Below are 104,599 nucleotides of genomic sequence, written 5' to 3'. Positions count from 1 at the left end.
TTAGCCAGCACCAGGGATGCCTGGCAGATTTCTGGATTATCTGACATGGACAGTGTCCCACCTCTATCCACTCCTTTTTCAAACAACACCTAGGCTAAGCTTTGCAATACATGGCTTTGAAACTGCCCCCCTTGGAACCTGCAATGCAGGAAGCTAAGTGCTCTCCTTGCTGAAGTTATGAGGTCTGATGTAAAAAGCAGAGCTATTTATCATCCAGCTTGAAAGAAACTGGAGAAAACAATTCCCTCCCCCATTCCCTTCAGATGGAAAATGTATTGCATGATTCAGCCTCCCTGTTTAGAGCAGTCTGGATCTGAAGGTAGCGAGGCTGAAGAAAAGAAAAATGGGTGTTGAGCGACCTCACAGGTGTCACTCAAACCCTTCTTGTAGCAGCGAGCTCTGAGTCTTCAGGACAAAGGCAAATGTCTGGCATTTGTTGGACCTGCAAAGTTGTTTAAAAAGCATTGTTTGAATGTTCATCAACGTTAAGGGAAGGGAAGGGAAGGGAAGGGAAGGGAAGGGAAGGGAAGGGAAGGGAAGGGAAGGGAAGGGAAGGGAAGGGAAGGGAAGGGAAGGGAAGGGAAGGGAAGGGAAGGGAAGGGAAGGGAAGGGAAGGGAAGGGAAGGGAAGGGAAGGGAAGGGAAGGGAAGGGAAGGGAAGGGAAGGGAAGGGAAGGGAAGGGAAGGGAAGGGAAGGGAAGGGAAGGGAAGGGAAGGGAAGGGAAGGGAAGGGAAGGGAAGGGAAGGGAAGGGAAGGGAAGGGAAGGGAAGGGAAGGGAAGGGAAGGGAAGGGAAGGGAAGGGAAGGGAAGGGAAGACAGGATGAGAGCTTTCCACCCTGAGGGGGAGATATACTTGGCAGCAGGAGCCTCTCTTTTACTGAACTCCTTGCAATCCTCATCCATACTAGTTATCTGGCTTTGAAACCTCCAGTCATCATTATTCACTCTATTTCTAGCATGACATTTTCTTCAGCAGAATTTCTTATGCCTTCTGTGGCATGTTATTGTTTATTTTATGAATGTTAATAAGTTTTCCTGGAGGAAATGGGGGAAAATTTAAAAAAAAAATTAAAATAAATTGACCAATTGAACTCCTGAGAAAAACAGAAAGGAATAAAACAAACAAAAAAAATCAATAGAAACAGCTCTAAATTTTAAATTTAAAAAAATATTCATCTACTTTACTAAAACATTATTCTAGCATTTTGAAATGTTACTATGGAGGAGTGGGGCATTGGTATCATGTTGACAAGGGAACACATGGGTAACTGAGAGAGAGGTTGTTAAGATGCTTAATATGAAATTTGTCTTTCTTCATTCATACTACTTTCAAGATGGAATTTACATGTAAAAAATAATCCCATTGCTAAACACTTACTGTTACCATTGCTTCAGTAAAAATGTGAATGTTCAGGGGACATATATGGAATATTTCAATCCAGGGAGGAAAGAAAAAAAACCCCATAATGCTCCTGGTGTTTCTGAGGAAAAAGAAAGAGCACTCTTGCCATGACTTTAAACTGCAGTGAAAATATGTGCTGTCACTATTAATCACTGCAATAGTGTCTATTAATCACTGCAAAGTTCCAAGACATTTGAAAAAGAGATCTAGAACCTTCTGCATAAATCAGCATTATTCATTGTTCTACAGAAAAGCAAAAATGCATCTACACAACACTGACTGGTAATTTTGCATGAGGTGATGCAGCATTAACTCTGTTTAGTAAGGATTCTGCCAGAATCACTTTCCTGGGGAAGATGTACCTCTCAAGCCTTCTGCTCTTTCCAATGCAGCACCTCTGACAGGGGATGGGGCATTTCTTTCTCGAGTGATGTGCTGCCAGTGTTTGGTCCTGCAAAGTGACACTGACTTCATGCTGTGATGGAAATATACTCTTGGGGGTTTGTGTACTGACATAATGAACTGCTCCTAATATATATTGTCTGACTATTACCCAAAGCTTTGATCATTCTTGAGCACAGAAGAACCTTTTACATAGCAAATGATGAGGCAGAGTACCCAGTTGTTTATTTTTGACTGTCGTACATTAAATATGATCTCTTAACTTTGTTTTATTCAAGCCTCAGTTTCTCCCAATAGAAAATATATATATTACAATCTATCAGCCTCATAAATGTGGCAGGAGGACTAATCAATCTGCTTTTACAGGAATCCTGAGAGACTAGGAATTTTTGTAACCATTTACTTCCAGAAATTTTTTCTTCTTTTCATTTTCAAACACGTTGCTCTAGCTTTCCAGAAACATTTTTTTTTTAAGTTACAGAACATTTAAAGCAGAGGAAAGTTCTAAAAATACTCTCAATGTGTGAATATAGTCACTCAAAGTTTGTTTTCTTAGCTCTATTCACTAAAGCCATAGCACTTCAGGAATTACGTAAAAATAAATATGAAGACTTGCAGACATTTTTCTGACATGCACTTTTCCTGACATATAAAAACTGTGAGCCTTTACCACTGTATTAGCTAAAACTGTACACCTGGGTACAGTTTAAAATATGAGGATGTAAAGGTCTGTTGGATCAAAGTCCACATTCTTTTTGAAAACACATGTTGCTATAAATAAGACTCCTTCCATCTTGTATAAAGTAAGTCTGTGCATATATCCAAGCAAGCAGGTTTTCAGCTTTTTGCAAAAAGTGTGAAATATCATTCTTTCTGAAATTCCAAAGAATTTTCCCAGGAGACGGTATGTCTTTGTGGACATGCACATCCCAGCAATGAGGAATCCCTGAGGAAAGATAGGTGAAAATTGTCTTGTGATTTCAGTGGAAATATTAACAAAAGCTGAATCTTGAACATGACTTTTAGAACTAGGACTTTGAAATCTCTGCCTAGTGGTAGGTTTGGCAGCTTGAAAAAGGAGAAAGCTTATAAAAACTGCTTCAAACTCATTACTAAATGTAACGAGGAAAAACACATACATCAATTAAATAAATTTATAAAAATAGGCTTGAAAAACCATCATGGGGCACAAGATGCCCAAATATCTTGATAACAGGCCCCAAATAAAGAAGCTTTTGAAATCTTGCTGTGAGTTCAAGGGAACAGTTAGCAGAGCAAATCAAACACACCACTTGAGGGATGATGTTTAGCCATACATTTTGGCAACTTCCAGCTACCACAAACTGCATCACATTCTCAGAGCCTAATTTAATATTTTGGACTGGGGCATCTTCTGCCCTTGGAGCCCATTATTCTGGATTCTGTAAGGTCACTTTCCTTCTCTAGATTAATATTTTAATGTTTTTTTTCCTAATTGTTCTGCTTGTTGCTATGAGTTAGATTGCCTGGAAGCAAAATTTGTGTGACTCAATAATTTGTATATTCTAAACAGAGATGGAGAGAGAGGAAGGAAGAAGCATGAATAAAATATAAAAATAAAATGCATTGCTTTGTCTGACCTGCTTTAAATGCCAGATTAATGTCTGCTTGATTTAGTTTTGTTTTTGGTTTTTTTCCTTGTTCATCTAACAAATGGTTTCATAGCACTGTGTTGAACACACTTTAATTTTACCACTAAAGCCCTGGATCCCAATAGAGGTTATTAGTACTACGACATGAGCTCTAAAAGCTCAATAGCTTGAACACAAATCTTTCTAAAGAGAAAAGATTTCATGTGCATTGCTCCTGAATTAATTTAACTCTAAAGCACCTTCTCTAAATTGGAATATGTTTCCTATTCATTTCTTGAGCTATTGTGTTTAAATAAAAGCCTCCTCATGGTCCATTTAGTTTTACTACCTGTACTTTAACCACTGGACCAAGAAACACTTGGCAGTCATGATGCCTGCTCTCTGTACCCAGCTCTGTCATTCTCCTAGTGCTCCCAGCTGTTTTGATTTCCTCAGCAGCGAGGAAAGAGGTGATAAAATTTTCAGATATTTAAAGCAATTTACACCAACTCTGTAGCTGTTATTAAATTCTAAAAGGTTGGCTTGTACTCTATCTCTTACCATAATAAATTCCAGCACAGGAACATTTTCCAAATGATAAAGTTATTGCAGCCCTCCTTTTAGAAAAAGCCAGAAAGGATCACATCCTGTCAGCTTCTTTTGCCCAGAGAAGCTGTGGTTGCCCCATCCCTGGAAATGTCCAAGGCCAGGTTGGATGGGGTTTGGAGCAACCTGGGATAGTGGAAGGTGTCCCTGCCCATGGCAGGGGTGGAACAAGATGAGCTTTAAGGTCCCTTTCAAAAGAATATGGCTCTCTTATATAATCTAGCTATAAAATAAAATAGAGCATTCTGCAGAGATTCATTAGTAGAACTGGTTGAAATCTGCATTTCTATTTTTTGTTAAGTTTTGAAATTTGTCTTTGTTTAAATGACGAATGAAAATCAGTTTGTGGAACCAGTTTTCCTTTGGTTTTGTTTTGCAGAGCTCAGAAAATGTCACTGAAGAAAATTGCTTTGGGGAATTTACCATTTTTAAATTGCACTTTGAAATATGAAGTGTCAACCAGAACATGACATTAAAAAAAAAAGTATTATGTAGTGATTTTTCACTATTAACAATAACAACATTACAGTAATAGTGCTGCCAGTAGTCTACTTTAGAATGAAATAAAACATTTGAAGGTTTTTTAAGTATTATGGACACTTGTCTGTTAATGAGAACTGAGATTTCTTAAGTAAATTTGACTGGGTGTGACTAGTATTACTACAGCATAAATGTTCAGGTATTCGAGGGGAGGATATTTCACCTAATACAAATTAGATATTGTACTTAATAATCTTGTGAAGAAAAGTTATATTTTAGTATTGTAAGAAGACACTGAAATCATGCAATACATAATGAAGTTACAAATTGTGCAAAAAATAGAACCCCATGCATAATCACCAAAGGTATTTGTAGACAACTTTTGAATAAACACTTTTCCTCTTTATCTGATTTTCCCAATCCTCTTGAACCCCTCTGATCATTCATCCCTTTCACTCCTTGTTTAGAGAGTTCCTTTAGCTGGGATGTGTGGCATTGCCACCCAGATTAACACATGAGATTGTCAGATGTGCCAAATAGGAAAGCAGTAACACAAGCTGGAGTCCTGGCCTTCATCTGCAGCTACCTCATCTCATCTCCAAATTTCCCTTCAGCCACTCCTGATGCCTCTTAACACACACTGACTTTTTAAGGAAATAAATTTGTCACTTACAGAACACTGAAGAAACAGCGAGGTCACCTTAACTACACATATTTCAGAAAGAGTTCAGAAGTGCTTAAAATGTGTTGTAAAAAAATGATGAGTCACGGGAACAGCTCATGCAAGTGTTTGTGATGTCCTGTGTCTGATCTGAGTAAGGCCAGATGAAAGAGAACAAACAAATGAGAAAAACATTTCTCATTCAGAGTATGATAACCCTCATCTCTGCCAGTATTAATTAGATGAATAAGAATTTGCACTGAGATAATCTGTGAGCATGTTGTTCATTCTCAGGAAACAGAGAAGGATGGGGGTCATATGGGGGTTGTGTGTGTGTGTGTGTGTGTGTGTGTGTATTAAATTTCTGTGAAGTGCACATCATGATTAGAGTGAATGATTAGGACAGTAGTTAATACAGCTAGGCTTCCTCCTCCTCCTCCTCCAATGGGCAGCTTCAGCCAGAGCAAACCTGTCTTCACAGAGCCCTTCTGCAGTCCCTGAAAAGAGGGAGGCTTATCCAGGGTCTGACACAGAACATCCCTTCAGTCCTAAAAGGCATACTGGGACAACTTCTCAATTTTTTCCTCAACCATAAGCAATAATCTTATCCTGTATTCCACGGGTACCTCGAAGGGTGCTGCAAGCTGTACCTCAGAGCAGCAAACCTTTTCAGAGTGTATTTGAATTCAGTTTACTGGATTTTTCACCTGCAGTAACAGGTTGTTAAGGACTGCAACGAAAAGAAATTGAAAATCACTGCTCTGGGTGCAGCCTAATAAGATTCTCCTTGAGGATCTAAAGTTAGATGCTGTGAAAAAGCCTTATATGCTGTTTTCCATTTTCAAAGCAGTGCAAGTGTGAGATTTAATCCACTGAATGAGCTCTGTGAAGACTCAGATCTTCCTGCAGTGTTGCACTGCGTGGTCTGACACACTTACATAGCAGTTCTGGGATGCACCCATTTACCGATGCCTTGCTCTCTACTCTGATTTCAGCTTTTTGCCTACACTGCTTTGGCACATTTTCTCTCTCATTTTATTTTTCTTCTCAAAAGGATTCTTTGCTGCCCTCTACTTGTCACAGTCAATTACAGCAGCACATCCAACATCCAACCCTCACTTGAGTAAGGTACAAAGCAACTGTACGAGTATTCCCCTGTGTTCTTTTTCTTTTCTTGAACACCTTTTAATGACAGTCACATTCTTTCAGCAGAACACTGAGGTGACAATACTGCTGCTGCATAGTTCATTGAAAATAGTTTTGGGAAGTGCTGGAGCAGAACACGGCTCCTTTGAAATATATGAAAATGTATAGTGGCATTGTGCAGTTGGGTTTGGGGAGATTTATTTTCCATTTTGCTTTGTTGTATATCCAAATTTATTTTGTTGATAATGCAGGAGGACATCCATGCATGTCCAGATATCTATTTCTTCCTGAAGCTAAGGAAAATATATCAGAGGGGTTAATTCACCTTGTTCACCAGCAGGGAGGAGTGAGGATGCAGTGTAGACAAGAGATTCACCAGTGAACTGCTTTTTCTGTCCCAAGGCCCTGAAGGTGCACCCAGGAAATGCTAATGGGAGATGAGGAGGGTGTAACAACTCCCTGACTCTGGTTAATGCAGTCCCAGTCCAGGCAGACCAGTAACCTGGCTCTGCCAGTTTTGGCAGTGAGCTCTGATTAGGCTGGAGGTAGCAAGATACATCAGGTGAGGAAAGAACTGCACCCTTCCCCTTGCTGGGTCTGTGTTTGCAGAACACCAAGCATGTCAGAACAGCCCTGCGTGGTGGCTGTGGCTTGTTCTGTGGAAGCAAGAGGATGAATGGAAAGCAGTGTTTCAGGCATTATGTCTGCTTTGGAAACCATCCAACCACCCAAAAAACAGCCCCAAACAGGAACAGAAGGTGTTCACACTACATGGCTTAGCAGCCAGATCATGTTAAATGACAGTGATCAGGCAAACCCCTGTATTATCAGAAGTTAAAAGCTTGATAAAAAAAAAAAAAGCTGTCACAATTAATTTGATATCATTGATGGGCGGTGAGAGAAGAAGTTGTGCCTCATATCTGAAATTATATTCAGAAGATTGTAGTTTTTTTTCAACAATAACTCTCAGCCTAAAGAACGGGAATAACAAGAAAGCAGTATCACGTGAGCTGGCTGTATTGCCTGTTGTATGATTACCAGGAATGGATTTCATGCATGCTATCACTAAACAGCACTAAGCAATGACAAGTAACTGGTTTTGGAATGTTTTGGCTGACAAGGAAGAGTTGAAGAGTTAAAAAATTATTTTAAAAGGGGATGTAAAGGGTACTCTCTTCTTTTTTTTTTTATTATTTAAATCAGTAGTTTCAGTTTATCTGGTCTGTTCCTTTCTTAGCAGGGACATTCTATGCAAAGATGTTTGTCATTATCTATATCTGTTATATCACCCTGGTTGGTGATATCCCACAATCAGCTCCAGGCGGTGTTCCAGAAAGAAAGCTCTCAGACATCTCAGTAGGCTGCTGAACTTTTTTTACTTTCCTGATTTGAGCTTCATACCTGAAGCATGAAAGAAGACAGACATGACCAGCTTCTTCACAGGATTTGTGTGTGAGGGGGGTAAGAGGAGAAAAGAGGGAATGACAAAACACCCACAAAATGATAATAACAGAAAAGCCCCACAAAGCATGTAGAAAAGCCCTCAGAAAAACAGGAAAAGTGAAGATGGTTAAGAAGCATAAATTGCTCAGGGACTGGCAAGAAGGAGACTGCTGGACAGCACACAGGCTCCATGCAACCTGTGAAGGAAAAGCTGACATACAAGAAAAGGTGTTCTATGAGGGATGTGCTGTTCTCTCTCTTCTCCTGCACCAGGTTAAATCACAGGTGGCTGACTAACACACCAGTGCTGGTGTCAGATCTCATTAGCCTTTTATCCCTCACTGTAGGACCTCTTCTTTGCTCCTGGGGCTCTCCAGAGCCACAGGGGCTCTACAGCCTTTCTCCAGAGCTGCCTTTCAAGTCTGGGGCTGAGGAAGGACATGGCATGTGCCAGGTGTAGGACTTCTGGCAGCTCAACAGATGCTCAGAAGATGGATCAGATGAGTAACTTCAATGCTGAGCACAGAGCCAGATGTTGGCAAGATGTCTCCATATGTTCCTCAGTGGTCTTGTCCTGGAGGAAAGTGGCTTCCTGATGTCTCTGTAGGCCTATAAAGTGTTGACCTGAAACCACTGGAAAGCTGAGAGAATGTTTTCATGTGGCCACAGTTTCTGAGCTGTAGAGGAGCTAGAAAAATACAAGAGGATCCTGATGCAGTTTTGGGGCAGGAGCAATAGAGTATGCTGCTGACCAAAAAATTCTCACCCAGTGAGGCACTGCCAGAAGGATGAGCACCATGGCTGTCACGATCTGCTCGTACAAGCGGGGGTCGTGATGGTTCGTTAACTGATCTCAGAGGGCAAAAACAACACAGAGGGGATTTCAGTATTAATCAAAACAAATGCACCTTTTATTGAGTGCCCACAGCAAATGTGACAGAATGATTAGAAAGGAGATAAAGGAGAGAGAGAGAGAGAGATAGAGAGAAAGGAGCGGGGGAATATAGCTACCAACGGAAAGACAAAATCCTCATGGTCCGGCCAATAGATCCATCTGGTCACATCGGGGAGAATCTCAAGGAACCTGGTTAACTCAAATTTCTATTATAGTCCATTACTAAGGGGGGAACAAGTCTTGAAATCATTGAGGGGGAACAGATACAATAAAGAATAAGTCAATTGAAATTGCTGAGGGGAAAAGAAGGTACAGACAGTCCATGTTCTCAGCAGTAGGCGAGAACCATTGTCTTCTTGGTCCAATGGCCACTCCTGCAGGCAAACATCTCACTTTTGGTCAAGTCAGCTCCCCCACACACCTCCCCCGTGTTAGGGGTTTCAGTCTCAGTCCTTGGCAGGGGGGAGCTTCTCCATATAGGGGTTTAATGTCTCAGTCCTTGAGGGAGAGGCTTCTCCCATCTCAGTCTGTCCATCACAGTGGTTAAAAATCAGATGAGGGATTCCCTGTGGGGGACCATCAAAAGTTGCCCCAGAAAGACCATTTGGCCAAGAGGTGGGGGAAATTCACGAGCTATTGGAGCAGGAACCATGAAGTGGATGCAAGCATTCAGATCAAGTCACCTCCCTTAACCAGGCTCAGTGTTCCATGCAGCAAACACACCTGCAAACAACAGCTTGGCAAAGCAGCTGGGTTCTCAGGATCTTGGTGAGCAACCACCTCAAGCAAGACCAGAATTCTGACCAGAGTCTTTTTGGTGGTCCCAATGTCTGTCCTTGAGATGGTCGTGAGGCAAATGAGGGGAACTCCAGATCGTCTCTCACAATGGCACTTCTAGTTCAGGAACAACCTAGAGTTGGAAAGAAGACCTGGAAGGAGAACTGCACAGAAGGTGGGGGCAGGAGAAAAACCAGGATTCCTGCTGAGTGAACCTTGACATTCAGGACTTTTCTGACCTTCAAACTAGGTGAAATACCACTGAGAAGTAAGTCTCAAAAAAAGGCATCTTGTACTCCAGAATAACTCACACTTCCTCTGCACAGCCTCAGTGCAGTGATTGAAATAAAACCATGCTTGCAGCAGTCAGATAATGTTTTCAGCTGCAAGGCTGGAGAATGCCAGGGCTGCTCACTTGGCACAAGTATCTAGTACATGACTTCAAGATCTGTGGAGACACCACACCACATAAGTGATGAACAAGATGAGTGACAAACACCACATCTTAACAATAATCGCTTGTAAAAGCTCTGGAAGTGAAACCAACACAATTACATCAGTGGTGATTTGCACGTCCCTGGTGGATGCTAACAGGCAAGGCCTGACACAGCCCAAAGTTTAAATGTGCCAGCTGCTCCCAGAACAACTTCAGCATGAGTTTCCTTGGAAAGGTACCCAGGAACAACCTTCTCCTTGCAAGGGACAAGTAGCTCTGAAATGCAAATGCCAGGGCAAGCACAACAGAGTCATGATGAAGATTGGATTAACTCCTTTGTCATCAAAAAGTCGGGGAAAAAAAACAAGGAGGTGTGAGAAGCAAAAAACTGCTAAATGATGAAGATGTGAGATAAAGACTTTTCTCCTTCAAGTATCCTTGTTTTTTCAAAACTATCTCAGTGTCCCTGCCACTGACAATCAGAGTCAACTTATTCAAATACTAATCTTATAAATGGAAATGGAAAATTAAAACCATGATGATTGTAAATAGCTATGGTGCTGCCAGCTGAAACATATGAAACACCAACACACTCTCATTTTCTGAAAAAAAAAACCATAGAAATTCTAATTTGAGCATGAAATGATTCCTTTTAGAATTGCTTACAATGCAACTATTGAGCAAGATACTAGTTCTTAAACTCATTTTTAAGTGAAAGGACATTCCTGACCCTGATATGTTGAGGAGCTATAAAAAATGCTAAATAATAGTCAGAATCTGCAAAAACAAGTACATTTGTCATTAATTCATAGCCCAGCAATGGTACTTGGAAAGAAAAGGAAAAGAAAAGGAAAAGAAAAGGAAAAGAAAAGAAAAGAAAAGAAAAGAAAAGAAAAGAAAAGAAAAGAAAAGAAAAGAAAAGAAAAGAAAAGAAAAGAAAAGAAAAGAAAAGAAAAGAAAAGAAAAGAAAAGAAAAGAAAAGAAAAGAAAAGAAAAGAAAAGAAAAGAAAAGAAAAGAAAAGAAAAGAGGAAGAAAAGAAAAGAAAAGAAAAGAAAAGAAAAGAAAAGAAAAGAAAAGAAAAAAGAAAGCAAGAAAGCAAGAAAGCAAGAAAGAAAGAAAGAAAGAAAGAAAGAAAGAAAGAAAGAAAGAGAAAGAAAAAGAAAGAAAAGGACTAAGACATGAAATGAGAAGCCACATAACCAGATGAAATCCATATGTTTGGCCAGAGATCTTTACATGTCACTCAACCTGGCATTGTCAGATAAGCCAACACAACAGCAGTGCTGTCAGCTACCAAAAACAACATAGGTCTCAGCATCTGTATTTATTTAGAGTGTTTAAGTGTCTCTTTTTCAGAGACCTCGTTCTTCTGCAGTTGTCTTCCATTTCCAGAGCTATCAGGGGTGCATCAGGGGTGCAGAGGTGTGCGTCCAGCTCAGAGGGGACACACTCTTTAGACAACATGAGCAGAGACTCAACTCACTGATAGCACTCACCCAGGGCACCCAATTTGCCAAAGAAAACTGGTGCTTTTATGATGGATTGCACTGGGTTTGTGTGGCCAGGTTGTGGTAGCAGTGAGACTGCTTCTGTGGGAGCTGATGAAGCTTCTCCCATATCCATCACAGTCAATTTCAGCCAGCTTCGGGTTGGACCCATCGCTGACCAAGGCTGAGCCTATCAGGGATGGCAGGATGATGCATTTAGAAGGGGAAAAACGTTGCTGTGCAACATCAATTGCAGCTGGAGAGAGGGGTGAGAACACATGAGAGGAACACCCTGCAGACACCCAGGTCAGGGCAGAAGGAGGGGCAGGAGGTGCTCCTGCAGCTGAGGCTCCCTGCAGCCCATGGAGGGCATGGGGGATGCAGAGATCCACCTGCAGCCCATGGAGGAGCCCACACTGGAGCAGGGGCATTCCCAAAGGATGCTTGACCTTTGGCAAGCCCACACTGGGGCAGGCTTGTTCAAGACCCTGTGAAGGACCAACTCTGGAGCAACCTGTTCCTGAAGGACTGACCCTGTGAAGGGACCCTCTCTGGAATAGTTTGTGTAGAACTGCAGCCATTGGGAAGGACTTATGCTGGAGAAGTTCCCAGAGGACAGTCAGCCTTGGCAGGGACCCTGCACTGAAGTAGGGGAAGGGTGTGAGGAGTCCCTCCCCTGAGGAGAGAGGAATGGCAGAGACAATGTATGACTGACCACAACCCTCTCTCTTCACCTCCCTGTAGTGCTGCAGCCAAGGAGCTAGAGAAGATCAGGAGTGAAGCTGAGCCAGGGAAGAAGGGAGCGGTGGGAATAAGATGTTTATAAAATTTGGTTTTGTCATTATCACAATCTGATTTGATTGGTAATAAATTCAGGAGAAATAAATTTCACAGAGAACTGTCTCCCATGGGAGGGACCCCACAGCATAGCAGGAGAAGGACTCCTCTCCCTGAGTAGTGAAAGATCTCATGTGATGAACTGACCAAACCCCCAGACCCTGAGCTTTCAGTGGGAATGAGGGAGGGGTTGGAGAAAAAAGGTGGTTTTATGGGCTTATTTTACTTCTCATTATCCTCCTCTGATTTTTTCAGTGATACACTCACTTTGTGCTTTTAAGCTGAGTCTGTTTTGCCCTTGGAGTGTGTTTCTCACAGTCCTTATCTCAGCTAAGGAAGCCTTCATTCAATTTTTCTCTCCTCTGCCCAGCCATGCTAGTGGAGGGTGATGGAATGGAATGACTTTCATGGGTGCCTGGCGTTGGGCCAGCGTCAAACCATGACAGCCTGAGATTAGGTTTAAGGCTAAAAGTGGAATTTTCCTTAGGCCTGGACTTGGGATTGCCCACATAGCTTTGCCACCCAAAAATCAGAGAGGGACTTTAATAGGGCATACCCTGCTCAGAGAGGTACATTGTTTTACTATTTTTGCCACATAATTCTGGTTTTATCTCCTTGCTTCCAAGGATTTTTTTTAAGTTTTTTGTTTCAAAGTGAAGACAGATGAGCCACTGAGTTTCAGCTAATTTATTAAAATCTTGAGTGGAGCTGAGAAGCTGTTTGGTGATGATTTCTGCAATGAGCTCTTGATGGTACCACATCAGAATGGCTATAAATGAACTTCACACTTGTTTATCTCTTACATAAACTTTGCCTACCAGCAAGTAAACCCAAATAACATATTGAGAAAACTACTAAGGCTGAGATGTATCTAGGAGACTGCCTAGTCCAAAGCACTGCTCAAAGCAGGGTCAACCAGGCCAGGTTGCCACGAAGATGTTGAATCCTGTTTCAAATATCCCCAAGGAAGGACACTCCATGACCTCTCTGGAAAGTCAGTGCCTGTGCTCAATCATTCCTGGAGTAAAAGCACTTTTCTGTTGAAATGCTTTTTTTTTTTTATTTTTCTTGCAATTTGTGTTGATTGTCTCCTGCCCATCACTGGACAGTCCTGAGAAGAGCCTGGTTCTCAGCTGCCTCACCCTGCTGGCAAAACTCCTCTTAACGCAGCCCAGGGAATCTTTGCCCTGCATGGCTGCAAGGGCCCTTTGCTGTCTTAGGTTGATCTTGTCAAGCATGACCCCCAGTGGTTTTCTGCAGAGCTGCTGTTCCTCTTCACAGCCTGAAGTGGTGTCTGGGAGAAGGCAGGGGGTGAGCACAGGAGCTTCTCTGTCCTCCTCTCCCCTTTGGGGTGGCCAGGGAGTTTCCATGCTTCTCCTTTTTGGGGGTGTTCACCCTCCTCTCCCCTATGGGGGAGGCCTGAGTGGTCCCCATCCCCATCTGCCCTGTGGGGGACCTGTAAGATTGAATCTGCCCGGGCTGTTCGGGTCCAATCCAGCTAGCTATGGACCTTAGCCCTTACAGTCTTACATAGGACAGAAGCAAAAGGCGAAAGGCAGTCTTTTTCCTCTTGGCAACAAAGACCTATTTTATTCCTTAATAGGAGTCACTAGCTGGTCCAGGTGACTTCCCAGGTGAAAAAGAGGCAGTGGCCTCCTCCCAGGAGGGAATTTTAACTGGAGGGGAAGGGGGGCAGAGGAAGGGGGCCACAGCCAATGGGGATACAAGTGAGGAGGGGCAAGGAGAGGGTCAAACCAGGAAGAGACCACCAACACTTAGGGGGGAAATAGGAACGCCATGTGATATGGTAGGATACAAATCATGTGAACGGTGCAAATTACCAAAACACCCAGTGCAAAACAACTAAATAACTATTTAGAAAACAACTAAATAACTATTTAGTGCAATACAACACCTCCCCCTTTTCTGTTAAAAATAAATTAAAGGTAAAGCATCGGCCTATTTCTGATACAGATTAGAAATTCATCTACCACTCATGATTTGTGGGCCTGTCAGTTTGCTTTAGGCCCACAAACTCAATGCAGTTGACTTCTGAGGTAGTGGAGATTAAACCATTGATAGCTTTTAAAAGTATGCAGTGTAGAATTCCGAATACTAACATGATTAGAAAAAGAACAACAAAAAACAATAGAATTGTCTTAATTACCGAAGTTCACCACCCTGAGAGTCCTTGAACATTCTGCTGAACCAGTCCTCAGATTCTTGCTTGACTTGTCCGATCAGGCTTTTTCACTTCTTGGAGAGCCATGTGGATGTTGGGTGCGTTTGATGTTAAGTTCAAGCAGCAAAGTCCTTCAAATTCCTGGCATTCATGTCCATGCAGCAGCAGGAGGAGATCTATGGCCGCACAGCTTTGGAGTGTGGCCTGCCTGGTAATCTCCTCATCCTCTAGGAGGGAGCTGATGGCCGTGGATGTCAAGTTTGTCTGTTTGACTACGCAGCACTCTAGGTGGCCCAATTCACCTAGAACTTTGGCTGCTGCAACCCATGGAAAGAACAGGGATACAGCGATTTGCTTTGACTTGGCCCAATGGAAAATTTCTGAATCACAATTTGGGTCCAAATCGTCAATGCTTCTGTTTTGTATTTTGCTGATCAAATGGTTTTTTTGGGTCCATTTGCCGATCATGGTTTGGTTAGGTGTCAACAGGGACAACCACCAATGGTAGTTGGCCCTCCTAAAAGCCAAGAAGGGATTCCTGCCCATGCCAAATCCCCACACATTAAAACCAAACCTTTAGGGAGCTTTTTGGGATGTGAATGGTATGGGTTATCTGCTGTGACAGGGCTTAAAACCTTACCACCTTCTTGCAGTGAACTCTTCTCAGTTGTCTAGTATGTTGTTAAAAGGTTTGGTGTTGGAAAGTGGGGTAAAGACGAATTGTATGCAGTATGGTACAGGAGAGGAACCCAACAGCTCTAACTCTTGGGGCTCCTGAGCAGCTCTGGGTAAATTTGGCAGCCACTCTTCTATGGGGTCCCTAATCATTACAGCCCACCACTGATGGGTATTGTGTGGTTGTGTGTGATGTGATCTGGGACCTGGGTTAGGCATAGGTGTATCAAACTTGGCTGGAAACTCACCAACTTGCAATAGAATCCCTACCAGGCAGGTAGGAATCTCTCATTGTTGCTGTGGACAGGCATATCTATTCCTGCTGGAGTATCCATGCCAGGGTCACCCAGGTGTTTTGGCATGGCTGAGGGATGATCCATGCAGCTGTCAGACTGCTCAGTGCTGCGGGAGACCCCTGGGCAGATGCTGTCGGGGTGCCCGCTTTCCCAAGAGCGTCTCCGCTTCAGGCTGCACAGACAGTTCCCTCAGCCCACCAGACGCCCGAGCCCAAATGTTGTAATCAATGCCTCACCAGTAAGTGAGAGGACTCTTCATGTGGAGAATCCAACAGGGTTTATTAAAGGATTAAACGAGGGCCCAGGATAGGGCAAGGGCCAACCACAGTTGAACAGATCCAGGGATGAAGAGCAAGGACAGGGGAGGGTCCAGGATATGTAACTGGGACAGGGCAGGAGTGGTCAGGACACAAAACACACCAATGGGGATAGGGACGGGAGGAGGAGTTAGAGTGGGGTGATGCAACTTAGGCCAGTAAGGGAGCAGGAAGGGTGTGGAATTTGGGGGGAAGACCAATAGGGGACCTAGGGATACAGAACCTTCCAGAACGGGGGAGTGAACTCTGAATGACAGACAGCAGTTCATTTACATAAATGAGCAAGGAACCATGGGACAATGCTTCAGCTTCTCACCCTAACCTAACTAGGGAGCTACCCCAAGGCATAGTCCTTGCCACTACTACCACCGTCTCCCACAGAGTGCAAACAGGATGACAACTTGGACAGGGCTAGGTTAGGTGGGAGATAGCTTTTCTTCTCTAAAAGGAAAACCAAACATTTTTAAAACACATTAAAGTTCAGGGTTCTTCTGGAATGTAATTAAATCTCTTAGGAAGGTTCTTTCCTCTCTTTCCAGTAGCATCTTCTCTTTGAGGCGACAGCTGCTTGCTTCTCATCCCCATCTGCTGGAGCTGGATTTTTGGAGACAAAAGGTTTTACCCCCTTTGGGGTATCCATCGTGGGCCTGTGGGGGTGGATACACACACGTAGCCACGCCTCCAGCTGGCTAGCTCATAAGGAACCTTGGTTTCCCAAGCTTCTGGGTCCTTAATGAGAACTGGTGGATGCTGTGACAACTTAAACCAATTGTTACTGTGGAAATGCCGTACTACTGGAGGACTCATATTTTCAAATGAACAATTCAAAAAATGGATGGTAAACAGGGCTTTGAAGAGCTCTTGTTGTGGTGTCATCCACGCTGCAGAACTGCTCTGCCTAGGCAGGACTTGTTTGAATGTATGGTGGGCACGCCTAATCACAGCTTGACCTGTGGGGGCGTGGGGAATGCCTGTCTTATGCTCCACTCCACACTGCTGGACAAACTCTAGGAAGTCCTTGGAGGCATACACTGGGTCATTGTCAGTCTTAATCTCCCTAGGAATCTCCAACACTGAAAAGGCTTGCCCCAGGTGTTGTTTGGCATGCACAGCCCTTTCCCCTGCGTGGGCAGAGGCATAAACCGCACCTGAATATCTGTTTATGCTGATATGCACATATTTCAGACTATCAAAACTGGGAATGTGTGTGATATCCATCTGCCACACTTTGCAGCTCCCAAGGCTATGGGGGTTAACCCCAACACCCACTGATGGCATGGCCTGGAGCTGGCAATTGGGACAGGTGGCCACAATGGCTCGAGCCTGACTCCGTGTTAGTTGGAACTGGCAGATCAGACCTGGCACATTTTGATGGTATTACTGGTGACTTAGCTTTGCTTGTTGGAAGATGTCCGGAAGGCGTGCCATTTCTGCTGGGGCAGCAAGGGAATCTGCTTTGGTATTACCTTCTGCGATCTTGCTTGGCAAATCAGTGTGTGACCTCATGTGCATCACATAGAATGGATGCTCCCACTGCTTAAATAAATAAATTAGTTTTAAGAGCAACCTGAAGAGATGCTCGTTCTCGATGTCTTTGAGAACTGCCTGCTCCACCCTGGACACTACTCCCACCATGTAGGCTGAGTCAGTAACCAAGTTAATTGGCTCCGAGAACTTCTCAAAGGCTCTCACAACTGCAGCCAGTTCAGCGACCTGGGGCAACCCCTCCACAAACTCAACATCAGCTTCCCAGTGCTGAGTCTGGGGATTTCTCCAAGTCATCACCGACTTGTGGGTTGCCCTGCATGCACCAGTGAACACCGTAAGCACCTTCAGTGGCCTCCAGCTCCTTTTCTCAGGAGCAATGAGGTGGAATTACTGGTTAAACTGCTTGTGTGATGGGGCGTGGACTGATACCTGTCCATTCTAGCTGTCCAGAGATAGCTGGATGTCGTGGAGCACGACATGGCACAAAGCACCCAGACTCCATCGGAAGGGTGTATGAGAGAGATTTATTACAGCAACATGTTGCTTTTATAGTTTTTCAAGATATTTACATTTACCTAACAGAAACATACATTGCCCATTGGTAATAAAAAAGAAACAAAGTTCCCAATAGGTAACCAGGGAGCCATGTCATTCTGTGAGCCAGCTAACATCTGTATCCTTTAAGTTTCCCTCTTCCATCACGTGGCCATAGTGATAGCCTTGAGTGTTCCTTGAGAGAGATATGGGGCTTTCCTTATCTCCAGGAAGCCTTCACTGGCTCACAAGAACAGCACAAAGTATCTTTCCCACAATTCCCCCTTTTTGTATTTGACCTGCAAATATAACTGCTACGGACTTCTGCAGGGCCCTTGCAAAAATTCAAGCAGATGGAGGATCCATTCTTCATTCAAATAGCCAACTTCTACCAACTCCATAACAAACACCCTCACAATCTTAACATTCATATACAAACAAGCCACATAAAGACAGATCTTCAAATACCAGTACAGACCTCACAATTTCCAGATGACACATTGTCGTGGTTTGACCAGGAAGTGAGTTTCTGGGAAAGTTGTGGTCAAACCAGTCAGTGGCCAGATTTGAAACTGGCACCTGGTGTGGCCACTGGGGACCTGGATATGCCTCTGAGAACACACAGAGGTTAAAAGCAGAAGATTCCCAGAGGGACTTTCTCTTTTGAGTCCGGTTGGTGAGTCGATCTGACCTCTCCCCTGCCCAGCTGCGTCTGGGTGGGGAGGGGGAGGCCATGCAGCCTGTGGGAAGGGAGGCCGGAGCCCTGCAAGGTGCTGGGGTGGAGGAGACCTGGGATGTTTCAGGCAGTCCCCTCAGGGAGAGAATGATAGAGACTGTGTGCTGGCTTGAAATTTGATATCTCGTGCTGGCACCATGGCCAGGAGAAGAGGTGGGGGGGCAAGGTGCCCAGCCGCTGGCAGACCGCGGCTGAGGTTTTAATCCCTTTGGTGCTGAGACAATGGAAGATGTAAAACACACTGATCCTCCCTAGCTGAGAATTGAGTGGGGACAGAGGATGGGCAAATGAGAAGAAGGCTTGAGTGGGTGAAGAAATGCCAGCAGATGAGAAGCGCCCTGGATGGAGGAGATGATTTGGAGTGGCCTTTTGGCCACAGGACGGAACCAAATCTTCCTGTAATGTAGAGACTGCACCTTGGGGGAGGCAGTTGGCCAGAAGCCAGGAGTGACAAAGCTGTTGTGAGAAGAAGTAGAGGGAACAGAGACTGATGGGGAGGGTGTGGTGGAGCCCTCTGCCTTCAGCGGAGAAGGATCTCTGTTCCTGAGACCCCCAGGCCCCAGGGGAGTGAATACAGAAGGGACAGGTGTCCCAATAGTGAGAAGCTGTCACTTAGAACTGAGCAATGCATTCTCAAAAAGTCCTGAGAAACAGTTTAGATCCATAAACAGTAGTGAAAGCACTAGACATGGAAGGAAGATGGTCACCATGGCAGATTCTCTTCAGGCGAGTGCCACGTGTAACATAAAGGCACAAGAAGTTCCAACTGTGTTTCCTGGGGAGGCCCATGGTGCAAGAGGGAGACTCCTCTCTCCTGATGAACTAAGCAGAGGTTGTATGAAAGATAGTACTGGACTGAAGATTGAGCGTTAGAGGGGTGGGGAGAGGAAGTGTTTTAGAGGCATTCCATTGCAGATTGTTGTGTGTGGTCTTTTTCTTTTTGTTTTCCTGCTGTCTTTATATTGTAGATTAATAAAGTGTTGTTTTTTTCCCTCCAGTCCCAAGTTAAAGCCTGCTTTTTTCTGTTTCCAAGTCACATCTCACAGTAACCATTTTAGAAATATACCTTTCAAAGAGCACTGGCACTGTGCCAGAGTCAATCCATAACACACATTTGTAGCAGAATGCCACCTTCACGTCTAGTCAAATAACTTTCTCCCACAAAGAATCAGAGATCAAGTTATCTGCCTAGTCACCACTTAGAACCAAGTAGCATTCACTTACCTTTACAACTGGTTGCTGCTATCATAATGGGCAACCAACCTAGTCACTCAAAGTGTGGACTTCAGCTACTGACTCAACCCCTCTGCAAAGACAACACTTCTCCCTTAGGTACATCAAATTCCTCTATTTTGGGACTGTCAGTGGCCTGCAACAGGAAATGGTACAAGACACATTTCTCAGTACTACCAACTTCTTTGTAAGTGAATTCAAGGAAAAGAAGCAAAAGTAACATCCACTAACTTAAATTTTGAATTTTCAGTGTAAGCCTATAACTCCCTTTACTCCGTCTCAAATTACCATCTTTACCACACATTCTTTGAGGGTCCAACCTTCCATCCACCTAATAACCAATGCAATTACCTACTCATTTTTAGAACCACGCATCCTGTTCTTTGCTGTGTGTTCCAAATAAGGTTTAACACAATGGGCAGAGACCCAACGAGGGCCATTTTCAGTTAAAACACATGCATATCATCTTCCCCATGTTACTAATTCCACTGGGCCAGTCCACTTCCCCATGATTAAATCTTTTACCCATACCTTAATACCTTTCTGAAACTTTGGTTGTTTTGAATTCAATGATGAAAAATGACAGAATATAGGAGACAATTGCAAGTCAGGTAAAGGACACAAAAAGTTTAAGACATAGATGGCTTTGTCTAATCTCACTTGAGGAGACTCCCTCTGCATTGCCCCTTTTTGTTTTTGTACCTGCCGCTTCATACCATGGGCACGTTCAATAATTGCTTGGCCTGTCAAAGCATGAGGGATACCAGTAGAATGACCAACACCCCAGGCATGAAAAAACACTTGCAATTTCTTTAAAACATACACCGGGCCATTATCTGTCTTTACATATTATGGAACACCTAAGATGGAAAAGGAGTGGCAAAAATGATGAATAACATCCCAAGCTGTTTCATCTGCCAATGCCGAGGCAACCATGGCATGAGAAAAGGTGTCAATTGTAATATGGACATACTTTAAACGGCCAAATTCAGGCATCTTTGTTTGCCATTCTTGCAAAGGGAGTAAGCTTCTAGGATTAGTACCATAATATTGTGAAATGTGAGACATATGACAATCAGGGCAAGAAGGAATAATTTACTTTGCTTTGCTATGTGATAATTTAAATTGCTGCCGTAGTGCCTGAGCACCCTGATGAAAAAATTGGTGAGATAGAACATTAGGCACTGTTTTTACTGCTGAGGCAACCACAAGGGAATCCACATAGGTGTTACCTTCAACAAAGAATCCAGGCAGAGATGTATGGCTACAAATGTGCATAATAAAATAAGAATGCTTTTGATTACAAATAACAGTCCACAATTTCAACAACATAACAAATAATGGTTTCTCCTTTACATTGTACAACACAGCTTGATCCAACTGTTTCACTAAATTAGCAACATAAACAGAATCAGTAACTATATTTACAGAACTAGGAAATAAAGTAAAAGTACGGCACAAAGTTCAATTAACTGAGGAGACCCTTGTTGAACCATTACTTCATATTCCCAGTGGTCATCTTCTTCCAGGCTACAGCAGCTTTTCCAGTTCTTCCGGATCCATCTGTAAAAATTGTTGCACCTTCCACTGGCACAGAAGAGCAAAGTTGTTTCCCCTGAAAGGGAATCCTCTTAGTGAAATTCAAAATAGGATGAGAAGGTAAATGATATGCTATTTGATCTGTAAAGGAAGATAAAGCAGATTACAGCTCATGATTGTTTTGGAAACACCACTCAAAATTCCATTGTTGTACTGGTATGACAATAGTTACAGGATCATGGCCTAAGATTTCATGGCAGCATCTGCAAGCTTTGATAATGAAGTCTCCAAAAAGCTCATACAGACCTGGAGCTGTTTTTCGGGACCTGAAAGACAAAAATATCCACCCCAAAATATGCAATTTATCTTTCCATTTATCATTTCATTGACACAACAATCCACATGGTATTTCATCATCTCTCAAAATAAATAACTGCACACCAACAGAAACATCTATCCTGGTAACAAATTTAGATGCCAAAGCCAATTCAACTTCTTCTACAGCCTTTTTTGCTGCAGCAGTCAAGTGTCTCTCATCAGTAGCAGAAGTAATCCCTGATAATAAGTCATACAAAGGTTGCAGTTGATGATTAGTTATCCCCAAGTATGGCCTAAGCCAACCTATTGCACCAACCAATTTCTGTATGTCAACAGTGGTTTTAATTTCAATGTCCAATTTTACAGGCTGAGGCACAATTTGTGTATTGGTGATTATCAACCCCAAATATTTCCAAGGCATCTGTTGTTGCAGTGTGGTTTTTGTTTTATTAGTAGGTTTATTATTTGAGTTGTAATTTGGTAGTTTTCTTTATGCTGTTTTCTTTTGTTCCTGCCTTTTCTCAGATTTTTCGTCAGTTAGTTGCAAGTTTCTATTTCCCCAAACTTTATCAGTTTACTGAAACTGTTCTCCTCCCTTGGAATTTTTATTGGTTTATACATTGTGGTCGCCGCCTGGTTTTTTATTCCCAATTCTCCTGATTTCTTAAAGATTGTACCCTCCCCTGAGACCTGCCCCCACATATAAGTTCCCGTCTGCCCCTTGTTCCTGGTCCCCAGGATGAAGAGGGGAAGTTTCACCATCAAATAAAGTTACCCTGGGACCCGTGTGCTGTCCTGTGTTTTATGATGTGCCGACACTGGCACCTGGGATTCAACAGAGCTCGAGGGGGGACCTGCCGCTCCTCTCCTCCTGTCATCAGCTAGATGGGAGGAAGAGGAGCAGCAATCTGTCATTGAACTTCCCCGGGGCAATAACCAAACCAAAGGCTTCTAAATTTTTCACAGCACATTCAAGAGCTAGTAATTGTTGTTTATTTTCGGATGCCAACAAGATCATCCATATAATGGTAACAATAACAATTGCTAAATTGCTCTTGGACCTTAGATAAAGCCTGTGTCATAAACTATTGACAAATACTTGGAGAATTTCTCATTCCTTGAGGCAAAACGGTCCACTGATATTTTTGGCATGATTCCTCATGATTTAAAGAAGGCACAGTAAAGGCGAATTTTTGCCTTATCCTGATCAGCCAATGGAATTGTAAAAAAGCAGTCTTTCAAATCAAGGATAATTATTTCCCATACTTGTGGAATCACTGTAGGTGTTGGGAGACCTGATTGTAAAGCACCCATTGCGGCCATCACAGCGTTTATCCGCCGCAAGTCATGCAAAGGTCTCCATTTATCCGATTTCTTTTTCATTACAAACACAGGTGTACTCCATGGACTAAATGATTTTTCAACATGTCCAGCTCATAACTGTTCTGTCACTAAGCCTCGCAGGGCAAGAAGCTTTTCAGTAGGCAGGGGCCACTGATCAGTCCAGACAGGCTCATCTGTCAGCCATGTCAAGGACACAACCGGACATTTAAGGCCCTGCATCCCAGTGGCCCCCACTAAAAATCCGTTGTAATTTTAACACCCCATTGGGTTAAGCAATCATGTCCCCATAAGTTAGGTTGAGCATTAGTAACATAAGGTCTGATGTTAGCTTGTTGGCCTTCTGGATGTGTTACAGTTATCGCAATAGCAGATAAAGCACCAGCAGTTGACCCACTTAACCCAAGAACTCCAAAGGTTGATTGAGTGAGAGGCCATGATGGAGGCCAAACAAACTGTGAAATTATAGTTAAATCTGCTCCTGTGTCAAGTAAACCTGATATTGTTGTGGTTTCTTTGTGATATCCCTTAGCAGTGACCAAACATTGTATTACCAGACGCTCATCTGTCACCTTTTGAGTCAAAAGAATCTGAGGTGGTCCTGTAGATCCAAAACCTCCAGTACCACGACTCCGGTCCACCACAACTCAAAAAAAGAAGCAATAAAGTTGAGCAATACAAGTACGCTTTTGAATAACAACAGGAGGTTCACTAACAGACACCATAGCCTGAATTTGTCCCACATAATCAGAATCAGTAAGACCTAAATGGACACTAATACCTTGAATAGTGTTACTAGCTCTTCCCATCAGAAAAGCACTCAAATCTTGGCCTATAGGACCATAGGCATCAAGAGGCACTTTACATATACCTCTTGTCAAAGTAGTCACTGTGTCAGCTACAGGTATATCAGTCCCTGCCGAGCCTCTTGTGGCCCCTGTGTATCAGTCACAAATGGAGAGCTTTGCAGTGCTGGCAGGGCTCGTGATTGTCACCGGGGTATTTGTGTCTCCACGCGCCCCTTTGTGTTTCTCTTCCAGTTTCCTTGCACTTGTTGACCACCTGAAAAAGATCTTAACTTACAAAATTTAGCAATATGGCCAAAGTTACCACAACGATAACAAGGCCAAATTACCCTAGAGTGTACACATCGTCCAGCAAGATGTGTACACTCTAGGGTACACATCGTCCAGCAAGACACATTGAGGGCATTGTGTCTTCCCATGCCCTGATTCTTCACAAGCAGAACATCTGCTTGAGGACTTCATGACTTTTGCCAAAGCAGCCATTTTATGCTCAACAGAGCCAACCTTTGAGCAAACAACTACAAGATTAGACAGCAAGGAATCTCCTGGTAATGAATTAATAATTCTCCTGCAATCTTCGTTTGCATTGTCCCAAGCTAGCTGCCTGCATAAAATTTGCCTCAATTTATCATCTTCTACTTGCTTCTCAAGGGCTGCAGCAACCCTCTCCACAAACTGCAGAAAAGGTTCCGTCACCCCTTGCTGGATGGTAACATACCTTGGTTTAGGAGTTGCCATCTCTTCCTTGTTTTAAGGAAGGCACTCATACCCAGCTGCTGGGCCTGTGCCAGAACCACGGGGTCCCATCTTGCCTGCAAATCCGGGTTAGAGAACGGTCCATTGCCCAGCAAGGCATCAACTCCCACAGCATGACGTGGATCAGGCTGAGGTAACTGCATATTGTCCAATGTTACTCTTTCAACTATTTCTTTCCAAGAAGCTTGAAATGCACCATACTGCACTGGCTGAAACAGAATCGTAGCAAGATGAACAATATCATAAGGCACAAGTACATCAGCATTTAGAACACGAATCACTTGCATCACCTGTGAAGAGTTAACACCATACTGATCTGCTTTTGACTGGAGATCCTGCACAACCCTCCACGCAAAAACCTGATGGCTATCTTGTCCCAAATTAGGAAGAGCTTTGAAAACAGGAAAAGCCACAGGCCCACCAGAAGCAGCAGCAGTGATTTCCATCCTTTTAGGTGGACCTCTTGGCCAAAGCCTTTTTGCACTTTTTGGATGGAAGATTTTGCCTCTAGGGTCAGTTCCCTGGGAGAAGCTAGCTCTCTCTCTCCTTTCAATAAGTTGAGGAGGGGAGCTAGGTCCTTGTTGAAGAGGCTTAGCCAAGGCCTGACCCAGTTCAAAGACCCACACAGGGAATGGAGATCTGCTAGGGTTTTGAGATCACTCTTCATTTCCAATTTCTGCCCAACAACAGTCAGTGCAGTGATCTCCAAGCCCAGGTACTTCCGAGGTGGCATCCTCTGAACCTTGTCTTCCTGCAGTTGGAATCCCGCAGAGGTTAAAACTTTAACCACTAGGTCAAGTGTGTCTTGGAGTATTATGTCATTGGGGGCGCACACAAGCACATCATCCATGTAGTGTAGGGTGATTGCCTCCCTTTTCTGGGCACGCACCGGGGACAGCAATGAAGCCACGTACCTTGGCAGACGGATGGATTGCATTTCATTCCTTGAGGCGATACTCTCCAGGGCTAGTGCTTCACTGGGGCTTCTCAATTGATCCAAGAAGGCAAACCGTGGTGCATCTTCTGTGTGTAGGGGAATATGGAAAAAAGAGTCCTTGATGTCCAGGACAGCCAATTGCCAGTTTTGGGGGCGCATCATTGGGGAGGGCATCCCTGGTTGGAATGACCCCATGTGCTCAATTACCTTGTTTATTTCCCGTAAATCATGGAGGAACCACCACTTATCCTTCCCTGTCTTTTTTATTACAAAGACCAGGGAATTCCAAGGGCTAGTTTTCTCTTCAATGTGTCCTTTAGCCATTTGGTCCTCTATGAGCTCCTCCAGCACCTTCAGCTTTTCCTTGCTGACAGGCCACTGATTTACCCAGACGAGATTATCATCCAGCCATGCAAACTTGTGGGCCGGGTGCTCCACAGTGGCTGCTTCTAAAAATCCTGGAGTGCCTTAGGGATGACCAATTTGACCCCCCACTGGGACATAGTGTGACATCCCCACAAAGGAGCTTTGTAACCAGTGACAAACAGACGGACACTGGCAAGTTTTTCACCTGGCCCCTCAATTTGCACAATGCTTTTTGATATCTTTGCCAGTGTGACTCCTACCCCTTGGATTTTGCCAGCCATGGGTTGCAAATCCCAATGTGACAGCCACAACCTTTCAGCTATGATTGTCACATCTGCCCCCGTGTCAAGCAACCCTTCCACGTGGAGATGGTCTGCTCCATGCATTAGGCTGCATCCCATAATGGGCTAGTCCTTGCCAACCACTTCTGCCCAGTATACACCTTGTCATCTACTGAGATTTCTGCTGGAACAGGAATGGCCTGGACAATGATTTGCCCCTTGGCCAAACAGAAGGGTGGCTGTGGACAGCGCACCAGGAGAATGAGGTTAGGTATGTCCCCCTTGATGGTCACAGGAGCCACCTCCATCTCCATGGGTGTGTGTGCAGTGTTCCCAATAACAAAGTACTCACTGTCCAATCCTGTACAATCTACTGACAAGTCCCGGCAGGTCCACTCCAATGACTGTCCACTGAGTAGGCCTGAAAACAAAAGCTTTGGTGGTCACAAGCATGAAACGCTTGTGAGGCTGTCAGATTTTGCCCTGTAAACATTTCTTTTGTTGTCCCTCCCTTCCTTCCCCTTCTGTTTTGAGAGAGGTTTTCCCCTTAGGGAAGCCTGCTGCATTTATGTTGTGGCACCGGTGCAGGCTCACGTCCATGTCCTAGTTTTTTGGTTTGATGGTTTTCTTCCTGAGTTCCTGGCTTTGGGGGCAGTCTCAGGCATAGTGTCCTGGCTTTTTGCATTGGAAGCAGGTGACATGTTGAAGCTGCTCCAGTGACATCTGTTGCCTCCTCACTCCTGGAGATACAGCTGCCACAGTATTGTATTTGCAGGGCCCCCAGACGAAGGAAAGAATGATGAATCTGATACCCATGTTCTCAGAAGGCTACTTTATTATTTTATGGTACTATTTTATATTAAAGAGTACTAAACTATACTATACTAAAGAATACAGAAAGGATACTTACAGAATGCTAAAAAGATAATAATGAACTCATGACTCTCTCCAGAGTCCCAACACAGCTTGGCACTGATTAGCCATTGAGTCAAAATAATTCACACCAGAAACCCAATGAAACAATCACCTGTTGGTAAATAATCTCCACTCACATTCCAAAGGAGCAAAACACAGGAGAAGGGAGAAGCAAATGAGATAATTATTGTTTTCCTTTTTCTCTGAGGCTTCTCAGCTTCCCAGGAGAAAAATCCTGGGCGAAGGGATTTTTCAGAAAATATGAATGTGACACCACAGTCCCTGAGTTTGTCAGCCTTGCCCACGCCTCCCGTGCAGCAAACAGTTCTGCCTTCCTAGCACACGCTTCGCTCATCTCTGCAGTGTAGGTGGAGGGTCGAGAGGCAGACCCAGGAGCACCCCGCTGCAGACCTCATTGGCATTTCTCTGTGCCATCTCTTTAACTATCTCCACTTGTGTCCTGCAGTCTCATACTTGTCTCTCAATTTGTGCATGGAGCCCGTTGACAAACTGCAAGAAACGCTCTGAAGGGAACTGTTTAATGTTAAGGTATCTACCCCTAGCTTCCACAGCTGGCAACTGGTTAAAACCCTTGTCCGCAGCTTTGAGATCTTATCTAGAATGAATTTTGATAACACCCAAGCTCGGTCCTCGGGCTTAGCCCACTCCCCCTCACTGCATAGATGTTCATAAGTGACACGTTATCTTCTAAATCTTTGGCACCCTGTGTGCTTTGCTTAAGTTCCACCAGGAGTCCCCTCAGGGATCTCTTCCAGGAGCCTTCCCATAGATCAAACTGACTGAGTAAGCAAGCACTGGAAAAGATCTAGGAGGTCAGAACAAATTCAAGGGATGTTAAAGTGACTCTCACTGTATTTCTAAACACTTCGCTATTTCTTCCAAATTCTAACTAACTTTTACACTACAATTCTCTGTTGGGTAGGAGAAGGGCTGTTAGTTTCTAGGCCTGCTCCTACCACCAGTGTATTGGACAGGGGCTATTGAGGGAATTACTTCCTCCCCCCAGTTTTGAATCCAGGGTCTCCCTTTCGGCCCCATCCCCATGGGACCCAGCAGGGGGGCCACTCCCTCCTTGGGAACTGGCAGGAGCACCCCCTGACCCCCCAGCCCCACTCCCATGAGAGCCAGGAAGGGAACCACCACCTACCCCATCCCCACGCCCTTGGGGACTGGACAAGGGACCACCGTCCACCCCAGCCCCATCCCTTTGGGAAGCAAGCAGGGATTCACCACCCCCCACCCCCATCCCCTTGGTAACTGGGAGCGGGGACAGCCCCTGCCCCACCCCGTGGGAATCAGGCAGGGGCCATGGGAAACAGGAACAGGCAAGGGAGCAGGGCTTTGTGGGGGAGGCAGGGTTGAAGGATGACATCATGGAGGGCAGGGACATGGGGGGAGCAGGAGGAGTGTCTGAGGGGAGGAAGGGGTTCTGGGACCAGAAAGGGTTGGGGACAGGGACAGGTGGGCAAAAAGGATTGTGGGAAGAAGAAGAGTAGGTTGAGGGCTCAGCCATGTGGCCGCTGCCATTTTGGCCCCTGACCAGGCCATCGGCGCCATCTTGAATGCCAACCATGCGGTCATTGCCATTTTGGGGATGGGGGATCAGAACGCGAAATTGAGGAAACAGCAGCTGGGTTAGAGGGGTGCAGGGAAGGTGCTCTGTCACTCTGCACACAGCTGCCAGAGCTTGGGTACTGAGCGGGAGGTGGGAGGCCAGGGAAACAGTGGCTGTGCCAGATACCCCGTGATAGCCAGGGAACCTCGCTCATCTCTCAGTTCGGGGGCAGAGGGTTTGGGAGGAGGGGTACGGGGAGCCACAGGAGGGGATGTTTACTGTGGTTGTCCCTTCAAATCCCTCTTAAGCACTGCCTTCCGAATCACAAGGAACACAGGGAAAAAATGAGACACTGCCTCGTCTCTCTGTTCCGCTTTTGCTGTTAACAATGCTCAAATTTTGTCCCAGGCACAGACAGAATTAACATTTTGCTGGGTAAACTGAGGGAAATTAAAAGATACCCAGCAAACAAACCATTTCAAAACTGCTTTGGAAATCTTAGCATTTCCACTACTTAGGATATCTAGAACTAGGATATAAATGCTTCTCTGTGTTGCAGAAATGTTTGCACCCATTCTGATGTTATTTGCTCTCTGCAACACTTAGAATCTACCTTCCCGCACAAACAGAAAACTGAAGGCACCGAGTCCACAGCCAATCCAGGAAAGAGTCTGGGCAGCCTCCCCACCTCCTCTCTGAGGAAGAGATGTGACTCCTTGTGTGCAGAACCGCGTGGCTTTTTAAATGGCAGGAAGCTGCTGCCACGCTGCTCCGAGCCACGTGGCCACTGTGCCGAGGTCGGTGTTGTGCGTGCTGGTCCCCCCGCCGCTTGCCAGGATTCACCGCCACCTGCGCTCCTGCCGCACTGCGCCAAAACCCACCCGTGCCACCGAAACCCGCCAATTGTGCTGACTCCACTGCTGCCGCTGCCTGGGAGCAGCTGCACCCCGTGCTGCGCTGCCCAGACCCACTCTGCTACTAACCGTGGAGCTCGGAGACGCTCTGCCTGAGTTTGGTCTACGCGTTCAAGCGCCACACGGACCCACAAAACCACAGGACACACAAACCCATGCTCTCGGGGCCAAAGCTTTCCCCTGCACCGGGAACTAACCCCCACCCCCCGGGAATTACTCCGGGGTCCCCCTAGCACTGGCAGGGTATACTCATCCCTCCTGGGGACTACAATTGGCTGGAACCGCTGTAAGGGAAGTCCTCATCCTGAATCGGTCCGCCTTGGGCTGGGCAGGCTGCCGATCCCACCTTCCTGCCTTCTTGCTGACCAAAAAATGACAAAGAAGTCAGAGGAAGCTGGAAGTCCCAAAAGCTAACATAATCCACACGTGAATTACCAGTTGCTGCATGCTGTCTCTGACTGTTGTGGGAGACAACCATGTTGGGGACCAGCTGTGTTGTGCTGTGATGTCATGGCTTGTCTCAGTTACCCAGGTCCTTCCCCAGTGTCACTCACCTCTCCTTTCCCCCACCCTGACTCCTGCTGAGCACTGTCTATCAACCCAGAAATTCCAGGGGAGCATCGAGTGATTGGCAGGTTCAAAGGATGCTCTCCACCCCCTGGGGGGCCATTGGCCCACCCAGGTGTCCCTCTCACCTGAGACCCCCTCCCCCCACACCTGGATTGGTGCTCCCTGTGTTCCCTCCCCTGCCTCTCTCCCCTGGGTAAAAGGCACACCATGCGCTGGGAGGGTCCTTGTGGAGCTGTTGCTACATTCAGGGACTGTGTGGCCCAGAATAAACACTCTGGATTAAACCCTCCATCAGGACCCACACCTTCCTTCACCATCGCCTTTAAGGTTTCTCCAGCTCAGGGAGGCCTGAGGAGTGACCCTCTTCAACAGCAAAGCTCCAGCCATAAGCACTGGAGCTCGGGACATGCCCGGACGTGTCCCCAGGTGCCCAGCTGGTTGCCAAACAGCGTCTCTGGGGAGAAAACACCACAGGTGTCACTGTTTGGTTCAGCAGCAGGGACCAGACAAGCCAAGGCACATCCCACTCAGTAATACTGGTAAAATCCAATACAGCTGTATGAATCTGTGTCTGGATGGGCTGTTTGGGTCCAACCCAGCTATGGACCCCAGCCCACACGATCTTACATGGACAAAGGCGAAAGACGAGAAGCGCTCTTCTCCACGTAGGGACAAATGTTCTCAGTTTATTTCCAGGAAACCATCAGATGGAAAGAGGCTGGGCCAGCTGCCTCTAGGGCATTTTAAGAACTTGGAAAGGGGGCTGGAGGAGAGGGACTACAGCCAATGGATACAGTGATGGGAGGGGCGAGGGGATGAACTGACCAGGGGAGAGACCACCACAAGGAGATACTGGGGAGAGGTGTGTGAGCAAAACACCATGAGATAAAAGAGGGGATTCCCGTGACGGGGGGAAGAACAAACCATGTGGTGATAGGCTACAAATCATGTGAACAGTGCAATATAAAGACTACTCAGTGCAAATTTCCAATCACACAGTGCACAACAACAACTAAATAAACTATTTAGTACAATACAACAGTATTGTTTTCTGAGTTTCTTCATCCACCAGTCAATTGCCTATTGCCTCCTCTGAGTACCTTGCCTGATGTCCCCTAATGTACAACATTGCTCCCCTTTTTGGTAAATTCACCACTGCCAAGAGAGGAGTAATTAAGCTCTCATGCGCTAATGTTTTTTCCCCTGAAGGTTAATAAACCTCTTTCCTCCCACAGATTTCTAAACATGTGTACCACTCCACATGCATGCTTAGAATCAATACAAATGTTAATTCACAGGCTCTTACAAGCACATACAGCTCCGCAATCTGAGCTGACCATGTGGGCAGCAACATCCTCCCTTCTAATTCCCTTCCATTAATAACAGCGTCTCCTGTAACTTGCTTTCTTTCTGCTACCCATGAAAGCTCATTAATGAACACATTCTCTCCCTTAGGCCAGGGGGTGTCTCCTAAATTTTCCCTAGCTCAGGTCTGGAGATCTATCACTTGAATGCAGTCATGGGTTTCTTCCCAGCCCCCTTCTCCAGGACTGTTCAAAGTCCTTGTTTAACAGGAGGCTGGGTTAAACCTTTCCCCACTTCTCAATCCTAATTCCTTCTGTTCCATTCAAGAAGTTTTAGATGTATTAACCAAGCCCTGAACATCCATTTAGAGGCATTTTCACCTCACAAAATTTAAATTTGATGTGAGACTTTCATAAGTCTCATAAAACATTCTCCATGTCAAACATGTCATCAGTTTTTCGGCTTTGGTTACTACTAAAGCCATACCTGCACAATTCTGCACACAATGAGGCCAGCCTTCTGGCTTCTGGGTTTAATATCTTAGAAAAGTAGGCAACAGGCTGCTTTTCTGTGTAAACACTGTGTAATGCAGTGTTCCCATAGTAAAATTATTTTAGTATGGTTCTGTTTAACATACACATAGAATTCAAATTTATCTAAAACATTTTCTGTCTGGCCTGTTGAGATCTGTTCTGCAGGTCAGTCTGAGGCACACTCCCCACCCATGGGGCTGGTGTTGTCTTTTATACTACAAACTATGTATTCGATATTTACAGTCATGTTCCAATACCTATCACCTATGTTAGACAGTGACTTTCTACTCTACACCAATCCCAAAGTGCCACCATCACCAAAAAGATGGAGGCTAGGAAGAAGAAGGGAGAAGAACAGGACAATACCCAAATCCCTCCATCTTGTCTCCTAGACCCCCATAGTAAAATTCTTCAAAATTCCACCTTTCACCCTGTGACAACTACTGCTATGCTACTTAAACTTTTGTGACTTGTAATTCTTCATATAATGTTGGTAATTTGCTCCATAGGTTGAGATCGAATTCCCAGGTGTCTTTGGCTTCCTGACAGGGTCTCCGAGCCCCAGCCAGGATTTTGAGCCATCCAGGGCATCCAGAGGGAAAACAAAGCAGTTGGAAGGAAAAGAACACTAATCATTATTCTATTCTTCTAATATATCCTTCTTCAAATCATCCTTTTCATGCAGTTTCATGGTTTGAGTTGGTATCCCTGAAAAGGAATCTGAGGCAGAGTAAGCTTTTTAAAAGAGCAGATGTGACAAATGCAGAACAAGTTGCCTTTTTTTACATCAAATACGAGTTATGCTTGAGCTACCCTTTGCTTAAGGTACTTAGCTCACACTAAGAATTTTACTCATGATTGAGTAAATTTACTCATGAGTTAGGGTTAGGGTTAGGGTTACGGTTAGGGGTTAAGGGTTAGGGTTAGGGCTAGGCTTAGGGTTAGGGGGTTAGGGGGTTAGGGTGAGGGTTTAGGGTTAGGGTCAGGTTCAGTGTTAGGGTTAGGGTTAGGGTCAGAGGGTTAGGGTTAGAGTTAGGGTTATTTACTCATTGAGTAAATTGTACTGTCCCTCAGAATTTTACTGTCATGATTGTTATTGAAACTTTCCAAGGAATCTCTGAATAGCAATATTTGTGCAAAAACTGTATTTTTTCTTCTGTACTTGTGTGAAGCACATAAGGCTTTTGCTCTCATCAGTGTTACTTAACCTTTTATGTGATATCCCTCCTCATATCCATATTGTGCTTAAGGGTTATTAATCTGCTTCAGAATTGGCATATGGAATAAGACTACTTTTTCTTTTTGAAAGCTAATATAATTTGACCTACTGACAGCAAATAATTCATTAATTTTAAGTCCCCAGCTAGCATCTTTTGCACACCTTCTAAACAAGTAACAAAAGCACTCTCCAATACTTTTTTAAGCACAAAAAAATGCTTCCCTCCTTTGCAGTTGGCATCTCTAAAATGAACTACATGTCTGCAGCATTTTAATGTGTGCCATATTTAGCCATGTAATTCAAAACAATAAATAGTAGTCACTTCAATTTGGAAACATTTTTAAATTGTTTTTGAATACACAAAACATACCCTTACCTTATGCATTATATGCAGATTTAATTGTACTGAAACAAACTAAATGTTTCTGTTTGGATAGCACAGTTTTCCATAGATTTCCACAATTGTTCTTGGCACAGTTTTCTACTCACATGACTGTTAGGACACTCAAAGGTACTTCTAAGGTACTGTAGTAAGCAAAAAAAGAGGAGAGGTTGTGCCTTATTTCTGTCTTCCTTTGGTTTTCTTTTTGATTTTCTTCCTCTTGCTCTTTTTCATGTTGCCTTTCTAGATACTGTGATTTAGATTTGCAGTTTACTAAGCTATGTTTTTTGTCTGGAATTCTTGTAATTTTTTAAAGGAACCCAACCTGTAAATATGCATATTTTTATGATTTGCTAGTGACATATAAAATCTTCCTGCTGCTCAAAAATGCTTTTATTTGATATGCATTTTTATCACCATTCAAATTGAAAGAGAACAGTTCCTATATTCACTGCTTTTGTACTGGATTCAGTTCAATGTGTGCTAACGGTGCAAAAAAGTCCTGCTGGAAGAAAGGATCTGCATACAAACTGACCAAGACATATGGTACAAGGGTCTTGTAAAGGTTCAAAGTTTCTCTACCTTTCTGGCAGTCTGTCTTCACAACCAGACTTGATGAGGTATTTCACTAGCATTTATTTGACACAAAGTGATAGCAAAGCAAGCAAAATGTAGCAGCAAAAGAAGATAGCAGCAAAACGTACATTATCCCCTTTGTTATTTATCATTGTCTAAACAAATTTTTTCTTGCCATTTTACATAAAATACCTTAGTAGAGCTGAAGACTAGAAAAATGCATCTTTGTTCTGGATTCATTAAAACCAAAGCTATCAGAATTGCCCAGCATGATGCTGGGAACTCCTAGCTGGTTTCAGTGAGCTGTCTGGAGAACTGAATTTTTGGTGGTCTTTACTTGCATGTCTGTAAGGTGGGGAGTTTATGTGGGGCCTGGAGCCCTGAGAGTACCATGGGCACAGAGACCCATCATGTAGCTCTCTGACCAGCTGCAGCACACTGAGGCATGATGGATTAACCCCTGAGTTCATGTGGTAGAAAGGTTTTCTGCCTCCGTGAAGAAGGACACTTCCATTTTCCCGCACAGAGCCATTCTGTATGTTACAATGGTACCTTGAATTAATCAAGTGCTATTTGCACAATGGCCAGTAAGCCTGGATTATTATGCTTCTTGTGTTTGATCTGTTTCCTCTTTCAGTAAATTGCAAAACTTCCAAGGACTGCAACAACAAGAAGATGAAGCTGCTACCATATTTCAAATGTTTGCATAATAAAATGGTGATTCTTGCAAATATTTGCAATCGTAATTTCAGATACTGAAACATCAGCTCTGCTCAGGGCAATTCTGAAATTGACTTTAGCTGCTTTCCATGTGTCTTAGCAGGTGAACTGAGACATTTCTAGCATTCAAGGTAAGGCGTTTGACAGTATCCTCAAAAAGGCTCAGGCTGCTTGATGAAAAGGTGAAAAAACTGGGGTGAATGGGGGAAAATCTCACTTCAGGTTTATGTCATAGATTCAGCCAGATGATCACCAGTCATTAGTTTAATGAGGTACTAGCGTAGTCTTTCACTCTCCCAGATCCCCAAAAGCTTAAACATCCAGCAGCTTCTTCCTTGCAACAAGTGCCACAGCCAAATGCCAGGCCTGGCCTTCACCTTTTCCTCACAGCTTACAAACTCTGCCAAACATATGGGTGATTCTCACTTTCCTTTTCAGCTACATGGAAAAGCACATCCTATCAGTGTCACAGAGTCCTTAGTGAAACCAAACAGCGGTTCACCTTCAAACAGCTCAGTGTGCCAGGACAGAAAGCTTTCACTGACCTGTCCCCTTGCCTTTTCCTTGCAACCTTTTATTTTCAGAGCACACACTGAGGCATTGCGCTTTGCTTCTCAGCTGAGTGTATTGTCACATTGCTGGAGTCCCACTCATCCATCTCCTTCTCACACAAACTGCTTCTGTTGAAACATGCTGATCTTATGTGCTTTCTTGTTGTGTTGTGCTAAATAGTTTATTTAGTTGTTGTTTTGCACTGGGTGATTACATTTCGCACTGAGTGGTCCTTATATTGCACCGAATAGTTGATGTTATATCACATGGTTTGTTCTTGCCCCCATCACATGGTCTTTCCCTCACCCCAGTACCCCCTGGTGGTCTCTTCCTGCGTTACCCCTCCCCTCACTCCTCCTCACTGGTATCCCACTGGCTGTGGACCTCTTCCTCCGCCCTCCATCCCCCACATATAAAAGTCCCCTGCTACTGGGGAACGCCCTCTTTTCCAACGTGTTCGTCCTTCTGGTGTGTCTCTTGGAATAAAGAGAGAACATTACCACATGGAGAAGAGCGCTTCTTGTCTTTTGCTTTTGTCCATGTAAGATTGTGTGGGCAAGGGTCTCTAGCTAGCCGGAGTGGACCCCAACAGCCTGCCCAAGACATGATTTTACACTTTCTCGCACAGCTATTCGCACCGTCACATTCTGTGTCCTGCTTGCAGTCTGAATCTAAACTGAGAAGTTTCTGGCTATGTCTCACACACCCAGATGTGCCAGGGTGAAAAGGTTGCTTGGACCTTGCTGCTTATGTTGGAAAACACCTCTTCACTCCACAATCAAGAGACAGCTTTCTTTGCTTAAATCCTGCAAACTTCACACACGCACACACATGAGAGCTATGCACTTTCTTTCTTTCTCATGGGTGAGTTGCACTCACCTATCTCCCACCTTGCCCACTACCACTTTTCTCTTGGCCTTGCCATGCATGGACATTTCCTCTTAAGACACCCATTGTGTTGCCTACCCCTCCCCTACATTGCCTTGCCTTTTCTACGCAACCTTGCATTTCCTTGTCATTCCTGACCATTCCTTTCCTTTTCTTTGCCTTCCTGACCCCTGCATGTCCTTCCCTTGCCCTTCGTACCAATCCAGTGCCTTGCATTGACTTGCTCACCTATCCTTTTCCTTCCTATTTGTCCAGCTCCAATCTTTCATTTCCTTCTCCTTCTAGGACTCTTATTGCCTTGCCTCCCTCTCCTTCGTGTGGCCTTGCAAAGCCACCACTTGTCTTGCCTTGCCCTTGAACCCCCTCCTCACCCATACTCCATCTGGAATTAAACACCTCTCTTTTTGTGGAATTTCTTCAACTTGCATTGCCCTGCCTGCTTCTCCTAAGACTCTCCAGGCTTTCACTGGCTTTTTATTCTCAAGGCCTCAGTGTTTCAGGAGCATGTGAGAGGTAGCCCAGAGGAGGCCATCTGCAAGCACACCTATCTGTCCTGACAGCTTTGTTCTGACATCTATCCATACATGTCTTGAATTTTGGACACAAAATTCACATTCCACCCTTGGGTTTCAGGACCAGACAGTTCTTTTGCATACAACGGAAAGCAGGCGACCCAAGTATCTTAGGTGCAGATTAGAGATGGCCCATGCAAGATCAAGGCTGGACAGAGAGGTCTGTCCTGGCCTGTTGTGGTGCATGGTTCATTTGGTTTGTTCTGTTTCCCCATAAAGTTATATTGGTTCAGTCCTGGGGTTCCCCTCCCCTCCTCCCCTGGCAACCCCTCCCTTTGAGAGTGTCAATTTGTTGTCTCCTCCCCTGTTTCCCTGGTTACCCTCTGTCAATCCCTCCCTGAGTTCCTGTCCATCACCCACTGTCCCCTTCCCTCTTTCCAGAAAGTTCTCCCCTCTTCGGTGGGTGATTGGATCGGGAGCAGGAGTCCCTCCCTGTCACATTTCCTATTGGCTAGCCGGTATGTTTCTCACGCGTTTGTTCCCTCCCAAGTTCTCCCTCATTGGTTGATGTGTTGCGTGTTCCGCCCCCTTTATAATCGGCTGTACCCGCACCTCGTGGTCTTTTCACGGGTGGCTCCCCTGGAGACATTAAACCTCTGGACTTTGCCACCAAGAAGAGTTCCTCTTTTCTTACTTCGCCTTCCTGCTGCTCACTGCTGCCTCCTGCTGAGGCGCTCCCCGGACGCCTCCGGCGCATCTGGGCAGTGCCCCCCGGCTGTCAGCTGCTGTGCCACAGCTCGGCCGGTGCAGACTCCTCCCCTGCTCGGGGGAGTAGAGAGAATTCGGACAGCAGCGCGGCACTGGCCACTTTTGTGTACCAGCAATCTTTAAATGTACCTGCCACTTGCCTTGCTTTGGCAAGTCAACAGTTTCCTTGCCTTGCCCTGCTGATCCTCCATTGCTTTGCATTCCCTTGCATGCCCATACCCCACACTTAACCTGCCTACAGTTTTCCTCCAGGGCTTTCCCTTGCCTAGCCCTTCCTATGCCCAGCCTTGCCTCTAACTTCTGGGCCTTCTCTCACCTGCCACTCCATTTGCTTTCCCCTCATGGCTCCAGCCTTGCCAGCCTCTCCCTTGACTTGCCTACAATTGCCAACACTTGCTTTGCATTGCCTTACCTGCATGGAAGGCAAGGCAGAGAGCGGTAGGCAAGGCAAAGCAAAGCCAGGAAGTTATTTGTAGGGCCAGGCAAGGCAGACATAGGCAGGCAAGAAAAGCAAAGGTAGGCTAGGAAAACTAGGCATGGTACTGCAGGCAAGGCAAAGCCAAGTGACTTGGAGTGTCTTTCCTTGGGAAGTAAGAGATATGGTGGCAATGTTGGTAGGGCAGCTGATAAGGTACTGTGGGGAGGTATAGTTCAGCAAGACATTTCTGTCCTGGCCCCTGTTTCCAGGTATATTACATTTGATCTAACATATAAGCAACAAAATCCATACATAACTAAAGTACACCTCCAGCTATTCACAGAGATCCTGGTGCTCCTTTCTGTACATTTAACAGGTTTAAATTTCCCATGATAGTGCAGTTTACTTCTCTGAATGGAGGAATAAAGGCTGTTTTTTCCTGACATGAGTGCTGCTGGAAGGCTGTCTATTAACTTTCTCTAGCAGTACTGCAAAGAGCCTTTTTGGGACAGAAGAAAAGAAATCATGACACATTTTCAAGAAGATGTCAGTTTGTGTAACCACAAAAAATATATTCTCCCTATTAAAAAGATAAATATTTTAAATACATGTGTACATACATATGTGAAAAGAATAGCCTCGTTCCGGTCGTAATGTCTCTATAAGAGGATAAACATATAAAGGCAGTGCCAAAAGGAGAATACGATGATGAAATATTTCCTAAAAGGAGGAGGAACAACAAATCCAACGCAGCCGTGTGCACGTTATGGACCTGGCAGGGCTGATCCCTCGACAGGCCACCAGGGCGAGCTCTCGCCCAGCAAATCCAGCCCCGCAGCTCCACCACTGGTTCTTTCCCCCTCCCGTGCTGTCAGGCAGGGGAGGGCAAAAAAGAAAACACGCTTTTTAAAGCTTAATGTCTTCTCTTCAAAACCTTTTATTCCTTCATGACTCTGTTCTTGAGCAAAACGAGTGCCAGTGGGCAGAAATGGTATTTGCCACAGAAATTTGTTGCTGCAGATGCAGATTTCTAGTGTTACTGAAACTAACAGAGGTTTCAGTATTTGAAGACTCAAGGAGAGTTTCATAATGATCAAAACATGGTTGTTTTATCTGTACAAAGATTCTTCTAGATACAAAAATTCATCTTAACTAATTTTTCCCTTAGTGGTAAGCTCCTTAAAATCCACTCTCTTCTGTGAATTCTTCTACTATAAAGACATAGAGCATTAAACATCAATTAACACCTTGCAAATTTCAAAAAATATTTGATGAGGGGGACACACCACAGATTACAGACTTTTCAACAGTGCCAGCTGCAGTGCAATTATCAGCCTCCAGAGAAATGGGATAAAGACAACCAAAAGCCAAATTATACCTGAAGAACAAACGCTTTCCTCCAAACTTCAAGCATTAGCAGTTTAATCCTGCTTATATGTAGTTACTGTTAAAATTTTCTAGTATTTGGATAATTAGCTTGAAAACTAGCTACTGGCAGCATTTTGGTTTTTTGTTTCATATTCACACTCAGTCCCAGATGTTGAAGAACATCTTAAGTAAGTGGCTTTGTCTTCAATTCGTGCTGTACACACAGTATTTAGTCCCTGATGCAGACACTGCAGAGGGAGGGAATATAATCTCTCAATGTATTGTTTTGAAAGATACCACTTAAGCTTAAATCACAGAGAAGGCAGATAAGGAGTTCTTCATATTTCCAAGGCATTACCATGTAAGAAAGATAAGGCTCAATTTGGTGGTACAAACTTCAGACTTTTATGTGAGATTATTCTCACATAAAATCACTCACATATCTTTTTAAAATACAGTATGGCCATAAATGGCTGATTAGCAGTGACATGAATTAAACCATTTTAATTATCCATGAACAAAAATGTAACTTGCATTAGTTGCAAATTTCAATTTAACTGTGTACTAAGAGAAGTGATATTCTGACATTGCAAACTCACTGTTTAGTTTTATGGCTTCCTTATGTTTGCACCTATGTACAATAGCTTTGTCCTATGTAATTTACATCCCAGGTTCAGCTCTCCACTACAAAAACCTTCTCCTAGCCACAAACTCCTGCTGTTTACTGTGTGTGGTTCAACCTGCACCTGATATAAGCTGATTTAACTACCAAGTTTTTTTCTGGGCTAGAGAGTTAAATCAGCTCAGGAAAAATCTGACAGAGCCAAAGCAGGGCAGTGAAAGGAGGACTGGCTCACTGTTACGGATGGGGCCCAGAAAGATTAGCTGGCTAATTTAGCTGGTTAAGACCCACAGTCAGGTCTTATGAACTCCTCTCAATTTATCTCCACGGCTGTTTCTGTCAAGGTTATGCTCCTTGCTAGTTCCAACATCGAGCTGGAATCCCGTGGCCTGCTTCAGAGAGGTGACTTCCACATGAACGCGGGGATGAGTTGATAAAGTTGTTTTCAATGGACTGGAAAGGGGCTGGCTCTGCTGTTTGCATGGGAGGAGATACTGCCTGTATTCCATTCCTTCTGTCACCACAGGACCCTGAATTTTTACTTAACAGAAAAGCACAGTGCTAAAATAGACTATTTCAATTGTTATGCACACAATTATCAAAACATGTCTAATTGCTTTATAGAACCTCTGAAATGCAGCTAAGTTGCTGAAGAACTTTCACCACTTGACAGTTGCATCTCCCCTTTGGTATCAATTCCTGAAAGGTGATACTCAGACTTCTTTTGAATAGCAGCAGTAGTCAGTGCAACTAAGAGCTTTAAAGCTCTCTTAACTTTTTAAAGCAGAAATTAAGCTGAAATTTTCTTCAATTTACAGCCTTCTTGTAGAGAGAATAAACTTTCTTTCTGAGAGCATAAGTACTCAGCTGCCTCATTCTTGCCTATCAGTTTTGTCCTGGGTAATCCAAATTGGCATTCATGAAAGCAAACAGTATAATCTACATCAAGCAGTCAATGCTGGTAAACTCATTACAATTCTTACTAGTCTAGCCTTTAAATTCAACAGACAAACACAGATTTATGTGGTTTTGTATTTCCTTCAAAAGCAACATTCTACACTGTATAATCATAAGGGCAAAGTAACCAATAAAATCTGAATTCCACAAAACTTAATCTAAAATCTGTGTTGGTTTAGCACAGTAAATAACAGAATTGGTTTGCATTCTTACTACTCCAGCTACCAACATTCAAAATGATTGTCACAAAGCATTACATTTTCCTGCTGCCAGCAAAATGACTGCTAAAACAGAAATGCCAGAAAAATCTTCTAATGCAAGAATTCTAAAAGACAGAGATACCTACTCTGTTTATCTCTGTGCCCTTTAAATGCCTATTCACAGTTATAAAGCAACATATCTCACTCTGGGAATCACAGAGGCACAACTAGGAAATCAAATCCTGAACTGCTTGTAGGTGAGTCTTAGAGAAAATAAACTTTCTGCACTTAGACTCCTGAATAATGAAATTGTATTTTCAAACAAGACTACTCTTCGGAAAATAATTCTTCAACTTCACACAAATCTTCACAAAAACCTGACTTTTTTTTTACTGACCTCTCATATTTATTTTTCAGTCATTCTCACATACATGTTGTAGAGTTACCATCCTTTTTATTTCTCATATAATTTGTGATCTGTGAGGAACACCTATTAAAACTGCAAATCATACAGAAAAGCTTCACAAGTCTTTTAAAGAGGTTGCAACTCAATTTTGCTTTCTTGTGCTGGTATTGGCTGGGCTAGAGTTAATTTTCTTCACAGTAGCTGCCACAGGGCTCTGTTGTGGATTTGGGATGGAAACAGTGTTGATAACTCAGGGATGTTTTGGTTATTGCTGAGCAGTGCTTGCACAGAGTCAAGGCCTTTCCTGTCCCTCACACCACCCCAGCATCCCGGAGGTTGGAGGTGCACAAGAAGCTGGGAGGGGACACAGGCAGAACAGCTGAGCCCAAGTGACCCAAGGAACACTCGGTGCCATACGGCGCCATGCTCCGTGCATAGAGCCGGGGGAAGGAGGAGGAGGAAGGGGAGGGTGTTGGGAGCGATGGTGTTTGTCTTCCCAAACCCCTGCTGTGTGTGCTGGGGCCCTGCTGTCCCGGGCATGGCTGAACGCCCGCCTGCCCATGGGGAATGGTGAATTAATTCCCTGTTCTGCTTTGCTTGCGTGCGTGGCTTTTGCTTACCTATTAAACTGTCTTTATCTCAGCCCATGAGTTTTCCCACTTTTACTCTTCTGGTCCTCCCCCCAGCCCAAGGGGAGGAGTGAGGAAGCAGCTGCACAGGACTTTGTTGCCAGGTGGGGTTAAAGCACCACACTTCATTAAGAAGAACCCAAAGACAGCCATTCTTTACTCCAATTCTTTACTAGAAAGGGGCCCTCAGTTCCATAAACAGTAGTTTTCAGGAGGACAGAAAGGTACAACACTGAGTTTTGAAGTTTAAAAAAATCTATCCGGTCCATTGTATAACTGAAGGTGATAAACATATTTTTGCCAAGACTTTCAGCTAGTGATAGACTAAGCTCTGTGTTTGTGAAATTGTAAACACAGTGAGGACTTTTATTTTTTGCGTTGGACATTGCCAATCAATCTCTTTCAAATACATTCCTCTCCAAGTACAAAGTTCATTAAATGATTGCTTGCATGTTTGGTTTTTTTTGGTATTTGGTGGGTGTTTTTTCCCCAGTCTAGAGTTAAATGTGTAAGACGAAGCTGGTGACTGGCACATGCAAGCCTGGGCAGACTTTTTCAGGATGATGAGGGGGGTTGTAAGTTATTTCAAGCTGCTTACTGACATAAGCTGTTAACAGCGGTGCACTGCAGAAGTTGCACAGGCTGCATTTCACATCCCAGGGATATGAAACCTGCCAGGGACACTGAAGTGCACGGGACAGGTCTCATCTCTGAGGCAGCCGGGCCCGCGCCCCCTCACAGCAGGGACAGCTGCTGGAGCCGCCGCTCCCCGGGAGATAAACAGAGGCCCCCAGGGCAGGCTAAGGAGCAATAACGAGCTCCCGGGACAATGGTCGGGGCGCTGGAAACCAGGAGAAGACGGAGACCTGCCAAGCACCCCGCTTGATTTTTTCCTCCAGCAGCACCGAGAGTCCCCAGAGAGGCTGGGCAGAGGGCAGCCGGTTTCTCTCACGGCGGTGTGAGAGACGCGGAGAGGAGCCGAGCGCCAAGCCCGGGGCACAGGGGCCGCAGCGGGGCCCTGAGGACGCAGCCATGGCGGGGGCGCCGGGGGGCACCGACAGCACGAACTGCGGCTCCCGGCGCGCCCCGCGCAGAACGGCGCCTGCGGCCCTCGCGTCCCCGCCCCTACGCGGGACTCGACAGCGCCGCCCTGCCCCCGCCGGCGGCTACGGCGGCCCAGGCCGCGCCCCGCTCCCGCCGCTCGGCCCGGCCGGATATGGCTCTGATCATGACTTTCGGCTCTTCTCGGCACTCGGGAGTGCCGCCACGACCGGAAGTGCCCGTTGCCATGGCACGTCGCCTCCCCGATGAGCATTCCGGGTGTCCCCGGAAGCGGGCGGAGCCGGTGTTCGTTTCGCGCGGAGCCGGTCTCCGTCGCTCCCGCGGCCGCGCCCCACGTGGTGCCGCCGTTAAACACCGCGCACCGTTCATTGCGGGGCCGCGTTGGCCACGCCCCCCCGCGCACGCCATTGGCCGAGCGCCGCTCCGCCCGCCAATGGGCGCCGGCCACGCTCCGACCGCAGGAAACCGCACATGGAAAGTCACGATTGGCAGCGACGGCTGAAGGCCCCGCCTTTCAGGGCTCTCCATTGGCTGCGTGTTTGGCGTGGTGCGCTGCTATTGGGCCGAGTGGCGCGGCCCCCCCCACCCTGGGGTTGATAAGCCGGAGGGGGAGGGCCGCGGCCGCTCCAGCGGGATCGGCGGCGGCGCGGGACGGGCTCGGGAGCGCGGGGCGGCGGCGCCGGGGGCTCTTCTCTTGTCACTGCGGCCGCCATGAAGTCGGTCTGGGGGCTCGCTCTGGCGTGTGTGCTGCTCCTGGCCGGTGAGCGCCTGCGGGTTTCTAGAAGGTTCTGGCGGAGGGGTGTCCGGGTCCCGGCCAGCAGGCCCCCCCCACCCTCACCCGCCTTCCCCCACTGTGTGCTGGGGTGAGGGGGCCGGAGGCCGCCGAGGGGAGGTGGGGCCTCCGGCGGGAGCCCTCGGTCTGCCCCGCGGGGAGGGGAAGCGGTGCTGGGGCCATCGTGTGCCCTGCCCGGGCCTGGCCCTCTCCGGGGACGGGGGGCGGGGGCGCGCGGCTCCTGCGCCGTCACGGGCGGGCGGGGGTGGGAGGGGGCCTCTCCCTGCCCGCCTGCCGCGCCTCCGGGTGGGCTGAACTCCCCCGGGGAGGGGGACTCGAGGGGCAGCGCTGAGCCTGAAGGCGTGGGGAGGGGTAAGCGAAGAAGTTGGGCAGTGCGTAGTGTGGGGATCGGGCTCAGAACGCTGCTCTCCTTGTTTTCCCAGTGTCGGTCAGAGCCGATGAGGTGGATGTAGACGGGACCGTGGAAGATGACTTGGGCAAAAGCAGAGAAGGGTCTCGAACGGATGATGAAGTTGTCCAGAGGTTGGTACCTGGGGCGTTCTGCTTTTGGAAGTGTCAGTTTGAGTACCAGTAATGCGTCAGGAGTAAGGGGTGAACGCTGTTCAAAGGAGAGATCCAGTCAGCTGGAGAAAATAAAACATTCGTGTCAAGACTGTTTCCTCAGCGAGCTTGACAACTTAGATTCAGAGGAGTTCAGTTTGTTTTCATTGAATATCTGTAACTGTTAATTTGGGTTTATTTGTGCATCTCATAAATCCTGTCAGTTTAGTGCCTGTGGATGAAATAGCTCTATGCCCATGAAATGCCTCACCCCTGTGAGGTGCACCACATGCTGAGGATTGCAGTAGCTTTAAGACTATGACTATTGTTTCCTGAATTCTTTATTAAAAAAGTCTCACTTGCAAGTGTGAATTTTCATTCAAGTTTTTGGATTATGATAATGTGATTGAGGATTGCCACTCTTGCACTTCATTCGTGTGATCGTGTAATTTTGTGCTGCATCGATGATTAAGTATTATTGCTGCTGCTTGTGATAAAATTCAATTAATTTTGCTCTTGGTGGATGAGAGTCCTTGATAGGTTTTTCACTGTCTTAACAGAGAGGAAGAAGCTATCCAACTAGATGGCCTAAATGCATCCCAGATCAAAGAAATCAGAGAAAAATCTGAGAAGTTTGCATTTCAAGCAGAAGTGAACAGAATGATGAAGCTAATTATCAATTCTTTGTATAAAAACAAAGAGGTTAGTGCCTTCTATCATATTAGAAACACATGAGAGATGTGTGTCTGTTCCTCTCCTGGTATTCCTGACTACTGGTTTCTATTTCAGATTTTCCTGCGGGAACTTATTTCAAATGCATCAGATGCTTTAGATAAGATACGGTTGATATCATTAACTGATGAAAATGCTCTTGCTGGCAATGAGGAACTTACAGTCAAAATCAAGGTAAGAAGCATTAGATGCAAACATACCTTATAAAGAAGTGGTGGAGGAATGTAAAAATACACTGCATTCGTTAAATTTCTCTTTTTGGCTTAATACTGATGCAAATACAGACTAGGACCACTTGAGGACCCTTGCAATTTACTCTATCAAAGGCTTGTCCTCTTCTAATGGTAAAGATATGTTTCTGGTTTTATGAAGAGCAGCTGAAGTATTGGATTACTTTGAAGGAAGGTGTTCCTCATTTCTGTAGTTACTGCAGATTCAGTTTACTGTAGCTAGGCATGTTTGAATAGCTACTATGTACCACTTATCTGTGGCATGTATGAAGATTGGCAGTGAAGTCAGACTGCATTTTTGTCTTTATTTTTTTCAGTGTGATAAAGAGAAGAACATGCTTCATGTTACAGACACGGGTATTGGCATGACAAAGGAGGAGTTAGTTAAAAACCTGGGTACCATTGCAAAGTCTGGTACAAGTGAATTCTTAAACAAGATGACTGAAATGCAGGATGATAGCCAGTCAACATCCGAGTTAATTGGCCAGTTTGGTGTTGGCTTTTATTCTGCTTTCTTAGTAGCAGACAGAGTTATTGTCACATCAAAACACAACAATGATACTCAGCATATTTGGGAGTCAGATTCAAATGAATTCTCTGTGATCAGTGACCCAAGAGGGAACACCTTAGGACGTGGCACAACCATAACGTAAGTATTAAGTTTCTTTAGTCTTAAAATAAAAAAGATTGTGTGGGTACACTTTGCTTATTGGAATATGTGAGTGACTTTAGCTTTGTGACTGATTTACTTCTTGTAATACAGTTTTATTCAGTTTAATAAAAATATGCAAAATACAGACTTCATCCAGAAAGAAATGTAGTTCATGTTCTGTTAGGTGAACTAACAAAACTATGAATGTCTTGACAACTGTCAGCAAGTAATTCCAGACAGTTCAGCTGCCTAAAGGCTCATTCAGTCACTCAAAACAATTCTGGCCTGCCAAGACTTCTACAGGGGCTGTAGAGCTTTGCTTGGAATCTGGTTGCTGTTTATATATCAGTGAGGCTGATCTGATGCAAATTTCAAACTGGAGGTGGTTTGCTAGTCCTATTCTCATTGCTTTCATGAGCAGGTAAATTTATTTGGTCTGGATTTAGAGGATGTTTGTCTGGAGGAGGCACTCAGTGTAAAAAAAGTTGATCTTGGTGCTCTAGTTTGAAGTAAAGCCCATGAGGGTGCATTAAGATCCTGATAAGTATTAATATGATGTTTTCATTCAAACTTTTGAATATTGTGTTCTGCCTCAGCCAGTGAAAACAATTACTGGTTGAGTAAGAATTGTATTTACGACATACTTGGAGCTGAATTAATAAAAAAGCTCTCTTGCATAAATCTGAATTGCTACGGCTGCAGCAAAAATCACAGGTTGTTCTGAGTTGGGACCCACAAGGATCATTAAGTCCAACTCTTAAGTGAGTGATCCCATCCATATGTGGATCAACCCTCACTCTTGGTTATTAGCACCATGCTCTGGCTCAGTTGGTCAGTCTCAGAGGCATAAGAATTGTATTTTCTGCTATAAAACTGTCAAATACTTGTCTAGCACTTTAAAAGGTTTGGTTTTGTGTGGGTTTTTTTTTCTTTAGCCTTGTCTTGAAGGAGGAAGCATCTGATTATCTTGAGCTGGACACTGTTAAAAATCTAGTGAAGAAATACTCCCAGTTCATAAACTTCCCCATATATGTGTGGAGCAGCAAGGTAGGTGTATTTTAACTGAGCATTGTTCAGTATAAGATTTGGTTAAGATCTTCATGGCCAGATCTTTCATGAAGGCTGAGGGCCTCCCATGGAGCTGTTTCTTGTCCAGTTTCTAAAACTTTTCTGTTTCTGACTATTTTGGCTACTAATTTACTAGGTTGTTTGTTTTGTTTTTTTGGGTTTTTTTTCCCAAATGCTGGTCTGTTGCTAAAAATCACAAACTTTAGAGGAGCTTGGATTTATTCTGATGCAAAGAATTTTACCAAAGAAAAAACACTGCTAATTACTAATAAGGATCTTTGTTCCACTGGGTTTGGTAGATGGAAGCTCTGTTCAAAGTTTTCAAGCAGTGCCATAGCTAGATACCCTTCTAAAAGAAACAGGGCAGTATCTTAGATTTTAGGCCTGTTGTGATGTTTTCTTTAAGCACCAACTTAAAATCCACCAGTCTCTGATAAGCACTATGTGTAAAGCATTGAGAATTTGAGTGTAGTGATCTCCTAGTGTATTGAAGGAAAGTAAGTATTAATGAAAAACCAACTGAAAAATACTACCTGTAGAAAAGTTTGCTATAGGAAAATAGCAGAAATCAGGCTACTGCTGTGAAAGATTAAACTGTTTGAGAGAATGCTACAACATGCCTGGCAGGAAGTCAAGATGTTCAAATCCCCACCTGTGGTTCTCTCTTTAGACAGAAACTGTTGAAGAACCTATTGAAGAGGAGGAAGCAAAGGAGAAAGAAGAAGAAACAGATGATGAAGCAGCAGTTGAAGAAGAGGAGGAAGAAAAGAAACCAAAAACTAAGAAGGTAAGCTTTGTTAGCCTTGGGGTCCTGTAACTCATGTCAGACAGCAGTTTTCCTAGGTAGTCTTGCAGAGGTGCATTTCAGTAGTGTGTGCTTTCAAGGAGCAGATCCTTTTGAAGTGAGATGGCAGGAGAGAAGGTTTTAAATGAAACTGACTAGGTGGAAGTCAGGCAGATGATTGGCAGTAGCCTTGTGAAGCTGTGGTCACAGCTAATTATAAGTACTTGCATGAACCGCTTGAAATGGTAGCGGAATTCTGTAATCTGACACTGTTGACAAGTTTAAATTTAACATACTGTGCTGGGAAGATTTTTCCAGAGTGGCATTGGAACAAAAATGCTGGTGCTTAGTGAATGTGTTAAATGAACATGGAACACACTACACTGTAGACTAAAGTTTTGTTCCTGTGTGTTGCACTAGTGTGTATACTTAAAATGAGAACGTCCAGGTCATTGCATAAGTTTGTAAATAAGAGCATGTTTGGGGTTTTTACATGCTATTTTTTGTTTTGGCTTCAGTGGAGTGCCTTTAACTGGCCTGACCTGAAGTAAAGAATGAGTCTTTTTAACACTATTGTGTTTATTTACCTAGGTTGAAAAGACTGTCTGGGATTGGGAGCTCATGAATGACATAAAACCAATCTGGCAGAGACCATCTAAAGAAGTTGAAGAAGATGAATACAAAGCTTTTTACAAAACCTTTTCCAAGGTAAGCTCTGGGCCTCAATTCCAAAGCAAGAGGCTTGCTATAGTATCTCTTGCTATGTAAATCAAACTAAGTGCTTATAGGATGGGCTATTTCAGAAGAATTAATTAGTTGTTGTCAGTAGATGGAACTGCAGAGAGCTTGGAAGGTATAACAAACATCTCAGTCAGGAATTAATCTTTTTTCTAGAGAGGAGGTACTGCCATCCAAGTGTTAATTAGTCTAGGTTTGGAAAGTATTACGTTGCAGCTCATGTGGAGTTTACTGATGTGTTTAAATGTTACAGGGAAATTTTATTTAGTCTGAGGGCTGTAGTGTTTGTTGCATGTGGTGGAAGAAAGAGGGAGACAGTTTCCTAGAAGTGTTGTCTTTGTATCCTACAGTGTAATGTGTTACTCGAGAGTATCTTAACTGTGGTGTGATGATAACTCTATTGGTTATTGTCCTGTTGTTAACATTTTAGTGACTGGCTTGTTAAAATCCAGCAAAACTTGGGAGGTCTTCAGGAAGGTTACCTAGGAAAGTTACTTTCACATGAGTAACTCTGCTCTTGGAACTTAAACTTCTGTCTCCATGATAGACTCTAGCAAAGCATGGCTACGTGGATTAGTTGTAAAATAATTGCACTTATTTGCCAAACTTGCTGTTATTATTGGAAACGTATGAACTCACTGGTATTTTCCCCATGTCAGTTGCAAGTGTTCTCTCTTCACAGGAACATGATGACCCAATGGCATACATCCACTTCACTGCTGAAGGGGAAGTAACTTTCAAATCCATCTTGTTTGTTCCTAATTCTGCTCCGCGTGGACTGTTTGATGAATATGGATCCAAAAAAAGTGATTTCATTAAGGTAGGACAGAAAAGTGTGTGGGTATGGTTTTGTGGAAGAGAAAAAAAACTCTAAAGTAACTCGGGTGCTCTCTGCTCTTGTAATTTAGCTGTACGTTCGAAGAGTGTTCATCACTGATGACTTCCATGACATGATGCCCAAGTATCTTAACTTCGTTAAGGGTGTTGTAAGTATTATAAATATTACTTTATGTTTTAGCTTCAAATACTGCCAGATATACTTAAAATTTTGTTTCTCAATTAGGTGGATTCTGATGATCTTCCTTTGAATGTATCCCGTGAAACACTTCAGCAGCATAAATTGTTAAAGGTAAGCTAATTGGTTTTAAATTCCTTCATTGTAAGCACACAACCACAGCAAGGTTTAGGAGACTTAATAGCTTGATGAATTTTGTTGCATGGCTCTGAAGTTAATGTAAAGGAAACTCAGTTATTGCTGTTTACAGATTACTTGTCTACTTCGGATCAGGGATACAAAGTAGAATTTGTATTGAAGTGAGGTTGCATTGAGGGCTATTCAAAATACTTATTGTTGTAACTTAGTATTGCTGCTTTTTTTTAGGTGATCAGAAAGAAACTTGTTCGCAAAACTCTTGATATGATCAAGAAAATTGCAGAGGAAAAATACAACGACACATTCTGGAAAGAGTTTGGTACTAATGTGAAGCTTGGTGTTATTGAAGATCACTCCAATCGTACCCGGCTCGCTAAACTTCTGCGTTTCCAGTCTTCACATCATGAAAGTAACCTCACAAGCCTTGATCAGTATGTGGAAAGAATGAAAGAGAAGCAAGACAAAATCTATTTCATGGCTGGTGCCAGCAGAAAGGAGGTGTGTAAGAGTGAAAGAAAGAGGGAAGGAGTACAGTATATTATAGCTTCTAGTTTTAGTACCATAGATTTTGTGAATTGTGTATTTACTGTAAATGTGGAGATTCCATGCTTATGTTACTACTGCAGTTCAGTTTTTTTGGTACCAATATTTGCCAGATAGTTGCACAGGTTTTCATAACTGCTGCTAAAAATGCAGTTAAACTGACATCTTAAATGTTTTCATCCTAGGCTGAGTCCTCACCATTTGTTGAGCGTCTGCTGAAAAAGGGCTATGAAGTGATCTATCTGACTGAACCTGTAGATGAATACTGTATTCAGGCTTTGCCAGAGTTCGATGGCAAGAGGTTTCAGAATGTAGCAAAAGAAGGAGTTAAGTTTGAAGAAAGTGAAAAGTCCAAAGAGAGTCGGGAAGCCTTGGAAAAGGAATTTGAGCCCCTCTTAAACTGGATGAAAGACAAAGCTCTCAAAGACAAGGTAAAATACTGTGTTATATGTAATGTCATTTGTATTTGTTGTACTTGCTACAACATACCTTGCAGATTATTTGAGCACAGACTTGACAGTAGCTTCTCGGTCTCTATGGGTGAACTTTTACGGATAACATCTTTATTCAGGAAGATAATGAGTTAGAACATAACCTTAGATATTTTTCAGATTCTTGAATTGACAGGAAGTGCAGAGCTACTTTATTTAGTAAGTATAAGCTATTAGCTCTGTGAACTAACATTAGGGTGTTTTGGGTTTGTTTTTTTTTCCCTACAGATAGAGAAAGCTGTGCTATCTCAACGTTTAACCCAATCTCCATGTGCTCTTGTGGCTAGTCAGTATGGATGGTCTGGTAACATGGAAAGAATCATGAAGGCTCAAGCTTACCAGACTGGGAAGGATATATCCACAAAGTAAGTTTCCAGTTCTGTAGCAGCAGACACGAAATTGCTTGGTGTGCTCATAACAAGCTTCCGCCCGGTTCGGATGAATCCTGGGTCTTTTTAAGGTCATTTTACAACCAAGTTAGTCTCCATTATAGCCTTAAACTGTTAGTTTCAAGCCCAGTATGTAAAACTGCCTGGTGAGCAAGACTCATCAGTGGCATTTGGTACTGCCATTTGTTGGCAAAAGAAGATGAACTTAGTAACTTGAATGCTTTTTATACTTGCACCAGTATTAAAGGAGGAGGGGGTTTCACTTGTTATTGTGACTGTAACCAATGTAAGTAGATTTAAAGATATCATTGGGTTCTGTATGTACTTTGAAACTTAGTACTGTAATTTCTCTTCTCAGTTATTATGCCAGCCAGAAGAAGACATTCGAAATTAACCCCAGGCATCCACTGATCAAGGACATGCTGAGGAGAGTCAAGGTAAATAAATAACAGTAATGAAAGGTTAACTGACTTGGCTGCATACAACCTGCTTTAACAGGTCTCTTTTTTTTTTTATTTCTGGTGTTCTTCCATGTTAGGAAAATGAAGATGACAAAACTGTTTCAGATCTTGCAGTGGTGTTGTTTGAAACTGCAACTCTGAGATCAGGATATATGTTGCCAGACACTAAGGAATATGGAGACAGAATAGAAAGGATGCTTCGTTTGAGTTTAAACATTGACCTGGATGCCAAGGTTAGTTTGTCTTCAACTTGGACTGATAATTGACCTACTGTTGCTCCATCTTAAAGTGCAGCTGCTTCATTCACTTGCATAAAATGAAATGTATCCAGCTCCTGCAGTTAAGTGGGCCACCCACTTCACCCATGGGTCTGTACTTAAAACTCATGTTCTCCCTTCCTTGCTCTTCTTTGTAGCTCTTGAGATTCTGCTATTTCATTATGCTTCCTAAGCATATTCCTGTCCTTAATTAAGTGCTGGCTCTACAGGAGTAAACCGGGCACACAGGCCTTTGGCTCCTGTCTCTCTAATGGCGGAATTCCTAAGTGAGTACATGTTCTCATAACGCTGTGCAGGAACTTCTGTTGGCTGCTTTGCTGGAGTGGAGCAGTGCTAAACCGATTTTACTTTTTCCTTCAGGTAACTGGTGGCAAATGTTAGGAAAGAATAGTGAATACTTCCATAGCCTGTATTTTGCTAGTGCACAACTAGTTAAACAACCTAAGCAAGTAAAGCAAATTGCTTGTGACCTTTGTGTACAGGTGGATGAGGAACCTGAAGAGCCTGAAGATGCAGCTGAGGAGGCAGAGCAGGATGAAGAGGAAATGGATGCTGATGCTGAGGACAGTGAAACACAGAAGGTAGGGTCTCAAGTTTGATGCTTTCTTGCCAATATTTATGTGCAACTTGATCTGTGGGTGCTACCTGTCAATAAAGTTCACTTTGCCTTTCATGGCACTAGATTTTATTGTGAGGTGTTCCAGGCTTTTCTTGGAGGGTGAAAAAACTGCAGTACAAATTTATTATTAAACTGTATTGTGAAAAGATGACATGAGGTATGTTCAAAGCTGGAGCGGAGTTAAGCTTTATAGATGGTAACAGTGCCCTGTGGCAAAAAAATGGCAACAAATCCTCTAGTGAGGACAACTATCCATGGTATTTCCACAGCTTGTGGGCAAAAACATGAACAGTTGTTTGTAATTGTGTAATTTTAAATGCTTACAATACAGGCTTGGAACAACACTCCAGACAGCACCATTGCTTCTGAACAGTTCACCTGTCATGTGAAGTCAGCCTTCACTTAGCTCATATCTGCAGTTTTAATTATGTATTGATGATATGCTGAACTCTTCTAGTACATAGCCTCTTGATAATAGTAACTTGAAAAGTTGCTATGAGGTCCCAGCTGGGCCTGCTTTCTTGGGTTGCTTTTGGAAGAGACCTGCAAGATGAGATCCTGTGACTAGTGCAAATATACACCTTATAGCAATGCAATTTCCTACTGTTAAATGTCATATTAGGTAAGAATAAATTTGAGAAACAGTATTTATTGTACTGTACCTATTTAATTTTAATGCCACTGCTGTTATGTTTGCACAGCAGTACAATATAATGACAGTAATATAAACTTCTGTTCTTCTGGGGCAGTTTTAATAACCTTTTTCCACTTTACAAAAGTAATATTCTGATTCTCTTTTTTGTCTTCACAGGAATCCACAGATGTGAAAGATGAACTGTAAACTGCACTCAACTACTGTCCTGCATTGGGGGGTTAAGAGGGAATGTGAATTAGATTGTTTTGGTTTTTTCCACTGTAAAATGTTAAGGGATGGTATGGGGTTTTAAGGGTAAAGGAGCTGTTTTTTTTTTAAGTTCACTTTTCTAAAAACATTCCTCATGAATGTAAATTTGTATTATTTAACTGACTTGGTGTAAAATCTTGTCATGTACAAAATAAAATGATCCCAAACACCACCAACTCTAAATGTATACGTAACAAGCTCGTCTTGTGGGCTGGCAGAAAGAAATGAAGGTATGGTCCTGTGTGTTCGGGTCCTCTGTGCAAACAGGCTCTTTGTTGGCGATCCTTGGACCTTCCTATGCTGCCACAGCCACACCTCCTTGTAGCATCTGTATGTGGCTGGGATTTACATTTACAAACCTGCTGTGCTGCTTAGCCAAATACACCTGGTAGCTGAGAGCTGTACTGAACTTGCTAATTAAAATAAGACTTGAAGTTAGTTATCTCCTGGCAAGCCTGACAAAGAGGAGATGGGGCCTTTAAAAATGGCATTGGAAGTGAAGCTGACAGCTTGTGCTGGACCCTTGTGCCTATCCTGTCTTCCTTAGGATAGGCAGCAGAAGCTTTACAGATGACGGGGTGAGGGGGGGGAACAATTCCTTTCACTAACTGTTGACAGCCAGCACCAGAACTGTCTTACTACCTATGAGCTGGTACCACCTTCCATGGCACTTGGAAACGCCGCCTTTGACTTGTGTAGCTACAGCAGTTCTGTTTTCTACAAGCTTTTTTAAAGCTGGAAGTTCTTTTCACATATTCTTGATGCTGTTACTCCTAAATGTTTTCACTCTTGCTCTTGGTCTCTTATGGCAAGGCACTGTAGTTACTTAATGTTACTGAAGCTAAACCTGGTTCGTTTTAGACATGTTGAGCTTCCATTCATTATGTTAGCTTTTTGGAGTGGTTGGATGAAGCACTACATTTTCTCACTTGAACACATCTTCATAGACTTGGTAGAAAGTGTTTACAGTAAGGATTTGGGGGATTTTATTTTTTTTTCCTTCCCCTGTGGAAGAAGGACAGAGGAGTGGTGCTTCTGCACATGATTCTACTTAAGAACCAATCTTTTCTGTTTTGTTAACACAACTTCTGTGAAGTTACAAGTTACTGCAGTCTGAAGCAAAATAAGCTTTCTTACTAGGTGAGGGTACTAAACAATGACCTGAAGCACTTGCTTTCCATTTACTAGGCTTCTGTATTGCCCAAAATATGCCATATATGAGTATGGCTGTTGTGTTAGGATTTTGGAGTTGGATTGAAGTCTGGAGATGTCAAGGAAAGGAAGCCTAGTTTGGGGGTTCTTGGGGGAGTCTGGAGTGACTGGTTTCTGCTCACTGCAGTGATCTCCCAGAGAAGAGCCTTTTGTTACTGGCCTAGGCTGAGTGGTCTAACACAAGTCTCAGCAGCTGGCACTGTCAGCTTTAGAAGCAGCCTTTGGCAGTGTTACTAAACAGAGCAGAAAGGGCATATCCCCTTACTTTGTGCTCTGTAGCAAGCAACCTCCTAATGATCACTTGTTTTCAGTGATAAATTTCTGAGTGTCTCATTACTACCCACACCTCTTCTCTGACCTCTGAGTAACAAAGGTTGCTCCCACCTCCTCTATTTTCAGAAGTTTGATTGTTTACCTAACAAACTAAAGGGGAAGGGTGGCCTCCTCCAATATTCTTAGCCTGTAAGTTACTTGCAGATTTCAGCAAATCTAGTTCTGTTGTATAGCTGAAGCCCCCATTGCTTTGGTTGGTTTGAGGGTGACAAAACTGATTAAATTTCAGAAATAATAAAGAGCATACTTGAGTTATGCTTTCTGCCTCTTCATATACTTCAGCTGAGAGTATCATGTGCAACATAGCTGTGGTCCAGTGGCTTCCTCTACATCCTGCTGTGACAAGTGTTTGCTATTAGTAAGCACAAAATGCACTTGTAAGTTTCCTTTCTTTCTTTTTTGTCAGCTCTGAAGCAAAATGGTGGCAGTAGTGGAAGTGTCTCTCAGTCAGCACTGTTTCTTTCAGTGCTGCAGTTATGCTGATTCTGGTGCTGTCACCTCTGCTGTTAAAACTTGGTGCACTGTCAGCTTTGCTGTTCCTAGATGGGCACTATTGAGGACATTTCCCTCAGTGCTAGAAAAGGCAGAGCTCCCTGTTGCTCAGCTTCTAGTAGCAGCAGGATACACTTAGAAGTCTAAGCCTAATTAGTAGAAGCTTCCCTCTGCAGCCTTTAGATCTGAAAAACCTTTCAAAAGTAACAGAGAAATGCATCTTACATGTCAGAAATCAACAACATAAGAGGTGATAATCTGACAAAGTGTGAGTAACAGTGCAAGGGCTGGCGAATGCTGGCTTGTTAAAGAGATCATCAAAAAACTGCTGTTCATGCCCCAGTTAGAACAGAAACAAAATACTGCTGAACTGTCCCATTTTCTCTTCAATAAACTTTATCTTCTGCTGAAGTAGAAGGTTGCCAATCTCAGCTTTGTTTAGGTGCAGTAAAGGAAAAAGACTTTTCACCATAAGTCGATCTATTAAGATTTTTTTCATTGATAGGTTTTGTTTGGGCTTAACATCTGTGTTTCACCAGAGCCTCTCTGTCACTGCCTGCTGTCATTAATAAAGATGCCTGAGAGAGAGGATGTGATCCAGTTATATAAAAAGTGCACACATGGGTACACGAGCAGGAGAGGAGCTCATCCCACCAACAGTTGTAAAATTTGGTGAGAGCAGACACATACACATGCATAAGAACCATAATAAACCTTTCCTCCTAGGAAAACCACCCCAGCTTACATAGGTGTAAATAAAATAGCTTCATAGCCAGAACTGATGTAAAAGTAGCACTTTCTGTGGTCATTTCTGGATTCTTCTGCTTTTACAAGACTTCCAAGTACTTTGGCAGTAGGAATTAGGGAGCTTTTTGTTTCCTTACTAGGTGATGTGTCAGACTGTGTTTTTACAAGTTAAACTTAAGTGACAACTGAGGATGAAGCCTGTGCTTTGTCCTGGCACCTTTCTCAAGTAAAACAATCCCAACCTTCCCAAGCTCTATATTGTACCTTCAAAACTGGGTTGTTGAGCCAGCTTCACAGGATGGTGACTGAATCTTCAAGTTCCTGGTGCGAGGGTGTTGTGGTGATTCTATTTCCAGACTGAAAGGTAAACCTGCACTTTGTTTCAGAGTTTTTGCGTATTTACAGCTATCAAAAGCAGCCATGGACAGATGAAGATGCCCAAATGGAGCACAAACAAATCTGACTTCAGTGTGATCTGTACATATTTGCCCCATTTTAACTGAGATGGCCAAGCTGTAAGATTCCAACCTTGGAATGGACCAAAGCAGGTTTCCTGTCAGTGATACATCTGTGTCATGGTTTGACGCCTTATTCTGTAGGATACCTAAAATGTAATCCAGACTTACGACCTCACAAGCATTTTGGCATACAACTGATGGGACTTTTACCAACAGCATTCACTGTATGTTTATTTTTAATGCTGCCTGCAACTCTGCTCAAAGGAAAGCAAAGACACATTACAGGAGCACAGTATTTCACATATGCATTTCTGCAACTTAAACAGTTGGATAAATATTTTATCAGTTCTAGTTTTCGTAACAAAAATAAACTCTGGTCACTGTTGTGAAGTCTGAACTTCGCTTGATCTTTCTTTTAGACCCAACAGTTCAGTTCTCAGTTCTCCAGGCTTAGGAGGTACTTCAGGTATGCTCTATTAAAAACAGAGAAAGACATCAGTGTTGTGACAGAGGAAAAACTAAACTCCCAAAACAGTAAATCAGCTTACTCTGGAAGAGCATGACAGCTAAACTGTGATTTTTCTGCCCTCTTTCTGAGCAGAATATAATTCCTACATGCAAAACACCTTAAGAATTATTACCTTTTTGTAACTTCACTTATTTTATAGTAGCAAAATGCAATTTGAAAAAAAAAAAAAAAACAAGATGAAAGGAAGAACAGACCATTTGTTTTGAAGGAGCAAACCTTATTTTTGCCACTAAAGAGAGTTTGGTAATAATGTTCTGGCACAGCTGAAGTTTCCACACATACTCTCGGTGATAGAAGAAAATGTTTCACTGCTTCTACTTTCCTGAGTTAGAAATAAGGCACTGAAACTGGAGATAAAATTTTTAAAAGGTACCAGATAACATGACATTTCAAGAACTGCACCTCCTCAAAACTCATACTACTGAAGAGATACAGATAATTTGATCACTCTGAATAAATATGTCAGTTTGCCAGTAATGAAGGCTACAGTAGAGACTACTAAAACACATACATTCTAATGTATTTATCAATGACTGCAGCATCACTGCTTAAATTTTGAGCTGACAGCTCAAGCATGGTAATTTTTTTAAACTTATTTCCCATTTGAAAGTAGCCCAGAGAATTAAAAAACCCAAGAAAAATACGTGAGCAGAAGGATGAGAGAAAGCTTTCAAGTCAGACCCCCAGGAGGTTTAACTAAACCATTACTATCCCTAGTGGAAGGTCTCATTTGGAGTTTAGTTCTGTGACTGCAATTTTGACATCCTTGTCTGTCATAATTTCTAATGTTAACTTTTGGTCACCTTCATTTCCATACTGGAGGAAATGAAGTCTATTTAAATCTAGTACAGCCCCTTCTTGCCACTTTTGCACACTCTTTTCAAAACCCAGCTTCCACAGCAGAGACCCCTTCTGGACACGATACCACGTTCACAGTGGAGGCGACTCCCCCGAGGAGTCACAGAATCACAGCACTGTTAGAGCTGGAAGATCATCCTCTGGAGATCATCCAGTCCAAGCCCCCTTTCAAGGAGGGTCACCTAGAGCATATCACACACAAATGCGCTCAGGCGGGCTGGAATGTGTCCAGGGACGGAGACTCCATGACCTCCGTGGCCAGGCTGTTCCAGCGCTCTGCCACCTCAATGGAAAGTTCTTCTTCATACTAAGGTGGAACTCCTTATGGTTTAGTGTATGGCCTTTGCTCCTCATCCTCCTGCTAGTCACCACTGAAAACAGCCTGGCACCACCCTCTTGGCACCCACCTCTGAGGTATTTATAAGCATTAATAAGAGCCCCTCTCAGTCGTCTCTCCAAAGAGACGCTGCAGACCCTGCACCATCTTCGTGACCCTTCACGGGACCCGCTCCAGCAGCCCATGGTATTGCCGGTACTGAGGAGCCTAGAACGGCACAGAGTGAAGGACTGGCGGCCTGGCCTGGCCTCTGCAGAGGCTGATCTCTGCCCACCGCCAGGCCAGAGACGTCTCCGAGGCACGGCCTCTGCGGCAGACCCTCCCTCCCGCACACACGCTACCAGCGACCGGGACCCTCCGAGCACTTACAAGGTCAGGCCTGTAGTACCTGTGCACGACCTCGGCCCCCGCGAACATGGCCAGCATGCTGGCCGCCAGCGCCCGCAGGTAGGTGGGCCACGGCGCGCCGGCGGGCATGGCTGCCGGGGCGGGCCCTGGGCACGGACCGCGCCGGACATGCGTCATCCCCGCCGCCGGGGAGGGGGAAGGGAACAGGGAAGAGGGAAGCGGCTGCGGAGGCCGCCCGCAGCAGGAGCACCGCGGCCGCCGGGGTGAGTCGCGACACCGCGCCCGCGGCCCGGCCCCGCCGCCCCCTCACGGCCCCCGCCCCGCCCTGCGCCCCCATTGGCCGGCGCGGTCACGTGGGCCGGGGGGCTCGCGGGGCGGCCGGCGGCGAGACCCGCGGCGGGAGCGACGGGAGCGCCCGGCATGGAGGGCGCCGAGCTGGGCAGGTACCGGCGGCGCCCCCGCCGCGCTCGGAACTCGCGCTGGGGATCGCCCCTTGTCCTTCTCCTCCTTCCCCGCATCCCACGGGAAGCCGGGCCCGCGCTGTGGCGGCCGCCTCCCTCCCCCTCCCCTGGGCACAAAGAGGGAGGGAAGGCGCTCCCGGGGCTCCGAGGCTCCGGGCCCGCGGCTGGGAGAGCGCGCTGGCCCTGGGCGGCGTGGGGCGCGATCGTGTCTCTCTGCCCCGAGGGGCATTTGAGAATTATTTAATACCTGGTTTTGTTGCAGTGAGCATACATTTTTCTTTACCTTTTTCTTTTTTTTTTTTCTTTGTTTTTAGCATGAACGGAAAGGGGGGGCGGGGAGAGGAAAAAATAATGAACTGAAGGGAGGGGAGAGGAACAAATCACTACCTTTTCATCGTGATACTGAAAGTGCTTATTTAAATGTTCTGTAATATATATACGTCAATGCAAAAAATAGTTCTGAACCCACGCAAGAAATATGCCCTAAAATATGTGCAAATCTGAAAATCAGTTTTGTTTGTTCATTAACTGCACAAGTATTTGATGTAAAATGGAACTCTTCTTGGAGAGGGTTTGAAGTATTCCCTGTACACAGAAAATATCCTATAGCTTTGTTAGGCAGCTTCCCTGGGAATCTGACAGACGTGTGTTCATATTTGTTCTCCTTGTTTCAGGATAGATATCTGGGTTAAAATTCGTGTCTTGATCACAAGACTGTGGGTTTCTTAGAAACCCTGTGTGTAGAAGGGAATGGTTGCTTCTTTTGAGAAATTCAAAATCAGAATCATTTAGGTTGGATAAGACCTCTAAGATCACTGAATCCAGCCATTAACCCAGCACTGCCAAGCCCACCGCTAAACCCTATCCACAAATTTACACATCTACAACATCTTTTAAACACCTCCAGGGTGGTGACTTGGGCAGTTCCCTGGGCAGCCCATTCCAATAGTTAACAAGCCTTTCTGTGAGGAAATTTATCCTAATATCCAATCTAAACCTCCCCTGGCACAACATGAGGTCTGTTCCCCTTGTCTTGTCACTTGTTGCTTGAGCCTAACCCAGCTTCAGTCTCTTTTTAGGTGGAGGGTGATAAGGTCACCCCTGAACTTCCTTTTCTTCAGGGTAAACACCCCCAGCTCCCTCAGCTGCTCCAGACCTTTCCCCAGACCTGTTGCCCTTCTCTGGACATGCTCCAGCACCTTCCTGTAGTGAAAGGCCCAAAACTGAACACAGGGCTCAAGATGTGGCCTCAGCAGTGCCAAGTCCAGGAGGAAAATCCCTGCCCTGGTCCTGCTGGCCACATTATTGCTAATACAGGATGCCATTGGCCTTCTTGGACAAATATCTCTATCTAAAAATTATTTGGTGTTTTTAATTATATATCTGAGATTATAAAATTATTTCCTGAAAATCTGCTGTTCACCAAGTCCTTGCTATGTATGTGTGAGGCAGTAGAAGCTATGGACAAGAAGGTTGCTGTGTAGGTAGAAAGGAGTGACAAAATAAAGTAGAAATGGGTATGAGTGTTGTATATGACTAATAAATGTGTGGAGGGAGAGAACTGTCTTTATGCATAGGATCTGTGTATGTGTGAACACTGCCTTGTGGAATAAGTGCAATACTTGCGTTGGGATCCAGTGTGCGATAGCAGGACAACATCTGCCACACAGCTTGTTAAAGCTGTTTAATAATCTGCATAGTAACAAATGCTGGGTGTATTCTTAATGCTTTACAGCCCTGAATGATTCATCCATTCTGTATCTTACCAGATCAAGCAACTGACGCCACATAAAAAAGATCTAAAATTTAGGGAACTTGAGGAAGCTCAGAGAGCTTTGGCTCAACATGCGTTATAAATTGTGATCTGTTTGATAGATAGTTTGCTTTGGAAATGTGTGCTACAGTGATTTTACCAAAAAAAAAAAAAAAAAAAAATCTTTACTCTTCCCTTATAAATGCTGTGTTAATTCCACATCATAGCAATCACAAGAGAGCTGTATTGTTAATGTTGGGGTTAACTGATACAAGGTAAGCAGCCAGACTGCTTTGATGTTGTGGATAATTTAGTGCCTTGTTAATATTGTTAATAGTGTCATCAGAGAATGTAAGTGCAGTACATGCCAGCCGTGATAAAGTTTGATGTTTACATTCTGTTTGGTACATCAGTAAGTTTCTAAATTTTTGATGAAGTATTTCTGTCTTTCTCTGTCTCTAAGATACTACGCATATCTTCAGCAAGCTCAAGCGTTTTACTCGTTTCCCTTCCATCAGATGATGACTGCAGCGCCCAGCACGGAAATGATGACTGAGCAGCCGACTCTAGAGGGCATTCCAGAGCCAAACATTGCTCAGGAGCCTCCAAAAGGTAGCTTGGCTGGGCTGTGCAAGTGAGCTGAAGTGAGAGTGATTGATTGGGAAAAAATAATATTGCTCTTAAACTGCTTCCTTGGACCTACTGGATTTCCTCTTCTTGATGCTCACTGCAGAAGTATTGATTAATTGTATTCTTTAAGAAACGTGTTCTACCAGACAATTAAAAAGACAGAAAGTAAACTCATGTATGCACATTATTCAGTCTCACATAATTATCTTGTTCCAAGAAAAGCAGGTTTTTTTTCAGTAGGTAGATGCATTATTTTAGCTGAAGTCATGGGTTTTAACATTGTGTTAGAGAAGGTTTATTTAAGATTCTGGCTTCAAAATACCTATTTTTTTAACTTTCTGCAAGAGAAGTATGGTACAATTTATTTGAAATATTTTTGTTTGAATGGTTGCTTAGTTTTTGTACTAATCACAGGTAGGGAATTGGTTACTAAGAAATGTTATGTTTAGTGTGGCTTATTTAAAAAAATACTAACTGTTGGAAAGTGACACTGTTCTACAGCTCAACATTATTAATGAACATAGAGAGAGAGAGCAATCTCTGGGTGGTCATGTCATGGCCAGTGCCTGTGCTGCCTGAATCTCTAAACTTTTAAGAGCCAGAAGATGAGGAAGCTTCAGGTGTGTTGCTTAAATTAATGAATTTTGAAGGTAAATTTACCTCTTTGATTTCTCTCTGTGTCCATACATTTAGCTGAGTCTATTTGAATATCCACAATGCAACATGGGAAATTCACAAAAAGAATATTTGTTGTGTGTTTCAGAAGTTAAAAAAGGGGGAAGGAAAAGAAAAGCCAAAGCAACTGAGCCAAAGCAACCCAAAAAGCCTGCTGCTAAAAAAGAAAAAACAGCCAAGTCAAAAGGCAAACAAGAAAAGATCACAGATACTTTTAAAGTCAAAAGAAAAGTGGACCGTTTTAATGGTGTATCTGAAGCTGAACTTCTGACCAAGACTTTGCCTGATATTTTGACCTTTGATCTGGACATTGTGATAGTGAGTAATTCAGTTTCAAGATTAGGTAGAAGAGTCTTGTATTTACTTGTTATGATTTATATTCTTTCTGCTCACTCATCTATATTGCTTGTATGGCAAGATCTTGCAAGATAAAGTACATAAACTGTTTCCTGTGTGTAGAGCTGCTTTGCATTTTCTGTTAAAGCCATAGTAACTTAGTCCTAATTTCTGAGAAATCTAAGGCTCATATTTAGTACAGATTCATGAGAGCCCATAACTAAGTGCTTTATTTCCTGGAAGCTCTGCACCCTCTAAGCTGCTCTTTTGACCTTGCACATCTAAATGAGGCACTGCTGCAAAATTGTCAGGTTTTAAAATAATAATGGAAGGTGCCATTAATGCATTTTTATTAACAGTAACTTAGAGAGAATTGAATAAGCATCGTTACTGTAACTTGAATAAATTCTTGATTAGCAAGCCATGTTGTCATTGTTAAAATGGACTGGTATCTTTGTAGATTGGCATAAATCCTGGCCTGATGGCAGCTTACAAAGGACATCATTACCCAGGACCTGGAAACCATTTTTGTATGTTTTTGTTTTTCTTTCTTCTTTTAGCATTTGTAGAACTTTGTTAGAACTTGTGGCATTTTAATTAAACTAGTTTGGTTTTTGTTTTTCTCTTGGGTTTTGGTTTGTTGTTTTTTGGATTTTTTTTCTTCAGAGAGGGGTTTTCATATGCTAAATATGAGTTCAAGACAGTGGGTTCCATCAGAGAGGCCCAGTGAAAGGAGAAGCAATGGCAAGATTGTCAAAGAAAGCTGACATGTTGTATTTGCTACATTTTTCCCCCCAATCCATATTGATCACTGCTTAAATGTCTCACAAAATCTAAAGCTCTGTATTGAGCTTCTAGAATAAAAGACTGGTTTGCAGGATAATGATAAGGAATTCCTGTTCACTAGGGCCTTTCTGCCCTCTTGGAGGAGGTAAAGTAATATTGGCTATTTTAAAACTTTCTGGATAGGGCAGTAGTCTTCCCAAATTAACTGATACTTTGTTAAAATAGATTATTCCTTTAGCATTCCAGTACTGCAGTAGTTGAGTAGAATTTTTTGGTTCTGTTTTCTTTTCCTTGGGAAAAGGTAAATGCATATCTGTCTTCCTATATCACAGGGAAGTGTCTGTTCATGTCTGGTCTAAGTAATGAGCAGCTGAACCACATGGATGACCATACCTTGCCACATAAATATGGGATTGGATTTACAAACATGGTTGAAAGGACAACACCTGGAAGCAAAGACCTCTCCAGGTAAGACAATAAAAGGAAATATCAGGCTTGTTAATGAATTAATAGTTGTGATTATAATTTTGAGTATTTTGTCTTTTAGCAAAGAGTTTCGGGAAGGAGGGCGAATTCTGATGCAGAAGCTACAGAAGTATAAACCTCGTATAGCAGCTTTTAATGGAAAATGTGAGAACTTTTACTTTTAAATGATTTTTTTCTGCCAGTAGCTTCTTTTTTTTTCCACTTACCCTATATTTTCATTTTAGGTATTTATGAAATTTTTAGTAAAGAAGTTTTTGGAATTAAAGTTAAGAACTTGGAATTTGGGCTGCAGCCGCACAAAGTGCCAGATACAGAAACTGTAAGTATTGAGACTGAGAAACAAAACTGAGGCACTTCATTTTGGTTATATAAAAACGAATTAAATCTCAGGCTTTGCACCCACTTAGGATAACACCAGTTTGACTTGAGTACAAGAGGTGTGAAAGGTTTTTACTTAGGTAGAGAAAGGGGAGTAGTGCAGTTTTTGGACACATCTTTAATGCAGCTTCTTCAGATTTGCAGACTTCTTTTGAGAAATGGTATGTTATGGTTAGTAGGTTGGTGCATTCTCTGAGGACTGCATAAAATACAAGTAACACGTGCTTGCTTTTATGATAATTTTCATCTGATCCCCTGTGTCCAATTCCCTGGGTATTTGCATTACTGGATTTTGATATTGAGCATGACCATGCAATGCCACAGTGGGGGAGAAAGAACAACAAGTCCATCCTTGTGTTACTGCATGCAACCCTTCAGCATTGCTAGATCTGGGCATGCCCAAGTGCTTCCATCAGTCTGGATCTTCTTAAGCTGATCTGCAGTTTGAAGTTAAATTGGATGCTTAAGATAAAACAAGCAATTTGATGAAGAGTGCATTAGTCATAGAACTTCAGTGCTGGAAAATATCTCAAGAGACCAGCTATGTATCATTAATAATTTGATTGTTTAATGTGTTCTTATAAACAAGCTAAAGCAAAGGCAATTACACTGCTTGCCAAGGTAGCTTATTCTAAAGCTTCATTATCTTGTCAGTTCAAAAGTTTGGATTGTTTTTCTTCTTATTTCTATCCTCAATTACTAGTGCTGCAAGTTTCAGCTGCCTTTCTCTAAAGGTGGAAGTGCTGCCATTAGAGCCTGAAGAATCATTGGATAAAGTATTTGCTCCTTAGGTAGCTCTTAAGGACTTCTGCAGTAGATGTATTTGTAAGAAAAGTAATCCCCTTTACTGGTACTTGTTCATAAAGACTGCATGGTAATAGAAGTATTGAATACAATTTGTTTTTCTTGTACTAACTTGATGTCTTTAGTTAGGGCTCTTGGCAGAGGTAGAAAGAAACACTGAAGCTGGCTCCAACAACACTAACAATTTCACAGCCTGGCATACATCATGCAGATGCACTTGGCCAATAAGCCAGGCTAGTTAAGCTGTGCTGCCTCCCTCACTGGTTTGGGACCTTTGCATGCTATCCCATACACCTCTATGGCTCAGAGCTCTGCTTGTTCAGGGAGTTCTGGAGTGTGCTCTGTTCTCTTGTAGCACACATGGGTACTGCTTCTCCTGCAGCACATAAATAACTGGTGAAAATTGTGCTCGCTTAGCAGCTGGTAATCAGCCCTGTCTTCAGGGCAAGACAGATGGCTGACCAAGAAAAGTGGAAAGTCATTTTAGCCCCTTCCATAACCACCTCTAGCATTAGTTGAAGTTTGTACAAATAGTTTAAAAAGTTAAGTTGTTCTGAATGCACTAAGTATTAACTCATAGCTTGGGGATCAGTAATGCTGTTTTTCTTGCTCTTTGTCTCAAGCTCTGCTATGTTATGCCATCATCCAGTGCAAGATGTGCTCAGTTTCCTCGGGCACAAGATAAAGTTCATTATTACATTAAGCTGAAAGACTTAAGGGATCAACTGAAAGGCATTGCACCCAACACGGAGGTCCAGGAGGTGCAGTACACATTTGACTTGCAGCTTGCACAAGGTATTGTTGTTATTTTGTTCACACTTCATTAAAATGTAATGTAGTTTACAATACTAGCAGTTTCCCAAGCAGAAAGAAAGAATTTTTTAATGGGGAGATGTGATTCGCTAAAGTGTGTGGTATAGAATTACAGATTCCATTCTCTTTAGTACAGGCTACATTTTTTAAGGGGAGCAGGTAGAATCTTGTGGAATTTGTGGCAGTTTTTCAAATGTTTTCTGATAGAAGTGCTCTTTGATAATTTTTATTCTAAATATTAATGCTTGAGCTGTTCTGTTTGTGCAGAGGATGCTAAAAAGATGGCTGTCAAAGAAGAAAAGTATGACCCAGGCTACGAAGCAGCGTATGGAGGAGCTTACTGTGACCGTGCACCGTATGGCACGGACCAGTGCAGCTTGTCTTCAAATGGAACTGGTAGGTGCTTGGGGCATTCAGTCTGCAGCCAGTGCTGGGGAACAAAGAGCCCCTGGTGTCAACTGCCTTTAAAAATTGTCTGATTTTTGTTTGTTCAGCAGAAAGCAATCCACAGTACTGCGAAGGGTCGTCCTTCAGCGAGGTTCCTAATGGACAGTGGATGACACAGTCCTTTGCAGACCAGATTCCAGAGTTCAATGCTGGCATGACACGGGAAGAGGAGGGAAGCAGCATGTAGGAGCTGTTCCTTCTCAGCTATGCACACATGCTGCAGTTTTAATGCAGTGATCAAGATTGGTACCTCAGTTCTCCAACTGAAGCATCTGAATAGTATTTTATCTCCCCTAGTTATTTTATTATAGTCCAAAGTTAGTGTGTGGTAGGCTGAAATCAATGAACTAGAAAATTTTAAGGAACTGTCCAAACTTTTAAAAAAAAAGTTAGCCCTTTTTTGTATATGGGTTTTATATTTAATGTATACCACGTCTTGCAGTTTTAACAAATTGCTTTCTCATTTGTGAAGATTTCTTTGGGATGTTAATTTTATTCCATAAATGGTAACATGGTAGGAACAGCAGCAGTATACTTTTTACTGATCCCTCAATATATGGATATCTCTTAATACTTTTATATCCAGGGGGGGAAATGGAAAATGTACCCTTACCTTATGTGAAACGGTGTTTTTAATTATGCACAGTTAAGGAAATGGTGCTTTTTAATCCTGCCTTTTACCATCTTAAAAAGTGTAGAAAGTTGTGTTCTGCAGCTATGGGTGCTATCTTCTGGGTGGGACAAGACAGCTCTGTCTCTTCAGTGAGTGTACCATAATTGAGGATGAAGGGAGTGAAGACATCATCTCAAGTCACAACACTGGGGAGGAAAACTTGTGTCACACAGGACAGGGCCTAAATATCCTACCTGAGCTCTCTTAGGATAAGGTTTCTCTACCACTCCATCTCTTTTCCCCTTAAATTACAATGTAAGGAACTGGAATTGCTTTTAAAAAAAGGCAAAAACAAAGAGCAGTGATAGTTCTTGAATTTTGTGGTATTTAAACTCCATCATTTCCATGAAGTTAGTCCCTTCACCTTTAGCAGGAGATAACACCTTTGAATAAGACAGAGAATTGAAAGACTGCATTCTCTTAAAAGTCATATACAACTATGTTATTCATCATGTACAATTAGCACAGGATGAAATAGATTTGCAGTTTAGCAGTTTTTAACATTAAGCTCTTTTCAATCTGTAGTACCTTAGTGGTTGTTCCCTTTATTCCACTTAAAAGTTAAAGTTGAGTTTAATACAGGGAACAGCTGTTCCATGAATAAGAAGTTGTCTATAGAAACTATAACTGTCTTCTGAGGAACTTGCCTAAATGATACACGTTTTTGTCCGATATTAGTGACTGAGAAAAAAAATTCATCCTGGTGCCTAATTCTCATCTTCTTTCCCTCTTTTATCTTGTAAGGAAAAGATGAAGTAAAAGCAATAAGCTGATCAAAACACTAAAGTTTTGATGATCTTACAACATTTGGTGCTTCACAAACTTGAAAACAGACACAAACAGTATCTCCACACTCCATGCTGGTCATCTTCCTGTACCAGTGTGATTTATCCTCTCCTCACAGCTAGTGACAGTTGTCAGTTGTGTGTAACTGGTTAGTTCTAATCCTGCTGTAACACGTCTTACAGAGATCACACACTGTCAACATGTTGTGAGGCAGGCATGATGTTTACAGTTTCTTCCCAAATTATGTGGCTTAATTCTGAAAATCTTCAATTGAGTGAGTGTGCATTATAATTCTGACTGTGTTTATTAGCTGCAGCATAAAGCTGTTCCACATATTGTCAGAAAGGTATAGGACTTGTCTTGTCTGTTATTTAAAGTGTACTGTATCATGTATTGCTGTTTACATGGATGTTTTCCTGCAGGTGCTCAAAGTATCTTGCATCAGGGATTTGTTACAATTTAGTTTTATTTTCAACAAAATTAGAAGCATGAAATTAGCACTGCTGAGTGTGTAGCACAGTAGGATGTAACTCCTGAAAGGCTATCCTGTTTGATTGGAAGGGAAAGGTCTCTTCCTTAATGGAATCGCCCGCTTGGTTATCTGGGTATAAAATACAGTTGAGTGTGCAATGACCATTCCACTAAATACTGCAATTCTGTGTCCTCCCTCAAAACTGGTGCTCTTTTTGTTACAGTGATACAGAAGTTCTTAATCTGTCTTAAATCTATGAATGTTTCACAATAAAATCAGGAATTGTACTGCAGCGTATTGGAATGTATTTTGCATCTTGCTAAGTACACTATAGGATGGTTTACAGTCAGAGATGCCACAAAACAGTCACCACACAACAGAACACAGTAATATGTGCCCTGGTTTTCAATTCAGGCTGTTCATGTGAGCTAGATAACTAAACACTTCTTGTACATAACACTGCAGCTATCTCCTGTGTAGATTTTTTCCTACCAGAAGACATTGGAATCTTCCTTAGAAAGACCTTAAATTAAAGCACTCTGTCTGACACTGAATTTCACCTCTGTAAGTGTTTAGTGAAAGTCAAGATAATCTGAACTATGTATTGGTCAACCTGGCCTCCCTCACCTGCCATAAGCACACAAAACTGATGGTCAATTATTCATATTTCTAACAAATACTTTGTTTTCTAGAATCAATCACTCATACAACATGTTGCATCTCAAACTATTAAATGCATCCCATACACTACGTTATGCAGTATATCAGTATCAGCTATCAGGACGAGTTAATTTGAACTTCCCTGAGGGGTCAGGAATAAACCAGTTTTCCCAGAGATCAGTGTGGACACTGGGGTAGTCCCAAGGTTTGTATCTCCCATTCCAGTGAAGTAATTTAGCTTCTTGAAGAAATTGCTCTGAGTAACGGGCATCAGGACTCCAACCTGCATGAGAAGATTAAAAAAAAAATGCAGTTTTTGATAATGTAAGACACTGTAGAGTGACTTAAATTCAGGTGACTTTTTTCAGAAATCTGATTAGTATGCTTGCATGTTAATTTACAACTAGTTGTATGATACAGCAGCTTTTTTTCAGCTTGATGCCTCTTATGCTGCATCAGCAAAAAATCTCAACAAGTTTCCTCTCTCAACACTTTCAACATCTTGGCATAGCTGGGATTAAAACCAAAGTAAAATCTATTCATTTTACCATACCAGCTAAGCCATTATGTTTTTCCTAGGATAATTCACCAGTCTCTGGTGAAAGGTAACTACATCCTCCAAAATGCTGACAACAAACTGCCAGGCCTCCCCTTGTCTTCCACTGCACCTGACTTTTTTCAGTCTCTCACTATATTCAGATATTTCATATATTCTTTCCATGTAAGTGGCACATGAGGTAAAGTCACATAAGGTCTTGCACTGGAATCTCACAAACTCATGATAGTTCCAACTTGCAAACAGTGAGAAATTAAACTTACCAAGATGCCTTATGTGCCACATAGGATTAATAGAGGAGTATTTTCCATGAAATACAATCAGCATTGGGGAGGTTGCCACACCACCCCCAAGGGTACTGCTATAGAGGTTTTCCCTGCAAAAGGAAAAATAAAAGAATATGTTCAAAACCTCAAGGAATCTTTAGTACAAAAGGCAGAAGATTAAAAATAAGTATCTGGCAAGGAGGAAATTCTCCTCCTTTAAGCTAGCCTCAGGAAGGGAAGATCATTCAGTGGCTTCATCCCAGGCTAAGATGGTCACCCAAAATGAGAACCAGATGTTCTCAATGTCCCTCAGGATTAAGCGTGGTTTGTGATTGAACACAAGAGTAAAATTCCAAGTGGCCATTTCCTGGTACAGAATTGGTCAGATTTAAACATATGGAAATGCTGGAACATGAGTTACTTCACTTGACAAGATCTCAAAAGAAAGACTGCTCGGAGTTAAAAAAACCTAGAAGAGCTTTTAAATGGAACTAAAACTGTAAAACAAGTATTAAAAGTAAAGCATGAAGCTAGATTTCTACACATACTCTACGTTTCTTTGCATCCACTTTTCCAACTGCTTTGTAATCCGCTGATGTTTCCATTCAGTCATGTTACCAACAATTACTCCAGGATTGAAGGAGCAGGTACTGGGACTGATGCCAAGATCTCTAATGGCTTGCTTTCTGTAGTCCAGGAATCCCATGTATGTGTTCTAAGAAAAAAAAAAAAAGTACATTCATCCCCTATGAATCTCTGTAAAGATACATGTAAATGCACCTCACTCTCACTGAGAAGGAGGCTAATTATACTCTCCCAAAGATAAGTTTCTAGATGGTGGTTACCTGTCATGAGTTCTGTATGACAAGGCTGTAAGGCAGGATACTTCCAGATATTAAATTACTTTTTCCACACTATAGTACCATGGAAGTTTGATAAGGTTTTTACCTTGCTATGTTTGTTTTTGGTACCCACACTAAATCATGCAGCACCACAACTGTACCAGTACAAAAAGTCCTTAATTACCTGTTCTATTACAAAGCTATCTACATATATATATATAAAACTTTCATTTTGGGGAAAACACATAAAATCACCTTATATTTATAGGCAAACACATTCATTATTAGAATTCCAGAATGGCATCTTACCTGCATCCCTACACTTCTAACCATTTCATGTGTAGAAGGCAGATCACAATCATCTGAAAAAGCTGCTGCATGTCCAGGAGCTAACTTAGTATTGTAGAGTTCCTGGATGTCACCTGATTACAGAAAGGTCACAAGCATGAGACAAGACCTACTGCACTGCTGCAGAGCTGATAGGATAACATCAGCTCTCATATCTTACACACACACCAGTTTTAAGGATAGCCCCTATTGAATTTTGTAATATGGGACCATTTTCAAATTTGCATTTGGATGTCTAAGGTCTTTCTTTAGATATTATCATTGGTATTCAATACATTAATATTATGTTTATCCAAAATCAGCTACAGCAGAAGCCAATAGGACTGTTAAAAAAGCCTGGTTACAAACTTCTGCATTCATTGAGCTTGTCTATGGAGAGGGAGGGCACAGGCAATTTTTCTGAACTCTTCAAGTCCCACAGAAGTTCCACTTCAATGTCTTGTACAGGTGAGGTTTTTCCTATTGTTATGGCATATTTATCTCCTAGGAAGATAACTGGATTCCCAGCAATGGCTGATTGAAATGTACCTGTCACTTGACATCCCTGCTGGCTTCACAGCCCACCCAGCTTCTTCTTGGTGGAGGGAAACATTGTAATGGCTGGCACCTCACTCCTCACCTGACTGTCAGGTACCCAAGATGTGCCAGAACAGTTTCAGGGCAGGTGGGAAGCACAGCACTGCCACAACAATTGAGTGAGCCTGCATCCCAACCCCGTACAGCTTTTTTGCTTTTATCTCTTTTACTTTTTTACTGCTGGTCTTCTGCCAGGTCGAACAGCTGAATCAGCTGTTTCTGCAGCTGCACAACTGCAGGTTACACACGTAAGAGGAGCTGCCTGGGGACAGGAAAGGCCACTTGGTCAGCAGCGGTCCACCATGAGGTGTGATGTGAAACTGCACCTTTACCCTGCAGCCCCACAGTTCTCATCAGCTGACACCCCCAGGGAAAGAGAGAGCCCTGTGCTGGTGAGCACAGGCGCAGGCAGGGGTGAAGGGGGAGTGGCAGGCTCAGCTTGAGCTGCTCCTGAAATTGGAGTCTAAATGAAGGCCTGGAACCTTACAAAGAGTTAAATATTGCTGCTGCCCATTGATGACAGACAGAACAACAAAACCAAAAAAGGAGAGATTGTCACTGGAAACACCCATGTTGGAGGAAGTCTATGGCAAATTAAAATGAGACAGAACTAGTTGTCTTTTACAAAGCAGCAAATAGTGACCCCTTTAAGTGCAGGTGGTCTGAAATCTGCCTCTAAAGAGACAAAACTATAAAAAGGTGCAGAAAAGCAGTGGAGAATTATAATTTTGTCATATACAAATTCTCTAGTGTTAATGTTCTTACAACAAAGACTAATAAAGGCCCAAAAGTTTATTGTAGTTATACTCACTCCTTCCAAAGGAAATTTTGCTTAGTTGCCCTCCAGGGTTAAAACACAACACTCTGGTTAAAAAGTGCTTTAAAGTATCAAGAAAATATGATAAAACAAATATGAAGACAACAGCTCTACAGAGAAAAAAAAAAACAACCAACAACTTGGAAACAGAACAGAAAAAACTCACAAGAAATGAATCTTTAAAAAAATAATTGGCGTCAAAAGAGATCACTTGGATGATAAGAAAAAATAAAATGTTTTTTCAGGATTTGAATGTCTTGTAAGTGCTCCCACTCGACTAGGAACTCTGAAATCTTCATGATTCTGCAAATTGCTTTACATTCTGAGCTGAAGATGCTCAAAACCATATTTTGAGTGTTTGGAGCTTCCATCCACTTTTTTGAGTAAACTCCTCCTGCTCTCAAGAACAGCAATTCTGGATAAGGATCTGATAGCATTTGTGGGAATTTAAATACCAGAAAGAAATGCATGTCACACACTTAATAAACATTGCAGCATCTGAGTGAAATCCATGGTATCTTTTAGCAATTGACCAGAATCAATTAAATCAATTTGATCACAATTATTCAAAATATATGCAAGTAAGTTCTTCCTCAAACTTTCATTTAAACAAACAAATTATTTGTAGTTTCCCTAAGTTCAACACTCCTAGCAGCTGCCTCAGTTTCTATCTCATATTTCCAAATGGCTGTAAAAGCTGCAATAACTTGGATTTTAATTGTTAGAAACTGCTTTTTAACAGCTTACCTTGAACAATGACATCATCATCCAAATATATTACTTTCTCATGCTTCTGGATAAGCAAAGGAAGATAAAATCGAACAAAGTTCAGCTATTAAAGAGAAAGAAAAGGTAAAGACTAAATAGTAAAGCTGTTTAACGCAGCAGTCTCAGGCTTCTGTCTCTATTAAGTCAGTTGGAATTTCTCTCTTTATTGAGCACTAATCAGTGACCATTTGCTTCCTTCCCCATAGCTTTCCTGCTATCTCAAACCCAGTATTATTACTATTATTGCTGTTATTACTTATCCACTATAGCCCTAACCATGTAGCCCAAATCTGTTGCTTCCTCACAGAATCCTTTAGGCTGCAAGGGGCCTTTTGAGATCCTCTTGTTCAACGCCCCAGCTGCAGCAGAGCCCACTTGAGCAGGCTGACAGGTACCATGCCCAGTTAGGTTCTGAATATGTCCACAGACAGAGACCCAACAGCCTCTCTGGGCAACCTGAGACTTTTAAACTCATGCTTTAAAAAGGCTTTTCTTTAGCTCAGAGAGAATTTCATGTTATTTGTGCCCATTGTCTCTTGCTGTTCCCCTCAAGTATTTACACACATTGATAAGAACCTCCTGAGTCTTATCTTCTCCAGACTGAAACAGTCTCAACTCTTTCAGCCTCTCATATAAAAGATGCTTCAGCCTCTTAATCATCTTTGTAGCCCACGTTAGACTCGCCCCAGTAAGCCCATATCTTTCTTATACTGGTGGGCTCAGAAGTGGACACTCCAATTTCAGATGCAGCCTCATTAGTGCAGAGCAGAGTGGAAGCAGCACCTTTCTGGACCTGCTGCAAATGCTCTTCCTAGTGCATTTTTACAGCATACATCACACCAAACATTTCAAAATGTAATAGTATCACCAATCCATTCTAAAGGAATGACTTGACTGGTGACACAGACATGGGATAACTTCTACAATAGCAATGAAGAACAGCAGAGGGAAAGGGGACTGAGAATGTAAGAACAACCATAAGAATTCAGATCATTTTACCCAGCCCCTGCTTTCACAGTGGTCCTAACCAGATGCTCAGTGAAAAATAAAAATAGAGCAAGCATGCAGAACAGTTGCTCCATGTATTCTCCTAGCTTTCAGCTATTTTCAGCTCAAGGCATTTTCTGATCTAGATGTGATCTAAATATGAACTTTGATCCTAACTGAACCCCTGTACCTTTTTACATCCACAAGACCTTCCAGCAAGGAATTCTAGAGATGCAGTACTCATTGCATGAAAAGTGTACAACATCTCTTGTTTATGCTGTCACTCTGACTAATTTCATCTCATGGTCATTAGCTGTCACACTGGAAGAGACATATACACACACCTCCTCCATGAAATGGAACAGATCAAGGACATTTTTAAGCCCTCAATAATTATTAAAAACCTCAGTAATTTGTTACGTGGCATTCATTGACTCACAGGCTGAAGTAGCTCAGGACGTGATGCATCTTGTCTGATTTTTCCTTTTAGTACCATAGGATTGAATTCCACAACCTTAAATTTTATTTCTTTCAGTTTAGAATTTTCAATCCATTTTCTGTGATGGAAAGAAAAGAAGTGATAAAAGAAATATCAAGTGTTTCATACTTCCAGGAGGAAATTCACAGACACTTAGGAGAATAAGAGACCTTAAAAGCTCACTTGATCTATTCTATCCCAAGACAGAATCACTTATGTCTACAGCTACTGCACATAGACCTTTGTTAAACTTATTCTTAAAATACAAAAAATGCCCCACAAAACCTCAATAAAACAAACACCCCACACACTCCCCAAACCAGAGACTCCATCTGTAGCCCAAACAACTAATCTTTCACCATTATTTACAATATTCTTCTAAGTTTTCTTGCTATAATTAAAGATTATAATTTCTTACCCTCTCTACAGTGTGTTTAAAGCTGAGGTTAGTCTTCTCCCTTTCCTAGCTTTATGTTCTTCCAGATGACTTCTATACCACCTCCTAATCATGTTTTCTTTGGACTGAACTAATTAAAATTAATTTTCATGTTTTTGTCAGATTTTTTAACACCACTGTTTATTTTCTCTCCTGACACAAATTGTGGGTACAAAGGCTACAGAACTGAAGTAGCCAGAGGTGAGAACTGCTAAGAAATGTTTTCGTTTGCATTCGCAACTTGGTCCTCTTCAAGACAATGTTTGCAAATTTGAATGCTGAAACAATGAACTGAAACGTCATGAAATTACATTCATTGAAATGTCAGGATATAATTTCCTTTCATGAAATGAAGAATTCTCATTTCATGGAAGGAAATTAAACAGCAAATCAAGGAATTAAGTGAAATTAAAAGAAGAGACATGAAAAAAAGAGAAAACTATGTAATGAAGTGAAACCAGTGAAAGGAAATAGAATGAAATGAAGTACATTGAAATGAGATGAAACCTCAATAAATTGTGTTCATTGGAATCTAGAGATTTCATTTCCTTTCAAGAAATGAGGAATTTTCATTTCAGGAAGGGAAATAAAATGGGAAAAGAAGGATTGAAGCAAAAAGAATAGAAAGGAAAGGAAAATTTAATGCAGTGAAATTGAGAAGAAAATTCTGAAATTAAGTGAAAACAATTAAATTGAATGGAATGAAGTGCTGTGAAATGAACTGAAATTTAATGAGATGAATATTCATTTTGAAATCCTGAGATTTCATTTCATTATAGGAAATGAAATGAGAAATTAAAGAAGGAAGTGAAATGGAAAGAAAGGAAAGTCATCACAATATTTTTTGGTTCTCGTTTTATAACTTTAATACATCATCAACTGAAATTAGCTTTAAACAGCAAGTTTTTTCGACTCTGAAGCTGAAGACCCAGCACCAGAAGAGGTAATTGCAGTTCCACAAAGTGGGATTGTGACAAGTAGGCAGTGTATCCTTACCTCACTACAGATTCTTCTACAACCTAGCTACAAAAACCTAAGAACAGGCATGGCCTGGTTATTTCACACCCCTTTGCACGACTCAGTGCCTTGTGGAGGACAAAGCTGGCCTTTTTCCATCACATACAGAATCCTGTGGGGTGCTCCCAAGACCACTACATTTTCCTGAAAAGCCCTCTGAACTCCAAAAGTGGTTATGCCTGTGCTAGGGGGAACAACAATGTGGCTCTAACTACAGCCCAAAACAAAGCAAGGCTGGTGTGTACCGAATGTGTGGGATGGTTGTCTTCAGCCCAATGATGTAGAACAAAACATTGGCCTCTGTGTTGCTGTAGATGCTGCTGATCGCGGCCACAGCTGCACCCATCCTGCCCGCAGCAGCGCAGATCACCACTGGGATTTCTTCCTCCATTTCCTCAGGGCTCTCTAAGTCCACTACAAGAAACAAATCGATTTTACAACAGATCTGGGTCACAAAAATGAGTAAGTACTACCACAAGCAGTGGAATCATTTTATCACCACTCCATTTTTCCTTACCACATCCTACACACATCCCCATCTTGCAAGGCACACAGCTTGAGCTGTTGCTAATCCAGAACCACTTGCAGGTTGACTGGACTGTTGGATGCCTCCAAATAGAATAAATAAGAGCATTTTCAGAATCTTCTACTCAGCAGGGGCACAATTCAGCCTGTCCTTCATGTAGCTGCTCATTCATATGAAATCTGGAGAGGTTTGAATACCTTTGAGACTTCTCAGTTACATTTAGTACAAATTGAACAATAGGTTCCAAAATTATTAAAGGAAGGAGGTAAGTCAAAGAGACAGTGCAATTGCATGGGCTCCACTTCTTTGGCAAGCTGGCTTGAATGGAAGAGTACAAAAATTTATACCACCAGGAAATTGCTAATGATATAAGGGAAAAAACCCTAAACTACACTGAATGAGGTCACATTCCTGCTAAAGATTTATATCCCTGATTAACTTACAGAACTTAAACAGATATAACTGTACTGGTTAAAACATAACAATTACAGTCATAACAACCCCAAGAAAAATATATTGAAAACAAATTATTTATATCAATATAGAGTTTGTTTACCTTTACTGGCAGCAGCAAGTAAGCTATTTATATAGATACTGTATAAATAGCTTACTACATTTAATACTAGTCCAACTTTATTAACCTTGCAGTTTTCTGTCACTATAAAAATTCCAGCTAAAACTTCTGCTGTAAATATGAAGATTTGATGGTCTATCTGAAATGAATAATCAAGCCAAGAACATTCCCAAGGAGGCAAGTCGTGATCAAAGTTTATTACCACTTGACAGCTCCAATCTGTTCAGCTATGTAAGGATATACTCCAGCATCCATCTACATCAGTGACATCTGGATAAAAACTTAATCAGAATTATAACTCTTAGTCATCACTATCAATCTCCCATAATTTTATTCAAGTAATTCAGGAGCAAAATGCTTTTCATCACAGACTATATGCAACAGTGTGAGTAGCTCATCTATGGCAGGACATTCAGTAAGGTGAAAACTGCTGTTCAAGTTAAGACGTGAGGAATACAAAACAGGAACATAAATGAAACTGAAGTGAGAGTCATTTACCTGTTTCATTTCTTAATGCCAAGGGCACTTGGTGAACTTTGTTATACAGAATAGCGCACACGGTTAAGACAAGAAGTACCAGTAAGATTTGGTTAACTGAAACAAGAGGGAGAATGTGTTAACAATCAACATAACAGCTAATTCCCAAGTATCTGACTAAGAAAAAAATCCAATTTGCAACCAGTACAGGTGATAGAAGAATTTGATAACCTGTTGTGTTTTTCTCGTGTTATTTGATCAAGCTAAAAGCTTTCCATTAGAAAACACAACAATAATTCTCCCTTATTAAAGTAATCCCAAACTATCTGATTTTCATGGTTAATTTGCTCACTAAATTATACGAGTCCCAGTACATTTGGGTTATCCATACTAGAAAATTCACATGTTTCTGAATTTAACCAGGAACTCGGAACGTTGGGTTTTTCTTCCTGGCTAGTCTTTTGTCTGTTTACACTCACTTAATGAGTTAATTATTTTTATGTAGCCCTTCTATTCTGTTATGCTTCCCTGATGAAACTTCAGACACAGGAGAATTTTTATATCTATTTCAATGTTCAGATCTTGAAGGTGTACTTGAGCAAAATACTAAAAATTCTAGAAAAACAAACCCACCATGCTAGTGAAACCAGGAATGTTTAAAAATATTTGAAAATACTTATTGTGACAGGGTAACTTAAATGAGTAAAATCAAAGCAATATATCTGACCGTATATTCTGATTTATAGTTCTGAGAAGACTGTCTTGTATAAATTTAAACCATTCAACACAAAACAAGCATGTGCAGATGTTGTGACAGTTCACCAAGCACAACAGGGAAGGAATACATTGCCCTCATCAACATGGGTGTTCTTTGTTTCAGACTACTCTGTTACTTTTGTACCACCATAAAATGTATTTAACGTGTTCAAAAGAGCAAAAGGAACAGAGTTTTGATCTATTTTAATCAAAATGGCCAAGTGGCTACAACTGGGCACAAGACTAGATTGAAATTGGTAAACCAAACCGTCACTAATTCAAACCAGCTGAGAAAAAAGCCCACTGACTTCTGAGAAATTTTGGGCACACAAATAAATGCGGAAGTCCATTTTCAGTCACTGACGATTACAGCTAATGAGAACCCCACAATTCTTGGGGCCACACCTCAATATTAAGTATGAACAGCATTAATGTGCAGAGCTCTGTAAAATTCAGCTTCAGTGCCCTGGGCACAATTCACATGAAAACAGCAGCTACTTGCAGTATTGGTGGGAAATTTCACAATCTCCACTCTTGTGAAGTAAAGCAGTGAGTAATTTTGAATTAATGTGAATTATGGTGGTACTTATCTGACAGTTAACAGGAAAAGACTTATCTGCATACTTAAAGTTATAATTTAGCAATACCAGAACTATAAATTTGTACACAACTCTGAAAACAGTTGCATGAGAAATTGGATTTGACATTTATGTCCTCTTTTAAAAAGTACATCTTTTAAATGTGTTTAATCTCTCTTACCTTTCTTTAAAAGAGCCATGTGTCCTGTTGAATGAGAAGTATGATCTGTGGTAAACTAAAATAAAAAATAATTAAAATTAAAAAAAAAAAGAAAAGAGAGAAATATCATTATTTCCACAAGTGAATTCTAGTTAGTTATATAAAGGTCTAGGTTTTGGATTATGAATTTTTACTGCTGAACTGATAAAAGTAAAACTGCAATTAATCTCCGTAACTACATTTTTGTTTTTGAACAAATATTAATTTTATCTGTTTTAAACATTTTTATTAATAATTTAAGCAACTAATAGGTTGTGAAAAACATTTTCATAAATCCCATCTGATCATCCATGTCAGTAGGCGATTTCTAGTACACTTTAAGATACTGTGCAAAGCAGTATTAAAACATCCACTAATGCAATTTATAAATATATTTATCTCTGATTTCACCCCCAACATAGTAACTATAGCAAATACTGGAGTCTTGCTGGATTATGCATTCCCAAACATATGGGAACCTTATACCAGGGCAGTGTCTTCTAGACCCTCAAAAATTTCAGAGCAATAGTGCAAATATTTTCTTACAGCTGTATTCTTCCAGTGGGTGTAGTGGGCTTGTATTTATGTATATTTTTTGTGATGCTGAAGAAAAGGAGGTAGCCTTCCCTAAAACTGTGCTTCTAGTCCAGGCCTGAGAAGACAGAACATAATCCCTAAATTACAGGATTATGAGAAATACAACATTTGTTTGAATTCTGGACCCAAAACAACTGTTTATGAAAGAAAACACAAAGCACACAACCAAAACAACAACAACCAACAGTAAAAACAGCACTAGAAGTTGGATGGGAGAGAAAAATCCAGCTGTGTGATCTAACCTTTATACTGTGTAGGGATAGAACAAAAAACAATTTTTCCTGCTTCGACACTGACAGATATGGACACATTACAGCACAGATTAAGATATAAGATTGGTTCTACACGCACGTAAAAGTGAAGTTTATCCCAACTCCTTGACAAATCAGATAGAACAGCAAGAATTCTCAAAATCTGAGTCACAAAACTGACCACCTCCCATTGGTTAGTGCTCAAGTTCAGACAGAATACTAAATTAGTCTCTACTTTGACCAACAAGTTAAATGACAAAACCAAAATTATATGAAATCTAAGATGTGGCATTGTTTACAAACCCCTTATATTCAAATGTATTTAAGTCTCAGCTAATGGTTAATTGGAGTGAGAAAGGAGTACTCTGGAAGTTCTTCCACATCTGCACTACTTATCTACATTCCAGGAGACCATTCTCTTCATGTGGCATTAATATACACAGAGGAAATCAAGCTTATCTGTTGGAAAAAAAAAACACAGCTGAGAAAGCCTTTCCCTCACGCACTACACAGAAGTTTTACTTTCTTTTACACTTAAAAACTCTACTCATTTAGGTAAGCAGAGAGACAACAGAATCTGCTACACTTTTGGACTAATTTTCTAACCCCACTTTAGCTGATGACAATCTTCTCCTGATTTCCATAGAGCTGCCTACTATCTTTGAATTAGCATTCACAACAATAGCCACGAACAATCCTGATGATCACTGCAAGATGAAAGCTGCACAGCCACAGCTTCATGTTATCTCCAGAAATTATTAAATCCACATAAACTGACCCATGTTTTAAATGTTAAAATCAAAAGACAGACTCTCACACAAGTCTGAGTTCTAGAACTATAGCATTCCTAAGCCCCTGAAACACCAGTTGATTACCTACTGATTTTTAAGAAAAGAGGGGTACATTTGTGCCCCTGCAAATATTTACTCATTTACTGTAGACATTATTTCCTGGAACCTGGCAGTCCCTAACTCAGCTGCCAAATCCTGTAACAAAACGAGAGGCTGCAGAAGGGAAAGCTCAAAAACAGTGACATTACTGCTCAGATATTTCCCGCTTAATTAGTCTTTTTACCTCTTCAAAGCAGCACAGTATTCGGGACTCCTCTCTCCTGAAGCGCTGTAGAGTTATTTACTTGGATCCTAGATACAGCCCACAGCTGTAAGCACTCTTGCCAAAGCGTCCTCGACCACCATCCTCCTTTGAAGTCACCCCCACAAGGGCCTTACAGGGCACAGTAACAGTTTTATGATTCAATTCCTTTTTTGAACTCTTCAAAGTTTACTTTGGAGTTGTGCTGGTTTTCTTTCCTTTCTCTGCTGCTGAGGAATAGCGCAGAGTCCAGACGCTGTGCTGGAGGAATGTGAGCACATAAACCACTTCCAGATGTGCAGAGTGATGATACAGCCCCAGATCTGGCAAACTTGCCTCAGAGCTTCAGCTAGCAGATTGCAAACAAATCCCACAAGACAAAAAGTCTTAAAGGGGTGGGGGAAAGAGAAGGAAACAAACCCTTCCAGAAGTTACTTCCAAAATCTAGCTGCAAGTTATGTTTTTAGCCATTATTTATGGTAAATGTGAACAGGTAACTAGTGTGCAAGAGCCAGACTACAACGTGCCAAAGTCTAACAGAAAGTCAAAGTTTTTCCAATGTCTGTTGGCAGAGTTCTTGAGAGTCAAAAGCTAAGGAAAACTTGCAAAAGTCAACTCTGAACATGCATTTTGACTTGAATCATCTAATTTCCTAATCTTTGAGCATTTAATCCACAGGTTTGGTTCAGATTCAAAAGGATCTTGGATCAAGGTAAGCAGCACATGGTGATACTCTGCCTACTAAGCTCTCCTGGAATGCTTTTGCAGTTTTCTTTCTACAGCACTTCTTTTATTTGAATTCTGTCCCTCCCTTCTAGGAATGAGCTTTCTAAATGATAAACCACTGTTTTTTAACAAGACTTTCATGAGTACTGAAAGGAATAACAATAAACATCTTCAACTCTAAATTATTTTTCGTATTTTTATTGTGAGACAGTGCCAAATTTATGAGAAATAGTCAATAAAGGTCTTAAAAATCTTAACTATTTTAAATGATGATTGCTCCATTTGCAGGAGCCAAAAATGTGGGATTTCAACTCTGTGCCTCAAACATGCCCAAACTGTATTATCTGATTTTGTACAGGAATCTCTCCTCTGCTTGAAGAAAAATTAAATGAAGAGTTATACATACAGTTATATGATTTGTGCAGATGGCCACAACTACTAGTATTTTGTTGTGCTATGATATTTAAGTTGTATTAAGCTCATGTTCGTCACAATCCACCCGTGTTTTTTTCACCTTCCCTTCCATTTCTATGTGAATTTGAACAGATCTGAGCAGCACGCAGTCATGTGAGCCTGCAGAACTGGGACTGGCTCCTTCACCTGGCAGAGCCCTCGGGATTACTGGCAATGCAGTAACACCTTCACAGAATCAGGTTGGAAAAGCACTCTGAACCCATTAAGTCCAACCTACAACCAAGCACAACCTTATCAATTAGACCACGGTGCCACATGTGCCAAGTGCCACATCCAGTCCTTCCTTAAACACCTCCACCACATCCCTGGGCAGCCCATTGCAATGTCTAATCATTCTTTCTATGAAGAAATTTCTCCTAATGTCCAACCTCAATTATATATGTCAACATCATCATTTACCGTGTAGAACTCAACAATGAGAAGAGACTTTTAGCACCAGCTACACCTTCTTTGGACTACCCACAGCATCACACGTTTATATTTTCAGAAAACACTCCCCTCACACAGGAAAGAGCAGCTTCTCTCCTGCAGAACGAGACCTTCGAATTCACTCAGGTCACCCGCTGCCAGCTGCAGAACCGAAACTCGGTTGCTAATCTCAACCTCCTATGTTTAAACAGGAACTCATTTCTTTCTCGCCGCACACCTCGCAAGCAGCAGCATTGCCTCGCCTACCACTAGCCAGTTAAAAAAAAAAAATTAAAAAAGGAGCATGCTATATGTTTCTGAGGGCTCGGCGGCAGAGGGGGTGCCCCAGGCAGAGGAGCCCACGCCGCGCCGCGGTGCCCGAGCGCCCCTGGGGCGGAGCGCGCTGCAGGCATGGAGCCCTTCCACAGGGATCCCGCGGGGCACGGCCGGGCCCGGGGGCGCCGCAGGAGCAGCGGGGGCCGCGCCGAGCCGGGCTGCGGCGGAGGCGGCCGCGGGGCGGGACACGGACCCGCCGCCCTCACGTCAGCGCTCCCCCTTCCCCGGCGGGCTGCCCCGGCCGCGCGGTGCGTTGTGGGAGCGGCGCTGAGATGGCGGCGGCCGCCGCCGGGCTGAGCTGGAGGCGGGTGTCCTCCTTCACGGGGCCGGTGCCGCGCTCCCGCCACGGGCACCGCGCGGTCGCCATCCGAGAGCTGCTCATCATCTTCGGCGGCGGCAACGAGGGCATCGCCGACGAGCTGCACGTCTACAACACGGGTGCGCGGGGCGGGGCCCCGCCGCGGGGCGGGCGGAGCGGGGGGACAGCGGCGGGGCTGTCCCGTCCGCGACCGCCGGTGGCACCGGGCTCCTCGCGGCGCCGGGGATCCCCCCAGGCCTCCCGCCCTCCCCGGCGCTGCCCGCGGGAAGCTCGGCGGAGGGGGCGGCGGGCGGGCTGAGGAGCTGGCCGGAGCCGACATGGCGGGGCGGCAATCCGCCTGGGCCAGGGGTCTGTCTTCCCTGGGGTGGTGCTGCGGGGTTGGTGCTCCTCGCTGGGGCAGTGCCAGCGCGGGGATCGCCCGGGGCGCGTCGCGGCCGCTCTGCCGCTCCCGCTGCCGCGCAGGGATGCGGAGCCTCGCTTGGCTGGCAGGTCGGGCTGAATGGCGGCAGGCGGGATTAGTCCCTGCGAGTGTCCGGATCCCCCTCCTTCCCTCTGCTGGCGGCAGCTCACCAGAGCCGAATGCGCTGGAATGGGAATCTTGTTTGGAAAAGTGAACATGTTGGCATCGGGAGCCTTTCCAAACAGGAAGCTGCCCAAGACCGATTTTATTTATGAAAGAGCAGATGCCCAAATAATTACAGTACGGCATGCTGGATGAGGCTGGAAAACTTGCGTGCAATTTCAGGGCTTGGGCTGAGACAGGGGAGCTCGGTGACTTGTCTGTGCTTCTCAGTCAGACAGTATTGGCTGCTTGAGGTTTTTCCAGGCAGATTTTTCTCAGATAACTTAAAGATCTACTATGCTTAAATCATATTTCTGACAGGAGAACGCAAAAATCTCTTAACCTTTCTGTTCTGACAAGTAATCCAAAGAAAACTCTTAACATAGCTATGCTATCAGAACTGAGGTTCTGACGGGTGCCTTTTGAATGTGTCTTATCGTGACTTGGTTTTTTTTCTTCCCAGACTTTCTGCTTAAGGTGTTTCCCCTTTGCAGCAGTGACAAAAAGTATCATGACTTAGTTGCTCCAGTTTCTGGATGAGTGCTTGGCCCAAACTGACCTTTTTTATTCTGGGGTTTAAGATGCAGGGTTATGACCTGAGCTGCCCGAGTGTGGGATGTCATCCATGGCCCTTGCTGTGCATGTGATGATTTTTGAGGAGTTGGCACACAGTGAGAGCATCTTAATCCCCTGCAGCAACGCTCACTGGAAGCTTCTAATTTCCTACTTCTCTTCGTGCTCATAAAAAGGTGTAGGAAAACGAAGACATTGTCTTAAATTCCAGAACAGTTTAGGCATCACTATGCTGCTGCTGCTGGATCAGACAGTCTCAGTTGCTTTTTTTTTTTGGCTCTGTGCCTCTCCTCTCCCACTCTGTGGATATTAAAATGGGTCCCAGAACAGTGTAATTAGTTTTTGAATAGGGCTATTAAGTCCAGGCACAGTGCCATGCTGCTGTAGCTCTAATAATTCTGTTTCTAGGGCTAGCTCCCTCTGAGTTAGCGTGGTTATCTCTTTTGTGTGGAACTGCACTGGTGTTCCTCATTAGCCTCTATTCTTGGCAAGTCTGTTAAATTGTTGGGTGACCCTTCATGACTGACAGTTGCAGTGACCTCATGGGCTCATTCATATACTGAGTAACATTGGTTTGATAGAGGTGTTTGCTTTCCTTGTTATTAAAGAGAATAAGAATTCATTTAAAACTTAGTGTGAAGCAAATAGCCTTAGTTATCTGCAGATAAAAGGTAGTTCTTTAGAAAGCAGAGGTGTTTAAAAATGTATGTTCAGTGTTTGAAATATTTTTCTAATCAATTTTTCTGGGTTTTGGCTTTTTATTTCCTACTATAGTTACGAATCAATGGTTCCTTCCTGCTGTAAGGGGAGATATTCCTCCAGGCTGTGCAGCGCATGGATTTGTTTGTGATGGTACCAGAATACTAGTTTTTGGAGGAATGGTTGAATATGGAAGATACAGCAATGATTTATATGAATTACAGGTAGGAAATGTATGAATATGTTTTGATTTTCAGGACTACTATATTTATCTTTTTATGAAGAAATGCATTTTATTTTACCAACTGCAGAGGAAATTTAGATGATCTTTGCTCTTCTGAAGATTTTTTTCCATCTTAAGAATTTAAAGTTTATTCTAAATAACTTTGAAATGGAGACTTTCATCTAGTTTAAATAAAGTATAATATATTTAGTATTAAGGTTAGCTCTTACATATCCCTTTTAATGAATGTTCTAAGAAAAGCTCAGGAGTCGCTTAAAAATAATTCAGAAAATATATAACTGTTAATATTATATGAATTATATTTGTTATGACAGATTACCAATGAAATTATTTTTAAATAAATTTTTCTTGTCTTCAAGGCGAGTCGATGGCTCTGGAAAAAAGTAAAACCTCAAGCTCCTTCAAATGGATCACCACCCTGTCCTCGGCTTGGCCACAGCTTTTCTTTGTATGGTAACAAGTGCTATTTATTTGGTGGCCTGGCAAATGAAAGTGAAGATTCAAATAACAATGTTCCCAGGTATGGTGATTTGTCTTTGAATTGAATAGCTTTAAAAACAAATTATTTGATTTGACAGCTTTGAAAAGGTACATTCCAGGCAGGCTGTCCTGCACACCAAATGCTCAAAGTTGGATTATTTGCGCAGTGAAGGGGTTACATGCAAAGAAGGTTAAGTATTCCTTCTGCTAATCCCACAATATGGAACACTGAGTGATAGCTCTGACACTTTTGTCGGGAAACCTGAGTAGGCTTTCGTATTTCTCCTGGTATTTTGGGTGATGTTTTTAAGAATGGCTTGTTTGTAAGAGTTACCTTAATCAGCAGAGTCTGATGAGTCATCAGGGAATTCATGATGGATGTTTCTTCTGTATTGCTGTGAAAAACAGTTATCAATTCATCTGGAAATTTTTTACAGTAACAGCTGAAGTTGCCATTGTAAGAACCTGTGCTATAATGCTGAAGTTTTATATGCACATTCACCTGCAGTTCAGAGCACTTATATCCACTGAACTATAAGCTGGCAATTTCAAGTTCAGTAAACAAAAGATATCTGGTGTGAATGCCAAGATTCAAAGACCATTATCTAAAAATAACTTGCTGGTAGATTCAGCAACAATTGTGCATTAGCCAGCCTGAAGACACAAGAAAACAAACAGCTGCTTCTTATCTTTGTTGCCTTAAGAGTTGCAGAAATTTCTCTCTAATACCTCTTGGCATCATGTATTTCCCACAGCTTTGTGGTTTATTGTGTGTCTGTATGTAGCAATTTTTGCAAGAAATGTTGTTTTCATGTTTCTTTCATGTAATACAGTGTAGCAAATAAGAGAACATGTCTTCTCAGAGGCAACAAGTTACAACTGTTAATTTTTTTCTCGTTTGAAAACCATTTTGAATTCAGATTTGGTACTGCCCACAATGCATTAAATGTTTTGAGAGTTTAAAACTCTGCACCCTCCCAAGACAGAAGTAATACCTGGAAGTGGTTAGGCTTTAAAGTGCACTTGTTGTCATGCTTATAAGTGAGTATTTCATACTTTGACAATAATACTCTAGATATTTAAATGATTTCTATGAACTGGAGCTGCAACATGGGTCTGGCGTGGTCGGCTGGAGTATTCCTGTGACCAAAGGAATCTTGCCATCACCCCGAGAATCTCACACAGCCATAGTGTACTGCAGAAAAGATGTGGGAAGCCCAAAGATGTATATTTTTGGAGGCATGTGTGGCTGTCGGCTTAATGATCTCTGGGAACTTGACATAGGTGAGTTGATTTGCCAGCAGAAGTCAGTGCTTACTGGCTGAGGGGAAAAATTACAGTATAGAATAGTTAATGGCATGCTGTGGTGTAGATATTATTGAGACTCACACCATAGTATTAACCTTTTGTAATATTTGGAATTAAATATATTGTTTGCATATATTATCCTCCCTGATTATGGGTACTCCATGAGACAGATATCACAGCTTTTAAAACACTCTAAAGAAACCAAGTTGAGTAACCACAATGAAACTATAATTTATGTTTTTGATAAACAATTTATCAATATTTCGTGTGATTTTTTAAAAAGAAGTTCCAAGTGCTTGTTATTGCACTCTTTTTCTAAAAGTAGCCATCTTAAAAAGCTGAAATTTAGCTTTGCTGAATATTAGAGGTAGGTTCCCTCCTAAAATCCAGGTAGTGAAATATGTAGCAACAAGATAATTTTTTTTGAGGATTTTATTCTCTTTCTTTTAGAAACCATGACCTGGTCAAGACCAGAAACCAAAGGGACAGTACCACTTCCTCGCAGTCTCCACACGGCCAATGTAATAGGAAACAAGTATGTCTGTTGTTAAAAGCTCAACTTTAGAAAGGTACACCTAGTAGGAGAATGATGATGCTTATCCACTACTGCTCAGTATAAATATCAGCCCTGTAGAGTAGTTTCCTGCTGCTGTTTCAGTGCCACTATTAACTCAAGGGTATCAAGCTGTCAATGTTTCCATCCAGCAGGACAATCTGCCCAAGCCACCAGCAGCTTTCTGGGCTTCTTGGAGCACCTTTGTGCATTCTGGGGCAGCCCCAGCTGGGCCTGAGCTCTGTCAGGAGCGAGCTTCAGTGCCTCTGTGTGTGTGACACAGATGAGGTAGCTATGCAAAGAAACTTCTCAAAGAGTAAAACTAGTTCCAGGCAAAACTATTCCCCGCTTTTTCTGCAGTCTGTCCCTCATTACTCTGCTTCTTGCCCATATGGTTTGTTTTGGCAGGTAGCATTGATAAAATGGATTTTTAAACATAGGTTTCAGTCCATTTTGTATCAATTTACAAGCTGGCATGAGGAGAAAGAGGCAAGGGAGTAAAGAGGTACAAAAGCTTTATATCTTCTGATCCAACAACTTAGCTTTTTATTATTTACTTAAAATGTTGGTACTTTGTAGCCTGCATTATATTTTTAAATTTTGATATCTGAAGTATATAAAAATTTAATATGATGCTAGTCATCTTATTTTAGCATGACTTACTGAGGGCTCTGCAGTAAAGGATTGTAGAAATTCTGTTGTATGTAAGGGATTTTTGGAGAGCATTAGCAGTTTGATGGTTTGCTAAATGTTACAGTATTAATTGTTGTTTCTAAGGAGTTGTTTGAGAAGTTTCTGGCACTTTTTTGTGTGGTTGAGTTTTTCAATCAGTCAGTTTACTCAGAAATTTCAGGAGGTAGATGTCCACAACAGTACTTCATAAAGACAGTAGATACAAATAAAATTTGCTGTGAACCAGAACTGTAACACACTGGAAAATTTCCTTTTTGTCCTAGTTTGAGAGAGCACATGCAACACATCTAGGTGTTAATTGGTGTTTCTTTTCTTTTCCCCTCTTCCCTCTTTTTCTATATTTCAGAATGTATGTTTTTGGTGGATGGGTTCCACAGTCAGCAGAAGGTGAAATTTCTGCTCCTGATGGTGAATGGAAATGCACTGGTTCCTTTTCTTACCTTAATTTGGGTTAGTGTTTCTACCTTTCTGGGAGTGGGTATTTTGAATTAATATTTTCTTAACAGAGTAGAGTAACTATTTTGAAGACCTTGAAAAAAGCTTTGGGATACATAGTTGTAATCCTGGCTGACTAAAGAAGTTGCCAGTTTTTTGCACTTTACTTAAAAAGTAATATTTTAATTATTATTTTTCTTTGAAGATTTAGCAGGTTTGCTTCTTCAAATCTTTATTAATACAACTTTAATGCTAAGTAATGCACATACTCCTTCATTTATAGAAGAACATGGGAGACAGAATCTGAAATGAGGTTTTTCTAAGCATGTTAGTACTATCCCTGAATTCCCAACTTCTGATCTATTTGCCTGAGAGAGATAACCAGAGGTCAGAAAGTTCAGCCTGTATGAATTGATTTTATCTTGCATGCTAATTGGAAAGTGACCTTCTCTTCATAATATTTCCATTTTAAATGCAGCTGTCTATAAAAAGAGAGGTGATTTATTTTAATTTTTTTTTCTGAGCAGTTAAGTGTGCTAATGTCTTTATTTCTTGTTTTGGAAAACATCTAGAAACTAAATGCTTTGAGTTTCATTTACTAGATACCACAGAATGGATAGGTCTGATCTCAGATTGCCAGGAGGACAAAAGTAACATGTTACCAGGGCCAAGAGCAGGACACTGTGCTGTAGCTGTTGGCACTCGTCTGTATATCTGGAGTGGTAGAGATGGTTACAGAAAAGCTTGGAACAATCAAGTTTGCTGCAAAGATCTTTGGTACCTTGATACTGGTGAGTGAGAAATAAATAAGAGACTTGTACTATGTTCTGTGTTTTATTAACATATGGAAAGCTTGCATGATTGATGATCAAACATTAAAGCTGTAGCAAACTTGAAGAGTATTTACATTTTAAAAATTGTTTTTAAATCATGCTTTACTGCTGGTTGTTTAAAGGCTATTACTTAAACGAAAAAAAATTAGGAAGGCTTCTTTAAAGCCTCTGGAAAAACTTGTGCTAAATTCTGCTCTGCATGCCATAGTCAGTTGATACAAGATGCTAAAGATTGTTTTGCCTAAACTCAGGGTTCCTGGTCTCTTTTTAGTTATCTTTTCTGCTACTACTTACTTTTTTCACCAAATCCCTTCTCTTGGGATTGCTGCTGCTGCTGCTTCCTCATCTCTTGGACTGCAAAAAGATACTCTTCAATCTCAGAAAGGACCAAATTTTTACTGGGGATGAAGGGAATTCTGGAAACTAGTCACTCATTAGTAGTTGCATTGATAGCAGGACACTGAATTGGGAGAGAGGGAATTAGAATAGAAGGTTTTTTTTTTCCTGTTTCATTTTTCCCTCAGAAAATGAAGAAGAGTAGCAGAGAGGGGTGTGCTTAAGACTGCAGCCTGGTCAGGCATACAGGCATGTGAGAGGAGCAAGCCATTGGCATTAGTCATGTCCAAGCTTCAGCCTGTGCAGAAGTTTGAGCAAAAGTTCACTTCAGCTAAACAGAGCAAGCAAAAAGGAAGAGGAATAATTTATGAATTAGAGGAATATGTAAAGCTTTAGGAGCCAAAGAGCTACCTGCAGCACTTCAGGAAAGCACAAGGATCTCCTGTCTCTGTAATCCCTATAGTGATGTAGCTGCAACCCAAAGGCCTACTGGCAGCAGAACCATTAAAAGCAAAGCATCAAAACTGGAGCATTTTTGAACACTTTGAAAAGACACTTTGTAGTTCTCTGACTTGACTTGTCCCCTTGGACAGTGGTTTCTTGTTGAATATATGTTGGTATATACTGTACAGTGAAAAAGGAGTGACTGATTTTCCTTGCAATATGCGGATATTTAATAAACTGGTATGGGAGGGCAATTTCTAACATGCCATCTGTGTTTTATTGGTTCCCTGTAGAGAGACCTCTAGCACCATCACAGGTACAGCTGATCAGAGCTACAACCAACTCTTTTCAACTGAAGTGGGATGAAGTACCTACAGTTGAAGGATATCTTCTTCAATTACATGCTGACTCACCAGTGCCACCGGTGGCTGGAGTTCCTGACACTGGCGTTCCTGAGACATCCGTGCTGAGTTCACAAGGTAGCAGTCAGATCACATTACACTAATGCTCGTGCACAGGCAGACTGGAGGATTGCATAAGTAATAAATATGAGTTTGTTTTTTAAAGAACCATTCTGTGTGAGAGAGACCCTGTTTCTTTGGTTATTCTCCAAATGCCTGCATCATAATTATGGCAAACTCCCCTTTCACTTGTTTCTATTGGTTTTGGCCAGCTATCTGAATTATGAAGATATACGTAGAATTCTGGGCACAAGTTGAGAAAGGAAACAGTGAGGAAGGGATTTTATCTGACTGTTTAACCATACAATTTCATTTCAGACTTACAATAAAGTTTTCCTTCAGGCAATTTTGGCCTCCCTTTTTCTTACTGAAATAGGTTAAAACCATCATAATATTAAGTTTTACATAACTGATGGTAATTTACTTTTGTTTACCTGCAAGGTGGCTGTTCTCTCCATCAGAGTCTACAATCATTGCCTAGCGTCCCTTATGCAGAAATGAAGGTGGATCATCCTAGCCAAACAAATAATCCCATTCCTAATAATGTAAGTGTAAGCTGAAAAATGCTTCAGTGTCAAAACGGTATGGCAAGGTAGTGAACTGCCAGAACATTTCTCAGTTTTAAAACTCCCTGCATACTTTTTAGGTCTTAGAAGAAAAAAAAAAAAAGAAAGACACCTGCTGAAGTAGTTGTCTGTTTTCTTACATACTTCTTGCTTTTATGATTGAGACACAATCTTTCAAGTCCTCTTCTTGTTAATGCAGAGGGGAATTGCAACTGTATTGTCTTCCACAATGCCAACTGTGAGTCTGATACCAAAAGGAATACTATTCATCCTCAGAATGTTGGTGACATTAATGTGGGAAGCAAAAAGAATAAGGCATATTCCTTCTTTGTTAGTCTAGTTTAGTTTGATGCTAGTCTGCTTATTTGTAAGTGCCTACAGCAGGTTAAATCCAGTTATTATCTGTGGTGTGCAGTTGTACGTGTTCCTCTGTTTCACCAATTTAACAGAAATAGTGAGGACAAACTCTGGCCCAAGGATCCCGTTTTTAGAACTTTGGATAATTTCTTAGTTGTGTAAAGTCTGAGATCTGTATGGGATCCATAATGTATTCCTGGAGAAAACACATGTAGAAATGCCATAAATTTCACTAGGAGTAGAAATATCTCAACTACATGTAAGGAAAGCAAAGGTTGAAAGCCTCTGTAATTGTGATTTTCCCCATTGCCTAAAGTCCCCCCAGCAGACTATACACAGCAATGAAATGCCATGTAATGATAAAATTTAGTGTGGCTGTTCCAAGTCAACTCAGTGTTTGAGTCTTTGTTTTATAATGATTAAGATAAGGATTAAGAGATTGATTTCTTGGTCTAATTTAAAGTACTAGAAGGAATTGTTGGGGGAGTTTATATTGTTGTTTATGAGCAAGCATTTTCATGCCATGTTTGCAACTGAAAATTTGAACTTTGCAGTTTAACATTAACAAATGTGTTGTTTTGGTTAGGTCCAAGTTGCCCTTTCATCCAGTTCAAAAGTAGAAGGAAAAGAAAAGGTTACAGCACCTGAAAACAAGGTTACACAGGAGACTATGAAAAACCACACAGATGCTACAGGATTCAAAGAATCAAATGCCCCTTCTCTTTTGCCTGTTTGTACTTCAAGTAAGATAACTATAGAAAAAAATAGAGGAAAAAAAAGTGAGAGTTAAAATTCATCTCAAAAACATAAAATAAGGTTGTTTCTCTCTTGTAGTTTAAAATTATTTAAGAGTCCTTTGTGGTTTATGAAACAAAACTTGTGTTAGTTATTACTGAACGTATTTTTAGAAGATACAAAGAAAATTGAAATCTTAACTTGTTTGAAGTGTTGCAATTCTCAATATATTAATTATTATGATGGAAAATCTGTCTATTTAAACATTAATAGCCATTTTTAGCATCAAGTAAAAGGGGACAGATGATATTTTACAACATTATGGTGATAGTAACTCCAAACAGACACTGTGTCTGTCTGTTAGCAGTGAAAAGCTATTGGCTGATGTAAAATTTCAGGCAATGTAGAGACAAGCATGTTTCTCTCTGACTGTAGAGGAAGTAAAAAATGACAAGGCTCTGATTTATGCATTTCACTGAAGTGCCTTAAGTTCAGTGTAGTGAATCCAGGCTTAATCACCTTTATATTTGATCTCAATGTATTTTATAGATAGTTGGATTTTTATTTTCTTCACAGTGTAATTTAATGAAATGTGGAAATTTTGGTTCTTACTGCTAAGTGATAAACAGACTTCTACAGGGTTAATCATAAATTGATTGTTAGAAATCTATGATGCTGATTTGTGTGGATGCTTTATTTTAGTAGGGTTTTTTTCCCAAATTAATTTTTTTGTGACCAGATACATAAAAACCAGCAAGCTTAAAATAACTGTTTACATACACCTATTTGTGACTGTGGAGACAGACTCCTGTTCAGTTATAAACATAAAGTAAGCATTAGCAATCAATATAATCAGATGTGTTCTAACCTAATTCTGTGCTAAACTCAGGCTTTATATGAAACTAAATCCAGTAGACCAAGATGAGATTTGGTGTGTTATGAATATTGAATTCTTGCTAATGTTTTCTTCTTTTTTAAGGTGCTCAATCATCAGCAAATGTAGGTGAATTACATGACTTGGACAAACAAAGTGTAAATCCTGATGCTTCTGTATCCAGTACTGTCTCCAGCACACAAACTATGGTAACCCAGCAGGCTGTTAAAACTGAATCATCAAGTACAAATGGGGCAGTTGTTAAAGATGAAACTTCACTAACAACATTCAATTCAAAATCTGAAGGTTTGAAATGTGTTTCACATACTGTATTTTGAGCCATATATTTCTAAGGCCATGAGAGTTCCTATAGTGTGGTGGGATTCCCATCTTGAGTAGTACCTGGGCTTTGATAGGGCTTTAGATAGGGCTTTGGGCATTGAAGACCTTGTGCAGTGTGGATGATCTCTGCTAGGGTTTATACATCTTTTAAAATCAGGATATTCCTTCTATGCATTTGTAAATCACCGTGTTACCTGTAAGTCACAAATGTTCATTTGTGCATGGGTCCATTTTCTAAATATCAGTGGTAGCCTGTTTTGCTGCTCAGTGCACATTTACTTTCATTCAGTGCTTGTCTATTTAGTCAGCAAAAGACTAAAATGGTAACCTTGGATGATTTTGACTTTAAGCAACTGACCTCTGTAATAAATATGGCCAGTTAATGTGGCCAGCTCACTGCTGGTCTAATGTGCTAGCCTCTTCACAGTCTGCTGGAAATACCCAAAATAAGCAGCAATGCAGAACATAAATGGTAGTTTTTCAAGTTTTGTTTCTGACAAATATCCACAGGCAGTGCTTGTTATTGTTTTGAGTGTTAACTAAAGAACTGTATTCTCATATTGATGTTGTGTGTATAGTGTGATTTTTACCAAGGAGTATTGTATTTTAAGAGCAAAACCCAGGAACACAAGAATAGAAGACTAATACTCCCATCTGTTACGTGGTTAATCTTTTTTTTTCTTTAAAGATTCCATGTTAAATTTAATGAATGCTCTGTTCCCATTTGTTAAGGTTGTTTACAGTTTAACTGCTTATGTTCAGAATTCAGACTGTATTGATGTCAGAGAAAATGCAATCAGATTAAGAATTCACACTTAGACTATTCATACAATATCCCCAGCATGTGTCTCAATTTGGTATTTAGATTATTTGTTCACAAATATTTTATATCAATTTCATAATCCTGTCACTTTTTACGATTTTCTGAGTCCTGCCTTCTGTTTGTATTATCTGTAGCAGCCTCCAATGCCAGACTCTCAGAATTGTTCTTTGAATTTGATAGAAGCCAAAATTAGTTTGTGTTATAAATAGAACTGCATGCAAAAGAAGTCTGAGATGTTCTTGTGCAACAAATATTTGTAAATAGCTATTGAGGTCAACTTTCATACTCTGTGGTTTTGTATTAAATTTTTTCTATTGCTTCCATTTTTAAAATTTAATGTTTTGTTTTTAGCTGCTGAAACTGCTTATGTCACACCTTCAGCAAGGGTCAGTACTGGACAGACAAATGATTCACACTCTTCTGTAAGTCTGAAAAAGTATTATCAAATTGCTTTACCTATTGTTCTGTTGATTAGTTGTAAGGGCTCTTCTGTTTTCCTTTAATTATAGTTTTGAAAGAAAAGCAGTGTTTATTTTGAGCTTGGAGTGAATAATACAGGGGTAAACATTTCTGTTGTAAAACTAATTGCATTGTGTGGGTTAGATGTGAGTCTAAGTAGCAGTTGTGTAGTTGGGAGGAGATCCAAGTACGTGTTTCAGCTGTTAAATCGTTTTTATCAACTGGCACAGTGGAATGGTCTCTGCTGCATGATGTGCAAATGTAAAAAGTTTTCCTGTATGCACAACAGAATTTAGAATGAAATATGTATTAGAACAGACTAGTGTTAGCTGCTGATTCTATAGATTTGAAACATAACTGAACTGACATCTTGATGTTTTTCCCTAGAGGAGATGGGGACTGACTATGCAAGATGTAAATACTGCCTGAAAAAGTAAATGCTTCCTATTTCACCTGCTTACAACTTAATACACAAACCCAAGGTGCCACTGTTGTCACCAAAAGCGAGGAACTAAGTCTGGGGAGAAGCAGCTGCTACCAAAGGGTGGGGTGCTTTTGCCAAGAGCAGCTGCAGCTCCTGCCCCATTTCCATGCTAGCAGGATCATGGCCTGTCCGTGCGGGGCACCTGACTGTGCAAGTGCCCTCCCTGGTGCCTGGAGACCAGCAAGAAAGCCAGTTTGTGTTACTGGGTCAGTCAGGAGCAGTTTGCACGCCCTCCATCCCCATGGCCCCACGCCACAGCAGAGGGCTGTTCTCAGCTGCAGGCAAGTTCTGCAGTGCCTGACAAAGAGCAGCGTGGGGCTGAGGTACAGCTGAGCCCCAGGGGGAGCTGCTGATGTTGGACCACCTTGGGAAACTTCTTGACCTCTGAGAGAAGGTCAAGACCTTCTCTTAACTACATGCTGCTACAGACACCTAGTTCTACAGCTTTAAGCTTCTTCCCTGCCCCATTCAGAATATCAGATGTGACATCCCAACTGTTACTTTTTAAATGACAGACCGTGTCTGAGTAAATGTATAAGAACTGGTTGATTTTGCACAGTATTTTAATAACACATGCATATTCATTTGAAGCATAAGAAAGTAACACTGGTATAAAAGGGGGTTGTCTCTTACATATACTAGAGCCTAGACATTTTTTCCATGGCATTGAAGTGTGGGTAATCTACATGACATGTTCTTCAAATACTAGAGAGCTCCCCAGAGGCCACCAGCACCAGTGAAAACCAGGGATCGCCGGTGGTATGATGTGGGAATTTTTAAGAACAACAGTGCTGTGGTGAGCCAGTTCTACTTGCTGCCAGAGGAAACACTGAACATCAATAGCAAGGTAGCTGCTGCTTCTCTGATATAACTTGCACATACCTATTTCAGAATTCGTTGCTTGAATAGTTCACAACAAAATATGGAATTTTCTAATACTGCAGCAGAATCTGGTGCTTGTAGGAGTTGTATTTTATGGCCAGTAGTTCTTAATGCATTTTTCTCACCTTTTTTTACTATTTCCTAAACTAGATTAATTTCTTTTGTTATTTATGCATGACAGTACAAAATATCTTATTTTGCTATTGCTGATTCTTTTTTTATTTCTTGCCTTAGAAAACAATTTTAAACTTATAAATTTTCAAGCCAGTAAAATTCTTAAAAACTAAAAACCCCACAATTTCTTAATATGTGATTTCAGTTCAGCATTGAAATGTTTCAGTTTCTTCTCTGTTCCCAGAATCTTTGCATAAAAATTCTTAAAGGTACTAATACGACATAGGCTTAGGCTGTTTAAAAAGAGTAGATCTGAAACTGTAGTGGCTTTTCTATTAGGTCTTTCTAATTTAATATTTGATAATTATAAGTGGATACATGAAAATTATGAGTATGAAACTTGCAAAAGTGTAACAGTTTTGATGGCAGAAGTGTAAAATAGTGATGTCCTCGTAAACTAGAAACAAAAATTGTGTCTTCTTGAGACAGAAACAAAATAACAGGAGCCTTCCTTTGCAAGCACTTCACTATAAATAGTCTTAGTTTTAAAGAGCACAATACATTGTACAGTGTTTACATTAATTCTATTTTCCTATAGAATAATGTTCTTTCATGTTATTCTATAGGAAAATAGTTCCACTGTAAGGATCAGTGATGCATCAATGAATATTTTAATCATGGAAGTATGGTAGCACATAAAGTTTCAGAAAGCTGTTTGTTACTAACTTACTGTGCTTTTTCCTAAAACCGTTTTGATTACTTACACATTGTAGTGCAGCCCCTAATGTTAGGAATAACTGCTTTTGGAATAAAAATATTTTTTAGGACACAAGATTGTTAACTAAATTGTAACTTATGTAGTTGTAAATGCTACTTTGTTTTAATTTTCCTGAGTAAAAATAACCACAAGGCATAGTTTAATTTCAATGACTGAAAAAATGGGATATCTTTTGGTCTAGACATGTAATACATTGCATATTACATCAGCTGTTTTGAGGTGAGATAAAGTGTCATTCAAAACCTTTTCAAAAATTCTGATGTAAGTACAGCAGTATTAAATAGATTTTCAGTTTCAATTAAACTTTATTAATCTCAGCTTAACACTTTATACTTTTTTAGGCTAATTGTTTATAATATTTTAAAAATTACCACAAATGTTGCTTTATTTTCAGACGGAAGGTGCAAATGTACCAGACTACAGATTACTTAAGAAACAAGATCTGTTTCCAGGCACAGTGTACAGATTCAGAGTTGCTGCAATTAATGGCTGTGGTGTTGGGCCTTTCAGTAAAATCAGTGAATTCAAGACGTGCATTCCAGGTTTTCCTGGAGCTCCTTCAACAGTCAAAATCACTAAGGTGAGAAATAGACATAATTCTGATTCTGGTTCTGATGTGTGAAATTCTGGTCACCAGTGTAATCTCAGAACTCTTGGTTATAGTTGGTTTTATTTCTAAGTCAAAATTGTCATATAAAATAGTGTCCAGTGCTTACTTGGTTAACTCTGCTCAATATAATATCCTTTAAGAATTTTTCTAAAAAGAATTCTTTTAAGAGTTAATGACAGTTTCCCCATGATTTTCTAGTCTTGCATCATTAAATCTATAGGGTTTTACCACACTTCATAAAAAAAGTCAAAAGACATCCTTATCTTTAGAGTGGTGATGATAGGTTAGAAATTTCAGATAATCTTTAGAATTTGGGGTTTTTTAAATTGTTTATATATTTATGGTTAGCTACATACTATCATATTTTTCTCTCTTTCTTCAGAGTGTAGACTGTATTCATCTTTCTTGGGAGCCTCCTTCTTCACCCTCTGGAAATATTTTAGAATATTCTGCCTACTTAGCCATCCGTTCCACACAATTACAGGAAAATCCAAGTCAGCTTGTATTTATGAGGATATACTGTGGTCTTAAAACCTCCTGCATAGTGACTGCTGCCCAGCTTTCCAATGCCCACGTGGATTACACCTCCCGGCCTGCCATAGTGTTCAGGATTTCAGCCAAGAATGAGAGAGGCTACGGCCCGGCCACGCAGGTTCGGTGGCTCCAAGGTAAAGTCACTGTCACACACAGCATTTGAGTGGAGCGGGAGCTGTGCATTTCTTCCAGAACCAGCACAGCACTGCATGTGAACTTCTTCAAATGTTGGTTTGTTCCTTATGGGAGTTTTATGCAATTCTAGTTGTTGCTTCTGACTTCCCTAGAATTCACTTCAGCTCAGAAGTTTTTCAGTCTAATAAGAAGTAATCCAGTTATGTGCATCATGTAGATGACATACAGTGTAATCAGGAGTTTTTTTCAGTCTTTTCACCCTCCTAAATGGAAAAAAAAATCCGTCAGGTGATATAAGGTACATTTTTGTGATGCATATACACTTTAAAATCTGTGTTACAACCAGAAGAGGTATTGTCATCTTGTCCCTGGGCTTGAATTTGTACAGGTTCATGATGGTTTGGGGATGGGAATGGGAATTGATCCACTGAAAATAAAATTAGTGTTAGCCTGATCAGTTCTGGCCTGTTTTATAAGTAAGCCAATCTGGGGTCTCAAGTTTTGCTAGCTTCTCATCCTGCTCCTTCCCGTTTCTGGCTTAGCTTTGTTGGGAGCTGACTTTGCTCAGCAAGAGGTGCTGTGGGCACAGAGGAAGGTAGGAAGGGCAGAGTGGCCCCCCTTTGGGCAGCAGGGAACTGTGGGGGGGTAGCTGAGCTCAGCTGCTGGGCTGGGACCCAACTGTTGAATGCTCCACTGCTTGGTTTCTAATATGTGCTTTTCTGAGATGGGGAGTAACAATGAAGAAGTTGTCTTCTGTGATGTTCAGTATTTCAGTGCTGTTTTAACCCTTTATTTTTCAGGAGTTTGGACCACTGTCTGTATCCTACAACTCTGAAATAGTGTTTGTTTGAAAATGTTTGAGTGTGTACACCATGTGAAATTATGAAACATTTAATAATGTCTCCTTTGTTTTGCAGATATGAAAACATCAGGCTCAAAGTAGAAACGATTTAATGAATCTCAAGTTTCGAATGTAGTGTTTAATGTAACTCTTGTACTATTTGTAAATGCTACAAATACTTTATTTTTGCATTGTTTTTATCTTAAAATATATAACCTTTTTTACATTCGACACATCGATGTTGTAGAGCCTTGCTCAGGTATGAGTATCATATAGAAAATATATCAGAGATGGTGGGTGGAGGATCACTCTCTATCCAGCAGCTCTTTTTGGCAGTGATAAGTTAAAATGTAAAGAACACTGAGTTTCAAGTGAAAAATTAATAAAAGAATTGGCACAAGTAGTAGTATTTGAGGTAAAGTCCCCGGGACTGCTACAGATCTTGCATAGAGAATTCATAAGATTTGGGATATGAGCAAATTCTGTTTGGTTTCAGTTCCCTATACCACATTCTTCATTGCGGTGCCCGAGTACAAGGCAAAAATTTCCAGTTATTATATAGTAACTTAAAATGTATAAATATTTTAATATATACTTTTTTGTAAAGAAATGATTTTTTCTACTATTTGTAACAAATATCTTAATCTTGAAGGATATCCCCTGAAAATTTAAAAGGAAAAAGATAAACTTAGCCATTGCTCTTATTACAAAAAACGTAAATTCATTGTAAATGCACTACTATTACATAAAATTATCCTTTTGTAGTTGTACAAATCTTAAACTTGTAAATACCAATGTTTACAAGAGACCTTTCTGGTCTTGTATTAAAACATCCATGAGATTCATTCTCCTTTTTTTTTTTTTTTAATCCATATGCTTTGCTTTTAGCATATGCTTGCTTTTTGCACTAATAATAACTTACCTCATTCCTGTGTTAGTAATCACTTGTGTTGCTTCCATAATGTTTCTGTAAAACTTCAATCTGAAAAATTTAACCAAAGTTTAGAATACATGGTAAGCAATTTTGCACATATTATATGGCAACTTTCAACATATTTATTTCAGTTAATCTTCTTAAGTGCTTGTTTGCTTTACCAATATATTCTACCAATCAAGTTCAATATCTCCCTTTTACTATGCATCATTTTACATTATCTAGCTAGCTGATAAAATCAACAAGCATTACTTCTAGGAATAGGTTGACTCATTCCTATGCGAAAAGATAAAAAATTGTTCACGGTAGTGAAATAAAGGTAAACATTTTAAATGCTATTTATGTATCTATATATTAAACTATGTTTACCAAAGTATAGAGGAAAGTGGCTGAGTTGGACAAGGTTACTAGGTGAATAGATTGAGGCACCTAAATAAGATTTATTTTAAAATAATAAAATCTAAATTATTTACTGTGCAATGAAGTTTATACTTTGCACTTTAATTTTGCCCCAAATGCCAAAAGGTCATACATCAAGGTAGAATTTCTTGCCTCTTCCAGTAAAATTTGTTTTAAGAACATTTGTAAATATATAAACTAAAATCAATGATGTGCCTGGTTTGGTGGGAGAAGTATCACTAAAATAGTAGAGATTTAGCAGCTCAAGTCTCCCAGAGCAGATTTAACAGCCAAGTGTTGGCTACCCTGAGAACCGGGGTTATAACGAAGTGCTGGTACAGCCTTAATTATCGCAATGCATCACATGCTCCAATAGCATCTAGGAAGTGCTGGGGACCATAAATGGCTATAGTAGTGTTAACTGTGGCACAGGAGTAACACACGTTGTTTGACTCCAGAGAAGAACCATGTTTTTATGACAATGACAGATTATCCCAGTTTCACTTTAAACAGTGTTTATAGTATGAATGTATAGGATTTTTCCTGAAGTTAACTGGCTTTAAGATATTTGTGTTTTAATGGTCCATTTCATCAGGTAGGATCTCACTACCAATACTGTCTGATAACTAAAGTACCATACAAATGAACTGTCAACTAGAAGAATAGAACTTGTTTTTTGTTACTAGTACTGTGAAAGAAGCCTTTAGAGAAAACACTTGTGGCTTTGATTTTGTTGGTTGATAGCTGTGATTGTAGAGTTGTTATTTAAGAATAAAACCTGTTGGGTGTGTCTGGGTGGAGTTTTTTTGCACTTGGTTTCACATCCTTTGCACAATTTTTTTTTCAGTGGGTGTGTCACGACTACCAAAGGGTAAAACTGTGGCGTTTTCAATGAAAGTATAATTTCCTTGTGACTGTGCTTTCTTCAGCTGACTTGACATAAGATGTCACTTTCTCTTTTTTGTCCAAGTCTGGTAACGTTGAATAGTGATCATATGCAACTCTTCAGTTGCTCACAGTTTTACTTTAAACTGAAATTGTGGTACACACTGTAAAATACACTTTTTGGTCTGTTTTTAGAACTGTATTTATAACGTCTAAATCCCACCTGTTTGCCTATCAACTAGATATCAGACAAATATTGATTGTTCAATTTTAAAGTTTAGAAGACTGTTGATACCAGCTCTTTGAGACTCCACATTATCCATTTATTTCAGATACTGCTAAAGGACATGTAACAGAAGCTGAAATCTAGCAGATTACTATATCCATATTGTAGGAATGTCTAGTTTTACTGAACTCCTTAGGGAGGTTGTGACTGTGTCAGCATAGCACAGTTGTGCCAGTTATGGGGGGCACTGCTACAGCTTCATCTTCAGAATGTTCTTGTGAAAGTGGAAATGAAGTGAACAATAACCTACACTTTGTGTTTTCAAAGTAATTATAGCAATATCTTTTGAATGTAGTTTGGAGTAGAGCACATGATCATGCCATAAACTCTGAAGATATATTTGTAAGTATTACTGTTGTTATCTGATTATTTCAGGATAGCGAATTTGACGTGAACTTAATCTTACAGCCTGTTACTTAATGACCTCTACAAGGAAACTGACATTTTGTACAATACAAGTTGAGTAGTCTTATTTTGAAGCATTGTTTGTTCTTTGTAATAAAGTGGTTGTCCTATCAAACACATTGTAAATACTGAAGTGTGTCTGTTTTCTCAGAGATGTATGTGTACAAACTTGGAATTTCTGATGCAGAGAGTGAGTAAATTTCTCAGACTGGGAAGAGGGTTTAATAATAAGCACTGTCATGATACTATTACTCTTTCATAAATATTGTCTCCTAAGTTAATTCTTGGTTACCTCATGAGCTTTTTCTGTAGTTGAGGTTCTCCAGTATCCTTGCCCCACCTTCTGCCGTTGCAGTGCACTCACCATTACTCAGTCCCTTCCATGCCTTTGTGCCTTGCAGGCTGTGGCTTCTGAACTGAAATTTTGACGTTATTTCCTCTGCCTATACAGGAGTCACGTTGCTGTTGCTGACAATGAGTGACAAAGAGTTTGGTGTTGCTTTGTTGCAGTTTGTTTAAAAAGATGTGTGAGCACAAAGTCTGTTCAGAACGCTCCTACGAAGGATTTGAATTGTGTTCATGTCCAGCTCTGCTCAAAATGACACCATCTTTTATGGCAGCTGACTGTAGGGAACTCTTGTGGGAATAAGCAGTACATGGTGCAAGAAGTAGGGGAGCAGAGGAGCAAGTGAACTGAAAGGTCTACTGGATTGTTTCTAGACCTCCTTAAGAGACTTCACATGAGAAACTGCTAAAAGCTGTCTGCTCCAGATTGATTCCTTCTTTGTGTTCCTAACTATTGTCTTGTTTGTAATGCTTGCATTAGTGGAAAACAAATGGGAAGGCCTAAAACATCAGTGAAGAATCCTCTCTTGCTGTTTTCTTCCTGTTAATAAGATTTTAAGAGTAGGAGTTATTTTCTCTTGAAAGCAAATTTGAATTTGCTGTATGAATTTGTCTTAAAAACAACTCAGATTTTTTTTTCTTTGTAGCATTAGCTGGTCCCTAGGGTATTTTTATAACGTTTCTAGTGAGCTAAACATCAGGGCTTTTATTCTGTGGCTTCCAGTTCTGACACTGAAGGACTTCCAGATTCCCAGGACAGGGGTGGAGCACTGACTGCTGGCACTGTCTGGGCAATGTGTTCCTCCTTATGTCAATAGTAGTGAAATCTTCATTTTGAGGTGTTTGCCATTGGTCTGGAAGTAGAGATCCCTTTTATTAGAATTTCAATAATTCAGCCTAAAGTTATCAGGAAGATGAGCTTAAAATAATTCCTCTTAATCCATAGAGTGTTTAGGATACTGCACCTCCAGCACTTCCCCCAGAGAGAGGAAATGCCCATGATATGGGGCAGGTGGGGGTAGGGTGGGCACCCAGCTGGATCCCAGCATGACTGAGTGGTGGTGGGGCTCAGCCAGAGAATGTCTAGCACCTGCAGCCCCTGGAAGGGGAGTTAGGATGGCAGGGAGGCCCAAGAGATCTCCTTATACCTGCCTCATGCTAGGTGGTGAAAATCTGGCATCTGCAAATGTGGTCAGTTTTAACTGGGTCTGTTCCCTACATCCTTCAAAAGCCTGAAGTACTTAATGTGTTTGTTTGGTTTACAGTCCTGACAGGAACAACAAAAATATCTCTCAGATTTGGACTGGTCATAGTTTGCTGTCATTCGTTGTTTTGGTTTTTTTGGGTCTTTTTTTCTGGTTTTTGGGGGTGTTGGTTGGTTGGTTGGTTGGGGGTTGTTTGGTTTTTTGGGTTTTTTTGTATGGTTTTTTGGTTTGGTTTGGTTTGATTTTTGTTTTTTTTTTGAGGGGATTCTTGCCTCTAACAAGCATCTGCTTTTAATATCTGATGTAATTGGTCAGTTGGTACAGCAGCTCCTTAAAATGAGAACTTAGGCTTGGATGTGGTATCTTCGAAGAGAAAGAGATGAAGCATTTCAGTGTGTCCTAGTGTTCAGAGAGTTATTTCAGTATCTGTTGAAATTATAAAATACTGTTATCCACACATGGAAGTTATCAATGTACAGTTATTTTAAAGCAATTCTTAAAAGAGGCACACTGGCTATATGCCATTTTAGAAGGTTCAATACCTTCTAGAAAGTTCAAAATGTTGGTTTCATTTGCATCCTCTTGTTTTTTGTTTCCATTCACTCATTTAAATGTTTAACTGCCTTTTAGAGTAACCATCACTCTTGCATGC

At 41.8% G+C, this 104,599-nt stretch overlaps 5 protein-coding genes across 14 annotated transcripts; 3 read left to right on the top strand and 2 right to left on the bottom strand.

Moving 5' to 3' along the window:
* The first annotated feature begins 43,680 nt into the window (after positions 1-43,680).
* HSP90B1 (heat shock protein 90 beta family member 1) lies at positions 43,681-53,627 on the top strand. Its single transcript, XM_064420476.1, has 18 exons — positions 43,681-43,840; positions 44,296-44,395; positions 44,974-45,115; positions 45,203-45,319; positions 45,693-46,024; positions 46,963-47,074; positions 47,766-47,882; positions 48,471-48,587; positions 49,300-49,437; positions 49,526-49,603; positions 49,681-49,746; positions 49,999-50,268; positions 50,499-50,744; positions 51,033-51,169; positions 51,552-51,630; positions 51,732-51,887; positions 52,415-52,513; positions 53,363-53,627. Exons 1-18 carry the CDS (start codon positions 43,792-43,794, stop codon positions 53,390-53,392), a joined length of 2,385 nt encoding a protein of 794 aa, XP_064276546.1. The 5' UTR covers positions 43,681-43,791; the 3' UTR covers positions 53,393-53,627.
* A 3,268-nt stretch (positions 53,628-56,895) lies between these two features.
* On the bottom strand, positions 56,896-58,946 carry LOC135300734 (ubiquinol-cytochrome-c reductase complex assembly factor 6). Its single transcript, XM_064420487.1, has 2 exons — positions 58,791-58,946; positions 56,896-57,170 (listed from the first exon to the last, which is right to left on the bottom strand). Exons 1-2 carry the CDS (start codon positions 58,944-58,946, stop codon positions 57,075-57,077), a joined length of 252 nt encoding a protein of 83 aa, XP_064276557.1. The 3' UTR covers positions 56,896-57,074.
* TDG (thymine DNA glycosylase) lies at positions 58,938-68,561 on the top strand. Of its 5 annotated transcripts, none has more exons than XM_064420478.1 (10): positions 58,938-59,032; positions 61,447-61,595; positions 62,377-62,606; positions 63,085-63,154; positions 63,743-63,878; positions 63,958-64,040; positions 64,121-64,215; positions 65,702-65,873; positions 66,159-66,287; positions 66,389-68,561. In XM_064420478.1, exons 1-10 carry the CDS (start codon positions 58,938-58,940, stop codon positions 66,523-66,525), a joined length of 1,296 nt encoding a protein of 431 aa, XP_064276548.1. In that variant the 3' UTR covers positions 66,526-68,561. The 5 variants fall into 5 exon arrangements, with proteins under 5 accessions (XP_064276548.1, XP_064276547.1, XP_064276549.1 ...); XM_064420477.1 differs by having other exon boundaries at positions 66,386-68,561; XM_064420479.1 differs by lacking the exon at positions 58,938-59,032 and adding an exon at positions 59,087-59,212 and having other exon boundaries at positions 66,386-68,561.
* GLT8D2 (glycosyltransferase 8 domain containing 2) lies at positions 63,743-83,100 on the bottom strand. Of its 4 annotated transcripts, XM_064420483.1 has the most exons (12): positions 81,053-83,100; positions 80,282-80,437; positions 79,677-79,782; positions 79,113-79,167; positions 77,619-77,714; positions 76,266-76,434; positions 74,529-74,646; positions 73,082-73,166; positions 70,903-71,015; positions 70,300-70,466; positions 69,749-69,861; positions 63,743-69,212 (listed from the first exon to the last, which is right to left on the bottom strand). In XM_064420483.1, exons 4-12 carry the CDS (start codon positions 79,129-79,131, stop codon positions 69,040-69,042), a joined length of 1,053 nt encoding a protein of 350 aa, XP_064276553.1. In that variant the 5' UTR covers positions 79,132-79,167; positions 79,677-79,782; positions 80,282-80,437; positions 81,053-83,100; the 3' UTR covers positions 63,743-69,039. The 4 variants fall into 4 exon arrangements, with proteins under 4 accessions (XP_064276553.1, XP_064276556.1, XP_064276554.1 ...); XM_064420486.1 differs by lacking the exon at positions 79,677-79,782; XM_064420484.1 differs by lacking the exon at positions 80,282-80,437.
* Positions 83,101-83,245: 145 nt separating this feature from the next.
* On the top strand, positions 83,246-102,523 carry HCFC2 (host cell factor C2). Of its 3 annotated transcripts, none has more exons than XM_064420474.1 (16): positions 83,248-83,452; positions 85,243-85,391; positions 85,771-85,931; positions 86,967-87,175; positions 87,650-87,734; positions 88,792-88,895; positions 89,483-89,671; positions 90,787-90,972; positions 91,396-91,499; positions 92,464-92,620; positions 93,592-93,792; positions 95,003-95,073; positions 96,304-96,441; positions 97,763-97,948; positions 98,361-98,646; positions 99,565-102,523. In XM_064420474.1, the coding sequence occupies exons 1-16, from the start codon at positions 83,287-83,289 to the stop codon at positions 99,588-99,590; spliced, it is 2,418 nt and encodes an 805-aa protein (XP_064276544.1). In that variant the 5' UTR covers positions 83,248-83,286; the 3' UTR covers positions 99,591-102,523. The 3 variants fall into 3 exon arrangements, with proteins under 3 accessions (XP_064276542.1, XP_064276544.1, XP_064276545.1); XM_064420475.1 differs by lacking the exon at positions 83,248-83,452 and adding an exon at positions 85,024-85,139; XM_064420472.1 differs by lacking the exon at positions 99,565-102,523 and having other exon boundaries at positions 83,246-83,452; positions 98,361-99,556.
* The last annotated feature ends 2,076 nt before the right edge of the window (positions 102,524-104,599 follow it).

The sequence above is a fragment of the Passer domesticus genome, chromosome 5, assembly GCF_036417665.1.
Source record: "Passer domesticus isolate bPasDom1 chromosome 5, bPasDom1.hap1, whole genome shotgun sequence".
In the NCBI taxonomy this organism is placed as follows: domain Eukaryota; kingdom Metazoa; phylum Chordata; class Aves; order Passeriformes; family Passeridae; genus Passer; species Passer domesticus.
The sequence above is the reverse complement of the archived record's forward strand: the minus strand, read 5'-3'. Positions and strand labels throughout refer to the sequence as shown.

Bases quoted from the DNA above. Each gene is read 5' to 3' on its own strand.
- GLT8D2 (XM_064420483.1), bottom strand. The intron at 74,647-76,265 runs GTACACACCAGC...TTTCCATCACAG, and splicing joins ACAACCATCCCACACATTCG to AAAATGGATTGAAAATTCTA. The intron at 70,467-70,902 runs GTAAGATGCCAT...TTTTTTTCTTAG, and splicing joins TTAGAAGTGTAGGGATGCAG to AACACATACATGGGATTCCT.
- HSP90B1 (XM_064420476.1), top strand. From the start codon at position 43,792: ATGAAGTCGGTCTGGGGGCTCGCTCTGGCGTGTGTGCTGCTCCTGGCC. The intron at 44,396-44,973 runs GTTGGTACCTGG...CTGTCTTAACAG, and splicing joins GATGATGAAGTTGTCCAGAG to AGAGGAAGAAGCTATCCAAC. The intron at 49,604-49,680 runs GTAAGTATTATA...TTTCTCAATTAG, and splicing joins TTAACTTCGTTAAGGGTGTT to GTGGATTCTGATGATCTTCC.
- TDG (XM_064420477.1), top strand. From the start codon at position 58,938: ATGCGTCATCCCCGCCGCCGGGGAGGGGGAAGGGAACAGGGAAGAGGG. The intron at 59,033-61,446 runs GTGAGTCGCGAC...TCTGTCTCTAAG, and splicing joins GGAGCACCGCGGCCGCCGGG to ATACTACGCATATCTTCAGC. The intron at 64,041-64,120 runs GTGAGAACTTTT...TTTTCATTTTAG, and splicing joins AGCAGCTTTTAATGGAAAAT to GTATTTATGAAATTTTTAGT.
- LOC135300734 (XM_064420487.1), bottom strand. From the start codon at position 58,946: ATGACGCATGTCCGGCGCGGTCCGTGCCCAGGGCCCGCCCCGGCAGCC. The intron at 57,171-58,790 runs GTAAGTGCTCGG...TGTTTTTAATAG, and splicing joins GGTACTACAGGCCTGACCTT to AGCATACCTGAAGTACCTCC.
- HCFC2 (XM_064420472.1), top strand. From the start codon at position 83,287: ATGGCGGCGGCCGCCGCCGGGCTGAGCTGGAGGCGGGTGTCCTCCTTC. The intron at 83,453-85,242 runs GTGCGCGGGGCG...TTCCTACTATAG, and splicing joins GCTGCACGTCTACAACACGG to TTACGAATCAATGGTTCCTT. The intron at 88,896-89,482 runs GTTAGTGTTTCT...TTCATTTACTAG, and splicing joins CTTTTCTTACCTTAATTTGG to ATACCACAGAATGGATAGGT.